The sequence below is a fragment of the Solanum verrucosum genome, unplaced genomic scaffold, assembly GCF_900185275.1.
Source record: "Solanum verrucosum unplaced genomic scaffold, falcon-dt-bn FXZP01000177.1, whole genome shotgun sequence".
NCBI lineage: Eukaryota > Viridiplantae > Streptophyta > Magnoliopsida > Solanales > Solanaceae > Solanum > Solanum verrucosum.
In genome coordinates, this window is record NW_026020401.1 from 204,787 (window position 1) to 316,273 (window position 111,487).

General features: G+C 33.6%; 9 protein-coding genes, 1 non-coding gene and 2 pseudogenes across 10 annotated transcripts; 10 read left to right on the top strand and 2 right to left on the bottom strand.

The window, feature by feature from the left end:
- The first annotated feature begins 2,087 nt into the window (after window positions 1-2,087).
- Window positions 2,088-29,082, top strand: LOC125839872 (wall-associated receptor kinase 2-like; annotated as a pseudogene).
- A 5,033-nt stretch (window positions 29,083-34,115) lies between these two features.
- On the top strand, window positions 34,116-54,329 carry LOC125839939 (pyruvate decarboxylase 1-like). The gene is made up of 7 exons (XM_049518901.1): window positions 34,116-34,350; window positions 51,794-52,080; window positions 52,176-52,339; window positions 52,745-53,395; window positions 53,479-53,596; window positions 53,701-53,889; window positions 53,968-54,329. Exons 1-7 carry the CDS (start codon window positions 34,119-34,121, stop codon window positions 54,136-54,138), a joined length of 1,812 nt encoding a protein of 603 aa, XP_049374858.1. The 5' UTR covers window positions 34,116-34,118; the 3' UTR covers window positions 54,139-54,329.
- Window positions 54,330-57,948: 3,619 nt separating this feature from the next.
- On the top strand, window positions 57,949-58,737 carry LOC125839873 (receptor-like protein 6). Its single transcript, XM_049518856.1, has one exon. It carries the CDS (start codon window positions 57,949-57,951, stop codon window positions 58,735-58,737), a length of 789 nt encoding a protein of 262 aa, XP_049374813.1.
- Window positions 58,738-63,913: 5,176 nt separating this feature from the next.
- On the top strand, window positions 63,914-65,650 carry LOC125839876 (receptor-like protein 12). Its single transcript, XM_049518857.1, has one exon. The coding sequence runs from the start codon at window positions 63,914-63,916 to the stop codon at window positions 65,519-65,521; it is 1,608 nt and encodes a 535-aa protein (XP_049374814.1). The 3' UTR covers window positions 65,522-65,650.
- Window positions 65,651-66,156: 506 nt separating this feature from the next.
- On the top strand, window positions 66,157-69,887 carry LOC125839877 (receptor like protein 22-like). The gene is made up of 2 exons (XM_049518858.1): window positions 66,157-66,181; window positions 67,342-69,887. Exons 1-2 carry the CDS (start codon window positions 66,157-66,159, stop codon window positions 69,831-69,833), a joined length of 2,517 nt encoding a protein of 838 aa, XP_049374815.1. The 3' UTR covers window positions 69,834-69,887.
- A 1,264-nt stretch (window positions 69,888-71,151) lies between these two features.
- On the top strand, window positions 71,152-71,700 carry LOC125839878 (receptor-like protein 7). The gene has a single exon (XM_049518859.1). The coding sequence runs from the start codon at window positions 71,152-71,154 to the stop codon at window positions 71,698-71,700; it is 549 nt and encodes a 182-aa protein (XP_049374816.1).
- Window positions 71,701-71,750: 50 nt separating this feature from the next.
- LOC125839879 (receptor-like protein 50) lies at window positions 71,751-72,797 on the top strand (annotated as a pseudogene).
- Window positions 72,798-76,697: 3,900 nt separating this feature from the next.
- Window positions 76,698-79,737, top strand: LOC125839880 (receptor-like protein 33). The gene is given in 4 exon segments (XM_049518861.1): window positions 76,698-77,092; window positions 77,637-78,646; window positions 78,649-79,041; window positions 79,730-79,737. Coding segments are annotated over 4 exon segments (1,806 nt in total).
- Window positions 79,738-82,485: 2,748 nt separating this feature from the next.
- On the top strand, window positions 82,486-83,970 carry LOC125839881 (receptor-like protein 7). The gene has a single exon (XM_049518862.1). It carries the CDS (start codon window positions 82,486-82,488, stop codon window positions 83,968-83,970), a length of 1,485 nt encoding a protein of 494 aa, XP_049374819.1.
- A 1,292-nt stretch (window positions 83,971-85,262) lies between these two features.
- LOC125839941 (ammonium transporter 2) lies at window positions 85,263-89,135 on the bottom strand. Its single transcript, XM_049518903.1, has 4 exons — window positions 88,433-89,135; window positions 87,732-88,017; window positions 86,980-87,083; window positions 85,263-85,914 (listed from the first exon to the last, which is right to left on the bottom strand). Exons 1-4 carry the CDS (start codon window positions 89,078-89,080, stop codon window positions 85,501-85,503), a joined length of 1,452 nt encoding a protein of 483 aa, XP_049374860.1. The 5' UTR covers window positions 89,081-89,135; the 3' UTR covers window positions 85,263-85,500.
- Window positions 89,136-93,519: 4,384 nt separating this feature from the next.
- On the top strand, window positions 93,520-93,593 carry TRNAI-AAU (transfer RNA isoleucine (anticodon AAU)). The gene has a single exon. It is a non-coding gene; the product is annotated as a tRNA-Ile (tRNA).
- Window positions 93,594-102,744: 9,151 nt separating this feature from the next.
- On the bottom strand, window positions 102,745-104,598 carry LOC125839956 (uncharacterized). The gene is made up of 5 exons (XM_049518919.1): window positions 104,299-104,598; window positions 103,975-104,051; window positions 103,775-103,811; window positions 103,573-103,684; window positions 102,745-103,238 (listed from the first exon to the last, which is right to left on the bottom strand). The coding sequence occupies exons 1-5, from the start codon at window positions 104,552-104,554 to the stop codon at window positions 102,812-102,814; spliced, it is 909 nt and encodes a 302-aa protein (XP_049374876.1). The 5' UTR covers window positions 104,555-104,598; the 3' UTR covers window positions 102,745-102,811.
- Between the last annotated feature and the right edge of the window lie 6,889 nt (window positions 104,599-111,487).

Sequence of the window (111,487 nt, forward strand, 5' to 3'; positions counted from 1 at the left end):
TCCAACTTTTCGGGAACTGAAAGTTTGATTTCTAGCCTATATTTAATGTTCTCTAGCCCTGCTGACTCGATAGAAAGAAGTATTGGGCCTATTATGCCCAATCCATGAAATACATGTATAGAGAGTAGAGTTCAAATGGACACGGATGAAGTTTCACATGCGCAAAAAAATAAAGACGAAGGATTAGTTTATTCACAACAAAAGGATGAGCCTTTATCTATACCACTAAGCAAACCAATTATCCAAAATATTGATTATGTCTATTGTTAACTCAAACCCGCCAAATTTAAATAAAATGGGGATTCAAACAAAATGTTAGGAAATAAACTCATGCGGAGAGGGAAATATGACGGCTTAAGCTAAGGACAAGCATAATCACGCTCTTGCACATTTAGAGTTAAGAGAGAACAGGAAACAATCAAAGAAAATAAAAAAAATAAAAATAAAACAATATTTGCAATAAAATGAGTTGACATGAGCATCACGTTTCAAGTAAAAATATTGCATGCTTATTTTTCTAATAATGAACAGACACATGACTAGTGTAGATTAAAAGAAATGCTAAAATTCTCAACAATATTTAATAAATCAAAATTAAATCATAAAGATTTGTATCCACGTATAATCGCTCTTAATGTATACCCAATGACTAAATTAACACCATTATTATATCTAAAATCTAAATAGCATCATGAATCTATTAATAATAAGCCAACACGTTCCATCCAAGAACTAAGCATTTCAACTTGGTAAAATAGATAAGTGATCATAGATTTGCAAGGATTGAAAGAACTATAATAAATGGATCACAATTTATTATATATATATATATATATATATTTTAAACTGGCCAAACACATGAATACAAACACTTAGAAAATATTAACATCCTCGCCCACAAAAGGACCAGTGTATTTCCAACATGCTTCATACCATAAAACATTCAGTGAGGCCACAAGCTAGCTGTATAAGATTCATACTTCTTGATACATAAATAAAAGAACCAACCGGGAGATGAAGTTAATATTTATTCACCTTTTTTTAAAAAATAAAATAAAATAATAATAATAGTAGTAAAAACACTATGATGAACAATCAGAGACCATTTCAAAGTCAAGAACATAAGAAATTAATCAGGCCTATATTTACACATACTAAAATCCCAACAACGAAGAAATTAAAAACTAGATAAGGATCGCAAAACAAAACCAAATATAGAATGTGGATTCTGGAACGGAATAAGAAGGAATGGGGAATTTTACCTTTCTCCGGGCACCGAACCGAGACAGAACGAGCAGAAAATGAGCAACTTCTCCACCAACAACTTAGAAAATTCCAACGAGCAGCGGTAGGGTTTGTTTCGGAATAAGAGGCTGGCAATGAGGTGCTCCTTGAAATACTTTTTGATTTTAGTGTCTATTCTAGACTCAAAGAAACTTATCTATTTCACTTATCTTATCCCTTTTTCTTGACTCAAAAATTTTCGACCCTTTTTCCAGGTCTCAAGTGGGTTTAAGGTGAGGTAAGAAAAGATGTTAGATTGGAATTGCAAATTTGGCCCAGAGTTAAATAAGACGAATAATATTGATTAATTATTGAGTTTCTTAATCTTAACGAAATAAAATAATCAATTTAATTATAAACTAAATAATTTAAATATAAACTATTATATAACTAAAATAATTAACTAAAATGTTTAATTAAAAAAAATATTTTTTGAGACGATTTTCGAATATTCATAAAATATACTAATTACATATGTAATTATGTAAATCATATATATTATCTAAAAATTATAAAAAAAAAGTGAGAAAACTATTTAAAGTAACTTGCAAACTATTTTTTTTATTTTTATTTTTAATTATAAAACTAATTATTTTAAAATGTTTAAAATTGAAGAAGCTCAATGATTAATCTATATTGTGGATGTCCAAAATTGGGTGTCAACAACTGAGATACGTAGGCAACCCTTCTTGGGTTCGGTATATATTCATCCTTTCAAAAAAAATATTTTGTACATAGTAAAAGAGTCATGTCTTCAGCTCAATTGAGACCAATGCAATTAGGAGCATGTAAAAATATTCGATATGATGAAGAGGACTAACTTTGTGGTAAACCATAGATTCGTTTGGTACCTCTCATTATACTTTTGTGATGCTTGAAAATTCTTTTGCATGCATTCTAGATAAGAATAAAATCAACCTCATGGTTATGTGCATTATGTGGTGAGCTTTAAGATCAAAATTCAATTGCATCGCACTGTTGATCTAGAACTTGGGTTAAATGTTTATCGAGGCGAAATCTTGAGTTATGTTTGGTTTGGGATAGGATTGTAGGCCCTCTTTGACCCGATTGTGCCTTTCAAAACATACCAAATGACATTGATCCTTAGTTTTCCCCACTTTGAGTCTGAGACATTTTGTTTGGACAACCACATCTTAGCCATTACCCTTTGAGTGCTTACATGCACTATCTCTCTTTTGGCCCAACGTTCTTGAGTGCACCAAGAGTGTGCAAATTATAAGAGAAGATCCATGTTTAAAGTTGCCAAAGGCAAAAGATACAAAATCTCCCAAAGTCGAGGAAGCAAAAAACGACTTATAGAAAAAGAAAAAGAGAAAAAAAAGGGGAAAGGCGAAAAGAAATAAAGAAAAACAAAAACACACCTACAAGGTCAATGAAAGACAAGAAGAGAAAGAAAAAAAAATTCAACAAAAAAGGATAAAACTTCAAAACAAAGGGGTGAAAAAAGAAAATCTCCAACAAAGAAGAATTCAAAAGAAGTCGAAAAAAGAAAAAAAGAAAAAAAGAAAAAAAGGGGGACAATAAAGAGGATCAAACGCCAAAGGTATATCAATCATCAAAAACACAAATTCACTGTGACGCTCAAGAAGAAATTAAGTTACTCTTATCCAAATATATATCCTACCCATCCCTAAGCCTACATTACAAGCAAATGACAAGCCCTACATGATCTCATTCCAAATGTTCTCACATTAGTGGAGATTTACATAAGGGCCAAGCATATGGTATCACAATTACATGCATTGAACATTCTTGTGAGTGTGAGTGCACTTTAAAAAAAATGTCCTCAAATAATATGTTTCAAATATGTGTGAAATATGATTTTTCTTGTTGTGAGGGCAATTGAGTCATGAGGATGGTACAATTCAAACATTTGATTGAAGCAAGATGAATAAAATTTGTTGATATTTAAGTATGTTTGAGGTACCACTTGAAACTGTAGGAATTACTTTGAATTCAATCTTAGTTAGAAAATTGAAAAAAAAAAGATTTAAAAGCGATCCTAACTCCTGGTACCAATTGTAGTCAAGACTCGACTCTCTTTTCACATTCTTTATCCTTCAAAAAAAAAAAGGTGAGCAAGCACCCATTCTTTAATATTTTCCAAAGTATTTTTTTAGATTCTTTCCATTATATATATATATATATATATATATATATATATAAAGTACTTGCTTTTTCTTTTAGGTTATCCGTTGTAAAACGTGACATCAGGTTAACCCCTTAAGTGTGAGATGCCTATTTTACTTAATTGGGTTGTCCGTCCCAAAATGTAACATGTCTTTTGTCTCTAGGCTTTAAATATCACAAGGAATATCATTTTCCTATTTTATCATGTTCATATTGTACATTTTCTACTGATGATCTTGTCTTAGATTCTTTGCAGAATTTACCATCCACAGGATTGGAACTACATTTGACCTGATTCCTGGCTCAACATGATATATAGGTGCCACGACAGCTCGGTCATATACCCAATGTGATTTTCTTTTCTCCTTATATTAAAAACTGGGACAACATTTTTGAGAATATCTCAAAAATTCACAATAAAGGTGCTATCTCCAGTAGGTCAGGATTGGAGATCATTTTGAGATTTGCCAAAAGTTCTAACTGGGACAGAATTTTTGAGAAAAACCTCAAAAATTCCAACAAGTACTGTCAAAAGCTTGAGAGTCAACTTCAAATGATCCATCACTGCTTGAAGTTCAACGTCAACTTGCAAATCTCCAGCATTGTCATGGCGAACCAGCAACTCCTCGTACAAATCCCCAATAAGACATGAGCCACAAAAAAAAAAACACACATGGTCAAGAGTAAAATGTTGGTTGCTCACATGTGTCAAAATGATCAAGCATTTTATACGCATTCTCTTTTAAAGAATCTTTTCTCAAGGTTTTTTGACTAAGTCACTTGCTAAGGCGACATTGTGTCTACTAATTGTTCCTTTTCAAGTACAGGAACAGGTGAAAACATTGGACCGATGACACTTTCAAGACAAATCATCGAGTCATCCACCTCGTTACAGTTGGACAATCATCGAGTCATCCACCTCGTTACAGTGGACAATCATCGAGTCATCCATCTCATTACAGTTGGACAATTATCGAGTCGTCCACCTCATTACAGTTGGACAATCATCGAACCGCCTGCCTCGTTACAGTTGGACAATCATCGAGCAATCCACCTCGTTATAGTGGACAATCATCGAGTCATCCACCTCGTTACAGTGAAAAATCATTGGGTCATCCATCATTTGCATTTTTTATAGTATTTTTAGTTGCCGAGAGGGCCATTGGATTTTTCATTTGCCGAGAAGGCCATTGCATTTTTCATTTTTGCCGAGAGGGCCATTGCATTTTTCATTTGCCAAGAGGGCCATTGCATTTTTTATTTGCCGAGAGGGCCATTACATTTTTCATTTTTGCCGAGAGGGCCATTGCATTTTTCATTTGCCAAGAGGGCCATTGCATTTTTCATTTGCCGAGAAGGTCATTGCATTTTCATTCGCCGAGAGGGCCATTGCATTTTTCATTTGCCGAGAAAGCCATTGCATTTTTCATTTGCCAAGAGGGACATTGCATTTTTCATTTGTCGAGAGGGTCATTGCATTTTTCATTTGCCGAGAGGGCCATTGCATTTTTCATTTGCCAAGAGGGCCATTGCATTTTTCATTTGCCGAGAGGGCCATTGCATTTTCATTTTGCCAAGAGGGCCATTGCATTTTCATTTTGCCAAGAGGGCCATTGCATTTTCATTCGCCGAGAAGGTCATTGCATTTAAGTCGCATCTATTCGAAGGTGAAGGATGCGCACCATATCTATTCAACATTCAAGTTGAAATAAACTTGCGTTGAAAGATATTTGCATTTAAGTCGCATCTATTCGTAGGTGGAGGATGTGCACCCTATCTATTCAACGTTCAAGTCGAAGGAAACTTGCGTTAAAAGATATTTTCATTGAAGTCGCATCTATTCGGATGTGAAGGATGTGCACCCTATCTATTCAACGTTCAAGTCGAAAGAAACTTAGTTGAAAGATATTTGCATTTAAGTCGCATCTATTCGGAGGTGAAGGATGTGCACCTTATCTATTCCACGTTCAAGTCGGAAGAGACTTGCGTTGAAATAAATTTTCATTCGTCCTACCGATGGACATACATTCAAAATCCTATCGATGGATCATCATCTTTTTCATTCGTCCTACCGATGGACATACATTAAAATTCTACCGATGGATCATATTTTTTCATTCGTCCTATCGATGGACATATATTCAAAATCCTACTGATGGATCATCTTTTTACATTCGTCCTACCGATGGACATACATTCCAAATCCTACCGATGGATAATCTTTTTTCATTCGTCTTACCGATGGACATACAATCCAAAACCTACCGATGGATCATCTTTTTTATTCGTCCTACCGATGGACATACATTCATATCCTACCGAGGGATCATTTTCATTCTTCCTAACGATGGACATACATTGATATCCTATCGATGGATCATCTTTTTTCATTCGTCTGATCGATGGACATATATTTAAAATCCTATCGATTGATCATCTTCATTCGTCCTACCGATGGACATGCATTTTTATCCTACCAATGAATCATCTTCATTTGTCGTATCGTAAGAGATGCTACCTTTTTTTCCTGTAATTTTGTCTCTACTAATGAGTTTCATCTTTGTTTTTTCGAGAACATCCAAGATGATGCATTCTCAGTTGAGCCACAGGTACATACTACTTCAACAAGGACGCAACACAACGTGGAACCTTTTGGAGGCAATTCCAGGATCGACTTCCACCACATTCCAACCACACTTGTATATAAAGGTCATGTGTTCGGCCAAAATCGGGTTTGTCAATTTTCGTTGTCCACGATTTCTTTCATCAATTATACCCAACGAAAGGGACAGCTGTTGACACCCAATTTTGGCCTAACATTTTCAAAATTCGTAACTTTTAAGTTTTATTTATTTAATAGTTCAAAATAATTTTTTAATAATTTTAAATAAGTTTATCGATAACTATCCCCATTTATCAAAATTTAGGATTTTTTATCAGTTAATTTTAAAATTACATTTTTACATGTCATTAGTTACGTTCATTATATTTTTTTTATATATATATATTCATTTTATTTGTTACATTCATTAATATTCATATCAATATTTTGCACAGCCTAAAAATTCATTCAAATACAGATAATATTTCAAATACAGATATTTTATTAATTGGTTATTTTGATTCACGATTTTAAAATAATGATATTGTAGTTTTCAACTCCCTATATAAAGAATAGTTTGTCTATTAGGTAAAAGGTGGGGGTAAAAAAAATTTTAGAGGGAAAGAATTTTCAAAATAGCAGAAACCCTAATATTTTCCTTCTAAAAAGGCTTTCCAGCCGCCACAACCCAAAAAACCGATTCACTCTTCTTCTCCGGCAAAACACAACCGGAGAACCAACATCATTGCTCCACCACCCACGCCACCACTACACCAAAATACAAGCTCCAATCACCATTCTTCTACTTTCCATGCATCGTCACAGAAATGGTGACAAAAATAACCAAACCAGCGAGCTTGTGAATCTAACAACAGCTCCAAACCACCGGAAACTCACCACAAAACCACAGAAAAACACCTCCAATAGCACCTCCAAATCCACCTGAACTAGACCCAGCGAGCCAGACTCGCAATGATATTCAAGTTCTATTTTCGGCGAGCTCACAGTGAGCTAGACCCGAGCTCCGACAATAAACCAAGCGCAGCCACACAGACTTTAGCGGAAATGGAACCCCAATTAGAACATATCACTGTTTCAACTCAAAGCTAGAACTCAGTCACTATGTGCAACCAGATCTGGCCGGAAATCAACCTCCGATATCCGGATGTGCTTCCATTGAAGTTATTCGAATTAGGTTCAAATTATACTCCTATTTATATTGTATATTCTTGACGATAGGCAAATTTAGGCCGATTTCTATATTATTGTTTTATCATGTTACTTGTGTATATTGCATGTTTATTATATTTGTACATTTTTTATTCTCATCCTCAATTTGAAAAAATTGAATTCAGTCGGGATCCACATTTGTGGATTTCGAAGGATGCCTAACCCCTTCCCTTCGAAATAACTTGAACGCCTTACCTAGAATATCTTGGTTTCGTAGATTAATTAATTGGTTTCCTAGTTTTCCTAAAATTAGGTGGTGACTCCTTTAAAATTCTTATTTTCTTAAAATTCTTTTAAAATTGAATCAATTGATTATTTTTTGAGTCACCGCGACGTTTCGCCCTATTTGGATAAAGTAGGGATGTAAACAAGTCGACTCGAATCCAATATTTTATTTAATTCATTTTCAATAGATTCATATTCAATTCGACCCGCTCAACAAGTTTTTACATCTTAATATATACTAGACTAGACTAGACATGTCATCACTACTCTCTGTAAGTGGAAGTATTCTAAGTACAACAATTTTTTTTAGGCATAATAGTGCCCTTTAATTTGACCTTAGCTATTACGTTCTCTAAGTTTAGATGTGCACAGAAAACAAGTAGATATATAAACTTGTATAAAATTGAACAAATAGATACACGTGTTTTACATGCTATTCTATGCGGCAATTCACGTAAAATTTTCTCAAACTAATTTATAGGACAACACGTAGAATGCGTGTGTTTACTTGTTCAACTTTATATAAGTTTAAGTGTTTACTAATGTACATCTAAAATTAGAGTACAAAATATCAACTAAGATCAAATTAAAGAACACATTTATGTATAGCAAGCCAGAAATTATGTGCATTTGCAAAAAAAAAAAAGGAACAGAAAAGAAAAGAAGGGGCAACATAAAGGAAAAGTAAATATAGCAGCCAGGATAAGTCATATGTGCAACTAATGAGAGAGCACAAAACCAGTACCACTAATAGCACCAGCATCACTATAACAAAACGAGGATGCCCTAAACAGTGTGGGAACGTAACAGTTCCGTACCCATTTGGTACTGGCTCAGATTGCGCTTTTGATTCAGGGTTCGAGCTCAACTGTAACACATCTCATGATGGTTCTCAGAAACTCCTCAGAGGGAGTAACATTGAGGTGTACGACATCTCCAATGCTGAATTGCGCATCTCCAATTCAATCGGTTGGAGATGTTACAACTCCACTGGAGCTGTGCTCACTCAATCACTTGCTTGGACCAGATTTTCAGAATCAACGCCTTATAGTTTCTCTGCGCTGAACAGGTTTATTGTAGTTGGTTGCGATGACTACAATTCCATCACAGGGACTAATAACTTTGAGTGTGGCTGCAATGTCAGCTGTACAAGCAGAGGGGATGTGATAGAAGGAGAATGTATGGGAAAAGGCTGCTGCCAGACACAGATACCCAAGGGCTTGAAATACTATAATACAACCATGTCTAGCACAGAAAACCATACCGATGTTTGGTCATTTAATTCATGTTTGTATGCATTTCTAGGCGAGGCAGATCACTTTCGTTTCTAGGGTTTGCCAGATCTAGGTGATGATCTAACTGTTGATTATTTTTATGAGAGGATTAAGGCTAGTGTCCCCATTGTGCTGGATTGGGCCATTGGGAGTCTTACTTGCACGCAAGCTCTGAAAATCGAGAATTATGCTTGCAGTGAAAATAGCCACTGCATTGATTCATATACTGGTCTTGGGGGCTACCTCTGCAGCTATAATCCAGGTTATCATGGAAATCCTTCAATCACGGCTGCCAAGGTATAAGTAATGTTTCAATTCTTCATCAAGAACTTAACTTTCATGCATTAATTTGATGGTGTTATATTGATTTGATCTTTTTTCAGATGTTGATGAATGTGCTGATCACCCAAATAACAGTTTGTGTGAAAAGATGTGCATAAATACCCCAGGAAGTTACAATTGTTCTTGTCCCCATGGATATACTGGTGACGGCAAAAAGGATGGTCGTGGTTGTATAGCTCCCTACCATGATGAGTTCCCATGGATCAAGTTCTCTGCAGGTAAATATCTGACTATACGTGGGCGACTCAATAAGATTAGTGGCTTAAAACTAACTTTAACGGGAGGCCTTATTTTCCATTTCAATATTTTTTAAAGCCTGCTTTAAGTGGCTACTGGCTTGGTAGTTGGTCCCTCTAGCCGAACCTGCTTTCATAACCACAAATACTATTTCCTTCTTTCCAGAAGTATTGATACTGTAGACACCCAATTTTGACCATCCACGATAGGAATTAATTTTGAGTTTCTATATTTTTATACGATTTAAAATAATTGTCTTTATAATTCAAAATATGTTGCAAGTTAGTTTTTAAATAGTTTTGTCACCTTTTATAATTTTTAAAATATATATGTATATTTTGAATTATATAAATATTCGAAAATCATCTCAAAAGGTTGTTTAATTAAATATTTAGTTAGTTTGCTTAGTTATTTAATAGTTTATAATTCGGAGTTAATTAGTGTTTGATAAAATTTATTTTATATATAGTCAAATTAATTGCTTTATTTCGTGAAAGTTAAGAAGCTCGTAAATTAATTATATTAACCCATCTTATTTGACTTCTAACCGAATCTATCCTAATTAACTAAGATTGGCTATACCCTTAATTCCCAATTGGCTATGGTTTAGACCTATATGGTCAAAACCTTAAATCCAATTCACATGTTCAGCTTAAAAAGATCAATTTGGGCCTTTCTTTTTAAATTTGCCAGCATTCCCGAATCTCAACAACGCAGGCCCACTTACAATTCTCAGCCAACTAACTCCAGCCTATTCTTCCTATTCAATTTTGTACCCGTACCCGGCCCGAATCTCTTCAACAGAGGATTCCAAATCCTTCACGTTGAGAACGTCAAACAGAGGCAGCATACACGGAGATTCCATATAATTCCAAACGGCGTCCGATCTCCAAAGTTTACTGCTCAAAATACGACAAGGAACCCATCTTCAACGTTCACAAGGAAGGACACGTCGTCAAGTAGACGGAGGCAGTACACTGTGTCTCCTCTGTCTTCTCCCATGTCCCTCTCAAATTACAGTCACAACAGGCATGCGTTTCTCCCCTTTCCTCTTTCGGAATGGGGAGAAAATTTTAGAAAAGCATGTCTCCCCCAAATTGGTGAAAGAATTCAAATTTTGAATTCGGGATTGACCCCAAATTTCTACCCGAATTCCCCCCAAAATCTACCCCTTTTTCCTATATAATTATCTCCTCTATTATTTTGTAAAGGGGATTTTTTTTGGGGGAGTAGATTTTATTTTATTTTTGAGCAAAAAACATACACAGAACATCTTAAGTAAAAAATAGGAAGTTACATACGAGAAACATTTGAAGAGAAGCAGAGGAAATAACTAAGGACATTCTAAGCTTCATTCTTCTATCTTTGCTTGCCATAAGTCTGATTAAGAGAGATATCCTGTTCGGATTCTTCGACTACTGTTAGCGTTCGAGTTGTCGTGGTGAAGGTCGTCGCTCAGCTCGTCGTCGTCTCCATTTCGCTGCACCGGAAAAGACCCTATTCTCGCATTTCCAAAGGGGCCCTAAAGGCCCCAAATTTCTTTATTTAAGCCAGCCAGCCATCAAATCGACGTACAAGGCCTCAGAGTTGAAAGGATTCGAAGCAAAGAAGAATCGAAAGATTGGGCCAAAGGCCCACTCTTTGCACAAAAGAAATTTGTATTTCGTTATTTTGGGCCTAATCCCATTTATTGTAATTATTATTATTTGTTAGTTAATAGGACAGGTACAAGGAGACAAGAATTGGGCCAAAGGCCTAAAGAGAAATAAAATTCAAAGATTAATTTAGGACAGGTGTCGAATATTGGGTCTTTGGTCCCAAAACGAAAATGGGCCCAAATACTGGTCCAGGCGGACAGAAACCAGATCTGGGCCCAAATCTCTCTCTCTCTTTGTTTTATTATGCCTCCTTACTTGCTAATATTTGTCATTAACCTTAAGGTCAACAATTCAAATCCCCGAGAGACGTTCATTTTAATTTAACAATTTAACAAAATCGGTCATCTCTTAACAAAACTTAAAGAATAAATGTTGCAAATTATCTCACTTAGATAATATTCCCGTATCTCCCCCCTTTCCCTTTTTTTTTTCTAAAACTGTTCAATTCAAGTCAAATTAAGTTAAACACTTTTTAGCCAAATAAATTAGTTGTCGGATAACCGCATTAGCGGATATTCTAGGTGTTTTAAAAACCTTCCTAGAATATTAATAGGAACCCCGAACCCCCTCAAATATTTTTTCAATTGATTTCCTGTTTTAGTCTTTTGAAAACAATAGTTTTCTTGATTTTTCTTAAAAAATTAAGTGGTGACTCTAAACCAGTAAAAAATATATTTTCCTAATAAAACAGAATGGCGACTTCTGCTGGGGATTTGAATGGTTCTAACCTTAAGATTGATTTATTTCGCTATGTGATTTAACTGTTTACTTGTTTTATTTATCGTATATATTGAACTGTTGCATTCATGGCATGACATACTCCGTCAAACGACAATTATTTTAAATTTCCTTTTAAAAGACGATTATGCGGGCCGCAGTCGTTCGTTAACCAAATTGTTCTCGAGGCACCCTAACGAATGTAGTTGGCTACTGGATAGTCAACGGTCGTTAACTGTCTCAGCCCAAGTTGTCCGCTTGGGTCACCTATCCACTTTAAACATAGCCCACTCTTAGTCAAGACTAGCGTAGAGCCAAACTCAATCTCGAAATTTAGCGCATTGGCCTAAGATGACCCAATACCCAAGGCGTGTTGGGTCCATTAGAAAGACCACCTTGACTCCAAAGGGCCCACGGCCCGAACGGACGTTCATACTTACGTGTTTGAAGGATGTATGCGCTGTTTGACAAATTGTTGTGTCTTGGGTTTGGGGGGTATCTAATTCCTTTTATGTTTTTGTAGATGGCCAAGCAACACTTGAGTTTCAAAATGGTCACCGAGACGCCAAACCTTCTCCGTGTATGGTGGTACAATCTCAATGCGTATCAGAAAAGAGAACTTTCCATTCACTTGGGTCACCTCCCGTCGATAATGAATCTCAAAGTATGGCCTGAGTTCATTGAGGTGGTCACTCGATTTTGGGATGATGAGAGAATGATGTTTCGCTTCGGAGATATCGAAATGACACCAACTGTTGAAGAAATTAGAGATTGCTTAGACAACGTAGGAATGTGCCAGAAAAGGAAAAATCATCCAGATCATCACATTTTGCTACCGGATAAGCCGACCAGTAAAGAACTGAAGAACATGTTGTTACTGGTAAATGCAGACTGGCTAGACACCCCGAGTATTCCGCTTATGAAGTTCTACGAACGATGGGGACACGAAAACTATTACAAGAATTTTCCAAATGAGTTTCTCAATCGCAGTAGTTGGAGTCAAACCCAAACCCTAGCATTTGCCGTATGCCTCTTAGGGACAATGGTATTTCCCCAGGACGGAGGGAATGAAATTGATACTCGGATTGTCATGGTAACTCACGCTATCTTTGAAGGCGTTGGTAAAAAGGGACAAGTCAAGAAATACTTCAACCTGGCCCCGATCATTATGGCTGACATCTATCGATCATTGGGTCAATGCAAAAATGGGTTTCCATTTTTTCAAGGGTGTAATATCCTGCTGCAATGGTGGATGTCTAAACATCTACTGAAGACATGTGAGACCCAGAAACAGAAATTAGCCGAACCACGAAAAGAAAGTCACTTCGACCATTACGAGTTACACTTGAGTATCAATAGATTCGAGATCCACAGCACGAGAAAAGCATGGGCTAAAGTCTTCCACGACTTAAAGGATGGAGATGTACAGTGGATGTTTCAAGATTTCATGTCAGAGAAAATAGTCATTCAGGGGGCTAAGTGTCCTTTCCTAATTCTTCCTGGCATTAGAGGTGTACGACCTTACAACCCTAGCAGGGTAATGCGGCAGAACACAAATTCTACCTTTCAAAGGAGACGCTAGCCGCTACGTCTTTGACTACAACGGGTGTGACAAAATACCTCATGCCAAGGAAATTCTCGATGAATGGGCCAGGCGGGTTAACCTAAAAAAAAGCATGACTGAAGACAGATATGATGCTGGGTATGTTGACGAGTACAAAAAATGGTTGCAGGATGATCTGCGTGGTACACTTGACCCGACGCCACGCACGGGCCGACAAATTGAAAATGTCCAGGTAAGGCTCCAAATTCAAGCCTACCACTTTCAGCAGGAATGGGATCGAAGAGAGCAAGAGTTTTAACGTAGGGAGCAAGATTTCCTGCGTAGGGAACGAGAGTTCCAACATCGAGAATATGAAAGCCAAAGGGCCTTAGCCTTTGCCACACAAGAGTTAGCTAACGCAAGAGCCTGCCTGGTACGTTTGGACTCGAATTTGGATGATCAACTTAACACTCTCCAGGGCATACCGATGTCTTCCAAAGCTATGTTCGCCAAGCCCCATGTGATGACTAGCAAATTCCTCATTCGCAAAGAAGTGGAAAAAACAAGAGGAGGAGCGGAACCTTCAGCCTTTTAGCTATCTTTTTCCCCTGCGAGAGATTGATTTTATTGTATTTGCAGTTTATCCATTCCCTAAAAGATGTACCCCTTTCGTTGACTTTGTAATGAATTCTCTAATTATTTATGAATCATTTTGGGGGGGTGCAACAATTTGTTTTAAATGGCGCAATGCATCCTTCAAATTCGCTAGGCCTACCCTGGGCGCAAAAGGGTCACATATATGTTTAGGACGCGATGTATGCTTGTGTGCTTTAACTGTTTATGTGATACGTTGCTTTGGATAAGGACATTTTTAGCCCATTCCTTTTCAAAAATTTTCTGAAAAATTTCCCAATACCAAATACAAGTCACTACCAAACGTCCGACCAAAATTCCATGAGTCTTAAGTTTCTCAGCCAAAAATAAAATCCTACTACCAAATTCTAAAATATTACTCTATCATCTCGGAAAAGGTGAGATTGTTGCTAAAATGGAAAAAGGCAAGGGTATCGACATAGAAATGAATGAATGAAAATGAAATTTTTCTTTGTATTCGAACTACATAGGGCCTGAATTCTCCTTCGGAGATACGTAGGCAGCCTTTCAAGGCCCGGCCCCTATCTTTTTCAAATTTTCTTTTCCCTCTCTTTCATTCTACAAGGAAACATTGAGTTCAGATCAACAGATGACAGAAGATGCAGCAAGAAGACCTTAGCTCAACGCAATTTAGCCTTTCTGAGTCACTAGCCCTAAAATAAAACGACCGAATTCCTGCTTGTTCAAAAAATCAGTCCCCATTACTTGTGGGTTAACGTGTCCTCAGACAAAGCAACTTTTATGTGTTTATCTGCTTTCTATGTGATATCTTGCATTATTTATCTACGACTAATACTGACAGATTTGCCTTTGAGTTGTTTTTCTCTACAGGTAGTTAGAACTGATCTGTGTTGATACACTGGCCGATCATCCTTATTTTACTAGATCAAAAGGGCCTACAGATTCCTTTCCCAGCCAAAATTCACAAAAGGGAAAAGCTGCAATGGGTGATAACAACGAAGAAACTAGCCTTACTGATGTCGTGGTGGCTCAGCCCGCCCTTGCTGATCAGAATGAACTGATCCTGCAGTTGATGCAACAAATTGCTGAGATGAGGGTCGAGATGCAGAAAAGACAAGATTTGCCTCCTCCGATTTTTGCTGTCAACACTCAACCAGACGGAAGACCTCCAGCTCAAACTCCCCTTCCTAACGTGGAACAAGCTCAGAACCCGCATTCAAGCCCTGCTCGTAACCCCTCCGTCATTGACCTTACCACTCAAAATCCCCACTACGCTTCGGCCTCTTATCAAACACCACCCCCTCCTCAAAATACCAACTTTCAAGCACCACTCCCTCCCCCTAACTCAAACCACCAAACTAGTCTGTCCCCCTACGGCCAAAACGCTAATAACCCACGCACTTCCCTCCCTCACCAAAACCTGTACACCAACCCCCAAACTTATCCCCAAAACTATCACGCCCCTTTAAATGGCCAGAGTCCCTCTATCGCTCCACCACTACCGCAAAAACCCATTTTCCAAATACCAGTTCCCAACGAGCATGATGCCCATGGTTCGGAGCTCGACCACTATGAGGAGAAGGAGAGAGAGTGGAGGTCAAAGGAAGAGACCGCCAAGATAGATATGAAGGAAGAAGTTAGAAAAGCCATGAAGGAGTTGAACTGCATTCCTGAAGTTGCCGGGTTGAGTTATGAAGACCTATGCATTCATCCAAATTTGGACCTCCCGGAAGGGTTCAAGGTGCCAAAATTCGACATCTTTGGAGGAACGGGGAACCCCTTGGCACACTTGAGGGCCTACTGTGACCAACTCGTAGGAGTTGGGAGAGACGAAGCTTTGTTAATGCGGCTTTTTAGCCGAAGTTTGAGCGGAGAGGCTCTAGAATGGTTTACGTCTCATGAAACGAAACAGTGGTCTAGCTGGAACGCTTTGGCTAAGGACTTCATAGAACGATTCGCCTACAATGTGGAGATCGTTCCTGATCGTTACTCCTTTGAGAAGATGAAGCAGAAGCCGACCGAAAGCTACAGGGAATTCGCATATAGATGGCGAAAGGAGGCAGCTAGAGTTAGACCCCCTATGTCAGAAAAGGAAATTGTCAAAGTGTTTGTGCGGGTGCAGGAGCCCGAATATTATGACAGAATCATGTTGCTCGTTGGAGCAAAATTTGCTGAGATAGTCAAGGTAGGTGAGACTATCGAAGATGGATTGAGAACCGGGAAGATTGCTCGTGTTGCTGCCTCGCCCGTATCTTCGGGCTTGTTGAAGAAGAAAAGAGAGGATGTGTCCTCTATCTCTTATGAGGGGAAGAAGACCCCAAGGAAACCATCATCATACCAAGGTCGTTCTCGACCTTCACAGAGTTCATACCTGGCTTGTTATGCACAAGCCGATTACCAGAATACCCCTCCCCCCAGTTACCAAAATACTCTTCCTCCCAGCTATCAAAATGCTCCCCTTCCTAACTACCAAACTCCCCTTACTATCTACCAAACTCCCCCTCCAGTTTACCAGACTCCATCTCATCACTACCGAAATGCCGCCCCCAACTGTGCCAACGTTCAGACAAATTACCAAACGCCTCCCCCAATGTTCCAAACCCCAGCTCCACTTTACCAAAATACCCCCTCGAACTACCAAGCTCCACAACCAAACTACCAAACCAACTCATATCCCAGATATCAAGCCCCCCGTCCAAACGCTCCAAATTATCGTCAAATGCCTCCTCCTCAACAAGGCAATTACGATCCCCCTCGTCCTAGATTTGAGAAGAAGCTTGCCAGAATTTTCACTCCGCTTGTTGAAAGCCTAACAAAGCTGTTCGAACGATTAACTGCGGCAGGATATATTCACCCAGTGGGGCCCAAGCCGGTTGACACTAGCTCAAAGTTTTACAGACCTGATCAGAGGTGCGCGTATCACTCCAACGGTGTCGGACATGATACTGAAGACTGTATTAACCTGAAGCATAATATTCAAGACCTAATTGACCAGAATGTGGTCTCTCTTCAAACAGTTGCACCCAATGTCAATAGTAATCCTTTGCCAAATCATGGAGGCGCCGCTATCAATATGATAGAGATAGACAATGACTGGTGCGTGATGAAGGCAATAGTTTCGATTGCTCCTGATGAACTGGAAAGGGCTGTAGCTTCGTTGAGCATCAGAGAAGAAAGAGTTTGTGATTCTGACACCCGAGAAGGCTGTTGCCTTGGTGCCGCGAGAAACTCTTACCCAACCAAAGTTTGTGATCGGAACGGCTGTTACCCAGGGTATGACCAGATCCGGCAGGTGCTACACACCGGAAGAGTTAGCTCAAGAAGGGCAGAAGAAGGACCAGACTAAAAGGCCGATTAGTGAAGCTGAAGCCGAGGAGTTCTAGAGAAAGATGCAGCTGAAAGATTATTCAATTGTGAAGCATTTGGAGAAGACACCAGCTCAGATTTCTGTGTGGGCTTTATTGATGAGTTCACAGCTGCATAGACAGGCTTTAATGAGAGCTTTGGATGACACTTATGTGTCTGTGGGTACTAACAGCGACAATCTAGCAGCCATGATACATCAGGTCATTCGGGGACATCGAATCAGCTTTTGTGACGAAGAGTTGCCCTTTGAAGGGAGGATGCACAACAAAGCTCTGCACGTCACCATCAAGTGCCGGGAAAAAGTTATAAATCGTGTTTTGGTCGATGATGGGTCCGGTCTCAACATATGTCCGCTTTCGACTCTCAAGCAGCTGAAATTCGACTTGGGAAAACTTCACCAAAACCAAGTCAATATGAGGGCCTTTGATGGAGTGCAAAGAGACACATTGGGTGCAGTAAACTTGGATATTCAGGTGGGTCCTGCGGATTTTAATGTGGAGTTCCAGGTGTTGGATATCAACACCAGTTACAACTTGCTTCTGGGAAGACCGTTTATTCATATGGCTGGGGCTGTGTCTTCTACCCTTCACCAACTAATGAAGTTTGTTTGGAAGGACAAAGAATTGGTCATTTATGGTGAAGGCAGTCATTCCAACGGGTATGCACCGATCGTTGATGATGTCTCTCGAGGTTGTGATTTCTACGCGGTGGAGCTGGTAAATGCCACCGGTGATGACTTGGCTCCACAACCTCCTATGCCTGCCGTGTACAAGATGATTGCTACTGTTATGCTCCAGAATGGTTACCAACCAAGTTTTGGATTGGGGAAGCATTTCCAAGGAATCGTCGAGCCTATCCAAATTCCCACCAAAGGAGCAAAGTTTGGTTTGGGATATGTCCCAACAGATGATGAAGCAGAGATGAGGAACAAGAATGTTGGTCAAGCATTGGCCAGGCCAATTCCTCATCTGTACCAATCATTCCCGGTGCGAGGATATGTCAATGATGATGGTCTCGGGGAAGGAATCTGTGGCCTTTTTGAGGAGATTGATGCGGTCATTGAGGAAGAGGCTGGGACATCAGGCATCCGTGATGCAGAGCCCGAGGAGCGATTGCAAAACTGGACCTCCACACCACTCCTGATTTCCCGCTCATCTGGGTAGAAAAGACATGTGTCTTTGTTTGTTTTAAAATCGGTGGTAGTCCGGAAGAGGCCCGAGACCCACCCCTTATGCAGTTTTATTTGTTTAAAGTTTTTAAATTCCCTTGTGATGTTTCAAAAGGCGAAATGGCCCTCGGCTATGGCCAAAGTTTGTGCTTGTCTTTCAATTTAAATGAAAAGCCTCTTTTATCAAATTTGTTTGTTTACTTATCTGTTCATATTTTACTTTCCTAACTTTGTTTGTTTATGATTTCAGTAATATTAATTTAAAACCTGCCAATGTCATGTCATGTCATGTCATGAACCGAGTGAATAACATGAGGCAGGTGATGATGAATGTGAGGAATATGGAGAAGAAAATGAGGTTCCCGAACATGTTGCTGAAGAGTTTCGAAAATTCGAAAATCAACATAAGCCAAATTTGGAAGAAACCGAAACTGTGAATCTCGGAGATGAGGAATGTGTTAAAGAAGTAAGAATCAGTGTCCATCTGACGGAAGCTCAAAGAATAGACCTGGTTCGCTTGCTTAGGGAGTACATTGATGTATTTGCCTGGTCTTATAAAGACATGCCAGGGCTGAGCACAAATATGGTGTCCCATAAGTTGCCGATCAATCCAGACTTCAGTCCAGTAAAACAAAAGACTCGAAAGTTCAAGCTTGAGTTGAGTTTGAAGATCAAAGATGAGATTACAAAGCAGATCGAGTCCCAAGTAGTGGAAGTGACGCAGTATCCAACTTGGTTAGCTAATGTTGTTCCGATTGCCAAGAAAGACGGAAAAATAAAAATTTGTGTCGATTACAGAGATCTCAACAAAGCAAGATCGAAGGATAATTTTCCGTTGCCAAACATTCACATTCTCATTGGTAATTGTGCTAAGCATGAGATGCAGTCGTTTGTGGATTGTTATGCGGGTTATCACCAGATCCTGATGGATGAGAAGATGCAGAAAAGACAGCTTTCATTACGCCTTGGGGTGTATATCATTATCGGGTGATGCCTTTTGGTCTCAAAATGCCGGTGCTACTTACATGAGGGCTATGACGACCATTTTTCATGATTTGATTCACAAGGAGATCGAGCTGTATGTAGATGATGTCATAATCAAGTCCCGCGAGAGTTCGGATCACTTGACTCACTTGAGGAAATTCTTCGATCGTCTACGCTGATATAATTTGAAGTTAAATCCCACCAAATGTGCTTTTGGAGTGCCAGCTAGCAAATTGTTGGGATTTATAGTCAGCAGGAGGGGCATTAAGCTTGATCCTTCCAAGATCAAGGCGATCCAAGAATTACCTCCTCCAAAGACCAAGAAAGAGGTGATGAGTTTTTTGGGAAGGTTGAACTACATCAGTCGGTTCATAGCTCAATCCACAGTGGTGTGTGAGCCCATCTTTAAGTTATTGAAAAAAGATGCCTCGACCAAGTGGACCGAAGAATGTCAAACTGCTTTTGATACCATCAAGAACTATTTGTCCAATCCGCCGTGTTAGTCCCTTCGGAGAAGGGAGTCCATTATTGTTATATTTGTCTGTCTCAGATAATGCATTGGGATGCGTGCTTGGTCAACATGACGAAACTGGGAAGAAAGAACGAGTTATTTATTATTTGAGCAAAAAGTTCACTCCATATGAGGTTCGTTACACTCTTTTGGAGAGAACATGATGTGCTTTGACCTGGATTGCTCAGAAATTAAGACATTACTTGTCTTCTTATACCACATACCTTATTTCTAGGATGGACCCGTTGAAGTATATTTTCCAGAAAGCAATGCCGACCGGGAAGTTGGCTAAATGGCAAATGCTTTTGAGTGAATTTGACATCGTGTATGTGACTCAGAAGGCGATAAAGGCGCAAGCCTTGGCTGATCATCTTGCAGAGAATCCAGTTGATGAAGAGTATGAACCGCTCAAGACTTATTTTCCCGATGAGGAAGTTTCCTTTGTTGGTGAGGACATTTCTGAAGCGTACCTTGGTTGGAGAGTGTTCTTTGATGGAGCGGTGAATCATCAAGGGAAAGGAATCGGAGCGGTCTTAGTGTCGAAAACTGGTCAGCATTATCCTATGACGGCTAAACTCTGATTCGAATGCACGAACAACATGGTTGAGTATGAAGCTTGCATCCTCGATCTGAAGATGGCAATTGATATGAATGTTCACGAGTTGCTGGTTATTAGAGATTCAGATTTGCTGATTCATCAGGTTCAAGGGGAATGGGCCATGAAAAATCCAAAGATCACACCGTATGTGCGGTATAAACAGAGGTTATGCAAGAGATTTGGCAAGATTGAGTTCAGATACACTCCCAGGACACAGAATGAGTTGGCCGATGCTCTCACCACCATTGCATCAATGATTAAGCATCTGGATACAAGTTACATTGATCCAGTGGATATAGAGGTAAAAGAACAACCTGTTCATTGTTCACACGTCGAAGCGAAACCAGATGGTTTGCCGTGGTATTTTGACATCAAGAAGTATTTAGAGGACGAGACTTATCCTGAAAATGCAACGTTCAATCAGAGGAAGTCGATACGTCGTATGGCCCTCAATTTCTTTACAAGTAGGGAGATCCTTTATAGGAGAACTCCAGATTTAGGTCTTCTCAGATGCGTGGATGCTAGTGAAGCTGCAAAGCTGCTTGAACAGATACATGTCAGAGTTTGTGGTACTCATATGAATGGACTCACTTTGTCGAGAAAGGTCCTTCGAGCCGGCTATTTTTGGATGACTATGGAACATGATTGTTGCAAGTTTGTGCAGAAATGTCATAAATGTCAAGTGCATGGTGATTTGATTCGAGTGCCGCCTCACGAACTTAACGCTATGAGTTCACCTTGGCCTTTTGTAGCTTGGGGCATGGATGTCATTGGTCCGATAGAGCCAACCGCCTCTAACGGACACAGATTCATTTTGGTTGCCATTGACTACTTCACCAAGTGGGTAGAAGCAACTTCGTACAAATCGGTAACCAAGAAAGTTATAGCTGATTTTGTTCACAACAACCTGATATGTAGGTTTGGAGTACCAGAATCCATCATCACTGATAATGGAGCCAATCTCAACAGTCATTTGATGAGAGAAATATGTGAACAATTCAAGATTACTCACCGGAACTCCACCGCTTATCGTCCCCAAATGAATGGAGCTGTAGAAGCTGCCAACAAGAACATAAAGAAGATTCTGAGGAAAATGATTGATAATCGCAGAGGTTGGCACGAAATGTTGTCATATGCTTTGTTGGGTTACCGAACGACTGTCAGAACATCAGTTGGAGCTACTCCATATTTGCTGGTATATGGAACAGAAGCAGTTATACCTGCGGAAGTTGAAATACCTTCATTGAGAATCATCCAAAAAGCTGAATTGAGTGATGCTGAATGGGTTCGCAAGCGGATTGATCAGTTAACATTGATTGATGAGAAGAGAATGGTTGTTGTTTGCCATGGTCAACTATATCGACAGAGAATGATTCGTGCTTTACACAAGAAGGTAAGAGCCAGAATGTTTGAGGTTGGTCAGTTGATCCTTAAACGCATTTTCCCTCATTAGGATGAGTACAAGGGGAAATTTGCACCAATTGGCAAGGACCCTACATGGTTCGCAAAGTGTTATCTGGAGGTGCCTTGATCCTGTCGGAGATGGATGGCACTGAATGGCCGAAACCGATCAATTCAGATGCTGTCAAGAGATATTATGTGTGAAGCTTCAGTTTGTACTCCGGTTATTTCCTTGTAATCGTTCTATTTGCTTGTAATTTCTTTGTTTAGAATTTTATCCCTCTTGTAATGAACTACGTCTGACCTGAATTCTCAAGAATGAGATACGTAGGCGGCCTATGTTGGCCTCGGTCATCCCTTTATCCCATTTTAACATTTCTTTGTATCTTGAACTACGTTCGACCTGAATTCTCAAGAATGAGATACATAGGCGGCATATGTCGGCCTCGGTCGATTTCTTTGTAAAATTCCTATTTTGTTAATCCTTGAGAAGGGAACTACGTTCGACCTGATTCCTGCCTCAACGGGATACGTAGGCGCCACAAGGGTTCAGTCATATTTCCCGTAAGATTTCTATTTTTTGTACAATAGAAACTGGGACAGAATTTTTGAGAGGGACTCAAAAATTCTTGAGAAGAAGATCTTGTCCAACAAAGTCGAGACTGAAGCTACCTTGAGATTTGCAACTGGGACAAAATTTTTGAGAAAATCTCAAAAATTCCGTGATTCGCTCACCAACAGTTCGAGATAAGTCAAGACAGTTAACTGGGACAGAAATTTTTGAGGATGACCTCAAAAATTTCAATAAGGTTCAGCGAGAGTTCAGAGAAACTTTGAATACTTCCCAACAAGTGATCAGACAGATCTCAAAACACCAACTTTGAATGATATTCATTAAACTTGACGTGACATGACACTTGGCAGTGACTTTTTCCAAACGTTACTTTTGAAAATCTATTTTCCTTAAAAACTTTTCCTTCATATTTCAATTATATTTGTATTAAAAAAAATGTTTTGTCTTATCTATCAAGAAGTGGGAGATCGGAGAAATCCACCGAAGATAGCAAGACAAGGAGCAGACAACCGAAGAGATCGATACAGATCAGTTCATTTTGTAAAAAACTAATAATTTTTCTGTGGATGCAGGTCTATAGGTTTGCCGCAAAATCGGCATATTCTTCCATCCAATGAATATGGATAAGTCAAAAGGGCGAAGCGCTCCCCAAATCGATAACTTTTCTGTGGATGCAGGAAATATTTTATGTTTCTTATACCAAAAATTGGGAATATGAGTAGCATTACTTTATTCAAATTCTAAGCAAGGCAAGGTTCATAATGAACATGCAATTAAGTTCAGAGATGGGACAAATGAAAACCTTGAAGAGAGAAATATTATTATTTTCCAGCAACTAAAGATACTTGGAAGATATTTATCTGCATTATATTATCAGATATGATAATATTCTTACCCGAAGGTTATTTATATTGTGTTGTCGAATAAGACGATACCACTACCCGGAAAGCCATTTATATCGTATCGTCAAATGAGATGGTACCACTACTCTGAGGGTCATTTTTATTTATATTGTCGACTGAGATGATATCACTACCCAGAGAGTCATTTATATCGTATTGTCAAATGAGATGATACCACTACTCCAAGGGTCCTTTTTATTTATATTGTCGATTGAGACGATACCGCCGTCCCAGAAGATACCCAGAAGATCACATATGTTGCTCGGTGGAGCATTATCTTCTTTCGGTACCAGGGAGGCATCAAGGAAAATACTCATGCATCGCGAGAAAAGAGATTCATGCATTGCAAGAGGGAAAAGATTCATGCACTGCAAGAGGAAAAAGATTCATGCATCGCGGGAAAATATTCACACATCGCAGGAAAAAGATTCATGCATCGCGAAAGAAGAGATTCATGCATTGCAAGAGAAGATTCATGCATTGCGAAGAAAAGATTCATGCATCGAGAGAAAATTCATGCATATCAAGAGAAAGAAATCATGCATTGCAAAAGAAAGAAGTCAGGCATCGCGCAGAAGTCATGCATAGCAAGAGAAAAGAGTCATGCATTGCAAGAGAAAGAAATCATGCATTGCAAGAGAAAGAAGTCATGCATCGCGGAGAAGTCGTGCATTGCAAGGAAAAATATCATGCATTGCGGGAAAGAGATTCATGCATTGTGGGATAAATGTCATACATTGCGAGAAAAATGTCATGTATTGCGGGAAAAAATGTCATGCATTGCGGGAAAAAGGATTCATGCATAGCAAGAGAAGATTCATACATTGCAAGAAAAGATTCACGCATCGCGAAAAGATATTCATACATCGCGGGAAAAAAATTCATGCATCGCGAGAAAGATTCGCCTATCAAAAGGAGATCGACATCGGCAACATCATTTTTCTTTGCAACGACGACATCAAAAGAACTATCAATATATTACATCAACTTATTTTATTACTTTGACATCAAAGGAAGAGTACATTGAAGATTATATTGCAAATATGAGGCACAAACTTTATTTGCTTCACGTCAAACCCGATAGAGTTGACGTCAAATATTCAAGGAGAACAATTAAGTGTCAAGACGGTAAAAGACACTGTCTCCCATTTGAATTGCATTTTTATGCTAATGAGTTTTATCTCAGTCCTTGTCGAGAGCATCCGAAAGGATGAATTCTCCAAAAAACAAACCACAGGTGCGGACGACATCAAAAGGGATGCAGCACAACGTGGAACCTTTTCTTAGCAGCGAACTGGGACATAGTCCAAAGAGGAGTGTCAAACTATTAGGACGCGAGCAGAGGAGCGACTTTCACCACAATCAAACCACACCCTTATCAGAAGGCATGTGGGTTTTTCTTAGATTTATCAGTTCCTATTTTGCATCCGGAAAATTTTGGATTCACCGGAAGCAATTTTCCAATCTGAGTGACAATGCACCAAGAGCCTTGGAAATTATGTCCGTGTAAGTTCTTACTTATGGATGTGAAGAGCTCCGCATTCATGGCTAAGAGGTTGCAAGACTCTTTTTCATACTCGACTTACTTTGTCATTTTTCTGAACCGAAGGTTATCTTGCATAATAGATTTCCTTTTCAACCGATTGAGTTGAACTACAAGCAGCATGATTCCCTGAGTTGAGGATATGTAGGCGAGATCATTGTTGAAAACTCGGCTGTGTTCTAACATTCTCCTTTAAATCTTATTCCCAAGTGTTTCGGTCTCTTCATAATTCGATATCGAAATAACTTTTAAATTCTTTCAAAATCGTGCATCAAATCAAGCGTATCGAACTACAAGTGGCCTGAATTCTCATATAGCCAGAGATATGTAGGAAACCCACTTCCGGGGTTTGGCCTTAATTCCTGAAGTCCGTACCAAAAAACTCTTTGAAAGATGAGGATGTGGTCGGTCAAATTGGACTCGTCAATTTCATTTGCCTCGGATTTCTTTCATCAATCCAAGTCAAACGAGGGACAGTTGTTGACACCCAATTTTGACCATCCACGATAGGAATTAATTTTGAGTTTCTTTATTTTTATACGATTTAAAATAATTGTCTTTATAATTCAAAATATGTTGCAAGTTAGTTTTTAAATAGTTTTGTCACCTTTTATAATTTTTAAAATATATATGTATATTTTGAATTATATAAATATTCGAAAATCGTCTCAAAAGGTTGTTTAATTAAATATTTAGTTAGTTTGCTTAGTTATTTAATAGTTTATAATTCGGAGTTAATTAGTGTTTGATAAAATTTATTTTATATATAGTCAAATTAATTGCTTTATTTCGTGAAAGTTAAGAAGCTCGTAAATTAATTATATTAACCCGTCTTATTTGACTTCTACCCGAATCTATCCTAATTAACTAAGATTGGCTATACCCTTAATTCCCAATTGGCTATGGTTTAGACCTATATGGTCAAAACCTTAAATCCAATTCATATGTTCAGCTTAAAAAGATCAATTTGGGCCTTTCTTTTTAAATTTGCCAGCATTCCCAAATCTCAACAACGCAGGCCCACTTACAATTCCCAGCCAACTAACTCCAGCCCATTCTTCCTATTCAATTTTGTACCCGTACCCGGCCCGAATCTCTTCAACAGAGGATTCCAAATCCTTCACGTTGAGAACGTCAAACAGAGGCAGCATACACGGAGATTCCACATAATTCCAAACGGCGTCCGATCTCCAAAGTTTACTGCTCAAAATACGACAAGGAACCCATCTTCAACGTTCACAAGGAAGGACACAACGTCAAGTAGACGGAGGCAGTACACTGTGTCTCCTCTGTCTTCTCCCATGTCCCTCTCAAATTACAGTCACAACAGGCATGCGTTTCTCCCCTTTCCTCTTTCGGAATGGGGAGAAAATTTTAGAAAAGCATGTCTCCCCCAAATTGGTGAAAGAATTCAAATTTTGAATTCGGGATTGACCCCAAATTTCTACCCGAATTCCCCCTAAAATCTACCCCTTTTTCCTATATAATCATCTCCTCTATTATTTTGTAAAGGGGATTTTTTTAGGGGGGGAGTAGATTTTATTTTATTTTGAGCAAAAAACATACACAGAACATCTTAAGTAAAAAATAGGAAGTTACATACGAGAAACATTTGAAGAGAAGCAGAGGAAATAACTAAGGACATTCTAAGCTTCATTCTTCTATCTTTGCTTGCCATAAGTCTGATTAAGAGAGATATCCTGTTCGGATTCTTCGACTACTGTTAGCGTTCGAGTTGTCGTGGTGAAGGTCGTCGCTCAGCTCGTCGTCGTCTCCATTTCGCTGCACCGGAAAAGACCCTATTCTCGCATTTCCAAAGGGGCCCTAAAGGCCCCAAATTTCTTTATTTAAGCCAGCCAGCCATCAAATCGACGTACAAGGCCTCAGAGTTGAAAGGATTCGAAGCAAAGAAGAATCGAAAGATTGGGCCAAAGGCCCACTCTTTGCACAAAAGAAATTTGTATTTCGTTATTTTGGGCCTAATCCCATTTATTGTAATTATTATTATTTGTTAGTTAATAGGACAGGTACAAGGAGACAAGAATTGGGCCAAAGGCCTAAAGAGAAACAAAATTCAAAGATTAATTTAGGACAGGTGTCGAATATTGGGTCTTTGGTCCCAAAACGAAAATGGGCCCAAATACTAGTCCAGGCGGATAGAAACCAGATCTGGGCCCAAATCTCTCTCTCTCTTTGTTTTATTATGCCTCCTTACTTGCTAATATTTGTCATTAACCTTAAGGTCAACAATTCAAATCCCCGAGAGACGTTCATTTTAATTTAACAATTTAACAAAATCGGTCATCTCTTAACAAAACTTAAAGAATAAATGTTGCAAATTATCTCACTTAGATAATATTCCCGTATCTCCCCGCTTTCCCCTTTTTTTTTCTAAAACTGTTCAATTCAAGTCAAATTAAGTTAAACGATTTTTAGCCAAATAAATTAGTTGTCGGATAACCGCATTAGCGGATATTCTAGGTGCTTTAAAAACCTTCCTAGAATATTAATAGGAACCCCGAACCCCCTCAAATATTTTTTCAATTGATTTCCTGTTTTAGTCTTTTGAAAACAATAGTTTTCTTGATTTTTCTTAAAAAATTAAGTGGCGACTCTAAACCAGTCAAAAATATATTTTCCTAATAAAACAGATACATTTCTATATTCAAAAACAATTAACTTTACACTTCTCATTTGATCCTTAATGAGAAGCTTTTATGGTCGCACAAATGCTATGAATACACACAATTTAGTTTAGTTTTGTAAATTTGGGTTGGTGACCTTGTCTTTGTCCATTCAACTAATGGTAATTACAGAATGATAAACAATTCTTTTATCTGTGTTTGAAACAGCAACTTGGAACACAAACTCGTTAGAAGATATGTGTACAATTAGTCATGTACTTTTGATCTAGTTGAAACAGACTATAAAAGTTCAACTCCACTAATTACACAGGTATAGGAGCTGGTGGCTTTATATCCCTAGTGGTTGGAATAATTTGGTTCTGTTTCAGAATCAGTAAAAGGAAATTGATTGAAGTTAGGGAGAAATTCTTCCAACAAAATGGTGGCTTATTATTGAAACACAGAATCTCCACTAATGACGGTGGTGTGAAAGCAACAAAAGTATTCACAGCGGATGAGCTCAAGAAAGCTACAAACAATTATGCCAATGACAGAATTCTTGGTCGTGGTGGCCATGCTATTGTATATAGAGGTGTGCTAAGTGATAATTGCACAGTTGCAATTAAAAAATCCAGAATTGTGGATGAGAGCCAAATTGAGCAGTTTATAAATGAGGTGCTTATTCTCACTCAAATCAACCATAGAAACGTGGTGAAACCCTTTGGGTGTTGTTTGGAAGATGAAGTTCCTTTATTGGTTTATGAGTATGTCTCTGAAGGAACTCTATATGAGCACATTCACAGTCAACGTGGAGCGGGTTGGTTAAATTGGCAAAATCGGTTGAGAATTGCCATAGAGACAGCCACTGCACTTGCTTACCTTCATTCATTTGCCTCCATGTCTATAATTCATCGAGATGTCAAGTCTTCCAACATATTGTTAGATAATTTTTCCACAGCTAAAGTGGCTGATTTTGGAGCTTCAAGGCTCATCCCTCTGGATCAAACACTTGTAGCTACATTAGTTCAAGGTACATTTGGGTACTTGGATCCTGAATATTTTTTCAAAAGTCAATTGACAGATAAAAGTGATGTTTACAGCTTTGGAGTAGTTTTGGCAGAACTTTTAACGGGGTTAAAACCAGTTTATGGAGATAGAAATGACGAGCAAAAGAATTTGGCTGATTATTTTGTTTCGTCCGTGGATAACAATAGCTTATTTCAAATTCTTGATCGTCGAGTTTTGCGAGAAGGGAATCTTGAGCAACTTCAACAGATGGCTGAGCTAGTGAAGAACTGTCTTCAGTTGCACGGAGAAGATAGGCCTACAATGAAGGAAGTGGCTATTCAACTTGAGGGTTTGAGGAAGATAACTGGAGTCTCTTGGTCTAATCAACACCTACACGAAGAGAATGATTTATCAGATCTTTACACAGTTCCAATAGACGCCTATGGAAAAAACCCCAATTCAGATAGTTCTCGTATCATGCATCCTGCATACAATCCAAGTTGATCCAAAATCCAGGCTACTAATAATGGCATTAGATTGCCTCTTACTGTACTATCCCTATGTTTTCTTGCATATTGAATGTTCTAATGCAGGTTCCTTTTCCTTTTTTTCTCAAAGAGGAATGACTTGGGAGACCCTTGTACTTGTCCCGGATTGTTATCCCCTCTTTTTATATTATGTTTGATTGAGTATTGTTAGTTTATAAGCATTTTAATATTCTTATTAAAAATTATGTTGAAGTGCTTTTCCAATTCCTTATTTGCACATCTGTCAGAAGTTAAGTATAATGGACTTATTACTCAGCATTATGGATCACTTCTTTTGGCAGTTGAATTTGGATTAATTGTCAGTCTTCAATAGTGATAAACGTTGGGAAATTGTGTTGTCCGTTTGTGTCCATTGTGGGTTTTTCTGGCAGAACGTGTGTAGTGGCCAACTATGACCATTACATCTTCATTATTCATCCTCCATTATTCTTGTAACCTATGAAACTCCTATATCTATTTATCTTCACTATTTACCATTCCATTATCTTCCTATTTATTCCTAGGAAGACTTCTTCTAGTATAGATAGTGGTGGTTTTCATTTGGTTTAGTACACACAACAAACAAGAAAAAATATAAAGTGAAAGAGTTAGTCAAAAAAGAGAGTTCTTATTAGTTGAAGGGAGGTCTTCTTTTTGTGAAGATTTGGACTTAACTCTTGTCCAGAGTTTGTTGAGTTGTGATTAGGCTATTGAATCCTGGAGGGGACAAGTCAAGAAAAACTACTGCTGGACCGATGAAAACATTTGTTGCAGTGGACTTGACTCTCCTTGAACAGAGCGAGACATCCGCGCCTCAACTTGAAGAGATTTATTTTCTTCATGTTATTTTCAATTGTAATCTTGTATTTTTGTTATATTGTAAGTTTTCACTAACAAGTATGATTATTACTTTTTCTTTTAATTGTTATTCCTGATTTGGAGTAAGTTGTAATCAGTTGTGTAACTATAAATTATCTCATTATAAATAAAATAAGAAAGTTGATTAAATTATTCTATTTTTGATAAATTAAAAAAAATGTATCAAATGGATTGAAATAGAAAAGTATTTTAAAGATCATGTTAATAAATTTAAAATAAATTAGCGAGATTAGCGGAAATCATTTGATTTTGACTTAAATTTTATATAAATTAAGTCGAATCAATCATGTCAATTTTGCTACATTGGATTAGAATAAATTAGCTATACTCGTAGTATGTCAAACTTCTAAGCAGTTTTTTTATTTTAAATGATTTAAACATGAAAGTATCATGAATGTCTTGACAACTTTTTAAAGCAACAAAAACAAAATTTCAAATTAAAAACAGTGTAAATTTTGTTTCGAGTTTTGTTATAATCGAAATTTTAATTTTTTTCTTGAACGTCTCATGCAATTACGTATTGGTACTGCCAGATGGCGAGTGCGGGAAGTATTCCATTTTTCTTCTTCTTTTATTTGGATGCGCAGCCAGTCCAGAGGCGGACCCATCCTATAAGTGGGTGCACGTGCATTTATTAATTTCGAGAAAAAATCATGTATATATATATGTATATTTATTTTGAGAAAAAGATAAAAATTAGAATATAATTAATAGTGCATCCATGAAAAGCATAAAAATAATGTTGTGCTATTGGTAAAAGTCAAAGGTATCACTCGTGAGACTTGAGTTTGAATCGAGCTAGACTCTTATTTTCATTATTTTTATTTTAAGTAATATTAGTGCACTCAAAGTTTTTAAATCCTGGGCTTGGGTTCGTCTCTGGCCACCACGTTCGCGTAATAAAAGTCATGCATCAATTTGTCTTCGAGTCCAAGCATAATTGGCCAAAAGGCTATCACAATATTTCGCTATCCTAATTTACGTGACATATTTTATATTTTAAAATTAATTTTTTTTTGTTTTTTATTGTGTATTCCATCATGAAATCTTTAAGGCTTTTGAGCTACAGTAATATTTGTATCTCTGATAATTGTATAATTCTTTATAATAGATTATAACAATTAATATAATTAAACGAATGTTAAAAATATTTTAAAAATCACAATCAACGAGAAACTTAATTAAATTTCGAAATTGAAAATTTGCGACATTAATTACTAGGATGGAGGGAGTAAATAAGTGTCTTGTGGATACAAAACCAACCACGAAGATAGTCCAATAAAATAAAAAAGTGGTTGGTTTTGAGTAAACAAAGAAGGTGACTCGTGAACTTTAACCTAATTTTTTTATTTTCTTTTTGTTTCAATTTACGTTATATTTTTTATTATTTTATATTTAAATTGTGTAAATTTTGATTACTATTTTATAATAATTTTATTAGTATATTAAATGTTGTATTAGCCGCCAAGTGCATCAATGCTGGGGCAGGTCGAATCTGGACCAGGTTTGTGACAGCTGCCACTCATTTGTCTGTTTTATCCGAACTAAAAACCATTAAGCTAACCCAGGGCTAGCTCCCTGTTTTTGGATCATCATCGCTTTTATTGGATGAACACGGTGTTTTTAAAACGTTTTTGAAGCGAGTTTTAAGGTGGGGTGTATCAAAAACGTTTTTGGGTGTAAATTAAAGACGTAGATCTATGAGTCGTAAGTCCTAGAATTTGGGGCTAAAGCTTCCGGCGTAAAAATGTATGTTCGGGTGTTTTTTTATTATTTTATTTTCGAATTTTTATTATTATGACTGGTGTAATGATATTTTTTAAATAGTAGTTGTAATACTTTTTTTCTTCATTATTGGTTATTAATACATTTCTCAAATAAAAATTATAATATTTTTTTCTATATATTATAGGTTATTAAAATTTATTTGTAAGGTTAAAAGTTTACTTTTTGTTTATTTTTTAATAATAAAAATTATAAATTTGAATAGACATGAGATTGCGCCTTGTAGATCCATAAGACTTACAGTTCACGTCTCGGGACTTACGTCTCACCCCATACTTTATAAAACATTTTGTCTCACGCCCCCACCTTTTAAAACATTGGGTGAACATATAAATATTTTAAATTAAAGTTTTCGATTATTATTTTTTTATATTAAGCACAAAACGATAATTTACGTATATTTCCTCTTCTTCGGTGGAAAAGTGCACAAGTAGAAAAGCGATTCTCCCTCTTGTGACGTACTCAACTATGTGGTTTTTGTTCGATTCTCGGTGAATAGAAAATAAAATAATTTCATATTGCATTGACAAAGACAAAAAAAAAAAAACATTCGGTTAAAGTAAAGATTCATGTACGTAGACGATTGGATATGTGGTTTCTCATGAAATTATGAGATGAAATTAGTGTTTGGACAGACAATTTCATTTTATGAGATGAAATTTCAAATTTTTGAAAAAAATTATGATTTGAGAATTTCAAATCATTATTTGTGATTTTACAAATAGAAGTTAACCCACAAGTTTATATTTTGTAAAAGTAACCCCACATTTATATCTACTAACTTATTTATTTCAGATGTGAATAAAATTTATAATTCATGTCATTACTTTTTAAATCATTTTATATTTTATATAACGACTATTCTCACAAACACAAAATTTATTAGGGAAAAAGCTCAAATATGTCATCAAACTTTGAGAAAAGACTTATATATGTCATTCGTTAAAAGATACTCATTTATGTCATTTCCAGCCATGTCATTAGGTCAAATCATTTTTTTAAAAGGAAAAAGACTCAAATATGTCATTTCCGTTTGAGAAAAAGCTTATCTATGTCATCTGTTAAAAATTTGACTCATCTATGATATTTCAGTTGACAAATAATGGCATGGATGAACTTTTTTCTCAAATGGAAATGATATTGATATGCCAAACTTTTATCGAATGCCACAGATGAACCTTTTCTCAAGTTCGATGGCAAATTTGAACTTTTTCCCAATTTATTGTTACTTCAAACCACTTCCTACTTTATCATTTATATTCATCAAATTTATTGTTTTTGATAAAATTTATTTACCAACTAAATTGACTAACAAATGGCTACTAGTAACAATGTTAGTTCGTCTTTTCGATCATATAATTGAGAAATACAAGTTTAACCTATGAAGATTGTCCATCCATAGCATGTGAGGGAATTCTATTAAAGACTAGACACTAAGTTTCAACTTATGTTCAATTTTATTCTTTCATTAAATTAATTTGATCAATAAATATTGTTATTTTTTAGAATAGCTTTGTGATAGTATATTATGTGATTTTATAAACTTTTGCTTATTTTGTAAGATTGTATAAAAAATTGAGATAGTTTAATAGTTTTTACAACTTATGTGATTTTTATGTTTATAAAAAAACATACAACATAAAATGTTTAAATCGCATGTCCAAATAAAACTTCAACTTCATATTAAAATTTCAAATTATGATTTTATATCGCATGACCAAACGTGCCCAAAGTAAGTTCAAACACATCTTTGTAAACAATTTAACAATGCTCCTACTATCAGAATCGAAGCGAGTAAGGGTTCAAAAGTTCATTAAACATTCTTTTGATGATAAAAAATTATATTATTTTATATATAATTTATTTAATGTATATATCGGATATTGAATTCCGTTCAATTTCTAATTATCTTCATATTTTGAGCATGAACTTTCTCAAAGTTCACATTTAATTCTACAAAAAAATAGTTGAGTATTTGAATTCGATATGTGCTCTGTTAACTCCTTGACCTCTATTTTATTTTTCTTTTGACAAAAAACCTTCCCTAGTCCTTGGAATCTCTTTTCATAAATACAAATACTTTTCATTTGCCATAACTCAAATCAACTTTTTCTAGTTCATTCTAAAACACTCTAAGCACTCTCCCACTGTTTCTTATATTAAACCACCGCCCATGTGTTCTGTTGTTTAGAGAATTGAATAGTAAAACCGAAACCAACAAAAACAAAAAATCCCAAAGGCCGCCCCCTGTTTTTCTACTTAACATTTTTTCATTCTTATAAAACCCAAAAAACTACTCAAAAGTAGCACTTACTACTCATATAATCATTTACAATTTTCTGAATAAAAAAAAAACACTCAAAATTCATCATGGACGTGAAGATCGGAGCAATTGACACGTGTAAACCACCGCACACCGACGTGGGCTGTTTACCGACGGTTAACGCCGTAACCATTCACAATCCAGCCGTTCCCTTCAACTCGCCGGAATCCACACTGGGTCGTCACTTAGCACGCCGTTTAGTCCAAGTCGGGGTCACCGATGTTTTCGGTGTTCCTGGTGATTTCAACCTGACATTGCTGGATCACTTAATTGATGAACCTGGGCTTAATTTTGTTGGGTGTTGTAATGAGCTTAATGCTGGATACGCTGCTGATGGATATGCTAGAGCTCGTGGTGTTGGGGCTTGTGTTGTGACTTTCACTGTTGGTGGACTTAGTGTTCTTAATGCTATTGCTGGTGCTTATAGTGAGAATCTCCCATTGATTTGTATTGTCGGTGGCCCTAATTCGAATGATTATGGAACTAACAGAATCCTTCATCATACTATTGGGTTGCCTGATTTTAGTCAAGAACTTCGTTGCTTTCAAACTGTTACTTGCTACCAGGTAGATTGGGTCTGAATTGAACAGATTTGATACTATACATGTTTTGTATTGATAGTAATTTTTCTTTCTGTGTTTTTGAATTTTCAGGCTGTAGTGAATAACTTAGAAGATGCACATGAACTGATTGATACCGCGATCTCTACGTCGCTAAAAGAGAGTAAGCCAGTTTATATAAGCATAAGCTGTAACTTGCCAGGGATTCCACACCCTACTTTTAGCCGTGAACCTGTTCCATTTTTCATCTCTCCCAGGTATGTAATTTTGATTGACGTATAATATGCTCTGTTTTCCTTTTTGTATGGGCATTATTTGATTCCGCAGAAAGCTTAAGATGTTAATTCTAATTTGATTTATTGGTGTAGGTTCTGTTTTGCAATTAATGTGAACAAGGTATTTACTTTGTATGGTTTGTTTTTTTGGTATTAGATTGAGTAATAAGATGGGTTTGGAAGCAGCAGTGGAGGCAGCTGCAGAGTTTTTAAACAAAGCTGTGAAACCAGTCATTGTGGGAGGGCCAAAAATGCGCGTTGCAAAGGCGTGTGATGCGTTTGTTGAATTAGCGGATGCAAGTGGATATGCTGTTGCAGTGATGCCATCAGCTAAGGGGATGGTTCCAGAACACCATCCTCATTTCATTGGAACTTATTGGGGTGCAGTGAGTACGGCCTTCTGCGCTGAAATTGTCGAATCAGCTGATGCTTACTTGTTTGCTGGACCTATTTTTAATGACTATAGCTCTGTCGGGTATTCTCTGCTTCTCAAAAGAGAGAAAGCCATCATCGTACAGCCGGATCGTGTGACTGTTGGTAATGGACCTACATTTGGTTGTATTCTAATGAAGGATTTCCTTGCTGCATTGGGCAAGAGGCTAAAGCACAACCCGACTGCTTACGAGAATTATCAAAGGATTTATGTTCCAGAGGGACATCCTCTTAAGTGTGAGCCTAAAGAGGCATTGAGGGTTAATGTTCTCTTTGAGCACATTCAGAGGATGTTGTCCGGTGACACGGCTGTGATTGCTGAGACAGGGGATTCATGGTTCAATTGCCAGAAACTTAAACTGCCCAAGGGATGTGGGTAAGCTCCGAATAACAATGTGAAATGACGTTTGCTTCCATGTTCATCGTAATGACATTTGGTATTCTTTGGCTTTCTTTCAGGTACGAGTTCCAAATGCAGTATGGATCTATTGGTTGGTCTGTTGGGGCAACGCTTGGTTACGCACAAGCAGCAAAAGAAAAGAGGGTGATTGCTTTCATTGGTGACGGTAGTTTTCAGGTAAAATGATTTGTGTTATGAACTGAATTCAACACAATGAGTTCGTTGTGTTTATCCATTCCATCGCGTTCTCATCATTCTGTATGGCAAACACTTGTTGTAGGTGACTGCTCAGGATATTTCAACAATGCTGCAATGTGGTCAGAGAACTATCATCTTCTTGATAAACAATGGTGGTTACACAATTGAAGTTGAGATTCACGACGGACCTTACAATGTGATCAAGAACTGGAATTACACTGGACTAGTCGATGCAATCCACAACGGGCAAGGAAAATGTTGGACAACAAAGGTGAGGAATTTCTCTATCCCTACACCATTAGTTGAGTCAAAAAGAGTTATTCAACTAAAATAATGCATTCTTGTACTAGGTTCGTTGCGAAGAGGAGCTTGTGGAAGCAATTGAAACTGCAACTGAAACAAAGAAAGATAGTTTGTTCTTCATCGAAGTGATTGTTCACAAGGATGACACCAGCAAAGAGTTGCTTGAATGGGGTTCTAGAGTCTCAGCAGCTAATAGTCGTCCACCAAATCCTCAGTAAAACGTCTAAATGTTGGATAACAAGTTTCAGATCACCGCGCAACTGTTCTCAAGTTGGCAAGTTCCCATGTTATCTTTCATTTTTAGTTTCTAGTTCCTATCAACAGTAGGGTATGTTGCTAGTGTTGTATGTTCATAAAATTGTCAACATTGGGTGGGAATGTTGTCTCTTTCATTTTAACAATGTTTTTATCACAATTTCTATATTAATATATTAAGTAACAATTTAATTTTAAAATGTCTACTTTATCCTTAATGAAATAATTTAACCAAACAAATTTCTATCATCCATTTTGAACCACAAGTTTTTAAAGTCTTCTTTTTTTTCTTAAAACTATGTGCCTAGTCAAACTCCCTCGTATATAATTTCATGTATTTTTTTGCATACCAAGGACAATTTTTGGTTCAACATCGCATTTGTTGAGTGAGCACATAAATATTTCTAAGAGGGAAGTATCGAAAATATCGTTAAATTTGGAGTAAATCATTAGTTTCATTTTTGAATTATTGATAGCCTTAAAAACACGTTTTTATTTGATCAATTGAAACTAAATACACTCTCGATCTTGCAACATTAGTGAAATACACTCCTAGATTTTCGTCAAGTTTAGCGGTGTTTTCAACACTTCTCTCGGTTTTTATTAAAAACTTCATGTTCCTACAATAATTTGAGACCACTTGCTATGTCATGTAGTGTATCGGAAGTGTATCTAAGTTTAGTTAGTCAAGTAAAGGGGTGTTTTTAATGTTGTCAATAATTCGATGAAACTAATAATTTGAACTAAGTTTAGAGATGTTTTTAATACTTCTCTCTTATTTTTATTTAAAAAATTATTTTTATATCAAATCAAATCGCACCCCACAAACCATAATTAAGATATTTTCCCCCTTCTAAAAAAGTGGACTAGTAGTGTTGACACCCAATTTTGGACCTCCACAATATAGACTAATCATCTAGATTCTTAAATTACCAACGATTTGAAATAATCGACTTTATAAAATTCAAAATATCTTTCAAATTATTTTAAATAGTTTTGTCACTTTTTATAATTTTTCAAATAATATACATGTTTTAGATAATTATGTATTAATTATTATATTTTATAAATATTCGAAAATCATCTAAAAAAAGATTTAATTTTACTTAATTAGTTGGTTAATTGGTTTAGTTAGTTAATACTTATATTTTGAGTTATTAGTTCATAATTCAGTTATTTATTTTACTTTGTTAAAATTAAGAAGTTCATTAATTAATTTATATAAACTCATCCTATTTAGCTTTTGGTCGAACCCACCGACTAAATTCAAATTGGCTAAATTGTTAAATCATATGGCTATTTTTCAATTTTAGCCACTTTCCCTTATTCTTTGAAAGACCCATTTTTGGGCCTTTTCATTTCAAATTTCCAGCCCATTTCTCCCTTTCTCAAATTAATTTCACCCGCCCAACATACAATACACATCAATTCCAAAACAACCCAAAATCGACCCCACTCCTATACGTTTCTTCTTCCTTCTCCGTGGGACGTGAACAAACCCAGAAACCAGAACCATCAGCGAACAATAAACGTACATACCCAGTACCAAACGACCCCATTGCCCATACTGGTCTTCTTCTTCTTCATGCGATAAATTCAGAAATCACGGAACCAGCAACGACTCCAAACAACACCAAACCAACCCCACCCCACCCCCTGCACGTTTTCTTTTTCTTCCTTGCATGTGAAATCCAGCAGTCCATCAACGTCCGAAAATCCCACCCAATCGCGGAATTCAGCTTTTTCCCATTCCCTTTACTGTTGCTTCGAAAAGAGCAAAAGAAATTCAAATTTTTGTTTGAATTTTCCAACGGATTCCCCCCCCCCCCCTAAATCGCCTAATATTTCCCTATAAATAGTTCCCCATGCTCAAGGGATGGGGGACACGGTTTTGGAGTTTAGTTTTGAAGCAATAGTCGTTTTACAATTGAAAAATTTCAAGCGATTCTTTAATCCTAGGTTCCGAGGAAATCTCTGTTCGTAGCTGGTTTTGAACTTCTTGGCTTGCTATTATTAGTATTTGAATCTTATGGTAGAAGAATCACTATCCAAAGCTCGTCGTTTTTAGTCCCCCAGAAAGGTAACACCTCCTCCTTTACAATATTTTTGTCCTTAATATTTTGAAATGATGTTTTCGATGTCTCGGAGGTCTGTGTTGTTGTTGTTTGTTATTAAATTCCTGGCATAGTGATGTGTAGTATCTGTGTTCTTTAGCAATTTCGTTGTCTACTCCTAATGTCGTTTCAAATTTTGCCTAGCTTCGCTGCTTCTCAATGGTAATTTTAAGGCTATTTCGCTAGCCCTCATCTCGAGTTCGCTTGTTTGAATGTCGTTGAATACTCATGTTTAAGTTTTCACAGTCTTTTAGCGTCAAATGTTTCACTGAAGTTTTATTACTATTGGTGTTTGGCTTCCCTCTGAAATGAAGGCAGAATCTCAAGATTAGGTGATATGAAATTGCGTGTTGTATCGTCTATTTTGTTGGATGCAAGAGCTTGTTTTCTCTATTTTTAAATTTCATGATTATCCTAATGCTCAACATGTTGTGTTTTGGATCAAGTTTTCGTTTCCTTTGTGTTGGATGCTAGCCGAAATGTTGGTCATCAACTTGCTGTTCAAAAGAATGTCTTAATTTAGTAGCATTTGGTGTTCCAAGTAGAAGTGTATCTCTGTTTGCTCACCTGTAGTTTGTTTAAGTGTTTGGAATTTTTTGTATTTGGAAGAAAGTTGTGAATATCCATGTATATGCAGTGTTACAAGTGAGCTCAATATCTTCCGTTGTGATTCCTAATTGAACAAGTATTCATTAATCTTCACCTTAGCATTTCTTTTATTTATTGTATGAATTTATTTATGTGAGCTAATGTCCTTTGAAGTGTGCCTTACTCATTCTTAGGATCTTTTTGAGTTCAAATCAACTAACTATATGCAATTTGGTGCATATAATTTAATCTTTGATGCTCATAGTCAACATGATTCATGCCCCCACTGCTTTTTTTTCTTTTCTCTTTTATTTATTATTATCATTTTTATTTTTGTATACATTGGTTACTATACATATGTTTTCCAACAACTATTTGTTCTTAAATTAATAAATGCTTGACTTGTTACTGGTGGATACTTAGCTTTATTTGTTAATTCATTTTGTTATGGCTTATTAAATGCTTCTTGTAATGTGTCTCTCATCATTCGCTGTGAATGATTCCGAGTTGTTTGAATTACCATTCTAATTCTTATCATTTTGTTTTCCTTGTATGAATCTCTTGTTCTGAGTCCAATTTGGGACTCTCTCCTTCATTCCTTGCATCCCGAGTTGGGTTGAAACCCAACACTCCTCTTTTTTATTGAGTCAGTTGTCATCATGTTCGAGTTTTGAAAGCGGATGGACAGGGGTACAAGGCTGCAGTCGAAATACAAGCCTCCAAAAATTCTAAGATGAACAGTATACATTCAATATACACTGTATACATTCAGTATACATCAATATACATGTCAAAAATGCAGGAGTACAGGGATGAGGTGAAATACAGGTGTTTGGAGGGAAGATATACATGGAAATGGCTGATATACACGCTAATATACACTAATATACATCAGGTGTATACAAAAACGGGTTTAGGATTAAACCCCAAAAATTCCAGCGAAATTGACCCAAAAGGAGGCCCAAATTCAATTTTTTCCTTACTCTTTAAATTATTTAATTGTGATTATTTATTGTTTGTTGTTTAACTCTAACTTTATAATTGTTAATCAACTTAATGAAATTTCCCAAAAGATGAGTTATTTTTTTGGTGTTGGTTTAATTTTAATATATTTCATGTTTTTGTGTTCATTTATTTTATTAATCAAGTATATTGGTCAAAAATTTATTAAGTTAAACCTTTGGTCCTTAAAAAGAGATCTTCTTTAATATTTCACTTAATAACATTTTATTCATTTTAAAATTGTTTTTAAGTTAAAGTATTTTTCTCAAATAAACTTTAAAAATGTTAGTCAAAACCTTTTCAATCAATTAAAAAAATATATATATACTTACTTAGTCATTTTCTCAAAAAGGTTAGTCAATTAATTTAAAATAATTTTCATGCTTTAATTTATTAAATTGGTTTAAATTATTATTTCAAAATGAATTAAATAAATTCTAATTAATCTAGTTTTATTAATATTCTAATCACTTGTATTTCGAGTCAAATGTTTCATTTTGGGTCCCTTTCTCTAAAAAAATAAAATGAAATAAAATGTGTCACTTATTTAACTATTTTTCTCAAAGTTAACCAAATATTGTAAATTATTATTCTTATGTTAAATCATTTTTTCTAAAAAATAGTCAAAATGTATTTTAGTCAAGTCGCAGGTCAACCGCATGTTAGCGGACACTTAGAATGCTTAAACCCTTCTCGAAGTGTAAATTGAACCTCGAACCCTCTTTGGTATTTTCAAATGATTTTTTCTGTTTAAATCTTTGAAAATTATAAATTTTCTTAATTTCTTTAAAAAATTAAGTGGCGACTCTTTTCTAAGTATTTTTGTCAAATTGTTTTATACTTAGAACATTTCAAAAAGTAATTTTTCTAAAGATAGTAAAATTACGGCATAACAGATAGAAAAGTGATTTTCCCTCTTGTGACATACTCTACAATGTCGTTTTTGTTCGATACTCGGTGAATAATCTTTCCATATTACATTGACAAGAAATACTAATAAAAAATCGATACACTAAATGTAATCATGATCCTATGGGCGGAGCTAGTATGAGCCAAGAGATACATTTGAATTTTCTTTGATGACAACAAATTATACTGTTTATACATAATTAAATGAGATTTTTATTGAAAGAATCAAAATGTAAACGTAATAAGTTGAAGAGGTGTAATAAATATATATTGAATCTTTTCAACTTATTCATATTTACAATGTAAATCTCTTAGCGAAAATCTCATTTTCTTAGTTTTCTAGTGAAAATCTTGATTTTGCCAATCACAAAGCTTACACCTTTACACTAAAAAATAATAATTGCTTATTTTAATTCGATAATATGCTCCATTGACTCATTGACCTCTATTTTATTTTTCGTTTGACAAAAAACATTACATAGTCCTTGAAATCTCTTTTCATAAATACAAAAATACTTTTCATTTGCAAAAACTCAAATCTGTTGTAAATTGGATGTTCACACTAAAATGTTAAGTGTTGTAAGATTAATACACACATAAAATGCAATGTGATGGATACTAATTAGCCATTGGGTAAATCACATAAATATGCTATATTATAAAAATATTTACCATCTATGTCAACATAATTTTTCTAACTAAATATAACATTTTTTTATTGTACAGTAGTCTTCGCCTCTTTCTCAGCCCTTTCCCTCTTCTTCTTTTTACTCTTCTGCTTCTTCGTCTCTTTCACTGACATTATTTATCTTCCTTTTTTTTTTATTCTTCTTCTTCTTCTTTGAACTTTTCAATTAAATAACTATCCTCAAATAAGTTTTTGCCCATATTTCACTATTTTTACCCAAAAACAAGATGAAAAGTGGAACAGAAAGACCGAAAATTTGTACAAAATCACGTTTTTAAGCGAAAATTTCAAATCTCTAAAATTACAAAAGCAAGAGTTCACCATTGATGGTCATTATAAAGCTTCAAATTTTGAAATTCATTATTTGAATTTTACGAATTTGTGATTAGTTTGGATATAGCAGATTATTGTCTTGTCTTTCATTAGTTACATTTTTCATTGTTAATTTCTCTTCTAATTCAACTTTAATATTGTGTAATACACTTTTAACGCAAATTTAATTCATTTTGTATTTTATTATTTGTTACTATTAGATTACTTGTTTAATTCATTATTGACATTGGATAATCGTGATTTGTACAAACGTCAAACATGATTGGTGTCATGAATAAATTAGTCACGTTCACATCCTTTATGTTACGTGGCCAAAATTCCATGACGAAATCCAAGTTGTTGTGTGCTTGTTGTAGAAATTCATCGTCCATACGACGATTTACCTTGGTTTTAATTAATGTAACACCTTGATCTTGACAAATAATTGAAGATTTATTTTTATGAAATCTACCAACAACAGGATATACATGAGTCAAAATCCTAGAAAGTGATTCTTCAAGACGTTGTACCATAGTATTAGTGGTAATTTGAGAGTTATTTTTGGGATAAAATAGAACAAAAGGCATATGTGTTTGCTCAGCTAGTTGGTCAGAAAAAGATAATTTGTAATTTTGGAGGTAATTTGGTGTTGGTGAGGATGGTTTTATGATTTTTTTGGACATGATTTTAACTTGAATTTGGTCATTAAAATCCTTTTTTTATGTGTCAAAAATGTTAAGAGGGAAAGAAAGACAACTTTAGAAGGTTTGAAGACACAATTAAGTTGATAGGTTTACAATGCTTTCTATTTATTATAAAATAAAATATATTGGGAAAATGATTGAGGAAATAATTTCTTAATGACACTTTTCCACCTACTATGTGCTTACTAAAAAATTAAGATATACTTTTTCGGTTTCATATTAGTTAATCATTTTATTGTTTAATATTAGTTGTCCATCTTACTAAATCAAGAAAGCATTAATTAAATTTTTCTACTCCCTGTACTCCTTTTAGTTGTCATAGTTTCCTTTTTGAGAATCAAATGTTATGAATTTTGACCAACATTTTAAGATATTTTTTTTCATCATATTGACATGCAAAATGTTGCAAGTTATAGTACTTTCCGTATAGTTTTTGAATATCTATAGTTTTATTTTAAGATATCGAATAAATGTAATTCAATTTAGATTTGAAAATTAGTCAAATTGGCCCCCGAAATGCGCAGTATGACAACTAAAAAGGAACGGAGAAAGTATATTACCCTTGCAATTAATTCTTTTTTAAAGTGTTCACATTTATTGTAAAATTCCCAAGAAGTTTTTTTAAGGGGTGAATCAGGAAAATTATCTTCTTATTTATGATTTCTTAATATGCATGTAAAAAAGGAAAACGATCAACTAAATGAGACGGAGAGAGTAATTGAAACCGTTTAATCATGATAATTTCATTGATCCCTAGAAAATAATGTTTTTTTTAAAAAAAAATATACAATGCATGTCATTTTTACACCAAATCAAAGGATGCATACAAAAGAATTTCAACATAATTAATGTCACCATAACTAATATCAATATTACTAAACAATACGAATAATATTAATACTCTATTTATCATTATTCTTATACACTTTACTGAGCAACCCCTTATAAATTATAACTATAAATTATCTAAAAAAAATAAAATTGGTTAAACAAATAATAATCTTTCATGTCCTTCCAAAAATATATTTGTTACAGACCACACAATCGAATATCTACGGAATTATCCTAACACGAAAATCATGTGCGAATTCTTGAATTGGATTAACAGCTAATATTTTTTTTAAAATGGCCCCACTCACTGCTTTGGTAGTTTAAAATAATTTTGAAATTCAAATTATTTTGTCGTGCGTTACTTTTGTCGAATGTCTTTCAAAAATAATTTTTCTATCTTTATAATATTGAGATAAAGTTTATGTATACTTTATCATTTTCAGATTCAACTATGTGAAATTTCGCACATAATATGTTATTGTTCCTTTTTACTTGTCTATTATATACAGTAAAAAATATATTTTTTAAAAAAATATAAAATAATCTATATATATATATATATATATATATATATATATATATATATATATATATATATATATAACATTTATTACTATTTCTCCTAATTATTTTTATGGGTAAATCACATAATTATGCTATATTATAAAAAAATTTACCATCTATGCCAATATAATTTTTCTAACTAAATATAATATTTTTTATTGTACAGTAGTCATCGCCTCTTTTTCAGCCCTTTTCCTTTTCTTCTTTTTACTCTTCTGCTTCTTCGTCTCTTTCACTGACATTATTTATCTTCCTTTTTTTTTTTATTCTTCTTCTTCTTTTTTGAACTTTTCAATTAAATAACTATTCTCAAATCAGTTTTTGCCCATATTTCACTATTTTTACCCAAAAACAAGATGAAAAGAGGAACAGAAAGATCGAAAATTTGTACAAAATCACGTTTTTAAGCGGAAATTTCAAATCTCTAAAATTACAGAAGCAAGAGTTCACCATTGATGGTCATTATAAAGCTTCAAATTTTGAAATTCATTGTTTGAATTTTACGAATTTGTGATTAGTTTGGATCGGTAGTTCCTACAAATAATTGAAAATGTTGTTTGGAGTTTATATCTCAATTTTAAGAGGGTTTGGTTAAGTTTATAATTGATATTAGGAGAAATACTAGATGGAAACTCGAAAAAGGTGAAGTTTATGGAACTATATTGCAATTGTATTAAGTTGTATTAGATATGTTTCATAATTGTATTAAAATTGTATTAAAATCATGAATAATATATTTATAATACATATTAAAAACTTCACTCCTTTTTAGTGATATCAACCAAAATAATTTAAGTAACAAACTTGTAATACATTTATAACATAGACACAATACATATTGCAAACATCAATCATGTTCTTAGAGATACAAACCAAAATAATTTATAAGACACATATAATACATATTTTATTCATGAATAATACAAGTTTATTTCAGTCTATAGATTATTGTTTTGTCTTTCGTTAGTTACGTTTTTCATTGTTAATTTTCTCTTCTAATTCATTTTTAATATTGTGTAATACACTTTTAATGCAAATTTAATTCATTTTGTAGTTTATTATTTGTTACTATTAGATTACTTGTTTAATTCATTATTGACATTGGATAAACGTGATTTGTACAAACGTCAAACATGATTGGTGTCATGAATAAATTAGTCACGTTCACATCCTTTATGTTACGTGGCCAAAATTCCATGACGAAATCCAAGTTGTTGTGTGCTTGTTGTAGAAATTCATCATCCATACGACGATTTACCTTGGCTTTAATTAATGTAACACCTTGATCTTGACAAATAATTGAAGATTTATTTTTATGAAATCTACCAACAACAGGATATACATGAGTCAAAATTCTAGAAAGTGATTCTTCAAGATGTTGTAAAATAGTATTAGTGGTAATTTGAGAGTTATTTTTGGGATAAAATAAAACAAAAGGCATATGTGTTTGCTCAACTAGTTGGTCAAAAAAAGATAATTTGTAATTTTGGAGGTAATTTGGTGTTGGTGAGGATGGTTTTATGAGTTTTTTGGACATGATTTTAACTTGAATTTGGTCATTAAAATCCTTTTTTTATGTGACAAAAATGTTAAGAGGGAAAGAAAGACAACTTTAGAAGGTTTGAGGACACAATTAAGTTGATAGGTTTACAATGCTTTCTATTTATAATAAAATAAAATATATTGGGAAAATGATTGAGGAAATAATTTCTTAATGACACTTTTCCACCTACTATGTGCTTACTAAAAAATTAAGATATACTTTTTCGGTTTCATATTAGTTAATCATCTTATTGTTTTATATTAGTTGTCCATCTTACTAAATCAAGAAAGCATTAATTAAATTTTTCTACTCCTTTTAGTTGTCATAGTTTCCTTTTTGAGAATCAAATGTTATGAATTTTGACCAACATTTTAAGATATTTTTTTTCATCATATTGACATGCAAAATGTTTGCAACTTATAGTACTTTTCGTATAGTTTTTGAATATCTATAGTTTTATTTTAAGATATCGAATAAATGTAATTCAATTTAGATTTGAAAATTAGTCAAATTGGCCCCCGAAATGCGCAGTATGACAACTAAAAAGGAACGGAGAAAGTATATTACCCTTGCAATTAATTTTTTTTTAAAGTGTTCACATTTATTTGTAAAATTCCCAAGAAGGTTTTTTAAGGGGTGAATCAGTAAAATTATCTTCTTATTTATGATTTCTTAATATGCATGTAGAAAAGGAAAACGATCAACTAAATGAGACAGAGAGAGTAATTGAAACTCGTTTAATCATGATAATTTCATTGATCCCTAGAAAATAATGTTTTTTTTAAAAAAAAAATATACAATGCATGTCATTTTTAGTACACCAAATCAAAGGATGCATACAAAAGAATTTCAACATAATTAATGTCACCATAACTAATATCAATATTACTAAACAATACGAATAATATTAATACTCTATTTATCATTATTCTTATACACTTTACTGAGCAACCCCTTATAAATTATAACTATAAATTATCTTTAAAAAAATAAAAATTGGTTAAACAAATAATAATCTTTCATGTCCTTCCAAAAATATATTTGTTACAGACCACACAATCGAATATCTACGGAATTATCCTAACACGAAAATCATGTGCGAATTCTTGAATTGGATTAACAGCTAATATTTTTTTAAAATGGCCCCACTCACTAGCTTTGGTAGTTTAAAATAATTTTGAAATTCAAATTATTTTGTCGTGCGTTACTTATGTCGAATGCCTTTCAAAAATAATTTCTCTATCTTTATAATATTGAGATAAAATTTATGTATACTTTATCATTTTCAGATTCAACTATGTGAAATTTCGCACATGTTATGTTATTGTTCCTTTTTACTTGTCTATTATATATAAAAAAAAAATTAAAAAAATATAAAATAATATATATATATATATATATATATAACATTAAATACTATTTCTCCTAATTATTTTTATGGGTAAATCACATAATTATGCTATATTATAAAAATATTTACCATCTATGCCAACATAATTTTTCTAACTAAATATAATATTTTTTATTGTACATTAGTCATCGCCTCTTTTTCAGCCCTTTTCCTCTTCTTCTTTTTACTCTTCTTCTTCGTCTCTTTCTCTGGCATTATTTATCTTTCTTTTTTTAATTTTTTATTCTTCTTCTTCTTTGTACTTTTCAATTAAATAGCTATCCTCAAATCAATTTTTGCCAATATTTCACTATTTTTGCCTAAAAACAAGATGAAAAGAGGAACAAAAAGACGGAAAATTTGTACAAAATCATGTTATTTAAGCGGTAATTTCAAATCTCTAAAATTACAGAAGCAAGAGTTCACCATTGATGGTCATTATAAAGCTTCAAATTTTGAAATTCATTATTTGAATTTTACGAATTTGTGATTAGTTTGGATAGGTAGTTCCTACAAATAATTGAAAATGTCATTTGGAATTTATATCTCAATTTTAAGAGGGTTTGGTTAAGTTTATAATTGATTTTAGGAGAAATATGAGATTGAAACTCGAAAAAGGTGAAGTTTATGGAACTATATCGCAGTTGTATTAAAGTTGTATTAGATATGTTTCATAATTGTATTAAAATTGTATTAAAATCATGAATAATACATTTATAATACATATTAAAAACTTCACTCCTTTTTTAGTGATATCAACTAAAATAATTTAAGTAACAAACTTGTAATACATTTATAACATAGACACAATACATATTGCAAACATCAATCATGTTCTTAGAGATACAAACCAAAATAATTTATAAGACACATATAATACATATTTTATTCATGAATAATACAAATTTAATTTCAATCTATAGATTATTGTCTTGTCTTTCGTTAGTTACGCTTTTCATTGTTAATTTCTCTTCTAATTCAACTTTAATATTGTGTAATACACTTTAATGCAAATTTAATTCATTTTGTAGTTTATTATTTGTTACTATTAGATTATTTGTTTAATTCATTATTGGCATTGGAAAATCGTGATTTGTACAAACGTCAAACATTATTGGTGTCATGAATAAATTAGTCGCATTCACATTCTTTATGTCACGTGGCCAAAATTCCATGACGAAATCCAAGTTGTTGTATGCTTGTTGTAGAAATTCATCGTCCATACGACGATTTACCTTGGCTTTTAATTAATGTAACACTTTGATATTGATAAATAATTGAAGATTTATTTTCATGAAATCTACCAGCAACAGGATATACATGAGTCAAAATCCTAAAAAGTGATTCTTCAAGATGTTGTACCATAGTATTAGTGGTAATTTGAGAGTTATTTTTGGGATAAAATAGAACAAAAGGCATATGTGTTTGCTCAGCTAGTTGGTCAGAAAAAGATAATTTGTAATTTTGGAGGTAATTTGGTGTTGGTGAGGATGGTTTTATGAGTTTTTTGGACATGATTTTAACTTGAATTTGGTCATTAAAACCCATTTTTTATGTGACAAAAATGTTAAGAGGGAAAGAAAGACAATTTTAGAAGGTTTGAAGACACAAGTTGATAGGTCTACAATGCTTTCTATTTATAATAAAATAAAATATATTGGGAAAATGATTGAGGAAATGATTTCTTAATGACACTTTTCCACCTACTATGTGCTTACTAAAAAATTAAGATATACTTTTTCGGTTCCATATTAGTTGATCATCTTATTGTTTTATATTAGTTGTCCATTTTATTAAATCAAGAAAATGTTAGTTAAATTTTTCTACTCTCTGTATTCCTTTTAGTTGTCATAGTTTCCTTTTTGAGAATCAAATGCTATGAATTTTGACCAATATTTTAAGATATTTTTTTCATCATATTGACATGAAAAATGTTGCAACTTATAGTACTTTTCGTATAGTTTTTGAATATCTAAAGTTTTATTTTAAGATATCGAATAAATGTAATTCAATTTAGATTTGAAAATTAGTCAAATTGACCTCCGAAATGCGCAGTATGACAACTAAAAAGGAACGGAGGAAGTATATTACCCTTGCAATTAATTCTTTTTTAAAGTGTTCACATTTGTTTGTAAAATTCCCAAGAAGTTTTTAAGGGGTGGATCAGTAAAATTATCTTCTTATTTATGATTTTTAATATGCATGTAAAAAAGGAAATGATCAACTAAATGAGACAGAGAGAGTAATTGAAACTCGTTTAATCATGAGAATTTCATTGACCCTAGAAAATAATGTTTTTTTTTTAAAAAAAATAATATACAATGCATGCAATTTTTAGTAGACCAAACCAAAGGATGCATACAAAAGAATTTGGCTTAAGTCATTGATAGCCACTTAAAGTTGTCCTCGTATTTCACTTAAACACCTCAATTAAAACTTCTATCTATTGAACACCTACACAGTAAGAAATTTGTACCTATTAAACCCTTTTTGCTGACATGGCAAAGTGTGTGTAATACACACAAAGAGAGGAGCGTGAAAAGGATAATTTGTTAGCAAAAAAAGAAAAGATTTTATATCTTCTTCTTTGTCAGAAAGCTTCCATCACCATTTTTTCATTGCAAGTTGCAGCCATCACCACTTACAATTATTTTTTCCACCAAATCGGTTGTTACCATTCACAAGTCTACCATCGCCAAACGGCCTTAGCCTTTCAAACAACTAAACCACACATTCAAATCTGCCACCTTAAGTTTTTCGTCGGAAAAAATGTCATCGTTGCTGCCACCAAACATATTTATCTCTTGTTCATCTATTTTATCAAATCAAACCCAAACATAAATTAGATATAAATCTTAAAACAAAAGAAATACAAAAAAAAAGGGAAGAAGATGAAGTGGAGATTCCTTTCCGTTGACATGGGATGTCAAGCAAATGTCATTACATAAAGACACAAAAAAAATTAAAATAACGAGTAATCAATGGTCGATCGTCTTCTTACTTTAGTGATCATTATTTCCGGCAAAACTCCATTTTTTCCAGCAAGAATAATATGAATTTGAAATTATTTTTTGAAATTGTTGATGTATTCAAACTCTAAAAAACTCACAACACAAGAAGAAGAAAGAATAACAATAAATCTAAATTGATGTTTGAGGATAAGAGTAAGATTAAAGAATGGCAGCGTATGGTGTTTTGGGGGAAGGTTCTGACGAAAGAGGAAAAAGGCAAGGATGGTTTTTTTTTTTTCTTTCTTAAAAATATAATTTTTCTTTATAATTTATTTTTTATTAGTTATTCTAGGCCCAGTACCACGTGTCTTCGTTTGATTAGTTACTATGCCACGTCATTCGCGAGTGTATAACACACACTCTCTTATTTCAGCTGATTGTCTATAAAGTGTTCAATTGGTAGATTTTTTTTATTAGCGCAGATGTTCAATTGGAACAAGCCTAAGATGACGTGTCTAAGTGAAATTTGCTGATAACTTTAAGTGGCTATCGATGACTTAAGCCAAAGAATTTCAACATAATTAATGTCAGCATAACTAATATCAATATTACTAAACAATTCGAATAATATTAATATTCTATTTAACATTATTCTTATACGCTTTACTGAACAACCCGTTATAAATTATAATTATAAATTATCTAAAAAAAATTAAAATAAAAAATAAAAATAAAAATTGGTTAAACAAATAATAATCTTTTATGTCGTTCCAAAAATATATTTGTTACAGACCACACAATCGAATATCTACGGAATTATCCTAACACGAAAAACATGTGCAAATTCTTAAATTGGATTAATAGCTAATATTTTTTTAAAAAATGGCCCCACTAGCTTTGGTAGTTTTAAAATAATTTTGAAATTCAAATTATTTTGTCGTGTGTTATTTAAGTCGAATGTCTTTCAAAAATAATTTCTCTATCTTTATAATATTGAGATATAGTTTATGTACACTTAATCATTTTCAGATTCAACTATGTGAATTTTGCACATGATATGTTATTGTTCCTCTTTACTTGTCTATTATACAAAAGGTATATTTAAAAAAAATATATAAAATAACATATATATATATATATATATATATCCTTAACATTAATTACTAATTCTCCTAATTATTTTTATGGGTGATATACTTGGTGCCCAAAGTATATACATGGCATGGCATGGCAAGAAGATATCCATACATGGCATGGCATGACAAGAAGATATCCATGTATCACACTTTGGGCACAAGTGTATACAACTATATATACCCCACTGTTTCATCTCTTAAACCACCTCCACCTGTTTTTCTACTTAACATTTTTTCCTTCTTATGAAACCAAAAAAAATTACTCAAAAGTAGTACTTACTACTCATAATATAATCATTTACATTTTTCTGAAAAAAAAAACACTCAAATTCATCATGGACGTGAAGAACGGAGCAATTGACACGTGTAAACCACAGCACACCGACGTGGGATGTTTACCGACGGTTAATGCCGTAACCATTCACAATCCAGCCGTTCCGTTGAACTCGCCGGAACCCACACTGGGTCGTCACTTAGCACGCCGTTTAGTCCAAGTCGGGGTCACCGATGTTTTCGGTGTTCCGGGTGATTTCAACCTGGCATTACTGGATCACTTAATTGACGAACCTGGGCTTAATTTTGTTGGGTGTTGTAATGAGCTTAATGCTGGATATGCTGCTGATGGATATGCTAGAGCCCATGGTGTTGGGGCTTGTGTTGTGACTTTCACTGTTGGTGGACTTAGTGTTCTTAATGCTATTGCTGGTGCTTATAGTGAGAATCTTCCATTGATTTGTATTGTCGGTGGCCCTAATTCAAATGATTATGGATCTAACAGAATCCTTCATCATACTATTGGGTTGCCTGATTTTACTCAAGAACTTCGTTGCTTTCAAACTGTCACTTGCTATCAGGTAGATTTTAGTATTGAATGAATTCGGTCTGGATTGAACAAATTTGATACTATACATGTTTTGTATTGATAGTAATTCCTTTTTCGTGTTTTCAGGCTGTGGTGAATAACTTAGAGGATGCACATGAAATGATTGATACTGCAATTGCTACCTCGTTGAAAGAGAGTAAGCCGGTTTATATAAACATAAGCTGTAACTTGCCGGGGATTCCACATCCTACTTTTAGCCGTGAACCTGTTCCATTTTTCATCGCTCCCAGGTATGTAATTTTGAGAATTTTTCGTTTTATTCACTTATAATATGCTCTGTTTTCCTTTTTGTATGACAATATTTGATTCCGCAGAAAGTTTAAGATGTTAACTTAATGACATAATACATAAATGTATCTTGTAACTTAGCATAGTCACATTTGTCATACATGTCATCCTATATGATAATTTTGTGTTCTCTATGCTGTTTATGTGTCATAATACACGTAACTTGTTCAATTTTTAAAGTAAATTAAAGGGCATATCTATGTATTATGCGTAATTTGATTTGATTAATATGTTACATAAGGTACTATATGAGTTGTGACATATGAGCATCTTCATTGGTGTTGGTTCTGTTTTTCCATTAATGTTAACAAGGTATTTACTTTGTATGGTTTGTTTTTTGGTATTAGATTGAGTAATAAGATGGGTTTGGAAGCAGCAGTGGAGGCAGCTGCAGAGTTTTTAAACAAAGCTGTGAAACCAGTCATTGTGGGAGGGCCAAAAATGCGCGTTGCAAAGGCGTGCGATGCATTTGTTGAATTAGCGGATGCAAGTGGATATGCTGTTGCAGTGATGCCATCAGCTAAGGGGATGGTTCCAGAGTACCATCCTCATTTCATTGGAACTTATTGGGGTGCAGTGAGTACGGCCTTTTGCGCTGAAATTGTGGAATCAGCTGATGCTTACTTGTTTGCTGGACCTATTTTTAATGACTATAGCTCTGTTGGGTATTCTCTGCTTCTCAAAAGAGAGAAAACCATCAATGTACAGCCAGATCGTGTGACTATTGGTAATGGACCTACATTTGGTTGTATTCTAATGAAGGATTTCCTTGCTGCATTGGGCAAGAGGCTAAAGCACAACACGACTGCTTACGAGAATTATCGAAGGATTTATGTTCCAGAGGGACATCCTCTTAAGTGTGAGCCTAAAGAGGCATTGAGGGTTAATGTTCTCTTTGAGCACATTCAGAGGATGTTGTCCGGTGACACGGTTGTGATTGCTGAGACAGGGGATTCATGGTTCAATTGCCAGAAACTTAAACTGCCCAAGGGATGTGGGTAAGCTCCGAATAACAATGTGAAATGACGTTTGCTTCCGTGTTCATCATAATGACATTTGATATCCTTTGGCTTTATTTCAGGTACGAGTTCCAAATGCAGTATGGATCTATTGGTTGGGCTGTTGGGGCAACTCTTGGTTACGCACAAGCAGCAAAAGAAAAGAGGGTGATTGCTTTCATTGGTGATGGTAGTTTTCAGGTACAATGATTTGTGGTAATAAACTGAATTCAACACAATGAGTTCGTTGTGTTTATTTATTCCATCGTGTTCTCATCATTCTGTATGGCAAATACTTGTTGTAGGTGACTGCTCAGGATATTTCAACAATGCTGAAATGTGGTCAGAGGACTATCATCTTCTTGATAAACAATGGTGGTTACACAATTGAAGTTGAGATTCACGACGGACCTTACAATGTGATCAAGAACTGGAATTACACTGGACTAGTCGATGCAATCCACAACGGGCAAGGAAAATGTTGGACAACAAAGGTGAGGAATTTATCTATCCCTATACCATTAGTTGAGTCAAAAGAGTTATTCAACTAAAATAATGCATTCTTGTACTAGGTTCGTTGCGAAGAGGAGCTTGTGGAAGCAATTGAAACTGCAACTGAAACAAAGAAAGATAGTTTGTTCTTCATCGAAGTGATTGTTCACAAGGATGACACCAGCAAAGAGTTGCTTGAATGGGGTTCTAGAGTCTCAGCAGCTAATAGTCGTCCACCAAATCCTCAGTAAAACGTCTGAATGTTGGATAACAAGTTTCAGATCACCGCGTAACTGTTCTCAAGTTGGCAAGTTCCCATGTTATCTTTCATTTTTAGTTGTTAGTTCCTATCAACATTAGGGTATGTTGCTAGTGTTGTATGTTCATAAAATTGTCAACATTGGGAATGTTATCTCATTCATTTTAACAATGTTTTTATCACGTATTCAGCTAGTGTTGTTTGTTCCTAAAATTGTCAATATTGGGAATGTTGTCTCTCTTTCATTTAACAAAGTTTTTGTTTAAATTGATTTCTTCTACCAAACTTTGTCACCTTGTTTGTGTGGTGATAAGTATGGATGAGTCAGGTTAAGACCATTAAAATATTTGTTTCAAGTTTCCAACATTTCAGACCCTCAAAAAGTTTGGTTTTACTGTCTATAGCAGTGTCATGAATACATAAGAAAATAATGAACTTTTCTAAATATTAAGTGTAACATTGTAATGCATATTTAAGTATTTTTGTAATGTTCACAAAAGGATTTTGCTGAAATATTAGAATTAATTGTAACTTTGAGATATTGAATGAATTTTTTTTTAATTTGAGAGTTAATTTAATTGATATTTAAAGTTAGATTCAAATAGATTAGTTTAATATTTTCAAAATCAAAATTTTAGATATTTAAAAATTGTATAAAATATACTACTATTAATTATGATTATTTTTTAATAGGATGAAGAGACATTTAATTATGTTGGTCAAAATGTGTCAATTGTCACTCATTGATTAAAAAGAGAGATATTAATGAGTTTATAGACTGAAATGTGCTTTAATTTCCACCTATTAGATTAGTCTTCTGGGTTGGACTTTGTTCCTGTTTAATTAGTCTATAACACAAGTTTACTTAATTTGAATTTTGAGAACAAAAAATGCCACATAAAGTGAAATAGAAGTGTTTTTTTTTTAATTAGTCTATAACACAACTATGAATATTATATTTTGCCTTGCTTCCGATTGTTTTGAATTTGCATAAGCTGAACATGTAACCAAAGATACATATCCAGGAACAAATTTATAATTTTTGGAAATGTTTGTAACCAAAGAGACTTTGTATATATTGAATGATTTTGATTTAAAAATACCCTCAACCTTTGTTCTTGGTTCAAGAATAACCCTTCTTCCACTTTAAGAAAATATTTTGCGAAAAAAATTATTCAAAGTTTCGACATTAGTCTTGAAAAATGATATATTTTCCTAGTGAAAGTAAGGAAAATAAATTCTAGACATGACACCCTCCAACACACCTCATCTTCACCATCACCTCGGTAGCCTCCATCCCCACCACTCACATCCCTACAAATACTTTAATTTTAGGATAACATTTTCTGAGTTATCATATTATATTATAAGTGGGAAGAACTCAAGTCAAAAGTTGAATTACCGTTTTACCCTTTATATATATATATATATAAAGCAATTATCTGCTCTACATTAATAATATTGCAAGTAAAAATACTCATAATTATGAAAAGAATCAAATTATTAAAAAAAAAAGCCAAAAATTAAAAAGACCCATCAATTTACAACTTAATTGTTTGACCATTGATCTTCATCTACATTAATAATATTGCATAAAAATACTCATAATTATGATTTAATTCAATACTCTTCCTTTTCTCAAGGCACAATACTTCTTCATCTCTTCTTTGTGAGCAAACTGATGAAGAATTTCAAAGGTCAAACAATTAAGTTGGAAATTGATGGGTCATTTTAATTTTTGGCTAAAAAATCTTTAATAATTTGATTGTTTTCATCTTCCCTTTTCTAAGATCCCTTATTTAAGTCACCCAAAGAACAATTGAATTTGCAAATCCCATTGAATCTTTTTACTCAAATATGGCGGCGAAACTGTACAAGGCTTCGTTGGTTAGTCCACAAGATCTTCCTATAGATTACTACGTCTTCATAGCCGTCATCTTCGACGTCTTTGGTGCCATGTTATCAGATACAAGATTTGCTCGTGGCTTGTTATTATATTCAGTGTGCAATCCCTTGCTAACATAAGGAGTATGGAAAATGATCTTAAGCAGATCTCAATGGCTATGATGTTTGGTATCACGGGTTGTTGACATTTATTTGCCCTGATTTCTTACCATAAATAGATTTTCCTTTTAGAAAAATGTTTTAATATTTTAACTAGTCCTTTTCTTGTAGGAAAGGTTTAGGACTCTATAAATATAAGTTTGTACCTTCTAACTTAATCATCATTCACAATGTAGTCCTAGGGTTTTGAGAGTTGCGGTTATGGAGGAGAATTTTGTGTACCTCCTTGTATTTCGAGTGAATTGGTTGAGGTTGTCACTCTCTATATTTTGTACTCTCATATTTATAGTGGATTGTTCATCTCCTTTGTGGACGTAGGTCGATTGGCCGAACCACGTTAAATCTATCTCTTTTGGTGTGTTTCTCATTTGTCTTCTTACTCGTGGTCTTTCGAGGTTTGCTTTGCTAGCTTCCACATTATACCTGCTTATTTTCGAGCCTAACACGGGTCTCATGACAAACTACTTGGGTGTTAGTCCCCAGGCAAGAAAGACAACTTGGTGGAATTGTTTCAGGCACAAAACTCATTTATAAGAACATGTGGATGTCGTCCCAAAATATTTGCATTCTTTTGATGATTCTTAGCTAAATGAAGTTGTAGAATATGTTTTTGTTTTTTATAGTTTGAGCTCTTTTTACAGGGCTATTCTGTCCAAAGTTCTAATGACTCTAATCTTAGCAAACACTGTCAAAATTATTATTGTGGTGATATAACATTTTGTTAGTGAATTCAGGTTTCTATGTCTTAACTAATGTCTTGTAATGTTGGAAGCAGCTAAAGATTGGCTCCTCTTCAATATTCTACCTCCATTTCTACATTTCTCTATTAGATTTCATGCAGAGGTTAAAGAATGAAGAAGATCAAAAAGTTGTTGAAATGATCGATAATTAGAATTGTTTGATAATAATTATATGAGAAGAACATGCGTTTCTCGAAAACTAGTATACTAAACACAAGAAAATAAGGGAAATTTTTTTTTCAAGAAAACATTATCGTCTATAGAAAACATTTAATTTTTTTTACGCATTCACTCAAAAAAAAAATACTTACAAATTCTAAATTTCTAATTGGTTCACGCAAAAGCATATACTACTTCCATTCATTCATTTCAATGATCAACTCAAGGACAAAATATTCAAACGCGTGCTGACGGTTTTTCAAGTACCATTTCCAATTTATTTATTACAACTCAGAAAAGTTTCTCACCTTTGTCTGTAGGTGTTTGGGCAATTCATATTGGATATGAAATTTTTTGTTTGGAAAAAAGGGGAAATGGTTACAGAGTGAGGAATTAAACCTTCACGAACAAGGTGAAAGTTCAGATAACAAATCAACTAAGATACTTAAATTTTCCAAAAAAAAACCCAAAGTCCAATCCAAAATCAGATTTTAAAAAAAAGTTAAATCCAAATCCAAATCCAAATCAACACTCCAAAAAAAAAAAGGGATTTGGTTTGTATTCAATTTTACCCAATTCGTAATTTATTCTTCAAAGAAGTACCTTCATTGACTACGACTTTACTAATGACTAAATTGGTTTCGCTGGAATCCATATTGTAACTAGCAACATGTGAAGTACATTGGTCTTCCTTTCCATGTGCCATGCAACTATTTAAAGCTGCATTCCGTTTCTACTAATCATTCATTAATTTGTTCACTTCACAAAATTTGCTAATCACTATGAAAATATCACTCCTACAAATTTCTTTCATCACTATCCTGATGGTGTTTCTGATAATGAGTTCTAATTCTCGAGTAGACGGCCAATGTTTGAGGGATCAAATGGCCTCATTGCTTAAATTGAAGCATGAACTTACATTTGATTCTTCCATGCCAAAGAAAATAGTTAGGTGGAATAGAAACACTGATTGCTGCTTGTGGTCGAGTGTAAGTTGTGACGAAGAAGGTCACGTGCTTGCTCTGGAGTTGGACAACGAAGCCATTTCTGGCGGAGTTGACAACTCAAGCAGCCTCTTCGATCTTCAACATCTTGAGAAGCTCAATCTGGCTTATAACGACCTACGTTCTCTTCCAATACCAACAGATATTTATAAGCTTGCAAACTTGACGTACCTGAATTTGTCACAAGCTGGTTTTGAAGGGCAGATTCCAGTGGAATTGTCAAGATTGACGAAGTTAGTAGTTCTTGACATTTCTACTTATAATGACATTGTAGGTTTTCCTTACTCTTTATTAAGTCTAGAGAGCCCCGATTTGGGGACACTCGTTGGAAGTCTAGCAAATCTTAGAGAACTTTACCTTGATGGTGTGAATGTTTCATTGAAGGGGAGTGAGTGGTGCTTGGCGTTATCTTCATCTCTACCTCAATTGAGAGTCTTGTCAATGAGATACTGTGAAATTTCAGGTCCAATTGATCCTGTCCTGGTAAATCTTCCTTTCCTTTCTGTTATTCATCTCGATATGAATAACTTGTCCACTATGGTTCCAGAATTTTTGGCAGATTTTACGAAATTGACAACTTTAAGTGTTCGATGGTGCAATTTGTTTGGTCCATTTCCCAGTTAAATCTTTCAGGTACCAACTCTACAACAACTTGATCTGTTGGGCAACTAAACCTTACCGGCACTTTACCTGAATTTCCACAGAAAAATGCATTAAGGGAGTTGAGTCTTAGGGAGACGAGTTTCACCGGTTTGCTTCCAGTTTCAATTGCTAACCTTCGAAGTTTGATTACACTAGACTTATATGATTGCAATTTCAGAGGACCTATTCCGTCAACAATGGGAAATTTAATGAACCTAGTTTCATTAGACTTGTCAAACAACAACTTTACTGGCTCAATCCCACTGTTCCATGAGGCTAACAAGCCCAATTACATTGACATTTCTAATAACAACTAGACAAGTATTGCCCGTGCTAAGCACGGGCCCAACGTGTAGTCTTATTTGTTATATAAAATTGATTAATATAAATGAGACAATCACATATAAACACCATTATATATAAAGTAAATAAAAATACTATTATCTTGAACAAAATATAGTAGTCAAACGTGTTATCTATATATTTTGTGAATGCCTTTCTATTGAATGTTGTTTTCAAAGTGAAATATTTATGTAATTGAACATTATACATATGGGAGTACTAATTACATTTGTATATAACTATTTATAAATCAATTACTAATAGATATACATCAAAATTGATCAAGTACAACCTCAAATTATTCGAGGTCAATTTTGTCTCATTCATACTAAAGGTTTTTAAATAATTATTTTTTAGAAGCAACTTTTGTAATTTAGCGCGGAGTTCTGTTGATTTATTTATTGTGATATTTAGCGCGGAGTTCTGTTGATTTATTTATTGTGATATAGCTACAAATACTACTATTACTACTACAATTCAAATATTAACTCTGTTAGTGGCTTTAAAATTATGTAAAACAAAATATACTGGCATTATGGAACAAAAGATTGTGTCATATTTGTGGAAGTATGAGTCTTCACATCAAAGGGTCCTAAGGCCTGCAATCTGCACAGTTATATCCGTTAGTGACTTTAAAATCACGTAAAACAGAATACACTGGCATTATTTCGTTGCAATTCAAATGACCCTACAACATAATTTGTTACTACGTAGTTGAATGTAGTTAGTTGATATACTTCCTATGATATATCAAAGAGATGAGGCCATGTTGGTTGAGGAACAAATTCAAGTAGCAAGTATATGGAGAGTGAATCCATACATTAACCCTCATTATCAACTCAACTAATTTAAATAATAAAATCAAATTCGGAGAAGCAAAATAAGTAGCTTCTAGTTGTAGAGCATCAAAGAGAGACTACAGTTATTTCCGTATTATCAAGAATCCCTGTTGCATCAGTTGCTGATTTGATGAATCTTTTCTAATATCATTTGAAAAATGTAGATTGGAGTCTCTAAAATGTATCAAAAGTTTTAATAATTGTTGCCCCTTAAACATAATAATGACAAATTTCAACTAAGTTCTTGACTAAGATTCTGTCTTCTTCATAGTCAAGAGTGCATTAAAACTGTCCTTCCAAATAGATCGTTGTGGCATGAACCAAGTGAAGTTAAGCGGAGTCTGCTAGGATAGAAGATTACATTTAAGAAATTATACAAGCAGTAAACTAACAATGAACGTAAAAAAAATGCCAACATGACCAGAATAGACACATTATTGATAACTGGGCATTATTCTATATAGCCCATAGTAATTATCCTGAAAGAAAAAACATCAATAAGCAGTGGATCAAATGAATATTAAAATCTAAAATTAGGTAACAACGGAAACTTAACTGATAAGAGCAAAGGAGTTCAGAAGAGATCAATTATTATTATTTTTTGCACGAAAAGTAGAAATAGGGAACAGCAGAGAAAATGAGTTAAATCTGAAGTGTCGTCATGGAGAAACTACTCGGGCAAGAAAGATGTTGAAGAGAAAGGAACACGATAGACCATAGTTGCCTAGATGTTTCTATATGTTTAAAGGTGGATAAAATATCTTAATTGTCAGAGTATATTAGCTGTAAAATTACGATGCTAAAAATAGCATGTAACATACAATAACCAATAGATTACACTTCTTATCTTGTGCAGTGAATCGATGTTGGAAGGGCTGCAATATTGAATCGTCCTTCTGAGTCCAAATGGTGGAGTTGGAGGCATTGCAGCCTTGCGTAACCACGTATCAATTAAATTTCATATTTTTGTTGCCGCTGACAGCAATGGCATTGAAAGAGGTCGTTCCTAAGTGTTCTTGAAAGTTGAAGGAGAAGAACTGAAAAAATATTTTTTCTCAAAATGTTAGGTCTAGCTCCATAAGAGCAATCATTACTGCAACTTACAGTTCTATTTCATAAAACGTTATTTTGAACATCTCTTAACTGGAGAAATCATTTGAAGTCTCGTTTCTTTATCCAGCAAAAAGTGAGATTCGCTTAATACAAATAACAATGCACAAATAGAACTACCTTTATAATTAAACATGGTAAGCAAAATCAAATATGACGAAGTAGAAAATAAGACATGATATGGTACACCACCAACCCACAGGAACTTTTAATATAAAAAGAGACCCTACTCTCCAAAGAAAGGATCAACATCTATGCCCATGCCACAATTTCTTATCGAACAAATGCTCAACCAACTTTATACTTCATTTCGAAACAAAATAAAGAGAGAGCATCCCCTTCAATTTAAATGTTTTTCTTAAAAAAATAAAAACGTTAGCTTCCCCTTCATTTTTTTTTCTCATCTACCAATTCATTTTCTGCTTTTACTTCCTCAAAGGATTAAGACGGAAATATTACAAGAAGAAAATTATCTAGAGTCCATTCTCCAGGAGATCACAAAATCCTACCAAAAACATAGTTTAGGATTACAAACCAATTGATGCAGAGCCTGAGAAAGTACTTACCTGAAATGAAGTCAAACAATGAACAACTCTAATTGCTCGAGATACAAGCATAAATGAAAACTGTTACAAGGTAATAGAGTTCCCAAGTGACCACCAAACAAATATGTAGTAACGATGAATAAATGAAAAAATGAATAGCAAGTGTGAAGAGAGGAAAAGAAAACGAAGCCATTAGATTTAGTATTTACCTTGCCTCCTCCAAAGAATATATATGTAGCTCATACATAACCCCAAGAAGTTTTATGTCTAAAAGTCCAAATTTCTAAGTATATGTTTAATAGAATCCCTTGGAGACTAACTCATTCAGTCAAAATTCAATTCCACTCCTCATTTGGACGGATTTTATTAAATTCTACGTTCCCAGTTTGAAACAAATGAAGTAAGCACATTCACCATTTAAGCAGAGAAACTCGGTAGCAGACTTTCAGCTTACTTGTTGCTGGTGAGTTCCATACACTGGATAAACCCCATAGGCGGAAGTATACATCCCTGAATCGTATGGTGGTGGGAATGCATACCTATACCCATCATAGAAATGCCCTACATAGTATGGCCTAGTCCACTGTTCCCAAAATCAGATCGCGACTGCATAGATAGAGACACAATGAAGAATTTGTCATATAATAGCTTAGTTGGTGCCAGGCGCAAGTTATCTGAGAGTATAACAGTTTAGTTGGTGTCAGATGCATTTTATCTGAGGTCATTTATCAATACCGTCCCAACCACCAATAGTTATTTCACAACCAATGGTTCTCCATATAAATTGCTTATATATACGAATGTTATTTCACTGTGTCAATTGATGAAGGCTCTTTTTCTTTTATTATTAATAGATACTCCCACTTCTTCTACCAATAAGCATAACTTAGAGTTTCTATAATCAAGCAAATGTTGGATACAAGAAAACCTATTGAGACATGTCAAATTGTCGATCAGGCTGCCCTCCCAGCAAGCTTGATATCGCGGCACAACACAGGGTCCTCCTTACAACTCTTTTAGACACAAATGGCTAGCCAGTGGTCATAACTATTGAAGTTGCACCATCATGACAAAATTGTCCATGAAATTTAGAAGCAGCCTCCATGTTAGGCAGAATTCATGAAAGACAGTTAAATAGTTGTTGCCCTTCAAGGCATATCAAGACTTCAAAGCTTTGAAACAATAGAAATTATCTCACCTACAAAGCACAACGACATTTTTCAGCATCAAGCGGCGCACATGGATCATTAACATCATAATGCCATACTCCGAGTTTCACAGTACAAGGCAATTTGACAGTCGGAGCTGCAATCAGAGAAGTAGCTATCTCTGACTGGAACCGACTCATAAAAGCTTGAGAATCGCTCTCACCATTTACAATGTTAATGGGAACAACACTATCACCAAATCTAGCAATAAGTATTGCTCTAGAGCATGAAGAATGGTGTCGAGAATCATATCTTTCAGACCTTGGATGATTACTGTTTGAAATGACTGATGGAACTGTAGGAGGATGTTCTACTTCACCATAAGCTGAATAATTAATGAAGAAATTTTTTTTTATCATCATAGAACATGCTACAATGTGCTGATCAAAGACATCTTTAGTTTATCTCTCCAAAATTCTACATACCCCAATTAAGACTTCTAACTTTCATATATTTAATTTTTCCAATCAATCTGATTTCTAACAACCTATCTATGAACCATCATTTTAGTAGAAATATTCCTATATGTGATAATAATTAAATTTGAAGAGAACTTAAAAAACAAAAAAAGAACAACAAAGGGAAAAGAAACAGAAAATTTAGGTAAAAACTAAAGAGAAACATACCTGCATTTGTAAATTAATCGAAATGATGAAGAGAAGCAAGACAAAGCCACTTGGAGTGGAAAAGTGATGGGAGTGTAATTGATCATCAACCATGAAATTGGGGAGTGGGCAGACAGTACAATAACAATATCATCTATCAAGTTCAGTTGTAAAATAGAACTGAAAAGGAATCTAAGCAAAAAAAAAACCCTCAAATTGGAACACCCAACAGTGAAAAGGAAGAGATATGAAAGAACAGTCTTTGAAAGCCTTGAGATTGAGAACAGAAAATGCTTAGAGCAAAGATTGAGATAACTGACCTGTAATCCAACATCATATGAGAGGAGTCTTTTTGAGTCGATGATTTTCTCTGGAACTCTCTACCATGGAAAGGCGCCATGGAATATAAAGAGTCCCTGCTTTCTAGAAATTTCATTACTCAGGTCGGTTGTAACTATCTTGATAACTTAATTACTATTTTGCCCTTCCTTGAAGTCAGATTTTCTAATATGCCCCTGGTCATCTTGGTCGGCTTCGCTTTTCTATATAGTAGAAACAATGGTCAACTTTCTTCTGCTCAAACTCAATTAGCCGTTCTCCTTTCCCTCCCGTCATTGCAGTACCTTTATCTTTATAATAGTCATTTAAGTGGAGAAATCCATGAATTTCCAAATGCATCCTCCTCTGTTCTGGAAATACTTTATTTGAGCAATAACCATCTAAAAGGATCGATCCCCCGGTCTATCTTTAAACTCAATAGGCTTTCACAACTCTCACTTTCTTCCAACTCCTTCAGTGGGACCATTAATATCAAAGCGGTAAATGGACTTCCTAGGCTAACCACCCTTGACCTTTCAGACAACAAAATTGAAGGGGAAATACCAAATTGGGTTTGGACAGTTGCAAAACTGAATCTTTCTCACAATCTCTTTGAGTCACTGGAAAAACCTTATTATATATCTACTACTTCTATTGTCATTGAATTGAGTTTCAACAGGATCAAGGGCAATCCACCGTTTCTACCAGATCGCTTTGCAAACTGGAAAAGTAGTATTACTTACTTTTCAATTGCCAATAATGAATTTACGGGATCAATATCTTCTTCCATATGCAGTCTAGATCAGCTTCAATTCCTTGATATGTCAAATAACTCCACAAGCGGAAAAATACCTCCCTGTCTAATCCAAATGCTGGCTACAAGTCTCGTAGTGTTGAATATAGCGAGAAACAATCTAAGTGGTACTGTTCCTGATAAATTTCCGCTGAATTGTAGCTTGGAAACTTTAGATCTCAGCAACAATATGTTAGAAGGGAAAGTTCCAAGCTCCTTGCAAAGATGTGAACCTTTGCAAGTTTTAAACATTGGAATCAACAAGATCAAAGATACATTCCCGTGCATGTTGAAGAAATTATACAGTTTTCATGTCCTAGTCATAAGGTCGAACAAGTTCTACAGGAATCTCCAGTGTTCTGCTGCTAATCAAACCTGGTCAAGGCTTCAAATTGTGGATCTTGCTTACAATAATTTCAGCGATGCTTTGCTACCGCATTACTTCTCGAGCTGGGAAGGCATGATGCAGGGCAACAATCCATACCCATGGGAGCAGTACTTAAGTGCTGATAATCTGTATCAAGACAAGGTGACTTTAACTATCAAAGGTCTAACAGTGGAATATGTGAAAATTCTTGTAGTTTTAACTTCCATTGATTTCTCTTGCAACAACTTTCAAGGGGAGATACCTGAGACATTGGGAGATCTCAAATCACTAATCCATCTTAACTTCTCGCACAATGCTTTGACTGGAAGAATACCAAATGCCCTTGGAAATTTGACTCAGCTTGAATCCTTAGATTTCTCAGTTAACCATTTACATGGGAGGATTCCAGACGAGCTCGTGAGTCTCACATTTCTTGCTTTCTTGAACCTATCTTTTAATCAACTATCTGGTAGGATTCCAAGTGGTAACCAACTTCAGACGTTCTCAGCGAATTCCTTTGAAGGGAACACAGGGTTGTGCGATTTACCTTTAAAGAAAACGTGCAGTGAAACCAAAGTGAATGGATCATCACAGTTACTTAGCAGCCATTCTGAACATGAAATTGAAGGGAAAATATAAGTTTTGCCTTGGGATCTTCTGTTGGCTTTGGCATCATAATCTGGCTGCTTTTGCATAGTCAAAGATACAATGAGCTCCTTGATAGACTTCTTTTCAGAATGTTGGATCGACACAAAAAAAGGCGCATGAATAAAATCTTTGAAGGTGGTCAAGTATAGCTTTGATGTTTGATCTTTTACGTTCTGTTTGAAGGAGTTCATAATACTATTGTTCACTTTGTTTTTCCTTTGTTTTCTGTATGGTGAAGAGTGGTGTTTGAATTTTAATGTAAGGAATAATTTTCATGATGATCTGTTTATCATTTTTCAATTATTTGGCTCTTTTACTTATTTACAAACATTACTGCGAGAGTCCTTATTTCCTCCTCTATTGTTTACAATCATTTTTCCAACTATCAATACTCAAAACATCAAAACAAATCGCAGGGATAACAACAAATTTTCACACTAATATACCCCAACAGATCTTAGACCAAAAATATAATAACCAGAGAATTATGGAGGAAATTATGCCTAGTGTCCCCAAAGTTTCCGATCTTAAGCTTTGTTCCCGCTTAATAAAATCTTTAGTAGACGACCTTATCTTGAAAAATTCGTTGGGAAGAATTTATGCTGCCAATCAGGCAATAAGTTCTAATGCTTGCCTATAAGCCAGAACATGGTCAGTTGAACAAGTTCATTGTCTTGGAGATCCTTGATTAGATATATTGGTGGGTTGCCTGTTTAATTTTATCGGAGTTACATGCCTAAAAATCTGCTATTTACACTACAAAAGGTATGCTACGTACTCCTAGCTGTAATGTTTCTGAAAAATATTGTTATATTAATCCCTGGATAACTCCAATGTCTGGGAGGCAATTAATACCATAATTACACAAATATATATAGTTATTACATAGATAATGTAAAGCTATTCTAATCTGTCCATCATGCTAACAAAGATTGGTCTTATTTTCTGCAAATTCTTAAGATGACTATATATTAGTGATCTCTATTCGTTTCGGTGATTTTTTAGTTAGTCTTTGTGTTAAGACAATATTTTACCTGATGCTAATCGCGAGATGAAATTTATGCAATTCTGACTATTGAAGCCATTAATATTTGTCACCTTCAGACAACCATCATAGATTAAGTTTTGTTCTTTAGACTGAGTCCTGATGAAACAATAAACATATAGGTCTAAGGAAGTGTTGGCAGGGTTAAACACATTTAAATATTTGTTCTTTTGGTTGTAACCCCTGCACCTATCTTACTCTTATCGTTAGAGTCACTTAATAATCATACTCTACTTATATATCTAGGCGCGCCTAAAATCAAAATGTCAAAGTTTCCATCTTATTGTATTTGAGAAACAACAAAGCATTGCAAGGCATCAACTTATGCTCTTGTAAAAATTGAATGTCATTGTCAATTACAAGCTTAAGTTGTGTAAATTTATAGCTTATGTTACTGATATTAGGTTGACTTGCATATGCACAACCCAAGTCAACATAAAACTACAAAGCGAAATTATACCAAATTGGAATTAGTCTAGTCGTTTCATATGTAAAAGAAAAGACAGAAACATCAACTATGTTTAGATTTTAAAACATCTGATGTAAGACCTCATTAGACAAAACAATGAAGCTGTCTTGACGTTTCCAAAAAAATTCTTGTCTTTGTGAGTGCCGGCCAAGATTATTTTGTATATATATATAGAATTCATCATCATTTCAATACTTCACTTCATAATATTGCCTCACTATGAAATATCACTCCTGCTACAACTTTCTTACATTACTGTGCTAGTGGTGTTTCTGATTAGTTCTAATATTTCTCCAGTGTATGGCCAATGTTTGGGCGATGAAAAGGTGTTGTTGCTTAAACTCAAGAAAAGCCTTACTCTCGATTCTTCTAAATCAACCAAACTGGTTAGATGGGATCTAAACACCGACTGTTGCCTGTGGCCAGGTGTAAGTTGTGATCAAGAAGGTCATGTGCTTGTTCTGGATCTGGACGACGAATTAATCACTAGTGGAGTTCCAGAATATATAGCAAATTTTACAAAATTGACTACCTTAAGACTCCGGAGCTGCAATTTGCTTGGTCCATTTCCTAGTAAAATCTTTCAGGTACAAACTCTTCAGGAGCTTGATTTATCATACAATGAAAACCTTACTGGCACTTTACCTGAATTTTCACATAAGAGTGCATTAAGGGAAGTAGTGCTTAGTTACACGGGATTCACCGGTTCCCTTTCAGATTCAATTGCTAACCTTCGGAATTTGACCCGGCTTGATTTAGCAGGTTGCAATTTCAGTGGAGATATTCCATCAAAAATGGGAAATCTCACAGACCTGGTTCATCTAGACTTGTCATTCAACAGTTTTACTGGCTCGATCCCATTTTTTCACAAGGCAAAGAAGCTCAATTACATTGACCTTTCTAATAACAATGGTCCATTTTCTTCCACTCAAACTCAATTAGCAGTTCTCCTTTCCATCCCGTCCTTGCAGTTTCTTAGTGTTCAGAGCAGTCGTTTAAGTGGAGTAATCCATGAATTTTCAAATGCATCCTCTTCTGTTCTTGATACACTTGATTTGAGTAATAATCATCTGAATGGATCCATTCCGCGGTCTATCTTTCAACTCAAAAGTCTTTCAGAACTAGTACTTTCTTCCAACTCGTTCAATGGGACCATTAATCTTGAAGCGATTAGCGGACTTCCTAGGCTAAACACCCTCGACCTGTCTTACAACAACTTGAGAATTGTAAGTAATTCAACCTCATTTCCCTTTCCAGCTAAGATGCACCGCCTGAGGTTGGCTTCATGCCAGTTGCAAAAGTTTCCTGATCTCAAAAACCAATCATTCTTATTTGAATTAGACCTTTCGGACAACAAACTTAAAGGGGGAATACCAAATTGGGTTTGGAAAGTTAGCGATCTGAATCTTTCTCACAATCTCCTGGAGTCTCTAGAAAAACCTTACTATATGTCTAGGAGTCCTCTTTCCATTGATTTGAGTAGCAACAGGATCAAGGGCAATCCACCCTTTCTACCACCTGACAGTGATGATACATTTTACCGTACAAGTCGGGGAGGTAGTGTTACTTTCTTATCACTTGCCAATAATGAATTTACGGGATCAATACCCTCTTTCATATGCAATCTAGATCATCTTAAATTTCTTGATATGTCAAACAACACCTTTAACAATAAAATACCTTCATGTCTATTCCAAAAGGCTGACCGTTTTGTAGTACTGAATCTTGGGAGAAACAAACTAAGTGGCACTATTCCAGACACATTTCCACTAAATTGTAGTTTGAGAACTTTAGACCTCAGCAGCAATATCTTGGAAGGAAAAGTTCCAAGATCCCTGCTAAGATGTGAACCTTTGGAGGTTTTAAACATTGGAAACAACAAGATTGAAGATACATTCCCATGCATGTTAAATTATTTTTCCAATTTGCATGTACTAGTATTGAGGTCGAACAAGTTCCATGGGAATCTCCAGTGTCCTATCGCGAATCAAACCTGGTCAAGTATTCAAATTGTGGATCTTGCTTACAATAATTTCAGCGGTGCTATGCTACCACAATACTTCTCGAACTTGAAAGGCATGATGCAAAGCAGAAATCCAGACCTGGGGGAGCATTATTTGCATGTTGATAGTCTGTATCAAGACAAGGTGACTTTAACTATTAAAGGTTTAATAGTGGAATATGTGAAAATTCTTGTAGTTTTAACATCCATTGATTTCTCTTGCAACAACTTTCAAGGGGAGATACCTGAGACATTGGGAGATCTCAAATCACTTATCCATCTTAACTTCTCACACAAAGCTTTGACTGGAAGAATACCAAAGGCTCTTGGAAAGTTGACTCAGCTTGAATCCTTAGATTTCTCATTTAACCATTTAAGCGGGAGAATTCCAGATGAGCTCGTGAGTCTGACATTTCTTGCTTTCTTGAACCTATCTTTTAATCAACTTTCTGGTAGGATTCCAAGTGGCAACCAATTTCAGACATTCTCAGCAGATTCCTTTGAAGGGAACATTGGGTTGTGCGACTTTCCTTTAAATACAACGTGCAGTGAAACCAAAGTGGACGGATCGTCACAACCTAACAGCCATTCTGAACATGAAATTGATGGGAAATATATAAGTTTTTCCTTGGGATCTTCTATGGCTTTTGGTATCGTAACCTGGCTTCTTTTGCATAGCCAAAGATACAATGAGCTCGTTGATGGACTTCTTTTAAGAATTTGGGGTCAGCACAAAAGGAGGAGAAAGAATAAAAACCAAAGGAGGTCAAGAAAAATAAGGCTATAGTATAGCTTTGATGTTTGATCTTTTACATTCTGTCTGAAGGAGTTCATAATACTCTGGTCAATATATGGTGTTTGAATTTGAATATAGGAAATAATTTTTATGATGATCTGGCAAGCTCTGCAATATCTACACATTTATTTAAGTATAACAAATATCAAAGATAGTATTCTACAAAATTTCAGAAGCTCTACTAATTATTGAGGATTTTTTGCAACTCCAAAGACCCAACTTTAATTCTTCACACTCCCTCTTAAAGTGATTATTAGGAGTTGATATGTTCAATTGAAATAGGGCTCAATTCGAGTGTCTAAATGAAATATCTTGACAAGTTTTAGGGGTTGGTAGTGTATTAAGCCGAATAGAGAAGTAGCGATCATGGTTAATGCTTAGCCTACTAGATTGCACATGATTACTTGTACTTAAGTTTTCTTGTCTAAGTTGTTTCAGTTAGTTTTGGTTCTAAATCACAAGCTACATATAGAGCTGCACATCTGCATACAAAAGCAATATTTAGTTTAACTTGGCACTTTTATGAGTAGCTTTTTCGAGTTAATCTTTTTGAGTTATGTATGAATGATTTTACCTAATGTTAGCCAGGAGATCCATTTCAATGTTGATTAGACTATCGAAGATAGGTAAATGATGAATTTCATAATTCCTTGCTAAATAAAGACTGCTGGATATGCCAATTGGATTGTATGACTTGTGTGCATTAATGGATGCCCACGAGAGAGAATATATACGCAATTATTAGGTTCAGTAGACACTTCATTTTGTATCATCTACAGATCAAGTATGCAGGTTTAAGAAAGTGTTGGTTAAATATGAGCATAAGATAAAATTGGAAAAACTTCTGATTGTTGTATTCAGACAAGGTAAATTCTGGGAAGTTTTCAGATTTACCCTTGTGTGATTAACATTTTAGGTTGACTTGCATATGCACAACCCAAGTCAACAGAAAACCAAATTGAAATTTGTCTATTTTGAAACTAAAGACTAGATAAGATACAAAAGAGTAGCCTTCCTCACCATCCTATGCATAAACTAAAAGACAGAAACATCAACTTTGTTTGTATATTAAAACATCTGAAGTAGGACCTCATGATTAGACAAAATGGTGATGCTGTCTTGACTTTTTCAAAACTCAAAATTGGAGTAACTTTAGTTGCTCATTCCTTGTCTTTGCTTAATATTTTTTTGCGTGTGCCGGCCAATATGATTTGTATACATGCAACATATCATTCAATATCATTACTGCATTTTAAAACCTTGCCTCACAATGAAAATATCACTCATGCTACAGCTTTCTTTCATCACCATGCTGGTGGAGCTTTTTTTGATTAATCCTCCAGTGTATGGTCATTGTTTAGGTGATCAAAAGGCGTTGTTGCTTAAGCTCAAGAATGGCCTTACATTCGACTCATCTTTGTCAACCAAACTGGTAAGATGGGATCAAAACACTGACTGCTGCCAGTGGCCAGCTGTAAGTTGTGATCAGAAAGGTCATGTGCTTGTTTTGGAACTGGACAACGAAGCAATTTTCAGCGGACTTGAGAATCCAACCAGTCTATTCGATCTTCAGTATCTTGAGAAACTGAATTTGGCTTATAACTATTTAAACTCTGTTCAAATACCAACAGAAGTTTATAAGCTCACAAACTTAGCATACCTGAATTTGTCATATGCCGGTTTTGGTGGGCAGATTCCAATGGAATTGTCAAGATTGACGAAGTTAACGTTTCTTGACGTTTATAATGTCGCATTAAAGCTTGAGAGCGGAGATCTGAAGACACTGGTTGGAAACCTGCCAAATCTTAGAGAACTTCATCTTGATGAAGTGAACATATCATTGAAGGCCGGGGATTGAGTGGTGCTCAACTTTATCTTCATCTCTGCCTCAGTTAAGAGTGTTAAATCATGACAAATTGTGGCATTTCAAGCCCTTTTGATCCCGTCCTCTTAAATCTTCATTTCCTTTCAGTCATTCGTCTGGATGACAACAACTTGTCCACTATAGTTCCTGAATTTCTAGCAAATTTTACAAAATTGACAACCCTCAGTCTCAGTAACTGCAACTTGAGAAGGTGAATTTCCGAATAAGATCTTTCAGGTACCAACTCTACAGGAGCTTCATTTATATGGCAATGAAAAACTCACTGGCACTTTACCTGACTTTTCACAGAATGGTTCATAAGGGAGTTAGGGCTTGGCAGCACAAACTTCACAGGTTTACTTCCGGATACAATTGCTAACCTCACAACCTTAACCGAGATTGACTTAAGTTCATGCAATTTCTCTGGACCTATCTCATCAAAAATGGGAAATCTAAGAGATTTAGTTTATTTAGACTTTTCATCCAATAGCTTTACTGGCTCAATCCCACTATTTCATAAGGCAAAGAAGCTCAATTACATTGACCTTTCTCATAACAATCTAACAGGTCCACTTTCTTCTACTCATTGTGGAGGTCTTTCAGAGCTTGAATATCTATACTTGGAAGACAATTCTATCGGTGGGACCCTTCCGACAGTTGTGTTTTCCATTCTATCATTGCGGGTGATTGAACTTCAGAATAATCACTTCAGTGGAGAAGTCCATGAATTTGCTAACGCGTCCTCCTCTTTTTTGTATAAACTTGACTTGAGCAATAACTATCTAAATGGATCGATCCCCAGGTCTATCTTTAAACTCAATAGGCTTTCAAAACTCTCACTTTCTTCCAACTCCTTCAGTGGGACCATTAATATTGAAGCGATAAAGGGACTTCCTAGGCTAAAAAAGCTTGACCTTTCTTACAACAATTTGAGAATTGATGTACAAGGTAGTAATTCAACCTCATTTCCCTTTCCCCAAATGAGTGAACTGAACTTGGCATCATGCCAGTTGCAAAAGTTCCCGGATCTCAAAAACCAGTCACTCATGATTGCATTAGACCTTTCATACAACAATATTTCAGGATGTTAGAAAATTAAGATTTGTCTAGAAACTCCTAGATTGGAGATATTTTGTATTAAATATGTTAGAAAAGTAAGAATTGTCTAGAAACTCCAAGGTTGGAGATATTTTGTAGTAGATATGTTAGTCTTGATTTAAAATGAGTGGTGGTTAGTGAGCCACATAGGTACATAGTTTGGTGTGAGATATTTTGCTTATTATGTGGTTGTAATTCTCACACTTTATCTATAAATACACCATATGTAATGAAACATCTAGTGAAAAAAATTGAACTCAAGAAAACTTAAGCCTTCTTCTTCACTTTCAGATTTTCTGTAGCAATTTACAGCTGCTATTTCCTACTCTGTTTACACCTTGTAGACCTGAAGTTCTTCTTCCTTTTCGTTGTAACATGGTATCAGAGCCTATTTCCTAAGGGATCTGAATCAAATTTTGTTTGTTTCGCTCATCTACTTTCTATTCTTTCTTGAATTTGCTTGCTGAAAAAAATTCATGGCACCTGAAAACCAACCAACGACAAGTCCTATGACTTTTACCGGAGAGAATTATCACATATGGGCCATCAAAATGAAGGCTTATCTAAAGGCTCTCAACTTATGGGAAGTTGTTGAGCTTGGAGAACCTACTGTCCAGCCATTGAGAGTTAATGCAACTCTCAATGAAATTAAGAAGTATGATGAGTTGGTGAATAGATCCCCACGAGCTCACACCTGCATACATTCAAGTCTTACGGACGTGATGTTTATGAGGATTATGACTTGTGAAACAGCAAAAGAGGCTTGGGATAAGTTAAAGGAGGAGTTTGAAGGCAACAGTAGAGTTTTACTCTGTTAGACTCTTAGCATTGAAGAGAAAGTTTGAGCTTTTGAAGATGAAAGACTCAGATAGTGTGAAAGAATACTCTTCAAAGCTGATGGAGATTGTGAACCAGATAAGAATACTTGGTGAAACCTTTCCAGATCAGAAAGTTGTAGAGAAGATCTTGGTCAGCCTTCCAGACAAGTTTGAATAAAAAATCTCAGCTATTGAAGAGTCTTGTGACTTGACTACTCTTACAATAGCCGAACTAATCTCCAAATTGCAAGTCCAAGAGCAACAGGTTACTATGAGAAGTAAAGGGATAGTAGAAGATGCCTTTCAAGCAAGGCATAAATTCAAACATCAAAAGGAAAGCAGAAAAGTCTGGTTGGATAAATCTGGAGAGGTAAAATCTGGTGGAAACCAAGGTGATTTGTCGATAAAAGGAAAATTTCCACCTTGTGGCATTTGTAAGAAGACAAACCACTTACAGAAGAATTATTGGCAGAATTCAAAGAGGTCTCCAATTCAATGTAGATATTGTAAGAAGTATGGTCACATTGAGAAGTATTGTAGGCAAAAGCAAAATAAAAGTGGCCAGTTCTTCCCATCTAGTGAATTTCGCAGATGATACCAAGTTGGAAAATCAGAGGAGGAGGTTTTCATGGCCTCACACACATCACATATTGACCAATGTAAATGGTATGTTGATAGCACGTGCACAAGACACATGTAGATTGATGAAAATCTGTTTGTTACCTTGGACAGATCTGATAGAACCAAAGTGAAGCTTGGAAATGGCGCATTGGTGGAAGCTCACCGTAGAGGGTCAGTAAAATTTCTTACTGACGAAGGTACAAAAATTATTAATGGTGTTCTTTATATGCCAAATTTGACTCAAAACTTGTTAAGTGTTGCTCAATTGCTTCATAAAAATTATTCTCTTAATTTTAAGGACAAACAATGTGTCATTTATGATCCTTAAAGGATGTGAAGTAGCTAAAATTAGCATGATTGACAATTCCTTTCCAATTTCATGTTATTCTATTGATACTTGCTCTTTTAATGTTGATATTGAGCGATATTTGGCTTTGGCACAAAAGGTTCGGTCATTATAATCTTAGCTCACTGGTGTATATGCAATCAAAGGGTATGGTGCTTAAAGTACCCAAAATTGACATGTGTAGAGATGTTTGTGAGTCATGTCAATTTGGTAAAATGCATAGACGATCGTTTCCTAAAGGAAGTCTTTGGAGAGCTAAGGAAAAGCTAGAGTTGGTTCATACAGATTTATATGGACCAATGAGGATGGCTTCTTTGAGTGGAAACAAGTACTTTGTTCTCTTTGTAGATGATCTGACTCGAATGACATGGATCTACTTTCTTAGTAGCAAATATCAAGTGTTTTATGTTTTCAAAGAATTCAAAGTTATGGTAGAAAAGGAGAGTAGTTGTAAATTGAAGTATATTAGATCCGATAATGGAACTGAATATACTTCATATCAGTTCAACAAGTATTGTAAAGATTTAGGCATCCAACAACAATTCACTGTTAGCTACACTCCATAGCAGAACGGGGTTTCTGAGAGGAAGAATAGAACTGTGATGGAGATGGCGAGATGCATGTTGGCAGAAAAGAAGATGCCTAAATACTTTTGGGCTGAAACAGTCAACACCGCTGTCTATTTGCTAAATAGATTACCAACTAGAGCAGTCCAAGACATAACACCATTTGAAGCATGGAAGGGTATCAAGCCGTCTACAAGACACTTGAAGGTTTTTGGTTCGGTATGCTATGCACATGTTCCTGATGCTAAAAGAGGCAAATTAGATAGCAAGGCAGAACTGTATATTCTGTTGGGCTATAGTACAGTTGCAAAAGGATACAAAGTGTACAATGTTAGTAGTAGGAAGGTGTTTATTAGTAGAGATCTTGTAGTGGATGAGTCTAGCCACTATGATTGGGATTGAGATACTGTTGTGAAGAACCAAGGTGTGAGTACTTGAGCTGCAACTCCAAATCAGTAAAAAGGTGATACTCCCTCTAGTCCTATTGCTGGAACAAAAAACAATTCAGATGTTGAATTGACTACAGACTCTCCTGTTTTGAAGACCAAATCACTAGCAGAATTTTATGAGCAATGCAATTTTGCTCTTGTTGAACAATCCTCATTTGAAGAAGCAGCAAACCACAAAGTGTGGATTTCAGCAATGGAGGAGGAACTTGCCATGATTAATAAAAATGATACTTGGGAGTTGGTTGATAGGCCAGAAGAGAAGAATGCTATCGGTGTCAAATGGGTCTATCGAACAAAGTTCAATCCAAATGGCTCCATCTTCAAGCATAAAGCTAGACTTGTAGTTAAAGGCTATTCTCAGCAGCCTGGAGTGGACTTTGGAGAAACGTTTGCTCCTGTTGCACGGGATGAGACAGTAAGGTTTCTAGTCGCTCTCACAGCACAATACAAGTGGAAAATCTTCCATTTGGATGTAAAATCTGCATTTCTCAACGAATTGCTTGAGGAAGACATTTATGTTGAACAACCTGAAAGTTTTACAGTTGCAGGTGAAGAAGACAAGGTGTACAAGCTTAAAAGGGCTCCCTATGGTCTTAAACAAGCCCCAAGAGCTTGGTATAGTAGGCTGGATTCTCATTTGTCTCAAGGCTTCAACAGAAGCCTAAATGAGCCTACTTTGTACTTCAAAAGGCAAGCGGATGAGATGTTGATTATGATATCAGTTTATGTCGATGATTTGATGATTACAAGTGAAAATCCTCTTGCGGTTCAAGAAGTTAAAAATGAAATGCTAAATGTTTTCGAGATGTCCGATCTAGGAGAAATGAAGTTTTTCCTGGGAATGGAGATATCTCAATCTTGTGAAGGAATTTTCTTGTCCCAAAAGAGGTATGCCTTGAATCTGTTAAAAAGGTTCAAGCTTGACAAGTGCAAAGTTGTTGCAACTCCACTTGTTGTGAATGAAAAATTAATGAAGGATGATGGCGAAGAGAGGGCAGATCCAAAAGTTTATAGAAGTCTAATTGGAAGTCCATGGTATCTAACAGCTTCTAGGCCAGACATAATGTTCGCTGTCAGTTTGTAATCTCGATATATGCAAAGTCCCAACACTAAGCATTTTGGAGCCTCTAAAAGGGTGTTAAGGTACATTAGAGGGACGATTAATTATGGAATCTGGTATAGAAATGTGGAGAATGGATCTCTTATTGGCTATTCAGATAGTGATTGGGGTGGATGTTTGGATGATTGCAAAAGCACTTCTGGTTTCTATTTTTCGTTTGGTTCAGGCATTTTTTCTTGGAGCACAAAGAAGCAAGATATTGTAGCACAATCTTCAACAGAAGCCGAGTATGTGGTTGTTGCATCTGCTACAAATCAAGCAATTTGGTTAAGAAAGATCTTGTTGGAATTGAATTTGTTGCCAAAAGAACCAACAGTGATCTATGTGGACAATAAATCAGCCATTGCGATGGCTGAAAATCCGGGCCAGCAAGAACAAAGCATATCAACATAAGGTTTCATGCTTTAAGAGATGTCGAGAAGAATGGTGAAGTTAAGTTGGTGCATTGCATCAGTGAAGATCAGCAGGCCGATATTCTGACCAAGGCTCTTTCCACTAAGAAGTTTGAGTTTCAAAGGTTGTTGTAAGGAGTTTCAATGAAAAATCTTAAGGAGGAGTGTTAGAAAATTAAGATTTGTCTAGAAACTCCTAGATTGGAGATATTTTGAATTAGATATGTTAGAAAAGTAAGAATTGTCTAGAAACTCCTAGGTTGGAGATATTTTGTAGTAGATATGTTAGTCTTGATTTAAAATGAGTGGTGGTTAGTGAGCCACATAGGTACATAGTTTGGTGTGAGATATTTTGCTTATTATATGGTTGTAATTCTAACACTTTATCTATAAATACATCATATGTAATGAAACATCTAGTGAAAAAAATTGAGCTCAAGAAAACTTAAGCCTTCTTCTTCACTTTCAAATTTTCTGTAGCAATTTACAGCTGCTATTTCCTACTGTTTACACCTTGTAGACCTGAAGTTCTTCCTTTTCGTTGTAACACAGGACAAGTACCCAGCTGGATTTGGAGTAATAGTTTAAGTTATCTGAATCTTTCTTGCAATTTCCTCGAGGCTCTGGAAGAACCTTACGACACATCTTCAGAATTATGGAGTGTCATTGACTTGCATAACAACGGGATCAAAGGCAATATACCCATTGTACCTACTTCTCTTATCTACCTTTCAATTGCCAATAATAAACTTACAGGATCAATACCCTCCTCCATATGCAATCTTTATCAGCTTCAATTTTTTTATGTGTCAAACAATTCCATAAACAGCAAACTACCTCCATCTCTATTTCAAATGTTTGACTATCTCTCAGTGCTGAATCTAGGGAGAAACAGACTAAGTGGCACGTTTTTGTCAAACTGCAGTTTGAAAACTTTAGACCTCAGCAATAATAACTTAGAAGGAAAAGTTCCAAGATCCCTGCAAAGATGTGCATTACTGGAGGTTTTGGACATTGGAAACAACAAGATTAGAGATACATTCCCATGTATGTTGAAAACATTACCCAGTTTGCACGTCCTAGTCCTAAGGTCAAACAAGTTTTATGGAGATCTCCAGTGTCGTATAGCTAATCAAACATGGCCGAAGCTTCAAATTGTAGATATTGCTTCCAACAATTTCAGGGGAGCACTGCTACCACATTACTTCTCGAGCTTGGAAGGCATGATGAAGAGCAGAAATCCAGAGCCACGACTACACTACTTGGAAGTTGAATTCATCAACTATGGCCTCTACTATCGAAATAGAGTGACTTTAACTCTCAAAGGTCAGGAGATGGAGATTGAGAATATTCTTAAAGTTTTTACATCCATTGATTTCTCCTGCAACAACTTTGAAGGAGAGATACCAGAGGTATTGGGAGATCCCAAATTGCTTTACCTTCTTAACTTGTCGCACAATGCTTTGACAGGAAGGATACCAAAGGCCCTCGGAAAGTTGACTCAGCTTGGATCCTTAGATCTTTCGGTAAACCGTTAAGTGGGAGAATTCCAGACGAGCTCGCGAGTCTCGCATTCCTTTCTTTCTTGAACCTATCTTTCAATCAACTTTCCGGTAGGATTCCAAGTGGCAACCAACTTCAGACATTCTCAGCAGAATCCTTTGAAGGGAGCACAGGGCTGTGTGATTTTCCGCTGAAGAAACTGTGCAGTGACACCAAAATGAATGGATCGTCACAACCACGAAGCCATTCTGACGATGAAACAGTTGATGGGAAATATATAAGTTTTGCATTGGGATCTTCATTGTGTTTTGGCATCGTTACCTGGCTGCTTTTGCATAGCACAAGATACAATGAGCTCTTTGACAGACTTCTTTTCAGAATTTTTGGTGAGCGGGCAGAAATAGAAACAGAAGGAGGTCAAGGTAAGTTAAACTTTATTATTGTAGAGTAGACAAGGTCATGGCAGTTGCTGCAGTATGACTATAAGCACATTCTGTTCACTAATTGGTGCCTAAGCTTTGAAATTGGATCTTTTTACATTCTGTTTTGTTGGATAAGCCAGCCTGCATGTTGAATGAATTAAGGAGTTCATTTTGTGTTTTCTGTATGGGAAATTAGTGTTTATTTAATGTTTTAGGAAGCAATTAACACCATTATTACACAAATATATACAGCTAGTACATAGACTAGTCCTTGGAACGCACGTTTGTCCCTAATTGACATTAGAAAAGTCAATTTATATAAGTTTTTCTTTTTTTAATTAATTGGCTTGGCCACATGGGCCAATTTATTTATTTATGTCAAAAGATACAAAAGGCTGGCCCAAATTGGCTGCCTAATTTAACAAAAAACAGAAAATAAAAGTAAAAAGAAATCTGGAGAACATTTGGTCCAGAAATTAGGAAACCTTTGCTCTTCTCCATTCTATACTTCGTATCAGCGACCATGGCAAACGGGTAAGTATCTGCGCTTCTTTCTTTCATATTCTGCTTTTCATTCCTCTTTTAGATCTAAACTCCATATCTGACAAATGGTGTGGGTAATTATCCCCAAAATTTTCTCAATTTGAGTTCCATTTCTTGTACTTGTAACTCTGATGCTTCTTGTCAGATATCTGAAGTGCCAAATTCTAACTCCATATCTGACATGATTCTGATGAACGCGATATGAATCAGTAAAACATCTTTCTATATAAGTAAATATTTCCCCGTTTATAAAAGAATACCTAGTTTGACTTAGAACGTAGTTTAAGAAATATAGTGTATCTATATTTTAACATAGTCATGCTTCCTTTTTTCTTTTCTTTTTTATGATTTTAGTTTTTTATACATAGGAAACATATTGTCTATAGCATTTCGACTTCTAACAAAATGTAATTCAATCAATATGACAATATTTTTGTCTATATAAGAAATATAGTGTATCTATATTTTTAACATAGTCATAACTCCCTCCGTTTCAAAAAGAAAGAATTTTTAATCATGTGGTTCTAAATTAAAGTTATGTCAAATGTACCAAAATGCCCTTTAATCTTGTGATCTTAAATATGTCACGTGAAAAGTTGTAGTTAAAGTGTTACCAAAAAAGGAAAGGGGTCATTCTTTTTTAAGCAGATTAAAAAGGAAACTAGACCATTCTTGTTTAAACGGAGGGAGTATATCACAGTGGAGCGTACATAAATTCATCACTAAGTTCAAAGTTAAGTCCTTTTGTATGTAAGCTTGACATAAGAATAAAACTCTTCACAAAATATAGCATGAAAATCTTTTGTTAGATGTTGGAGGTTTGATATTTTTAATGCTTCATGAAAAAATAAACTTTTTATTATATCAAAGGAACTAATATATTTTAATTACTAAACGTAAGTTTTAATAATAAAAAATGAAATTGGCTATAAAAAAAATTACGTATAAAGAAAAATATTGCAAAATGTCTAGGTGGTGTAATATCAAATTTATAGAAAAAATTAGAATTTCAAACAAAAAAGTAAAGACATGACATCCATAATAAAAGACATCACATTAAAATATATAGACAAAAATATTGTCATATTGATTGAATTACATTTTGTAAGAAGTCGAAATGCTATAGACAGTATGTTTCATATGTATAAAAAACTAAAATCATTAAAAAAAAAATGGAAGCATGACTATGTTAAAAATATAGATACACTATATTTCTTGAACTATATATTAAAGGAATTGTATATAAAAAATTAAATATGAATTCTAATACAATAAAATTCAATGTAACATTTAGTCATCTTTTTACTTTACATTATTTTTTATTTTATTTTTACTTTTGCACTAATTTTATACCTCACTGTAATAGGAAAAAGTACAAACATGTTGTTTTAAAAAGATAAATGACTATCAAACAACGAAGAAGACATAACTATAAATGTTTATTACTCTTTTACGGGTCAAGTTGTGAAAATACTTTACTGGATTTAGCATGCTTACTCTCAAAACAATTAATTATAAATATAAATTGGGATTAGCTTTATTATATTTATATCCTAAAGATAGAAGAAATGAAGAATACAAAAATATATTAATCAATTATGAAGTTATATTTAAAAACTCAAAAAGTTGGAGATATGAAAAATAAAAATTCACTTACAACTTCATATTGGAGAATATTATTCATCTTGTAACTATGATAATTTACATATTTCTCAACAAAAAGAAGATGAATATGCATGAAAATTTAAAGAATACAAATAAATGAATCAATAAGAATTCTTACAATTACAAATTGATAATGAAAATTTAACAAATGATGTAGACTAACCTAATGTAGAATGCAAGATGATCACAAATTTGGATGAAAGAAGAGAATATAAATAATGTCGTATGAGTGTCTTTGATAGACTCTTCATTACCCCCACTTTTCTTACAAATTAAAATTGAAGGTTATTAGACTCTTCATTACCCACATTTAGTACATGAATATATGATTGCATTAAGATCTTGTTTGATGCATGAATGTAAATATAACTACTACTTAATATTAATTAATTAAATAGCTATTAATATTTAATTTCTTTTAGGGATAAGTTAAGGGCAAAATGGTAATTCAACTTTGAGGTTAGGAGCTTCCCACTTATAATAATCTGTCCATCATGCTAACAAATTGGTCTATTTTTCTGCATATTCTTAAGATGACTATATATTAGTGATCTCTATTAATTTCAGTAGATTAGTCTATACGGTCATTTCTTAGAGAGTAAACGCCCTATGGAACCTCCCTCAGATAACACTCCGACTTCATCTGGGGAAGGAAAACCAACTTATGCTATAACACTATACTTTAGGTTGACTTGCACAATATAAACTATTCAAGTCAACAGAAAACTATCCCACATTCAAGAGAATCAACTTTAATTTTTTAATTTTCCTAAGTGAAATTATTGACTTGGTCACTGATCATGACACTCCTTAAATTCCTACGTATATTAGTGCATCAACTCTTATTCCACATGCAACAACACTCAAGTCAACAGAAAACTGCAGAAAGAAACCAAATTGTTGTAGAATAATTAAAGACACCTCAATCACCCAAGACCTGGTTGACCACAATGACATTTTTGGACCAAACTATTAACGAAGGGAATTGTGTTCAATTTCACATAATTTAAAGACCCTTTTCTGTATACTTAAGTACTATTTAAAGGCAACTTATTTTGCAGTTTCATTAGTATAATCACTATGAAAATATTACTCCTCCTTCAGGTTTCTTTCATCACTATCCTTGTGGTGTTTTCTAACTTTACTTCTGGCCAATGTTTGGAGGATCAAAAAGCCTTGTTGATTAAATTCAAGAACGACCTCACGTTCGACTCTTCTGTGTCCACCAAACTAGTCATGTGGGATGAAAACAGTATTGACTGTTGCCAGTGGTCAGGTGTAAGTTGTGATGAGGAAGGTCATGTGCTTGCTCTGGAGTTGGACGACGAAGCCATTTCTGGCGGAATTGAGAAGTTAAGCAGTCTCTTCCATCTTCAATATCTTGAGAAGCTCAATCTGGCTTATTATGGCCTATACCCTGTTCCAATACCAAGAGAAATTTATAAGCTGGCAAACTTGATGTACCTGAATTTGTCTCATGCTAGTTTTAACGGGCAGATTCCTATGGAATTGTCAAGATTGATCAAGTTAGAGATTCTTGACCTTTCTGGAGGGGAATTAAAGCTTGAGAGGTCAGATCTGCAAACACTGGTAGGGAATCTTGCAAATCTTAGAGAACTTTACCTTGATAGGGTGAATATTTCATTGAAGGGGAGTGAGTGGTGCTCGGTGTTATCTTCATCTCTGCCTCAATTGAGAGTCTTGTCGATGAGAGACTGTAAAATTTCCGGCCCTCTTGATCCTGTCCTTTTAAATCTTCGTTTCCTTTCAGTCAATCGTCTCGATTATAACTACTTGTCCACTATGGTTCCAGATTTTCTGGCAGATTTTACAAAATTGACAATCCTAAGTGTCAGATGGTGTTACTTGTTTGGTCCATTTCCCAGTAAAATCTTTCAGGTACCAACTCTACAGCAACTTGATTTATCTGGAAATGAAAACCTTACAGGCAATTTACCTGAATTTCCACATAAAAGTGCATTAAGGGAGGTAGTGCTTAGCTACACAGGATTCACCGGTTCGCTTCCAGATTCAATTGCTAACCTTCGGAACTTGACCCAGCTTGATTTAGGAAGTTGCAACTTCAGTGGAGAAATTCCACCAAAAATGGGAAATCTCACAGAACTAGTTCATCTAGACTTGTCATTCAACAGTTTTACTGGCTCTATCCCACTCTTTCATAAGGCAAAAAAGCTCAATCGCATTGACCTTTCTAATAACAATGGTCCACTATCTTCTGCTCAAACTCAATTAGCACTTCTTCTTTCGCTGCCATCATTGCAGTTCCTTAGTGTTCAGAACAGTCAATTAAGTGGAGAAATCCATGAATTTCCTAATGCATCCTCCTCTGTTCTAGAAACACTTGATTTGAGAAATAGCCATCTAAGTGGATCGATCCCCCGGTCAATCTTTAAACTCAATAGGCTTTCACAACTCTTCCTTTTCTCCAACTCCTTCAGTGGAACCATTGATATCGAAGCGGTAAAGGGACTTCCTAGGCTTACCACCCTTGACCTTTCAAACAACAAAATTGAAGGGGAAATACCAAGTTGGGTTTGGACAGTTGGGAATCTGAATCTTTCTCACAATCTTTTAGAGTCTCTAGAGAAACCTCACAATTTGTCTACTACTTCTATTGTCATTGATTTGAGTTCCAATAAGGATCAAGGGCGATATACCCATTCTACCTACTTCTCTTACCTACTTTTCAATTGCCAATAATGAATTTACGGGATCAATACACTCTTCCATATACAGTCTAGATAAGCTTCAAATTCTTGATATGTCAAATAACAAACTAAGTGGCATTATTCCTGACATATTTCCACTGAATTGGAATTTGAAAACTTTAAACCTCAGCAGTAATATATTAGAAGGAAAAGTTCCAAGCTCTCTGGAAAAATGCTCATTTCTGGAGGTTTTAGACATTGGAAACAACAAGATAAGAGATACGTTTCCGTGCATGTTGAATAAATTATCCAATTTGCGTGTCCTAGTCATAAGATCAAACAAGTTCTACGGGAATCTCCAGTGTCTTAGAGCTGAACAAACCTGGCCAATGATTCATATTATAGATATTGCTTCAAACAATTTTCACAAGGAGATACCTGAGACATTGGGAAATCTCATATTACTAATCCATCTTAACTTCTCACACAACTCTTTGACTGGAAGAATACCAAATGCCATTGGAAAGCTGACTCTGCTTGAATCTTTAGATTTGTCAGTTAACCAGTTAAGTGGGAGAATTCCAGACGAGCTTGCGAGTTTCACATTCCTTTCTTTCTTGAACCTATCTTTTAATCAACTTTCTGGTAGGATTCCAAGTGGCAACCAACTTCAGACATTCTCAGCAGAATCCTTTGAAGGGAACACAAGGCTGTGCGATTTTCCTTTAAAGAAAACGTGCAGTGACACCAAAGAAACTGAACGTGAAATTGATGGGAAATATATAAGTTTTGCCTTGGGATCTTCTGTGGGTTTTGGCATCATAACCTGGCTGATTTTGCTTAGCCGAAAATATAATGAGCTCGTCGATAGACTTCTTTTCAGAATTTTGGGTCGGAGTGGCAGGAATAAAAACCAGAGAAGGTCAAGGTAAGTTGACGTTTGTTGTAGAACTAAAAGCTTTTAAGTTCAATGTTTTACATTTTGTCCTATAAGCGTGTGGTAATAAGTGTTCGGATATGTATTTTATTTTGGTTTTCTAAGACAACTGTTTAGAAAGAACAGTGAATATATAACACTTGTTGAATATTTTTCTGTTCAATAAATTAAGTGGCAAACCAACCTGGATTGAAAGCACAGGGTATACATGAATTAGTAGCTCCTCTAATCAAAATCACTGAGAATTTTTGTTATTTTACGACTATTCAGGTTTGCGGTATCAGGTTGATACTGCAGATTTTTAGGTTTCCACAACAGATTAGCCTATCTTGTTATCATATTTTGGGTCAGGTCATTCTAGATGTGATGATTGAGAATTTGGGAGACAAAAAGGAATGATACTAGGCTAAGGGAATATGAATAATATAACATAGAATGTACTGAATCAGTTCATGAAAGACCTTCGGCTCAAGACTAGTGTACAAACTTAGGGAATTTGTAAGTATATATACAGGACATCTTGCACTCACCTCACAAACTCGACACGATCTGTAGAAATTCCAGTAATTTCCATATGCACATTATAAGATGTACAAATCTAATCCTGTAAAGTTTTAAACAATAGATGTATGACCTTATAACATGTTATAAATCAAATGTCAATACTGTAGTTGTTTGTGGTGGAGAAGTTGGGCCTTGCCAACCATGTCTTTCTGGATCATATTTCTCTCCATCACCCCAAAGGGCATAGGCTTCTTCACCATGAACCGCGTCATCTCCAATCTTTAGCTGCTCATCCGACATCCTTAGTGGAATGACCAGCCTTATTGCAAGTAGGATTAACGTCGTTGCAACTATGTTCCAACCAATGATGAAGAGAGCTGCAACTATTTGCTTAAGGAAAAGAATTCCACCACCTCCACCATAAAATGCACCCTTTGTGTTGGTGACTGGAAGAACAATATTACAGAGAGATGGTTCTGCCAGAAGACCAGTTAATAAACCCCCTAGAAGTCCTGCCACAGCATGTGTGTGAAACACAGCCAGTGTATCATCCACCTGTTATTATACAACAAGCAAGTCAGTTACAATCTAAGTCTAAAATGGGGGTTGGGGCCGTTCGGATTGGATATGAAAAATCAATTTTTAGATTGGATTATTTTTTAAGTTCGGGTTTGGATTAATCGGTTTGAGACACACAATGGAAATTAACAACCTCGGTTCACCTAATAGTTTGTTACTTAAAATGTACTATAACTTTTTGCAGTTAACAAAGATTGAGGTCATCCTGTCACACATGATGTGTAACTTCATATTGGACTTAGTACTATAATGGGTAGTGTCATAGAGTACTAATCAATTGAAACTTTGAAAATTCGACATACTAGCTAGCATTGGGCACACATGTTTCGGATATCCAATTTAAAATCCATATAATTTAAAAATGAAATACTCCAAAAATCCAAACCAAATATCCAAAAAGTTTGGATTTCGGGTTGACCCAAACTATGCCCACCCTTAGCCTAAAATATAACTAGAGATAACCATCCATAATAAGTTGAATTAACACCTAAAAAAAAAAGGCAGTTAACCTGCTACAAGAATTTACATATATTGACCGTGTAAATATTTTTTTACCCCAATGTATAAGAGATAAATCCTATTATTTCTATAACATTGGCAAACACATTTTTCAAAATGATTAGTCAAATACAAATTGTTAATCTCCACAAATACTTTTTCGAAAAACACTTGAGATAAAAATATTTTTTAAAATAAACAGACTTTAGAAGGTTGACCAAACGTGCTATAAGTCACCGATGTGGGAGTCAATATTAAACTATACATTTTGCTTGTGTACCTAACAAAAATAAAAAGGGCAAGTTGTTGAAACTTTTTAGTGCTTACCTACTTTTCTCCTTCATTTGAGTATGACATTATAAGAGCCGTAGGGACAAGGGGAAGGTTGGATAGTTATAGCAACTTATTTTGACATACACACTATATTCAATTTCAACAATCATATATAAAGACAATTACCAAATACTCTATAGAACAAGTAATATTCTTTACAAAAAAAAAAGAAAAGATGGAAGATTATTAAAGTAAGTACAATTATCGTACCTGCTGTAGAAAAGTGGACTTTTTGTGGAGTATCATCATGGAATACCATGGAATGCTTCCAGCAAGAATTCCCATTACTATGGCTGCCCAAGCTTGCACCACTCCTACATCAATAATTTAATTTTAGTATTACTCATTTTCGATGACACGACTTGTTAGGTCCTTCCTCATTACGAGTCAGTTAAAATCACAAGACATGTAGAACTCTCACCACCACTCATTTAAAAAAGAATGCTTGATATTTTGTTTACTTTTGTCTTACATGTCACAAGTTTTTTCTATAATATCTTAAATTACATGTTCAATCAAATAGTTGTCACATAAAATTGGACTTCTCCATACACAAAAACAACCAATAAGAGAGCACAATATTCTTTATTTTTCTTGAAATATTTTTCAAGTAACCTCACATTGTTGACAGAATTTGACTCGTAAGTTTTCCTAATCTAGATGTTTTACACATATTCAACAACAATAAATCTTTACTTAATGGTCAACAAAAGAGGGATCAATAATATTTTTGAACTTTAGATAATAGGAGCAATAAATAAGAGAACCAATTGCAAGTTTATTTCTTGTGGGATTTAAGCTATACAACAAAGTAAAACATAAATCATAATATTAGTATAATTTGACATATTCTATCTAGTTAGTTTTCATAAGGTTACCAATTAATCTTTATAATCGAAATATACTTGTAAGTATCATAGTGTAACTATTTTTCAACTGTTAGTATATAAAACTTAAACTACCTGCTCCGGGAGTTACACAAGCTAGGCCGGTCATCATTCCTTGAATCGCTCCGATAACGGATGGCTTGCCAAAGTAAAAAACATCTAGAGTTGTCCAAACAAGAAGACTTGTAGCTGCTGAAATATTAGTGTTTAAAACAGCCAAAGGAGCAGCTACATTTGCAGCATTAGGTGCTCCTCCATTGAAACCTGACCAACCCATCCAAAGTAACCCTGCTCCTGCAAGCATCAACAACACATTGTTTGGTGGAAACCTTTCCCTATCACTCTTCAATCTTGGCCCAACCTGCCATCAACATATCCAATCAACTCAATTAATATATACGAGAAAAAATAATCCACTACTTTCAGTTCGAATCATGTAATATCCGATCGTGCTATGTGATCTAAAGGCTAGACTAAATCACTAAAAGTTGAAAGAAAATCAAAATTTTGATCACCTAATTTCAAAATTGTAATGAGTTTAGCTGTAAAACCTAAAGGTTGAACACGTCAATTTTAAATCCTGAATTCACCTCTAAATCATACTGACTCCAAATAAACTAATTTGACTTTAAATTGCTCGGATCCAACACATAGCTGTCGACATTTTTGAAGAGTTTGAACAACATAGCTTTAAATTTTGGATCGAACTTATCATAACAGAGTAAAACAGAGTCGAATGAATAAACGAAAAGGGGAGAATTAGTTGGTTGTAATACCCAATAAGCAGCGGTGAATCCAGAAATTCCAGCAGAAAGATGAATAACATAGCCACCAGAATAATCAATCACACCCCAATGATAAAGAAATCCACCTCCCCAAAGGCTAAAAGCTCCAACAGTATAACAAAAAATAAGCCAAAGAGGAACAAAAGCCATCCAAGCTTTGATATTCATACGAGCAAGAACAGAACCAGCCAACAAAATCATGGTAATAGCAGCAAAAGTGAAATGAAAATAGACATGTGCAGCCATAGGATAAAAAGGTTCATGCATAGGAGATTCTATAGTCGTTCCATCGCTATAATAATGCGTTGTCTCTGGCATTCTTGCTCGTCCTGTTAAGTATTTTTGGCCTAAAGCAGGGGCCCCTTTTGCCCAAAAGGGCAAAAGCTTATCGCCAAAGGCGATACGATAGCCTACTAATACCCAACATATGAGTACAGCTGCGAAAGCGTAAAGAGCCATGAAAGCAGAGTTAACTGCCCATTTTTTCTTGACAATGCTGGCGTAAAGGATGACAAGGCCTGGCATACTCTGCAGACCAACGAGGGTCGCTGCAGTCATTTGCCAGGCGTTGTCGCCTTTGTTTAGCCATGGTGGAACTGCTGGTAAGTCTGCTTGATATGCTCCTGCTGGTATGGACATGGCTAATTATTTTTCAGAGCTTCTTGAAATTTTATTTGATGAGATATATTATATGCTCTGTTTTGTTTAAATGGAGCTTGTTCAGTTGACCAGCACAATGTACACAATTTTCATGGTCAGGTAAAGTTGACTGAGAAAACATGTAATAATTTCTTATTTCCTCATTTGAAAAATAAATTCAGTTGATATTTATGTCCTGTAATTTTAGGTGTGCATAAGTAGACGCTTAAATTTATATAAAATTAAACAAGTACATACAAACGTCTTACATGACAATTCGCGTGAGATACACTTGAACTAATTTATATTATGTCACGTAGGACACATATTATGCTATGTACAAGGTGTGTGTTTACTTGCTCAATTTTTATACAAGTTTAAATTGGAGTACATAAATATCAGTTGATGTCAAGTTATTATAGTATATGATTAAATTACACTAGTAACACCCAAAAGAATTATTGATGATTAGAATACAGAGAAGTGGTATAAGTGACTATACTAGAGAAATTGGTGTGAAAGCGTTATGAAGTAGTTGTGAAGCTTCGTACAAATTGAAATAGAGTTTTTAAGTTTTATACATCAATCATACACATTCTTATAAAGTTTGACCTACAATAATATGTTTCTATTCATAACTAATAAGTCGATCTAGTAACCTCTTATCTATATCTGATGGCTAAGACATAATTTTCACCAAGAAATTTATTATATATCATATATACAATTTTTTTTAAAAGTCATCTTTGATAATTTTCCGATAGAAAAAAGTTTGAATGAACCTCTTCCGTTCCTCTAACACTGGTATCCAATTAAATTAACTTAAATTCATGAGAAGAATACATAGAAATGGTAGGTAAGTAACTAGAAATTAATGAGAATGCCTGATGAAGTGGTCATCAATGGACCTCAATGCGACGCAGCCATGTGTGAATTGGAACATTTCAAGGAGAGCAAAGGTCAAGGGAGTCTATGGTTGTGACTTGTGACAAGAGGCATGTGAATGAAAGTAATGAGGAAGCTTCATTTTTGACAAGTCAATTTTTACATGCTATTGACCTGTCTTACTTAGAAAAATAAAATAAATACTTATATAAAATGTTCCAACTAGTCATCTTGTGCCAACAACTAAGGAATTGATGGTGACTTGGTGAGACTTTTATACAAGTTTGAACTTTGAAATATAATAATTCTTGCTTTCAAGTTTCAACTTACATTATCATTAAAATAGCTATAAATAACACTATTTAATTAGCATTAGCATTATATTAGATAGGGAAAATAGGAGTTTGTTTTTATATTCATTTTAGTTTACTCCGTACTAGTTAACTAGTCCTCTTTTATTTTTCATTTTATTAGCTAAATTAGTATTAAAGTTTTGGCTGACATAATCAGATAAGAAGTGTAGCTAAGCACGACATGTTGTGCTTGACAAATTTTAGAAGATTAAAATTTAGGATTATATGAATTAAATAACCTAAAAAGTAGTCCTTAGAAAGAGAGGAAAGAAGATAGAAGGAGAAATAAATTAAGACTAAAAAGACAGTTTAGACTTAAGGGTGTGTTTGGTACAAGGAAAATGCATTTTTGAAAAAATAGTGAGTTTCATATTTATTGGATTTGCATAAGTAGACACTTAAACTTGTATACTTATTTAGTTTTGTACAATTTAAGTGCCTACGCACACACAAAATTGAACAATAAAAACATTAACTAAAATTAAGTTAAAGAATATATTTATGTATTATACCGCTTATATAAAACTTATCAAATTAGGTTATACAACAATCGCATACTCAATACCTTTCACCCCAAATTAATGACAACAAATATCTTCATCTTTTGAAGGACCATTTTGAGGAACCATATTATTCTTCCTTTCATATTACCTCAATAACAGGTATTTATTTTGTCTTGTCATATTCATAATTATTTTATCATCTTTTAAATTTCTCATGTACTGCTACCATATTACATTGGATTAGAAAATAGAGTAAATTTAATAGAACAAGCTTCATGACTATTCATCAAAACACATAATTTTGTTTTAATTTTCAATATATATTATAATATAATTCATTGAGACTTAAACTCAAGGTCTTATTGTTGGGACATGAACCTACTGTCCCCAACCAATGTGTTATGAACCAATCTCGGCCCAACGTCAATACCTACAAGAATATCGCGCAACTAGTTATTGGGCCGAGAAGATGCAACATAACTGAAAGGCCTTCACAAAGGTTGATTTGGGACCAAGACCCAATTAACAAGTAGCTAAAGAGGATGACGGATGAGAAAGAAGGGTTTATGCAATTTTTTGATAAAAATGTCTAGTCCTCTCATCCCTTTTCTTTGAGTCTATGATTCTCATCTCCCTTCTAGTTATCTTCTACAATAGTTTTCTTTGTTAGTTCCATTTTCCATTGTAACTTCGAGTTTAGTGATTATAATATTTGAATGTTTCTATTGTGAAATTGGAGTTGTTACACAATGGCATGACAAGCCAAAAAGGACCAAGATAATGAAACTAGCCTCTTATAATTAGTAGCAGTAAAATAGTATAAATATTTTATTTGTCCCAATTTATATGGGACCTTTAAGAATTTTGAGAGTTAACAAAAAAAATTTACCGCAATTCTTTCATATGTTTGGTAAATATTTTAATTGACAGTTATTTTAACTTATATTAGTAATTTTTTCATAATTTGTTAAAAAAATCACATATCCAGATTCATGTCAAATTTTTTAAAAAAACTATCTCTCAACATTTGAACGATGCAACAATAGGTCTAAGTATATTATAATGGGATATTAATTTAAATAAATGAGCAGACTTATTATTTAATTTTTTTTAATGAATATACATAGACTATACATGATCATATACATATTCTACAGATATTACTTTTAATTTAATCAATTCTGTGAACCACTATTTAAATTAGTTCTTCTATTTTCTAATGTATTTTTCCCCCGACATTCAAACATCAGATTTGATACCTTAGTACTATATTATCTTAGCTGTTGAAATCTTATTCCTTCAGCGTACTTCATCATGGCCCAATCTTATGGTGGCCTTGACTCCTATTTTAGTCGTTTTCCTAAATTATAATTAATGAAACTACTTTAATTCACTATCATAAAAAAGATATTTAGCGATAATATAGTTTTCGTTTAGTGATAGTAATATCTTTTGTTGTAAATATATTTAACGATATAATTGAGTTGATATTATTATATTCAGAGTCCTTAAACTCTTTAACAATATTTATATAGAGTATTGGTTATATCACATTTATTATTACCACAAAATCTTTTATTTGTAGTAGTGATTTCAGGTACTTACTTTTTCTTTTAAAAATTTATTTCAGACTATATTCTCTGAAAAATAATCCTAAGTTGGGTCAAAATCAATGAGTCACAAAATATGACCCATCCCACTGCATGACAAGCCAAGACACTAGTATTATAAATCTCAAACTAATGTCTACCAAAAATAATAAAAATCATAATAATTATTTTTATTTGTTTATAAAGATGTCTTCCACTCAATTTTCACCATCCATAGACGTTCCAGATGTAATTTTTTCTGGGAAGGATCATAGTTTTGCTGTCCATGGCCAAATTATGTTGGCTGTAATTGTACTGCTCTTTACAATTTTTTTATTGTCTATGATTTTATTGTTGTGTATGAAACATTTACATCCTAATTGTACTGCAAAGTCCATCAGGATCGAGTCCATTGGAGGAGGTGGACGTTCCATCGACATTACGTAATTATTAAGCAAGTATAAATTGATTGAGCACGTACTAGGTTCAGCTAGAATTTTGCTTCTTTGGCGACTCAAATTCACAACTTTCGGATTGGAAGTGAGGATACTTACCGTCCGAGCAACTCCATTTCGTCAGTTTTGAGGTTGTTCTTATTGTTTCCAGGAAATTAACTGATTCACTCACGGTTTGTATTTTGTTAGCATAGCAAGTATACTTTCTTTGGTGTGTACTCTGTATTTGAGTTTCAAATGTCAAATTGCTTGGCTTAACATCTTGTGTTTGGTTTCTTAAATATAATTAGGACGCCTTTGAAATTTAATTTATGTTATGATATTTTTTTTTCTTTTGCTCCAAACTTATTATTATTAGAACAGAATCAATAATTAAATACATGTGGGGCTAAAATTAAAAAAAAAATGTGGGACTTTGACAGTATGTATCATAGGAACACCATCTTACATTATAAGAAAATTGCATCCAATTATTGTTCAATCATTTGATGATTGAAGTCACTTTTAATATTATTGGATGATGAATTGAATTTTACATTTTCTAAAAAAGTATTGTTAACCCTCCAAAAAAAGTTACAATTGGATAAGTGATCAATTACACCCATCAAAGTAAAACGGATATATATTAAACTAAAGAGAAGTTGAAAGCAATCAGGCCCATTAGCTCAGTTGGTTAGAGCGTCGTGCTAATAACGCGAAGGTCGCAGGTTCGAGACCTGCATGGGCCAATAAAATATTTTTGTTTTTTCGTTTTGTCTGAACCGATCTGCCACATTTCACCTGACATAAAAAAATCGAGAGAAATGTTGAAAACTATCCTAAACTTGACAAGAATAGTCTTAATGATATGTACTTGCGATGTTTTTCACTATTTCCTTGTGCAAATCAGTATTATACATTTTAACATACAACTTTGTTTGAGGTACTAAACTACTAACTAACTAAGGGTGTGAAAAATATATGAATTTTTTTTGTTTGTGCAATCACTTGGGGAGTATTGATCATTTATCCTTTCCATGATTACTTGTTGAATTTTGAAAGTTTGTTAGTAGTTGCATAAGATTTAGTAAAACTAATCAGGGATGAAACTTAGTTTCATTGAGAAGAAAGATCATTCCATTCTTTTCCTACTCAGTACATATATGGAGGAACATAGAGAAAAACTAAACTAGATAGTCTCAACATTTCAATTTACGTGTCATGCTTTCTTTTTTAGTTTTCGTTTAAAAGAAAAATTTCTCTTTATTTAGTACTACTGAGTTTTAAATTTCAACATTCTCATTTTACCGTTGATGATAATCGGACATATATATATAACCTTAAAATCATGAACTCCTAACTTGAATGTTAAATTACTATAATATCCCTAACTTAGGTCGTGACTTTTTTCAAAGGGTGTTGATTTTTCGATGAGTCACGAATTTTCTAAAATATTGTGACTTTTTCAAAGAGTTGTGACTTTTCTAAGTTGTGACTTTTCCAAAGAGTTGTGACTTTTCAATAAGTTGTGACTTTTCCAAAGGGTTGTGACTTCTCGGAAAGGTCATGACTTTTCAGATAAGACACAAAAAACACTTGTTCATACTATTTTTTTATTCTTCTCCTCTTCTTCTTCTTGCATTTTAAAAAATTCCGTGTGATTTATTGTCGTTGAGTGAGTTCAAAGTTTGGCGGAATATGAGGTATCACTATTCTGATCAAGTAAATTGTTCTATTCTAAGAGGGTATATTCTTTACCTCGAATATTTGTGGAAAATAATTATGATGATATAATAATTATTTTCTTGCTTAGAATATACATTTATATGTAATGTTCCAATATATGAAGTTAACATGATGTAGTAGTCTAAATTCATTTGTTTTTGTTAACAATTTCTCTTGTGATGTAGATATATATGCTTCTGAATATCTTTTTCCAAAATTATTTAACTTATCAAGAGTTAGAGAATTATCAAGATTTCTTTTTTTTATGCTCAAGACAAAAGAATGACTTTATTTAACAATACTACTTGTGTTATTTAGATTGTCAGGAAGTTTGCTTCAAAATAGTTATTACTATATAAACATTGCCCTTTTGTTTTACTAATTTTCTATTTCTTAATATTTAAGTATTTTCAACGAAGAAAAGTTTATATGACTTGTAATAACGCCAATTGAAGTTTGTAGTGGTTTATTTTTTATTGTAGTCTAAATTCATTTGTTTTTATTAACAATTTCTCTTATGATGTCAATATATGCTTTTGAATATCTTTTTCCAAAATTATTAATTTTCTCAAGAGTTAGAGAATTGTCATGATTTGTTTTTTTATGCCCAAGACAAAAGAATGACTTTATTTATCAATGCTACTTATGTGATTTAGATTGTCAGGAAATTTGCTTCAAAATAGTTATTACTATATAAGCATTGCCCTTTTGTTTTACTGATTTACTATTTCTTACTATTTCAGTATTTTCGACGAAGAAAATATCATATGACTTGATAACGCTTGTTGAAGTTTGTATTAGTTAAATTTTAATTGTAGTATACATTCATTTGTTTTTGTTTACAATTTCTTTTGTGATGTAGATATATGTTTTTGATATCTTTTTCCAAAATTATTAAACTTCTCAAGAGTTAGAGAATTGTCACAATTTTTTTTGATGCTCAAGATAAAAAAAATGACTTTATTTATTAATGCTACTTATGTGATTTAGATTGTCAGGAAGTTTGCTTCAAAAGAGTTATTACTATGGAAACATTGCCCTTTTATTTTACTAATTTACTATTTCTTCATATTTCAGTATTTTCAACAAAGAAACGTTCATATGACTACTAATAATGTCAGTTGAAGTTTGTATTAGTTCAATTTTTATTATTTATTTAATAGCTAATTTTTATGAGATAAATATTTTCATTAATGCAAATATATATTTATATATATATATATATAAATTTGGGTAGGTATTTATCTATGTCACGAATGTATTATCAAGTTAACAAGATATTCTAGCTTCAAAATATATTATTTTAAAAAATTTCGAGTTCTTTTTTTTTAACAAAAAAAAACTCACAACAGATGTGAAAATATGTGAATATATATGAATAATTTAAAAATTTATCATTAACAAAATAAATTTTATATTCAGTAATATGGAATAAACATTTTCATTTTGTCCCTACATTTAATTAAAATCTAAACATCAATTAAAAAGTCCTATTTATTTATGTAAGTATAAAATTTATTAGAAATTCATCTATTGAATATTAATTCTTTAGTTATAACATTATAAATTATCTTAGTTATTACTAATTATTTCAAATGTTATTCACACTCTTTTACATTCTTTAGTTATAATACTATGAATTCTCATATTTAATACATTAATTATTTCTATCTTTCATCTTTCCTAATAGAGAAAATACATAAAATCCCCCTCAAACTTGTCCACAAAATTCACTTTAGCATCGTAACTTTACAGGTGTTTAAACACCCCCTTAAAGAACTATCAGGTGAATTAAATAGCACCTTATACATACAATACCAATTTCGTGGTTGGAAGGTGATATACACGCGCTCCACCTCAGTGACACGTTGACAACACGTCATATGGTGAAAAAAAATAGTTTTCATTTCTTTTTTCTTTTTCCATGTCATTTTCTGTTTTTAGTTTTCATTTTTTTTCTTTTTCCATATATTTTTGTTCTCTTTTTCACTGTGTACTCATCTTCTTCGTTCCATCTCCTCCATTACAAGCCTAGGATAGAAAACTAACACACACAACGTACTTCTAATAAATTGACGAATATTGTGTGTCAAACAGAGAAATAGAGCGATACATATATTATCATCATTGACGCTGGAGTTGCTAGAGCTTCAACGGCAACGGTCGGCGATCTCTTCAACGGCAAGTGTCGGAGTCATTTTTGTTATATTAGGCTCAAATTGATAGATCTGAAGGTTTTCAGACCATTTACCGTGGTTGTCCAAAAAATGAGAACACATAAAAAGAAAAAAAATAGGAAAAATGGAAGAAAGCTGAGGAAACGAGTATGGCCAGCGTTTTATCCAGGTCGCCGGCGTGGTGAATTTTTTTGACGAGATTGAGTGATTTCACGGCACTTGGTCTCTTACGGAGCAATAATGAACGAGAAAAAAAGGGGTGGCGGTGATGTCCTTAATGATTGAGCAACATTGAATTTGTTAGCCCATAATTGTCATCAAGAATTTTTTCCGTCGAGGGAATAGAGACGGTCAACAATTTGAGAGAGAGGATATGAAACAGGGAGTAGTTGAAGAAGACAAACTGGGATCCACTTGTTTTTCTTTTTAATTTTTTTTTCTCTTTACGCGCCTAAATTTTTTTAATTTGTCACGTCAGCCATTAAGGTGAAATTTAATTCACTTACAAGTAGTTTAAGGGGGTATTTAAATGCACTTAAAGTTGTAGTGCTAAAGTAAGTTTTGGTGACAAGTTTGAGGCGGATTTTATGTATTTCCTCTTCCTAATATTATTAACTTTTGAACAATAAGTTTTCATATTATTATACCGCCCCTATATATGTGATAACAGGATATTGTTATTATTCCTTGGACGAATCATGCTTGATTGAATAAATTGAAAATTATTTACAAGTATATGAACTATATCTTTGTTGGGTGTAAAATAAACATGTGATTATATATATGATTTCACAGATAGAATATATTCTTTAATTTGAATTTTTTGTTTTTTTTTCTGTAAAAAGAAAAGAAACCTTCTCAGTTAACTATGAACAATCAGATAACTATCTTTGATTTATGTACACAGCCAATCAAGAAGTCAAATATGAGAGCCAACAAAAAGAACGTCATCTATTACGATATAACTTATTAAATAAAAATTAATATACAAAAATAGTTCTAAAAAATAAAATTTAGTTGTCTCCACATGTTCATATGACATCTAAACAGATTAAGTGCAATACACGTGCAAAGCACATCTGGTTAGATGACAAGAAAAATACACAACAAATATCGTCTATAAGGTAATATTAGTGAGATACGACTAATTACATAATTGAACCGCATAAAATTTAAATAAATATATACATTATTGCATTTAACTAATAAAATTTTTCATTGATCATCTTCATAGGTTCGTGTGAATAAGATATATATATGACGATCCACAGTGAACATTTATAAAAAAATCTGCAATATTATTTTCTGCACAACTTATTATTCAAATGTTCGCCTAAATTTTCTGAATTGATAATCACGTGCAACGCACGTGTTGAAAACTAGTATATATATATATATATATATATATAGTGCCGTCTTAACCACAAGGTCACCAAAGCAATCACTTGGGCCCCCAATTTTTTTATAAAATACTTATATATACTATAAAAAAAAAATTTAAAAAAATTATATGTACTTTAATTTTTTTTAAAAAAAAACATGAAAGAAGTATATTAAAAAAAACAAACAAAATGACCGCTAGTTTTCCCACTTTTTTAAGGGAATGAAACATTTTTTTGGGAATAATTTCCTTAAGTGGGAAATTGTGTTTCGTTATTTATTTCCTTAAAATTTGACTCTATATTATTATTTACCTGATACTCATCTTTTTTGTTCTCTATTTTACTATTTTTATTCTCAATATTGAACTCTTTCCTACAATTTTTTTTACTTACTGTTGCTTAAAAGTTACAAAAGAACAAAAATAGTTTTTGGGTGTCTTCTTCAAAATCTCAAGAAGTGCAACAAGCAATCTTAATATTGAAGGAACGCAACACTATTTCGATATTGTTTTATCAACTTATCAAATTCGTGAGCCATGTTTTATTATTCTAACTTTATTTTATAGTTTTTTTTTTCTTGAAAATCTGTTTTTCTTGATATTCTTAGTTCATAAGTGTATATATATTCTTGTTTTAGTTATTATTAAAACAATTCAATTTAAATATGTCAACTAGAAAATATGATTCTGATTTATACAATAAAGAGAGAAAAAGAGAACTTGAAGAATAAAATAAATCCAAAAAAGGAGCTCTTGATAGATTTTTAACAAATAATAAAAATTTTGAATAAAATTACTGCTTAAAGAATAATGTTAGCAATTTCGGTAACCATTGTCTCAGCTGAAAGAAGTTTTTTAAACTAAAATTGATAAAATCTTATCTAAGATCAATAATGTCTCAAGAGATATTGAATTGATTAACTATATTATCAATTGAATAAGAATTACTAAAACAAATCAATTATAAAATACTAATTAATGCTTCGCATAAAAAATGCTAGAAAAGTGATTTAAAATAAAAGTATATATAATAATTATTTTTTTAAAATAATAATATTAGGGTCCCTCTTTAAGGTTTGGCTTTAGTCCCCCAATCTTGTTGAGTCGGCCCTATATATATATAGAGAGAGAGAAGGAATGAGAATTTCGGCAAAAGTCATTGGGTATAACATGACAAGATTCAAATAATATTTTTGATATATTGTTATATAAAACTCATTCCGTTTAGAATAAGTGTCATCTTAGTAAAAATTATGTTCATTGAAAAATGATAATGTGTAATTTATTAAATTATCCTATTTAATAAATGTCTTTTGAAAATTACACTATTAAGAAGATGAAGTATAACATACTAATTTTTGGGACAATTCTTTTTTATCAAGATAACACTTATTTTGTGACGACAGAAATATTCGCGAATAGTCCACGCATATACTCCCTCCGTCCCATTTTATATGTCACCCTTTTACTTTGCACTTGCATTAAGAAATGATGTAACTTTATCCTTCTACCCTTTTTAAATTTTTTTGGAACTCAAGTTTTCAATCAATGAATATGAATTAATTTATTTTGATTAATTAATTTAATCAATGAACATGAATCATTTACTTAGCTTTTCTAAGTTGGTCAAATGTATATTTTCAAGGCTAATTACTCACAATGGTAAAAAAGGAACAATATGGTAATTTATGCATTGATTTTATGAAATAACAAATATTGTGGACCAACTATTTATAGAAAGGGATGACATATAAAATGGGACGGAGGGAGTAATTAAGAGCCAATAAGTTACTGTAGTATATATTTATAAGAAAGATTCCTACAGACAATACCTGTAATCTTGGAATTACAACTTCATAAATGAAGTCTACCATGTGTTTAACATTTTGTCCTTTTCTATACAATACAAACAAACATCCTCTTCTGAACCTAGAAATGCTCTTAATTAATATTCCAATATTCAAAGCTCGAGCAACAAAATGTATCTTTTAAATAATTCTGTCTTTCATCAAGTAGCTTTTTGATCAGCTTCGAAATATGAATTTTGTAACTTAGTATTTTTACAATATAGTTTTTTAATCAATAGAAGGGAAGTTTCATGTTAACTTTACACACATCTTATGGCACTAAGGTTCATACACTATATTCCAACACAAATACCCATAACTTTCTTCCTATCAACATTTGGTCATCCTCGTGACCCCTTATTCATTTTGTCACTTTCTTTGTAAAGATAATTTTTGTAATAATCTTCAGAAGCACACTAAAAGATGAATATCCACTTTTTTATGTTCTCTCAAAAATCCACACCAATTTGGTAAAGTTGGTGCCAAATTTTCTCAGAGATGTCATGGAAGTAGGTGATTCTTACTAACAAGTATATTATGAATACACTATAAACATTTCTTTGACTATGTATAAGTCTTCCAACAAATAAAATATTGTATATGCATCAGGTTCATATAGGGCGATTCAACCTTAAAGCCACCAAAGCAATGACTTTAGACCTCGAAAAATAAGGCCTTAGAATTATTCAATGTTAATATATATAATATAAGTAATTATATATATTTTTAGTATTAATTAAAATTTTCTTAATAATTTGTTGTCAATCTTTTACTAATCTTTATTCATATATTTTTAAAATCTAATTTTATTATTTTTCTTAAAATGAAGTTGATGTAATTATAATTAAAGCTGGTAGGCAATTAAATTTATAATTTATTTCTACTTCTTAATTTGTTTAATTCACATCTATTTGAATCAATTATATTTTAAAATTGACTTTGTAAGACTGTCTTCAATTGTTTTAGATGTCGCCTAGACATTTCAAGATAAAGTTCATTAGCTTATCAAATAATTAAGTTTAAAAAGATATTGCCTTAACTTTGAATGTCTTCTAAAGCGTAACAATCACTATGGTCTAGACCTATTTTTTTAATTAAATGTAATATGAAATATATGCAAGTAAAAATGATACTTTAATTGACATACTCAATCAGGTGAAGTCACAATTTTTTTAAAAAAAATATTCCTACTACTTCTATAATATTTTGATAGTCTGTATAACAATTGATTCAATTGATAAAAATTTCAAAATTATAATCAATAAGAACTTATGTTAGATATTAGCATTTTTAGTAATATATAACGTATAATAATTTATATATGTCTATTCGTGTCTAACTAATTATTGCAAGAAATATTATATTGACAATTGAAAATAATAATCAATTATTATGTATTTTAGTATTTTATGAGGATATATACATAATTATTAAATAAGCATAAGATATCTTTTTTTTAAATTTGGTTTTAGGCTTGTTATTCTATTGAGCCACTTCTAAGTTTGTTGTAGCGGCTTATTTTTAATAGAGATCATTTGCTAGAAGACTCTTTTTTTTGGAATTCATTATGGTGGTGGATGATTTTACTAGAATAACTTGACTATTTTTGTTAAAATACAAATCAGATTTTTGCATATGTCTTTCAGTAATGTGTTATGAGCCAATATAGTTTGATAAGTCTGTAAAAGTTATAAAGTTTAATAGTATAATTTTTTTGTGAAAAGTTCTTCAAAGAAATGAGAACAGTTCATCAAAGGTCATGTGTATACTCTCAACAAAATAAAATTGCCGAGAGAAAGCACAGATGAGCTAAAAGTCACTGGAGCATTGAGATTTCAAAGTTATATACCTTTAAAGTTTTGGGTTATTGTGTTTTGGCTTCAATTTATTCGATCACCATTGGTTTACGAAAGTAAAACTAAACATATGACAAGCTTAAGAAAAAAATTAAAAACACATATATTATACTGATCATGACATAAATTTGTTAATTCAGTTTGTGAGAAGTTTTCAAAGAAATGAGAATAGTTTATCAAAGGTCATGTGTGTATACTCCTCAATAAAATGAAATTGCTTACAGAAAGCACAGATGTGCTAGAAGAGCCTTGAGATTTCAAGGTTCTATACCTTTAAATTTAAACATATGATAAGCTTAAGAAAAAAAATTAAACACTCATATATTATATTGATGACGATAAAAACCATTCCTAGATCCCCGAAAATATATTTTCCTAAAAAAGTAGAAATATATGACTTGTGATATCAAATTTAAGGTAAATGAAAATATACACCTCAATGACCGAAAAATCAAAACATATGTTGGTATAATATGACATCTCTCCTTCTAGTGGAATCAGAAAAAAATGTTAAAGTTTCAATCGCTTAATAACATGGTAATTGCTCATATCACTAGATTGGACTGCATAAATAGAGATGATTTATACATAGTTATTATGTGTCCATCTAGGTTAAAGATAGTTCTTAATAAAATCTCAAATGAACGAAACATTTAGGCATTTTACTCTCTCTTTTTTTAGTCTATTTAAAAAAATGTCACTTTATGTATAAGTAATTTTTAACTTCATCATTTTACTGACATATATTATATTTAAGAACATTTTGATTAATTACGAGCATCTTTAACTTAATATGTAACACAAGATTCAAAACTCTGGTTACTTTTCTTAAATTCTAAGCACAGTCAAAATAAGATTCATAAAATTAAATACTAGAGTAGTAATATTAACTTTGTAAATAGTACATAGAGATTCTCAACAAAATGCATTAACCTTAGAAACAAGTACCTCAAGATCTCACTTAGAATCATCATGTCACATTCATAGAGTCAGATCTAGAGTACTTGCCCCTCTTCTTGCATTTTCAATTATAGCATAATTAACATCTTCTTTCAATCTTGAAGGAGATCTTTGTGAGGACAATGACAATGTTAAAGTACTCCCATCATCATCATCATTGTCGTTGTTGTGGCTGTTGTGTTTTTGCTTTACTCCTAGGGATAAATTCAGGTCAATTAGGTCACAATCCTTAGCCTTCCTTTTCAAAGGAGTACTCAATATTCTTGCTTGAGATTTTTCAGCTATCTGGAATAATGGAGTGAGCTTATCAATAGGGTTGCTGCCAAAGATCCTCTCATTGAGTGTAGTGTACAATCCTATTCTAGCCTTGTCAATTGTGCTTTGTCTCATTATGGAGCTATGCATCAAGTCATGATCTTGACAATTCCTAGAAGAAACATCTCCATATCTGGGGAAAAGAGTAATAAATTAATCAAAGATCTCTCATTGAAACAGGTTTGAATAGAGCGATATGAATAGTAAAGATTCATATAATCAATTCCAACTTGTTTATACAGTCAGATATCTATAAAAATAGTCAGACTCTATAACAAACATTTCACTATAACAATCATTATTTTTTTGTGGAATCGATTTTTCATGTTATGCCATATTATACGTTCTTTATAACAATAATTTCCCATAGCAGTCAAAAAATATCAGACAAACAATGTTGTTATAGAGAGGTTTGACTGTAACTGAGGCTTAATTCTTATGGATTTGAATTTAATAAATTGACATACCTAAAAGTGGAATTGAACCTTTGCCTGAAGCTTGAGAGCATAGGGAGTTGGCTCAAGTTGTAGATGTATGGATCTCCACCTTCCATATAAAGCTTGTGATGATTTGTAATCCCTGAAAGATGTATAAAGGACTAGAAATTAGTAAGATTTACTATATTAAAACCCTAAACTTGTAAATTTAAAAGATAAACAACATATATACCTTGAGATGGATCATCAATCTTCTTGCTTCTATACATCTATGTAAACAGACAAATTAAAAAAAAAGAACATTAGAAAAAGGTATAGTAGTTTATATGAAGCTAATTATATTGAATTAATGAGAATAAGGTTATATATATTTCATAATTATATGGATCAAGAAATCTATTAGATAATTGTTTTTTTTCTTAAATTAATTACCTGCAAATGGCTCTTGACATGTGCAATGTTGAGTCCTTTTATGTTCATCAATTGAAGAACTAATTTTGGTGTTGCTCCTGTACCCAAAAAAAGAAGAAGAAGAGAACATCAAGAAACATAAACATTAAATTAATTAACAAAGATTAATTACACTAGTTATGAGATTTAGATCAATTACAAACTCCAAATTAAAAGCAATCTTTTGTCCTCTTAGTATAGGTACTATTTCACGCGAATCCAGATTAGTTGAGCCAATGAATTTCTGATACTTGATAGCTAAAGCAAATATCACAAAAAACAATCAAGAAGATTCTAGAAACTTACGATCGTGTCCACCAAGTCTTTCCACAGCATGAACAAAACGACGATGGAGATCAGGTGTCCATCGGAGTCTAACCATCTTAGATCGAACATAAGGCCTCACGGAGAACTTCTTTTCACTCTCCTCAATAGTACTGGTGCTTGAGCTTCCTCCATCCTTATGTAATTTGGTCGAGGTGACGTTCTCGTCCTCTTCCTCATTTTGGTCTGAATTAGGGCTTGTCTTTGAAAATTCAGTGCCACCACTATCTTCCATCATACTTGCTAATAGCTAGCTCTAGCTTCTCTTATTACCTTGTCCTAATAAGAAAGAAAAGAAGAAATAGACTTTTGAGCATACTTCTACTTATTCTTGTTTCTATTTGAGGAGAAGTATACTATACAAGAGAAATATTCTAAGTAGAACAAATGAAAAATCAACCCTATAGACTTTACCTAGAAGATAGATCAAGACTCTTCTCTCTCTCCAATTATTTATCTAACTTTCCATGCATATATATATATAGATGTGTGTGTGTGTGTGAATATAGTAGATTCAACCATTCATGCATGCTTTCATGGATGATGTAATAAGGGTACCACAAATCTTGACACAAAATGAAAAATAAAGAAGAAAAAGATATTTTATCTGTCATAGTTTATGTGAAGGTATTTGACTGGATTTAAAGCACGAGAAAAAAGACTTAGTATTAAAATTTATGGTCTAAAATGAGTCATAAATATTTGTGTGACTATAAATTAGTATTTTATTATAGATAAGCTGAGATATTTAAAGTTAAATTATTAATAAATATAAAAAATTATCATTCTATTTTAGACTGATTTAAAAATATTGTTACATGGGATGGAAGAGTATATTAAACTCATGTGAGACCAGCTCTTCTTTGCATTTAATTCCGTGGAAAATCATATTGATGGTTTGTTTGATATGGCCTAAAATGTCCTCCTTATATCATTTTTTTATTGTGTGGTTGCTTTAACTTATGATTTTTTTTTCCACCAATTGAATATTTTAATTTGCGTGAATCAGAGCCGGTTTGGATTGGCTTAAAAGTCGATCAAACCTACTTTTAGGTCAGTTTTTGACTTCTGAAAGTGTTTGGCAAATATAAAAATAACTTAAAATAAGTTACGAAGTGTTTGGCAAGGTAAAAAATGACGTAAAATAAGTTTAAAATGACTTAAAATAAGTCATAAACCAAAACTAGGTCCCCTCTACTTTTTATTTTTGACTTAAAAGTCATTTTAGTTTGACTTTTTATTTTTGACTTAAAAGCTACTTTTTAAAGTCAATTCAAACGGGCAAGTCTTCTTTTTATGACTATTTTGACTCCTACTAGTAACTCCACTATACTTCTTAAGTCGACATGCAAAATATATATGTTTGTGTGTGAATATAGTAGATTCAACCATTCATGCATGCTTTCATGGATGATGTAATAAGGGCACCAAAAGTCTTGACACAAAATGAAAAATAAAGAAGAAAAAGATATTTTATCTGTCATAATTTATGTGAAGGTATTTGACTGGACAAAAATTTAAAAGCACAAGAAAAAGACTTCAAATTAAAATGTATGGTCTAGAATGAGTCATAAATGTTTGTGTGACTATAAATTAGTATTTTATTATAGATAAGCTGAGATATTTAAGGTTAAATTATTAATAAATATATAAAAATTGTCATGACTGAATTTAAAAATATTGTTAAATAAATTGAGATAGAAGAGTATATTTAACCCATCTGAGACCAGCTCTTCTTTGCACTTAATTCCGTGGAAAATCATATTGATGGTTTGTTTGATATGGTCTAAAATGTCTTCCTTAAATCATTTTTTTATTGTGTGGTTGCTTTAAATTATTGAATTTTTTCCACCAATTGAATATTTTAATTCGCGTGAATAAGTCTTTTTTTATGACTATTTTAACTCTTACTAGTAACTCCACAATACTTCTTAAGTCGACATGCAAAATATTATTGTAATTTTTTAAATAATATTACTAATAATCCTATTTAGTAGCAGATTATCAAAAGGAAATTATTAGTCATGAAAATTTAGCGACAAATTTAGTAAACCAATACAGATAATTTAGTAAAACAAACTCGCAATAAATAATTTTCTAAAAAGAAGTGTTCAAGTGAACAAAGAACGAGTAAAAAAGAAAAGGGTTTAGAAAAATAATGTAATTATTTTTTTACCCCTCCTTCAAGAGCTTTCGCCTTCTGCCTTGTGCTCTTTTATTAACTTGAACTCACATTTTAAGATTGAAAGTAAAGAATGTTTATCATTTGAACTTCTTCCTCTAGTTAGAAAATAATTGTAAAATACATGTTGTTATAAAAATATTTTTTGATATCATACTATAACACTAATTTAACCCCCTTTATAAAATATATACTAACATTACATATAAATAGTGAACAAAGTAAACTTAGGCAGTTTAATTAATGGACTGTTTCAACATCGTTGAAAACTTAAACTTTTCACCAATTTGAGAGAAACAGTGCATGCAAAGGCCAAGTAAACATCAAATACTATTTATTTATTGATGGAGTCCAATTAATTTCAAAATAATTCTTTGGTTACTCTTGTCACTTTATTTTATTTTATAGATATTAAAAAACACAAGTCATGGGACCACTCTATTTAAGATTGGAATTTGTCATTTTTATATCACATCATTCTCAAAAGATTCCAACATAAACATTGCAAGTTATATCTCTTTCTTTTTTTGTAAAACCAAAAAATAAATAATTCTTTCTTCCCCAAAAATAATTCCCCCTTTCACATTGTTAGGTAGGAAATTTCGTGTGTAATTAACCAACTGGCCCCATCCAATTTAATTTTAATTCTTGAGCAATTTATGTCCTTGTGCTAGGTACGTAGTTCTAGACCTAGTCCAAGACAAACTACGATAGGAAATTTATAAGGTCTTTGAATTTGAAATATGGTACAGTAACTCTTGCGTCAAGATCAACTGTGGTTCAGTCTTCTAGTAGGATAAATATATATTGAAAGTGAACGGATCAAAATACATAGATAACATCTTAAAAATTTGTCAGAATATTTTATTTAGATATTTAAATTATGATTTGTTTCAATTGAGCACCTGAACATATGATAAAATATTTTTATTAGGCACTTTCGACTCAAGTATTAGATATTTTTAGTTTTGTCCTTTGACTAAGACTCTTTTACTCCTTGGAATCACTTATGTATGTATTCTCAAATGTCATCTATTAGATAGAGTAGTTAATTAACTGCTTAAAATACATTACTTATTATAATTAAACTATTAATCTCAACAAATCGTAAAGCCACATTCCTATTCCTATTGAGGTTGATCGAGGATCGTATTTGTCATATGTAACTCATATGGTGTAAAATATTCATATATATGATTACATATAACTACCAATTCTTTTTTTTTTAAATGGTTATTATAGTTCAAATTGGTAAAATCAAGTCTACATTTTCAGTGTAAAATGGGGGGGGGGGGAATAACAGATAAATTAGCTTGGGGGAGTCAACTATATATATATTTTTCTAAAAAAAGGTTCAAATATTAGTCAAACGCTAGCATGTCGAATAAATGAGATATTAATAAGACGTAATCCGTAAATCAATAATTTTGTTTTTAACTTTTTGGAAGAATGAGGATCATTTGAAAGGCAACTTTACTAACATGACAAATGGAAAGTATATATAGTGTAACTCTTTTTTTCATTTTTTTTTTTGGTTTGATTAGGCCGATCGGAGCAAGTAAAGAGTTCAATTTCTATGTATTGATAAAGCGTAAAAATATTTATGCAATCAAATTATTTATGATTTAATTGTTGGCAACAATTAAATCATGTGAGCACACATTAGAAATGATTGTAATCTTGGGGAACGATCGATATTCATGTCAATTAAAATCGCTTTCAAAACAGTGACCTGTTATGACATACCGTTTGCTTACTATTTTTCTTTTTAATTCTTTTTCAATATCAATATTGTTCTATTTTTCTATATGATGCCTTGGTGTATCTGACTATTAAATGTATAAAGAAAGGAAAATTAATTTGTTGTTTGCAGCTTGCATTGCGACGGGAATCACGGGCTGTGTTCCTAACCTACCTTTGCTTAGCTGCTTCCACTACACATGATATAGCTATGATTAGAGTGTGATGAGTCTGTATCGGTGATTTATGAAATGGATGGTTTCTTAAGAAAATTTACGTTATTTATATCACCCTGCATGCTATCAGTAACCAGCTAGAGAGTGTTAATATGCGGATAGAATTGAATTTGAATATGTCAAAATTAGTAGAGTTAATTAATGAGTTATGTAGTAACCTAATTTTTTTATAGATTAAAATAAGATAAACTACCGTAATAAATAAGCGAATGAGCAAGCCGAAGAAAACGTAAGATTACGTATTAGCATTTCTATGAAAAAAAAATAATTATATTTTTATGGACTAATTTTATTACCCCTCCGAATTACTCATATTCAATAACCTCAAGATTTCAAGAATAAGACAAATAACATTCTATTTACATGTTAAATTACTCCTATATGATAATGTGTATATTAATTTACCCTACGTGCCTATGACTTCGTTTCTCAGGAAATTCGCGCAGTGGAAGATTCTGAATTTGAAACTTTCTACACCAAAAAAATTGTCAACAACAGCATCAGTTAAATCTATTAATATACTTCCAAGTTCCTCCACCCTTCATTTTCATTTGTCACTTTATGCTTCACGAGAGTCAATTTGCTTGATCTAAAAGTTAAATAAAATAAAATAAATATAATACTCCCTCTGTTCCAATTTATGACACATTTCGGATTTCGAGATTCAAACAAGTTTATCTTTGACCGTAAATATTTCATATATTTTTTAAATATTTTGAATTACCAATTATTGAGACTTATAGTACTTTTTATGTAGTTTATAAATATATAAATTTCATTTTAAATAATTTGAAGATTCCATGAGCGAATTCTCGGTTAAACTTAAACGGTTTGACTCTCGAAAAGCGAAATGTGTCACATAAATTGGGACAAAGGGAGTACTTAAAATTTAAAAATTCAAAAACTCTACAAAAATACTATAAGTCATAATTCTTCTCATATTAATATGATAAAAAAAATATATTTTAAAATATTGATCAAAATTCATATAGTTTGACTCTCAAGAAACGAAACATGACCAGTAAAAATTAACAAAGAGAGTAAATAGTCTAAGTATTCGAGATTTAAGTGGCGTACTTTAAAGTATATATCATGAACAATTTCTTTTTCCTAATAAAATGAACAACATCAAAGTCTAACTCGTATAATATGGTTTGAATAAGGTGGTATATGCATGGTTCGATTGACCTAAATAATCATTGATGCATTAGGATAAGTTTATTTAAATTGACTAAGCTAATAATAGGATATATCAAAGTAGAAGAAGTAATTAGTCCATTCTCAATGTGAACAATTAATTTAGGAAGAACTTGTCAAAGATCCCAATAGTTCAACAGTACATTCACTCTCTTAAGTCATGCTCATACTAAAAGAATTAAATCGAATAAAGATTATGTTACTTCTCATCCAAACCGGCAAATCCATCCCTTAATCTAATTATCGATCATCTCATTTGCATATTGGCACATTCATAATACATCATAGCCAACAAACATTTATCTTTCTCTAAAATGTTAAGTTTTTCCAAAAACTTCATGAATATATAGAAGAAAAATGTATATTTTGAGATTAAGACAAAAATGCTTAATTAAAGTTCTTGAGGTTCGTCTAATTTTAAGAAGGAAGTCATTTTTCTTAGAATTATTTTCAACTATTTACTTTTCATGATATTATTATTAATCTTTAATACTTGAAAATGTAGTCAGAATATATATTATGATCCGATTACAATTATTATTAATATTCAATAGTTATTTTTTCACTCTCCGATCAAACACCGAAAAAAATTAATATTCTGAACAAACACATGGTCTGAAAAGATTCGAAGAAGTCAACTCCGACACAAGTTTTGTTCTCTTTCATTTAGACTCTGTAACACGAAACAAATTATTATTATTAATACTATATAATAAGTTCCCCATAAGGATATGTTTGCCTATTTTTTTATTTATAACAAAACAAATATGTGTGCCTATTAATGCGGATCTAGCATTCTTTGAGAATGAGCATATCTGTCGTCTTTCATCCTTTTTAAACTAATTTTATTTTGATCCTCCCAATCAAGTTTGAAATAATTATCATGCATGTTCATCTTGATGTATGTGATGTTGTTAAATGTTTACATGTTGCATGTGGATATAACATACTCAAGGAAAATAGGCCCAAACACATATATAGCCCCTCTAACTAGTCCATATTTTTCATTTTGACATTTTATCTTAGCATTGTTCCATTTTAACCCTTAAACTCCATTTTTTATGTTCCATTTTAACACGAAATATTATTTTTATATATATTTTTCAATGGCAACTTCTTATTTTAAATTGACATGTGTTAGTTAATTTTAGTTAAAAAAATAAAAATTAACAAAAAATAATTCTTTTTAAAAAATAATAATTTCTTTTTAAGAGTGTTATGTATTTTTGTGTGAAATATAACCGACGAAATTGTGTTGGTTTTCTTTCTTTAAAATCACCGACAACCTAACAAAGTCAGTTGAGTTTTAACATTGTTTAGTAGTGTTATTAGCAATGAACAAGAGTTTTTTTTTAGTAGTGTTATTAACAAAGTCAGTCGAGTCTTTTTGAAGATGGTTTTTTTTATTCGTATTGATTTATATTAAAAATTAAAAGTGAGTATTTGCATTAAATTTAGATAACTTAGATGATAAGAAAAAATAAATAAGTAGTGTTATTTAATTTAATTGAATGTTTAAGAAAGAAAATCAAAGAATTTCCGTCAATTTATTTTCATGCAAAAATACAGAGAAATATCAAAAAAATAATATTATTGTTTTAAATTTTTTATGTTTGTTCGCGAATGTTTAATTTTTTTACGAAAATTAACAGGCACACGTCTATTTTTTAAAAATAAGAAATTGCTATTGAAGAACATAAATAAAAACAAATCATAAAAAATAGTATAAGTGTTTAAATGGTACATAAAAAATGGAGTTTAAGGGTTAAAATGAAACAAGACTAAGTTGAAGTGTCAAAATGAAAAATGAAGACAA

What these genes read in the sequence shown, in the direction of transcription:
- LOC125839873 (XM_049518856.1), top strand. Translation starts at nt 57,949, where the DNA reads ATGAGTTCTAATTCTCGAGTAGACGGCCAATGTTTGAGGGATCAAATG.
- LOC125839878 (XM_049518859.1), top strand. Translation starts at nt 71,152, where the DNA reads ATGCTGGTGGAGCTTTTTTTGATTAATCCTCCAGTGTATGGTCATTGT.
- LOC125839941 (XM_049518903.1), bottom strand. Translation starts at nt 89,080, where the DNA reads ATGTCCATACCAGCAGGAGCATATCAAGCAGACTTACCAGCAGTTCCA. An exon ending in TTGTGTAACTCCCGGAGCAG is followed by an intron (nt 87,084 to 87,731) that starts GTAGTTTAAGTT and finishes TTATTGATGTAG; the next exon opens with GAGTGGTGCAAGCTTGGGCA. An exon ending in AGTCCACTTTTCTACAGCAG is followed by an intron (nt 85,915 to 86,979) that starts GTACGATAATTG and finishes GTATAATAACAG; the next exon opens with GTGGATGATACACTGGCTGT.
- LOC125839956 (XM_049518919.1), bottom strand. Translation starts at nt 104,554, where the DNA reads ATGATGGAAGATAGTGGTGGCACTGAATTTTCAAAGACAAGCCCTAAT. An exon ending in AAGACTTGGTGGACACGATC is followed by an intron (nt 104,052 to 104,298) that starts GTAAGTTTCTAG and finishes TTTTGGGTACAG; the next exon opens with GAGCAACACCAAAATTAGTT. An exon ending in GATTGATGATCCATCTCAAG is followed by an intron (nt 103,685 to 103,774) that starts GTATATATGTTG and finishes TACATCTTTCAG; the next exon opens with GGATTACAAATCATCACAAG.
- LOC125839876 (XM_049518857.1), top strand. Translation starts at nt 63,914, where the DNA reads ATGCCCCTGGTCATCTTGGTCGGCTTCGCTTTTCTATATAGTAGAAAC.
- LOC125839877 (XM_049518858.1), top strand. Translation starts at nt 66,157, where the DNA reads ATGCTTGCCTATAAGCCAGAACATG. An exon ending in TGCCTATAAGCCAGAACATG is followed by an intron (nt 66,182 to 67,341) that starts GTCAGTTGAACA and finishes ATATTTCTCCAG; the next exon opens with TGTATGGCCAATGTTTGGGC.
- LOC125839939 (XM_049518901.1), top strand. Translation starts at nt 34,119, where the DNA reads ATGGACGTGAAGATCGGAGCAATTGACACGTGTAAACCACCGCACACC. An exon ending in GGATCACTTAATTGATGAAC is followed by an intron (nt 34,351 to 51,793) that starts CTGGGCTTAATT and finishes TAATTGACGAAC; the next exon opens with CTGGGCTTAATTTTGTTGGG. An exon ending in AAACTGCCCAAGGGATGTGG is followed by an intron (nt 53,396 to 53,478) that starts GTAAGCTCCGAA and finishes GCTTTATTTCAG; the next exon opens with GTACGAGTTCCAAATGCAGT.
- LOC125839881 (XM_049518862.1), top strand. Translation starts at nt 82,486, where the DNA reads ATGTGGGATGAAAACAGTATTGACTGTTGCCAGTGGTCAGGTGTAAGT.